The sequence below is a fragment of the Zingiber officinale genome, chromosome 10B (genome assembly GCF_018446385.1).
Source record: "Zingiber officinale cultivar Zhangliang chromosome 10B, Zo_v1.1, whole genome shotgun sequence".
In the NCBI taxonomy this organism is placed as follows: Eukaryota; Viridiplantae; Streptophyta; class Magnoliopsida; order Zingiberales; family Zingiberaceae; genus Zingiber; species Zingiber officinale.
In genome coordinates this window covers 14,111,757-14,231,234 of record NC_056005.1, presented here as the reverse complement: position 1 = coordinate 14,231,234, position 119,478 = coordinate 14,111,757, and the positions used below count along the sequence as shown (strand labels likewise).

Sequence of the window (119,478 nt, the reverse complement as noted above, 5' to 3'; positions counted from 1 at the left end):
TTCTTAGAAGGTAGGATTCCTAGCTTCAAAATTTTCAAATAGAATATGTAGAAAATGCTAAAATTGTAGATTTGATTTCTAACGATGTATATGTTAATTCATATATATATATATATTTTTTGATTATGTTGGCTGAAGTGATTCTAATCTCTTTTGTTGTGCTGCCGTGTTGGTTGCTCAAATAAATTTCTTGTTCTTTTAGGTATAATTTTTTTTTTCTACTAACTGCTTAGTAGTCAAATTGGCGTGGGAGCGATGTAGATGGCTATCAGAAATATGTGAATTTGCCAAATTATTACCTAATTGTTATGTAGATGTGAGAGAGCAATTTTTCACTGAGATGATAAATCTTGAAAATATCAACTAGTAGGAATAAATGATTAATAAGTACCTCAGCGGATTTAGGGACTAATGATCCTTCACCCTAAATATGTAGAACACAAAAATGTTGCTCTTGAAATTGGCTGCAATCAGTTGCCATCTGATTCATTATTTGGATTACTGCAGATTTTTTTCTCCTGGTCAAATGGTTCTAAATGTGTTTGTTTCAACAATTATCCTTATATATGTTATTATTTCTCTTTTAGTTGTATTCAAGGTTGAATGGATGTCAATTGGGATTCCATTCTTTTTATATTTTCATTGAGATCCAGAGGAGACTGACAGTGGTAACAGTGGCAATGCCCACGTGATTTGGGAGTTGATTGCTCTCAGTTAAACTTCACATTGGTTTCCACTCTTAATATCTGAATTAGAGTTGCGGATTTAGGTATTAGAGTTAAGGTGGACTTGAACTTAATACAAATTAGGGAACAAAATAAATCCAGATTATGGAACAGAATTGAAAAGTTTATCCATTAACGAGAGGTAGATGGAAGTATAAAACTTCCATGTAGCGGATTCAGAAATTAGAGTTGAGGTGGACTTGAACTTAATACAAATTAGGGGACAAAATAAATCCAGATTAGGGAATAGAATTGAAAAAGTTAACCATTAACAAGAGGCAGATGGAAGTATAAAACTTCAATGTGGCAAAATCATAAAGCAGATGTTAAATAATTAGAGAAGATACTGGGAAGAAAAAGGTTGATTTTAAAATAAGATGGGAGAAATAACAAACTGCAACCATATGCATTTGAACCCATTGAAAAGAAATGATACATTCCATTTGTTAATGGGATAAATACAAAGGAAATGTATATTCATCTGAATCCACGAAGATAATGAAAGATCATGTACATTAACAGTTGTGCACAGAGAAAATTGTAATTATTTTCGTTGACATCATACTACATGCCAATTGAAGCTTTAAAGATAAATATCATTTTCTTGACATGACAAAAGAAAAAATAATCACAATCGCAAACAACAAGAATGATGATGCAACAAAGTGTGATGGTAAACTGTCATACTTATAGCAAGTTGTAAGGAATTTCACTAGGAAGTGTATGCATCTTGTAGCTTTCAAAAAATTCCTCAATGCCTCAAAATATTCCTTTGCTCACTCAAGATAAATTTTCCCCCAAGAATAAAGGAATAAAAATGTCATTGTCTAGTTAGAGGTAAGTACTGCATTATGAATCAGAATGAAGAGATTCATCATTTTGACAACACTCGTATTTACAAGATAAATAAGGGAGCTAATAAGTTTTTATCCTATTTTAGCATTTACCTGGCCGCCAAAAATGGGTAAATAATTATAATGATAATATTAATAGTATACACCACTAATTTTTCGCTAGCAATTTTTTTAGATTCAGCGAAGTTAAAACAAGGATTAACAAAATTTCTCCAGATAACATTGTTGTTTTTCTCAAGTACGTAGAAAAAAACCCCTAAACAAATTCCAAAAGTAAACGCCTTTACTGCAAAGAGAGGTCAAAGGATCAAATCGAGATGGATTCCTAAGTCTAAAAATGATGGCGAATATTAGAAACCCTAACAATAGATTGCATCCCTGTCTTTTTTTTATCCTCTAGAAGACTCCCAAAATCAATAAGGAACAAAAATAGAAGAAGTCGAAATAGATCAATATGAGATTTGGTGCCTAAAAAAAATACATTTTTTTAATACAACTTAATTGGAAACAAACAAAGTCGAAGGAGACAGAGGCTCGTCAAAGACGGAGAGGAAGTGGGTGTTCGTGTGAGCCGATGCCTGCACCATGAAAAAAAATTTAAGTTGGACTACAGCCCTGGGATAATCCCTACCTACCTGCACCATGAAAACAAAATTAAGTTGGACTACAGCCCTGGGATAATCCCTACCTAGATCCATCTGGTACCAAATCTAGTGAGGTGGCTATTTGTCACCTTCACCATCCTATCTTTTCCGCTATGTATTCAAATCCAATTTCCTTCTTACGCATGGGCTCGTAGGGATGTAAATCTATGACTCAAATTGTACTGAATCAATGTGATTCGTATATGATCACGACCACATCACCAGATCCGTCGGGATAAAAATTGTCTAACATTTTACCGCCCAAATCATTTTTGCTACCTACTCAAACGTGAGTATAACAAATAATCAGATATGAAATGGTCAACGTTAATGGCAAATATATAACCGTCTAGGTGAAATGATCAACTTTTGATGATCGGTGCTAGCATTTCGAGCCAGGCAAGTAAAGGCAGCAAATGACCTTTATTCACCCTTTTAACGCTACCAAGGGTTGGTACTCCAATATAAGGAGAATGTGATCTTGAGTAGGAGAGCAGATGCAAGAGAAAGAAAATTTCATCTACTACTGTTTTCCCTCATTTATTCCTCTCCATTGTGTGTTTCGCTCGGCGATCTACTCGTGATAGTATTTGGGTACGAATTCAGTTCACCGCGACCAATCAATGCTTGGTGTTGATCATGATTTGTTGTTATGTCCTGAGAAACAGACGTCCTTCATAACCCCGAAGTACAACCTGAAGGGGACAAATATGTTTCAAAGAAACTGTGTCAAACGTAGGTCTTGACTTCTGATTTTCTCACTCAGTCCTCAGGTAGCGACCCACTCGGGCTCGGAGTACTTCCTGAGCACAACGTTTATGTTCTCGACTCAGTACAATTTCCCATCTCGGTCCTCAATGTCCCACTTGGGCTCGGACAACTCTGACTACTTGGCAGACTTGACATTGCGGGCTCATCACTCAACCGACTCAACACTCAACTGACTTGGCACTTAGTCGACTTGGCAGCTCGACACTTGGTAGCTTGGCCGACTCAACTCTTGCCACCTTCTTGCGACTCGGCAGCTCGGTCGACTCGGACTTGGCAACGACTATCCACTTAGGCTCGAGCAATATCATACGGTAGTTTGGCGAACGACGACAAGATCGCTCAAGCACTTAACAACGCTGTCAACAAAGTAGATCGATCATATCCAAGCTGACAACCTGACAATTTGATATTATCAACTCAAGTCATCTCGCGGATAAATTTGAAGTTGCATTAATAATTTCAATTGAGTAAATTCATTTTTATCTCTGCCAAAATTGCCAATAAAGTTTATTGCCAATCTTCCATATGATATCTCAATGTAAATCCTTGCTAGATTGCCTAGAATTTATTACTCGGCTAAGATGGTTTACTAGAGTTGGAAGATAGTAATTATGAGTGATGAACTATTTCAGAGGAGAAAATTGGGGTAATTGAAGAATGATTATATGTGATAACAAAGGTTGAAGCAAATAAGTTTTCTTGGCATGCATTTGGCTCTCGTTTGAATGGATGACAATGCGCATGTTATCATTAGGAGCCAAAGAATGCAAAGCTTGGTGGGGGTCTCCCATCAAACTTGTTTGTTTCATAAGGAGCTGAGTTGGACAGAGGAGTAGTTTTGATCAGATGTCCTTTTGTAAGATAACATAAGATAGCTCAGGTGTATATATGTATTTCTATAGTGGTCAACTCGGCTCCTTTAAAATTTCCCATTGACCAAAAGGAACGGTGTAATATTACGAGTGGTTTGAACATTATCGATGTTCATTTGTACGGTGTGAAAAATCGAATTCTCATTACTGAAAATTCATCCGTTCGTTTACTATCGGAGATTAAATACCTTTTTGTGCTTGTTCAATTGCTAGTGTCAATGGTTGCCTCTTCGTGCCGGGGGAATTTTTTTAAGCATTTGTAGTCAATTGTGTTTATAAATACGAGTCATGACTTAATTTATACGGGAGTAACTTATACCTTGGGAGCAGAGGAGGGTAGCTAGTGTTAATAGATCATTGGTGAAAACATCAAAAAGGTGAATTAGACGTAATACATGTATCAAAGAATTATACTCATCTTAAATTTTCAAAAACCGACTTTTAAATTTTAAAATTTTAGTAGTGTTATCTGTTTCGGTCTGAAACCAATGGGTTGAATTGAGTCACATGTGAGGAGGATTACATGATTTTAAAAATTCATTCTTTTCAGTTTTGAAGTTAAAGTGCGTGGCGGAAAATTAAGTTAGAAAGAGAAGTAGAAAAATGAGCAAAAGAAGAAGAACACAAGTGGTTTTACTTGGTTCAGAGTCTTCGCCGACTCCTACTCCAAGACCTAGGTCCCTCGGACCTATCAATGAGTAATCTACTAAAATACCTCTTCCGGAACTGCCGGAAGATGAGATCAAGTACAAAGAAAGTCGGAGAAGTTTAACACGCTACACTTCCCGTTTGCAGAAATTAAGTACAATAAAAGAACTTTGGTTACCAAACAATGTTTGAAGTCAATCGGCTTAAGCTTGGTGTTTGGTAGGCTTCTCGATGACAATCGAGCTAGCAGAGTCGTAGCAACGTAGCAGCAGGAGGCCAGAGCAGTCGGAAAGCTGTTTGGATGTGTAGAAGCTCGTATCGAAGGTATCTTTGAAGCTTGCTAACCTCTCCTTTTATAGCCTTTGGTGGGGGCTCGAGAGCTTATCAAATCTCAAAAATTCGGATTAGATGAGGAGAATTTGACCTTATCCTTTACTATTTGAATCTGGCTAATCCAAGGCACCTCTATCAAACTAGTTCAACACACTAATCTTCCGGAGGTTATATCTTTTGACTTCGAGCTCGGAATCAAGCTCTATTAGTTGTCATGCGTGTAGAATTTGAAGATCTACGTTTGTCTTTACAATATAGAGTTAGAATATATACATGAACAATTTAAATATATTTATGAGTTAGATCCTATCTTACCAAGACCAGGATCTAATTAAAGTTTCAATTTAGGTTTTCGAAATGGACCTAAATTAGACCGATACCTACTGCCCTTAGAACGGGGATGCGTCCTCACTTAGTCACTCTCCTCTAGTAACTTACCTCTACTTACCGGGTGTAGAGTTACCTTCTGAAATCGCACATCCAGACTTCGGGAATCAAACATCCCTAACTACCATAATCGCACATCCGATCTTCTCCAGTTGGGAATCGCATATCCTGACCTATCGGAATTGCACATCTAGACTTCGTCCACCATGAATTGGACATCCCGACTGCCAATCGAGAATCGAACATCCCGACTGGATTTTCTTCCAATTGGGAATTAAGCAGCCCGACTGCTAATCGGGAATCGAATATCCCGCAATCTGCACACTTAGTAAATGCATTAGATTATGACAACACCTAACTTAACTCTTTCATTATTTATCAGAATCTAAGTTAGACTGTTAGTGTAAATTGCACCAACAATCTCTCCTTTTTTTATGCAATGATAACCTGGGTTATGGTTAGGAAAACTAATACAGAAGAAAATAACAATAAAAACTAGCAAGTTTTGTTTTATTTCCTTAAACATTTTTGGGTTAGTGTTTTCAAGTTGTCACTTATATTTTAGTTTTTCTTACTTAACCCTTACCCTTTCCCTTAGGCATTCATAAAAAAAAATATACATGTAAGTACACATGGGAGTATAATTTCTTTAAAAATAAGCATAAAAAATATTTTTCAAACTTTTTTCAAAGGACTTAAACAAACACTTTTTAAAGCATGTTTCAAAACGAATATTTCAGAAGTATACGTGTGTTTTTAAGGCAAGTTTTGAGAGTAAAATTTTTAAAGAAGATTTTTAAAATAGGTTAAGAAAACTCCCTCTGAACCTAATATATGGTTAGAAAAATATTCATCTTAAATGTCTAACCATTAGTTACTAACTAACTACCAGAGGACAGTAGTGTTCACTTGGTTAGTCAAGTTAAGTAAATGGATCCATGTAGTGTTTGACTAAAATGAATTACTTAACCTGATCATTATAATTTTGATATTTTTCACCCAGACTTGTGTTAATGCACTGATATAAGCATCTGAAGTCTAGGCAATCTGCCTATGCATCTCACATCGTTCTAAGTTTGTGAATACACAATCAAGGTATACCTATTGTGTTTGTGAGATGCTCAAGTTCTAGAACTATAGGAACATGCTTTCTATAGATTTGATCTAGATTAAGGCTAAAATTAATTTTGAAATACTAAGAAAATGAGAATTTTTAGAAAAATATAAGTAAAGATTTTTCTTAGAATTTGTAAATCATTTTAACAAAATATTTTTAAAAAAATAGTCCTAGCCTATTGTACACATTCCCAGTTTTCTTCATAGATTACTGAAATTAGATTCTGGTAGTGATTTAGTGAAGATGTCAGCCAGATTTAACTTGGACTCAACATAGTTGAGTTCAATGTATCCTTTGGTGACATGATCTCTAATCAAGTGATGTTTAATTTCAATGTGTTTGATTCTTGACTGATACACTAAATTTTTAGTTAAGTTAATTGAGCTAATGTTATCAATATTGATTTTTACATTTTTATATTCTAGGTTAAAGTCTTTTAATGCGTGCATCATTCATAACAGTTGTGCTACACACTCACCTATTGCTATGTACTCGGCTTCAGTAGTAGATAAAGCAACACAGTGTTGTTTTCTACTAAACCAGCTGATAAGTGATGGTCCCAGTAATTGACATCTACCACTTATACTTTTACGATCTAGTTTACAGCCACTATAATCTGAGTCAGAGTAACCTATTAGTTCAAAATTAGGTGTCCTAGGGTACCAAATTCCTACATTTGGTGTGCCTTTTAGATATCTAAAAATTATTTTTACATTAGTTAAGTGAGATTCCTTAACATACGTTTGGTATCTAGCACACATACTAACTGCAAATAAAATATCAGGTCTGTTGGTGCAACATCTCTCAGGTCAAGGTTGACCTGGTTGACCAAGCTTGAGTCTTGGTTTGGGTTTCGATGTTTGACAATACAAGGTTGATTGAAGAAGAGTCAAGTAGGTCAAGGATTGACTGGATACTTGACTGGGAAGTCCTAATTGGGATGTTAGGCGAAATGAAAGTCCTGGTGAGTGAAGCCAGGCAACAGAGAAATCCTAGTGAGTGAAGCTAGGTGAAAGTCCTGGTGAGTGAAGTCAGGCAGAAGAGAAGTCCTGGTGAGTGAAGCCAGGCAGAAGAGAAGTCCTGGTGAGTGAAGCTAGGCAGATTGGAAGTCCTGGTGAGTGAAGCCAGGCATGATGAAGAAAAGTCCAAGTAGGTCAAAGGGATTGACCGAATACTTGACACAAAGAAAAGTCCAAGTAGGTCAAAGGGATTGACCGGATACTTGGCACAAAGAAAAGTCCAAGTGGGTCAAAGGGATTGACCGGATACTCGGTGAGGGAGTCCTAGCAGGTCAAGGAAGTGACTAGATGCTAGGCATGACGTACCAACAAGTTAAGGTTGACCGAATGTTGGTTTGGGAGGCTTGGGACTTGGTTTTGGGTAAAAACCAAGAGCTGGATCAATCAGTGGATCGATCAGTGGATTGATCAGTGGATCGATCCAGGCAGTTTCCCAGCGCACAGAAAGCCTCTGGATCGATCAGTGGATCGATCTAGAGGTCTCAATCGATCAGGGGATCGATTGGGACGCTGCTGCTTCGCGCGATAAGCGCTGGATCGATCCAGGCGTTTTTCCAGAGCACAGAGGCGCTCTGGATCAATCCGTGGATCAATCCAAAGCCTCCCCGATCGATTGAGAGCTTTCCAATCGATCGGGATTCGACCGTTAGCGTCGATTTAAGCCGCAGGCGTTCATTTCCTTCGGTATTGCTTCCACGACAGACCTTAGATCTTCACCAGCGACTCCACAGAGCTCTCAACGCCAGTTCTTAGAGGTTCTTCCAAGTCAAGAGGCGGATCTATTGCAAGAGGAAGAAAACTAGGGTTAGGATTTTCTTGTACTCATTGTAAGCTTTGTGCTTGTATTTTGTATTCTTTCCCCTTCTTCTTGTAGTGTGAACTTGTAGGGCTTCTCCGCCTTCGGTAGTTACCGAAAAGGAGGGTTTTATTAGTGAAGGGTGCGTGAGTAGGTGTGGATCCTTGGACTAGTCACCTCTTGTGAGGTAGATACCAAGTAAACCAACCTTGTCAGCGTTGTGTGGTTTGTTTCTTGTATTTCCGCTACGCATCTTTGAAGAAACAAGCAACGACGAGCACCTAGCACGCGACGAGCTATTCACCCCTCCTCTAGCTACTTTTCGGTCCCAACAAGTGGTATCAGGGCGAGGTCGCTCTTCACCGGAATCATCGCCGGAAGGGGCAAACAAAACAAGCCAAGCTAGAGGGTGAAGAAGTTGGAGCAAATTCTTCAAGTTCAAGATTTTATCAAGCTCAACTTCAAGATGCAATTCCAAGATGGACTTGGATTTGACACAAGGGTGGCTCCACCATATTCATCTACAAGCTTCGATTCTTGGAAATCAAGAATCGAAAATTTCCTTATGATGGAGATAGAGCAATGGTTTGCTCTAATAGAAGGATTTGAAGCTCTAAGAAATTCAAAGGGAAAAGTCCTCAAGAAAAGCAAATGGAGCAAGGAGCAACTCCAAAGATGTGAGGCCAATGACAAAGTGACCAAGCTTTTGGTCAATTTATTGCCAAGCAACATCTTGGAGCAAATTGGAGAGTTCAAGGATGCCAAGGAGCTTTGGAGCAAATTGGCATCAATCCATGAGATCCCCTCCACTGTACCAACCCAAGAAAAATCCAAAGAGGGTGACTCATTGGAGCACGATCAAGAGGAGGACTCTGAGGTTGAGAGATGCTCAACTTCCGAAGAAGAGAAAATCCAAGAAGTTTCATCCTCAAGGGAATGCAATGAAGGGAACAAGGAGGGAGCATACTCCTTGTTCCATGTAGAAGATGATGAAGCCTCCACCTCGAGGGTTGAGGGGGAGCAATCATTGGTGACGCCGGATCAAGAACAAGAAGAATCCTCCACATCCGGGTCAAGAGAAGAGGATGAAGAAGCTTCCACCTCCACAAGTCAAGCAAAATCAAATGGAGGAGTATCAAGTTCGGATCAAGAGGAAGCTTCTACCTCCGGATCCAAAGGAAAAGATGCCACTCCTACAAGCAAAGGTATAAATATTTTAATTAATAATAAAAATCATATTATATGCTTTGAATGTGGGGAACATGGGCACTACAAGAGCAAGTGCCCCAAATTGGTCAAGAAAAAGGGCCAAATGACACAAAAGGGCAAGGAGAAGTCCAAGGAGACCATCCCCGGAACAAAGAAGAGCAAGGAGCACATTGTGTGCTTCTCTTGCAATCAAAAGGGGCATTACCGAAGTCAATGTCCTAATGGGAAGAAGGTGGTCAAAGCTCATGGAGGAAGCTCAACTCAAGGGGAAGCCTCCAAGGTAAAAAAGAAGGTATTTTTTATTGAGCCTATTCCCTTGCAAAATGGTAAAAAGCATGCTAGGTCAAATTTATATCATTTTAATGCTATTTACCATGAAAATAGGAAGCATGATAGCGTTAAGGAAAATCATGTAGCTTATCATGCCAAAACCTCTCAATCTAGGGTTAGAAAGGTAGATAGAAACTTAGGTAAGAACCCTAAGGATTCTAGGTATGTACCTAAGAAGAAGAAAAATCATGATTTTAGTGAAAAATCTATGGTTGAGGGATTATGGAAGGAAAATCAAGTCTTGAGGTCAAGACTTGATAAATTAGAGAAGACCCTTAGAAAAATCACAAATATGACATAAGGGTCTAAGGGTAAAAATCTAGGTCTAGGAGTATCAAAGTCATCCAATGGCCATAAAGGTTTGGGATACAAACCTAAGGCTAAGAAGGATGAAATTTCGTACCATAGGGTTCCATATAGCTATGGAACTAACCCTAGGTCTAGTGGTCAAGTCAAGAATACTAGGGAAGTCATCCCTAAGAGTATTTTTGCAATAAATGTGACTAAGGCTTCTAAGAAGTCTAAGAAAGTCACAAACAAGGTCACAAGGGAGACTATCCCTAGAGTTGACATAGAAAATGTGACCAAGGTTTCCAAGAAGCCAAACAAGGTCACTAGGAAGGTATCTAGGGAAGTTATCCCTAGTAAATACCTAGAGCATCCAAGGAGCACCAATAGGTGTTGGGTTCCTAGGAGCATCTTCTCTACCCCATAGATGGGTTAGAGAGTGTCAACTCTAAGAAGAAGGGTAGTTAACCCAACTTTGAAGAAATTGACACTCAAGGAGCATTTTCAAGGTTATTATTAACCTTTGAAAATGAAAAGGATTATTGATTTACTCTTTGAAAGAGTAAAATGTGCCAAATTTGAGAAGTCTTGATCTTATTTTAAAATGGCATAATTTAGGTAAGGCATAAGAAATACCAAGTTGGGATTTTGGTATTTGCTTAGTAATTTAAGGCAAATCTAAGCCTTAATTTAAAATGCTACTCTTGTGGAAAAATGAAATATGCCAACATTTGATGAATAAGCTTGATTTCAATTGGCATAAGTTAATCAAGAGAATTAGAAATGCCAATTTATGTTTTGGCATTTTCTTGAAGCATTTAGGGCGATCTAGGTTTAATTGTTAAGGGTAGCTAAGGTTTAAGGATACTTAGATAAAAAATCTAGGAATATTTTATTTATGCTAAACCTTACCATGTCTTGTTTGCCCATCATATGCCATGACATCATGATTATTTTTGCATTCATGACTTATTATAAAAAATACAAAAATACCATGTTATGACATACATACATCATGTAGTTATAGGAATTTTTTTTTTTTTAAAAAAAAATTATTTCTCTTTGATGTATACCATAACATTATCATGCATTATGTTTAATTTATTTCCTTTAAGTTAAGGACAAATGGCATTAGCTCAACAAGTGGCATTTGTTTAACAAGTGGAATGAACAAGTGACATTTGTTTAACAAATGAATCAACAAGTAACATCCTTGGTGGATGTTTATCACTCAAAATGCCTAGATAGATATGCATGATCCCTAGATTAGGGCAAAACCAAACTTTACATCTCACAAAGACACATAAAATGACTTGTATGTGTTTCAATGCACATTAGATACAAGTGAGATGTTAGGATGATGAACAAAAACTCAAGATGTTGATTTAGTGCATTCTTTTGAGTTTTAAGTTCATCAAAACACATAGTTATGTGTTTTCCCATCATTGGGAAAGCTAATGTACAAGTCAAGTACATTAAGCCCAAGGAACATGATGGGATATTGGTTTTGAAAATGGTTTTAAAATGATTTTGGAAAACCTTGGTGAAAGCTATCTTTTGATAGTAATCACCATTGAATAGTTAGACACAAACTTGAAGAAAACACTAAAGTTTTTGCAAGTTTTCAAGTTTGTGTCAATCTTTTAAAACATGAAGTATTTTCATAGAAAACTATTTTTCCATGATAATATATGCCCTAAACAATGTCTACACAAGTTTTCACGATTTTTGAAATTTTGTAGAATTTTCTAGGGGTTTCTGAAGTTGACTGAAATTAAATTTCAGCAACTTTCAGACCTCAATCGATCACCCGATCGATTGAAGGGTCTCAATCGATCGGGCGATCGATTGAGAGCAGGCTTTCTGCGAACAGAAGCCGTCTGGATTGATCCACCGATCGATCCAGCCCTCTTGAATCGATCAGTGGATCGATTCAGCAAGGTTCAATCGATTGGAACCCAACTCCAATCGATCCAAGTTGCTGATTTTGGCTGGGAAGGCATGATTTCAGCATTTTGAACCTATGTTAGTCTAGGTAACCATTTCAAACCCCTCAAAATACATTTGTATACATAAAAAGGGAGTTTTCATGTTGAAAACAAGGATGAATTGGTTAAGGAAGACTATATTAAAGTTTAGGTTGAGGTGTGTTTCAAATTTTGAATATTTGAACCTCACAACTTCAAAATTTGGGTTTCCTAAAGGTTTAGGAATTCCAAGTCATTGTTGGTGCAATGACAGAAGTTATCACCATGTCTTTAGGGGGAGGGACTCTTTAAAGACATGAAAATTATTTTTCATGAACCTTGGAAGGTGGTTAACCTTCTGTGTGAGAAAATACTCAAGGTTGAGCATTTGAAATTTACTGGGGAGTGGATATCCTCATTGTTCAACTGGTTTCAAGTGGATAATGCTCAAGGATGGGCATTTGCCTACATTGAGGAAGAATGTAGGGTTCAGGACAAATGAAGGGTATGAGACCTTCATTTGGGTCATTGGACCTTGTTATTGCTCCAAGGCGAGCATTGTTGATAATGAAGGGAATGGGCCCTTCATTATCGTGTTGATCACAACGAGTGAAGTTGTGAATCATGATGAGCAACTCTTCAGGGGGAGAGTTTTCAATAAGTGGATTTGTTGATGTGTGCCCAAAATTGGGGCATGGGTTGATGTGTGCTCAAAGATGGGTTGATGTGTGCCAATAGGGGGAGAATGAAAGGACTTGTGAATGGGAGTAAGTTAGGCGGCTTTCATTACCTAGAGGGAGTTTGCCCTCTTAAGGGGAGAATGGAGAGCTTAACTTATGTGTTCATTACCTAGTGACATGAAGAAGAATGAGGCTATGGGATTAGCCTAACTTACATTTGGTATTGTAAGTGTTATTGTGGTATTGTCAAATATCAAAAAGGGGGAGATTGTTGGTGCAACATCTCTCAGGTCAAGGTTGACCTGGTTGACCAAGCTTGAGTTTTGGTTTGAGTTTTGATGTTTGACAATACAAGGTTGATTGAAGAAGAGTCAAGTAGGTCAAGGATTGACTCGATACTTGACTGGGAAGTCCTAACTGGGATGTTAGGGAAATGAAAGTCCTGGTGAGTGAAGCCAGACAGCAGAGAAATCCTAGTGAGTGAAGCTAGGTGAAAGTTCTGGTGAGTGAAGCCAGACAGAAGAGAAGTCCTGGTGAGTGAAGCCAGGCAGAAGAGAAGTCCTGGTGAGTGAAGCTAGGCAGATTGGAAGTCATGGTGAGTGAAGCCAGGCATGATGAAGAAAAGTCCAAGTAGGTCAAAGGGATTGACCGGATACTTGGCACAAAGAAAAGTCCAAGTAGGTCAAAGGAATTGACCGGATACTTGGTACAAAGAAAAGTCCAAGTGGGTTAAAGGGATTGACCGGACACTTGGTGAGGGAGTCATAGTAGGTCAAGGAAGTGACTAGATGCTAGGCATGACGTACCAACAGGTTAAGGTTGACCGAATGTTGGTTTGGGAGGCTTGGGACTTAGTTTTGGGTAAAAACCAAGAGCTGGATCAATCAGTGGATCGATCAGTGGATTGATCAGTGAATCAATCAGTGGATCGATCCAGGCAGTTTCCTAGCGCACAGAAAGCCTCTGGATCGATCAGTGGATCGATCCAGAGGTCCCAATCGATCAGTGGATCGATTGGGACGCTGCTACTTCGCGCGATAAGCGCTGGATTGATCCAGGCATTTTTCCAGAGCACAGAGGCGCTCTGGATCGATCCGTGGATCGATCCAAAGCCTCCCCGATCGATTGGGAGCATTCCAATCGATCGGGATTCGACCGTTAGCGTCGATTTAAGCCGCAGGCGTTCATTTCCTTCGGTATTGCTTCCACGACAGACCTCAGATCTTCACCAGCGACTCCACAGAGCTCTCAACGCCAGTTCTTGAAGTTCTTAGAGGTTCTTCCAAGTCAAGAGGCGGATCTATTGCAAGAGGAAGAAAACTAGGGTTAGAGTTTTCTTGTACTCATTGTAAGCTTTTTGCTTGTATTTTGTATCCTTTCCCCTTCTTCTTGTAGTGTGAACTTGTAGGGCTTCTCCGCCTTCGGTAGTTACCGAAAAGGAGGGTTTTATTAGTGAAGGGTGCGTGAGTAGGTGTGGATCCTTGGACTAGTCACCTCTTGTGAGGTGGATACCAAGTAAACCAACCTTGTCAGCGTTGTGTGGTTTGTTTCTTGTATTTCCGCTGCGCATCTTTGAAGAAACAAGCAATGACGAGCACCTAGCACGCGACGAGCTATTCACCCCCCCCTCCTCTAGCTCCTTTTCGGTCCCAACAAGGTCAACTTGCAATTATGTATAAAAGACTATCTATGGCACTCCTATAATATTTTATATCTACTGGATTTCCATTTGGATCATTGTCTATGTTTATGTTAGTTGCCATTGGAGTTTTTATTTTTTTGGTATTTTCCATTCCAAATTGTTTAAGTAATTCTTTGATATATTTTGGTTAGTAAATATAATTTTCTTCATTAGTTTGTTTAATTTGTAATCCTAAGAAATATGTAGTTTACCTACTAGGCTCATTTCAAATTCTTGTTGAATTAAAGTTATGGATTCTTGCAAAAATTCTGAGTTTGTTGAACAAAAAATTATGTCATCTACATATACTTGTGCTATGAAGATGTCTTGTTTGAGTGATTTTATAAATAGAGTTGGATCAATTTGACTTTGGGTGAACCCTTTGAAGATTAGATAGGAGGTCAACCTTTCATACAAGACCCTAGGTGCTTGTTTAAGACCATACAAGGTTTTCTTTAGTTTAAAGACATGGTTACGATGATCTAAACTTTCAAACCTAGGTGGTTAACCTACACATACCTCTTCCTTTATTAGCCCATTTAAAAAGGTGGATTTAACATCCATTTGATAAAGGTTAAATTCTTTATATGGTGCATAGCTCAATAACATTCTAATAGACTCAAGTCTGGCTACTGAAGTATATGTTTTATCATAACAAAGTCCCTCTACTTGACTAAACCCTTTAGCTACTAGTCTAGCCTTGTTTCTAATAATTTTCCCATTTTCACTTAATTTGTTTCTGAATACCCATTTTGTTTCTATTACCTTTTTATTATCAGGTAGTGGTACTAAATCCAAACTTCATTTCTTTTAAGCAGTGCTAGCTCTTCTTGCATGATTATGATCCAATCTGGGTTAAGTAGGGATTCTTCTACTATTTTGAGTTGGATTTTAGAAATTAGAGATATTTGACTTAGGTTTCTAAATGAGGATCTAGTTTGAACCCTTAGTTTAGGATCACCTATTATTTAGTCAATTAGGTGATCTGAGCTTACTCTTATTGTTCTAGACTCTATTTGTGTTTGTTCATTTTTTTTGTGGTTGATTTTGTTCATCTTCGTATCCATTTATTGAGTTTTCATTTGCTCCCCCTAGATTAGTGTTAGGTTTAATAAAATCAATTGGTTGATACTGAGTTGAGTCAGATTCTTTGGTAGTTTCATTGAATTTTACATTGGTTGTTTCCTCAATTCTTAGAGTTGTTTTATTGTAAACTCTATATCCTCTACTGTTTAGAGAATAACCTATGAAGATTCTATTTTCTACTTTTGAGGTAAATTTTTTAAATATTCTCTTGTGTTTAATATGTAAACAGGACATCCAAACACCTTAAAATATTTTATGCTAGGTAATTTATCATAATAAATTTCAAATAGAGTTTTATTTTATTTTATTATTAATTATTGTTCTATTTTATATATAGCAAGCTGTACTAACAGCTTCTGCCCAGAAATATTTTGGTAGTTGATATTCATTAAGCATTGTCTTAGTGGCTTCTTAGAGAGTTCTATTTTTCCTTTTGACTGCTTCATTTTATTGAGGTGTGTTAGGACAAGAGAACTCTTTATTTTTAGTCTTTTTCATTTTCAATTTGTTTATACAAATTACTAAATATTTTGTAAGTTTCATTCTTATTTTTTAAAAATTTTACCCAAGTAAATCTTGAGTGATCATTAATTATTACTAGACAATATAAGTTTTTATTTATATATTTTATTCCATGTGAGTCAAATAAATCTAAGTGTAATAATTCAAGCGTTGAATTGGTTTGGATTTGATTAATTGGTTTGTGGGTTGATTTAATTTGTTTCCCTTGTTGACATGCTTACAAATTGTTGAGTCTAAGTGAGGTAGTTTTGGTAGTCATCTAACTAGTGATACTTAAGTGAGGAGCTTGTTAGGTTAATTGTGTAAATGTTTTTATCCCTAAATCCTTTTAATTTTATTGTGGGGCTTGTCATATGTTTAAGTAAACATTCAGTGGATGTAAATCTAACCTTATACTCTGAATCACACAATTGACTGATACTAAGTAAATTGAATTTGAAGTTTTCATTCAGTAGTAGTACTTTATGAATAATGAAATTAGATTCTAGTTCAATGTTATCTATTCCAATTAACTTTAGCTTCTCGTTGTTTACAAAGGCAACTGTTCGTAGTCTTTTGAAGGTCAATTTTGTGAACATGGTTTGATCCCTGGTCATGTGTCGAGAGTAGCCACTGTCTAATATCCATTTAGATTCCTACAAAGGGTAGGAGAAAAGACTTAGCACTTGGTTCATCTATTTTTCTTTTAAGTTTAAGTTTAGTTTAAAGAAAAAAACTTAAGTTCAATTAAAGTTTGATTTTTAAGTTAAGTTTAATTATGTTCTTAAGTTTAATTTTTTTTTAATTTGAGTTTTAATTTAATTTAGTTTAATTTAATTTAATTTAGTTTAGTTTAATTTACTTTAATTGTAATTTAGTTTAGTTTAATTTAATTTAATTTAATTTATTTGAATTTAATTTAATTTAGTTTAATTTAATTTAGTTTAATTTAATTTAATTTTAATTTAATCTTAATTTAATTTAATTTAGTTTAATTTAATTTTAATTTAAATAATTTTATGTTAATTTAATTTAATTTTAATTTAGTTTAGCTTAGTTTAATTTAATTTGAGTTAATTTGAATTTAAATTCTTAGTTATCTTACCTGATCTATATTTTCAATCAGGAAATCTTATAATTTTGTGAGATGAGTTAAGCTCAATTCAGGATTTGATTTAACTTTGCGTTAGATTTAAGTTTGGCTTTGGGTTCAACAAATAGACATTTTTTAAGATAAATTTCTAAGTTATGGCGAGTCACTTGGATATTATTAGAGTAACCATGCATTCGAAATTTTCCAAATAGTCCTATCCACTGAACTTAGTATAAAACTTTGGTCTAACCAGTTAAGATCAGTAAGGGATAATTTCAGTTAATTCCACTCAGCCAAATGCACCAGGTCGAAACTATATATTTCTAGACATGCATAAATAAAGCTTCCTTAACCTACTATCATCCAAAACTTCTTCAGTACCATTTTATCAAGTTAAACTTTTATCCCTTTTTAACTTAGTCCTAATTATCCAGCAGAGTAAATTGTTATTTTTGGAGGTGCCAAATAGTTTGGAGCCTCCTCCTTAATTATTGGATTTTTTGGTTTTGGTTTTAGGTTTGTGTCAATTTATTTTATAGTTATAATAGACTTAGTTATAGTTTGAGTTTCAATTAATTTCGTATTTATTTAGTTTATATTTATTTGATTTTATTCTTTTGGTTTAAATTTATTTTAAGAGGTTTAAGTTTAGAATCTAGAGTTGAGTTGTTTGAATTTAGTTTAGAAGATTTAAGGTAGTATATTTTATCTTTCGGTACATAATATTGACTGAGTCCTACTTGCGTGGTTAGATACACTTTTGGAACCCAAGCCTTGGTCATTTTCTTAGTTTAAGTTAGGGTTAGAAATGATTTGCATTTTATGTTACATTGGTATCCGAATCCGCTCTTTGGGAGCATCATATTTAGGCACTTGGTTCCCAAGGTAAACTTTTCCAACTGTCCTTTGAGCTTGGTACATGACTTTTCAGGATAGAGTTTTCTTTCTCAAGTTTTACAACTTGAGTTGAATCTTTGTCTTGAACTTGGCTAGTCACCGAGTTCATGTTCAATTGTTCCTTAAGGATGTTATTTTTCTTTAGGAGTAGTTTAGTGTGTTCCTCGATTTTAATTAATCTTTTATTTAGGTAGACTATTATTTTAAAAGAATTTATGTTAAAGAAGGAGTTTACCTTGGGCCAGTCTGATCCGGATGACGATTCATGGCTCGACTCATTTTCGGACTCATCGTCTTAATCTGTTTCACCTTCGATTGCCATCAGTGCGAGGTAGCTTGCTTGCTTTGGTTCGTTTGCTCCCGAACTGTCTTAGGAAGACTCGTCCCAAGTCGCCGTTAGTGTTTTTTTCTGCTTTTTCTTGATTTGGTCTTCATTCGGGCATTCATGTTTGAAGTGCCCCTTTTTGTTGCAGCACGTGATGTTTGCCTTTAGGTTGTTAGATGCCGACTTGAATATATTCTTTCTGTCGTGTTTGGTGAAGCTTTTTTTGCGTCTGGTAAACATCTTCCTTATCATGTTCACCAGTTGCTCTTCTTCGTCTGATTCTGATTCAAATTTAGTTTCTGCTTTGGGTCTAGTTCCCTTTGAAGTACCTGCAAGAAAAGCAATTCCTTTCTCAACCTTTGGATCATTAGTTTGTTTATGTAATTCAAGCTCGCAAAATAATTCATCTAATTTTAACTTAGATAGGTTTCTTGAAACTTTATAGACATCTACGATTGATGCCCATAAGGAGTTTTTAGGGAACGAGTTTAGAGCATACTTGATAACGCCGCGATTCTCGATTTGGTGTCCGATCATGTGCAGGCTATTGAGAATATCCTTGATCTTCGCGTGTAGTTGGCTCGTGGTTTCTCTGTCATGCATTTTTATATTAAATAAAGAATTAAGGAGTAGGCCATGTTTCATTACCTTCGAATCAGGAGTTCCTTCGTGTAGTTCAATGAGCTTGTCCCATAGCTTCTTTGTGTTCTCGTGCGGGCCGACTTGGTTGACTTTTTCCTTTGTGAGTCCGCACTGGATCGTGTTTAAGGCTTTTGAGTTGGTCTGGGCCTTCTTCTTGTCTTCTAGACTCCATCTTTCTAGATTGAGTGATACTTTTGTTGCTTCGTCTACAGGTGCTCGGTACCTTCGTCGGATAGAGAACCATTATTCGATGTCCGTCTTTAAGTAAACCTCCATTCTCTTCTTCCAGTATGGAAAGCCATTTCCGTTGAAGAGAGGGGGGTGAGCGGTGCTATATCCGTCAAGTTAGGCCATTGAGCACTGAGAATAGAAAACTAAAAAGGAGGTACCAAGACTTGGTCTTGGATTAACAGAGTTTGAGAAGAGAGAAAAAAATATCGAAGAACTCGAGTGGTGTTTCACCAACTTCGAGTTAAATTTGAACGAAAAAGTAATTATCTGAAGAGGTAAAGGTTTACCAATTCAAACAAAATGCGAAAAACTGAAATCTAAAAATAACACTAGTTCCCCTAACTTGATTGATGGTTGCATCAATTCAGAGCAGAACCTGTTCTGATATCACTTATTGGATTGAGTCATATGTGAGGAGGGGGGGGGTGAATTACGCGGTTTTGAAAATTCTTTCTTTTCGGTTTTGAAGTCAAAGTGTGCGGCAGAAAACTAAGTTAGAAAGCGAAGTAGAAAAATGAGCAAAAGAACAAGAACACAAACAATTTTATTTGATTCGGAGCCTTCGACGATGGGCAATCTACTAAAATACCTCTTCTGGAACCGTCTAAAGAGGGGATCGAGTACAAAGAAAATCGAAAAAGAGTAATACGCTAAACTTCCCGTTTGCATAAATTAAGTACAATAAAAGAACTTTTGGTTACCAAATAATGTTTGAAGTCGGTCGACTTGAGCTCGGTGTTTGGTAGGCTTCTCGGTGACAATCAAGCGTAGCAGAGTCGTAGCAGGAGACCGGAGCAGTTGGAAAGCCATTTGGACGTGTAGAAGCTCATATCGAAGGTATCTTTGAAGCTTGCTCAACCCCTCCTTTTATAGCCCTTTGGTGGGATCTCCAGAGCTTATCATCAGATCCCAAAAATTCGGATCAGAAGAAGAGAATTTGGCCTTATCCTTTACTGTTCGAATCTAGTTGATTCGAGGCGACTCTATCAAGCTAGTTCAACACATTAATCTTCTGGAGGTCATATCTTTTGACTTCGAGCTCGGAAGCAAGCTCTGTCAGTTGTTATGCGTGAAGAATTTGAAGATCTACGTTTGTCTCTACAATATAGAGTTAGAATATATGCATGGACAATTTATATATATTTATGAGTTAGATCCTGTCTTATTAAAACCAGGATCTAGTCAGGATCTCAATTTAGGTTTCTGAAATTGACCTAAATTAGACCAATGTTTACTGTCCCTTAGAACAAGGATGTGTCCTCACTTAGTCACTCTCCTCCAGTGACTTACCTCTACTTACTGGGTGTAGAGTTACTTTCTGAAATTGCACATCTGGACTTCGGGAATCAAACATCCCTAACTACCAGAATCGCACGTCCGGTCTTCTCCAGTCGGGAATCACACATCCTGACCTGTCGAAATCGCACATCCATACTTCGCCCATCGAGAATCGGACATCCCGATTGCCAATCGAGAATCGAACATCCCGATTGGACTTTCTTCCAATCGGGAATCAAACATTCCGACAACCAATCGGGAATTGAACATTCCAGAATTTGTACACTTAGTAAATGCATTAGATCATGACAACACCTAACTTAACTCATTTGCCATTCATCAAAACCTAAGTTAGACCGTTAGTACAAATGACACCAACACGATGAAGATGTACAATTGATGAGGTGGTTTGTACGCTAACCGTAGGCTTGAAGTGGGGGATTTTAAAGTTTCAAGCTAGCCTGCCACGTCACAGAAGATAAAGGGAGAAGGAAGCGTTAGTAGACAGGTCAGGGATGGATCACTGACGCAATCACTCCGACACTCAAGTTAGTTTGAGATTAATCTAAGTAACTATGAAAATAGTGATGATGAATAGTGAAAACGTTAGAGAGTTTTCCTTGCATGGAAAAGAGACCCCTTATATAACACCTTGTCCTTGACCCATGTAATGAGGCATCTCATTGTGACAATGTAACCCATAATGTAATATGTCTTACCCCTTGCCTAAACGGTACTTGGTAATCTCATAGTAGGGATGTATCTAGTATGTGTTTTAAAGATACATTTCAGGGATTTTCTGACAAACTTCTGCATTGCATTACATGAAACAATGGGCTGATGGACCAAACAGATTAACAGACCTTTAGTTGATATTTTTTAGTAGTGAAGACGTGTTGCTTAAGAGAATACCTTGTGAGCCTATAAATGAGAAATTTAAACCTGGATGAGCCTCCAAGGGGTTTGAGGCCTTAATGACCCTCAGTGATGTTCCTTTGGTGGAGTCAGCCTTGTTGGAGTCTGATCGGACTTGGTGTACTACCATATTCGATTGGCTTCGGGAGGCTAAGCGTTCGAGGTTTTCATAAGGAGATATGACTTTTAGCATACTTAGAGCGATGTTTGACAACTCAACTACTTGATAGGTCTTAGTTACTTGAAGGCTTAGGGAATTTATTTCGCGCCACATCATATCAACTTTAGAAAGCTATGCCCCTTAATTGTCCGATCGGAACCATCCGATTGGTACTGTAGAAGGAACCATTTCATGTGCTTATTAAAAAACTTAAGACACTTAGCTATTCAAGTTGGGCTTCATAACTTCCGCCAATATCAGGTAGCCGCTCGATTTTGGGGGGCCACGCTCTATACTCCTGGGGATTTATCTCGTTTCTCTGTTTAGTTTTCAAGAGCCATATTAGAATCAGGGTGTTTAAATTAACCTTTCTTAGACTCGTGACACTCTTACTTTAACCTTCATTTGATTCGATGGTTTAACTTATTGGCCGTATTTGTATCTGAAAATTTGATATGGTGTTCCTATCGTTTAGCAATTAGAGGCCAGATCCTCTGGTCTAAAATTTTCTGGACTAGAGGAGGCCCTGCTCATGCATTGACTAGATGAACTGGATCCCACCTGTATCCAATTCATCTAGTCAATGCATGAGCAAAGGATCATGACTGATCCAGTAATCTTGGAGCAGAGGATCCCTGCCCCGACAATTATATACCATTGAAATCTATTAAAACTTTTAATTATGATGTAATTCTGGAGGCGGGAAAGAATATTTCCGAGAAAAAAATGATTATTTTGATGTTTTCAATTTTTTATCTATTCTTATTTTACCGTGAATATTGAAATTAACAAAAAAAAAATTGCTAATAATAAGTTTCTTGACGATGGTTTGAGTTAGGGTTTTTATATGTTCTGTCGTACCCTAACAAACTAACTTCTACTGCCGTTGACGACAATGCTCCACTCGACCATCCGCCGCCATGCACTTCTTCCCTTGCCCCAACTCCACCGCATTTTCTTCGCCACCTCCACTTCCTCCCCCCTGTCAGGCGGCGGCACCTCTTCTCGCGATCCTCACTTCATGGTCCAGTACCTCGTGAACTCGTGCGGATTCTCCATGGAGGAAGCGTCGAAAGCCTCCAAGCCCCTCGCGCATCTCCGATCGACCGAGAATCCCGACGCTGTTCTTGCTTTTTTCAGATCTCAGGGCATTGATGGCGCTAATCTCAGGAAGATGATATCATGTAAACCAGCACTCCTCTGCGGGAATGTGGAATCAAACTTCACCCCGAAGTTTCAATTTTTTCGCGACCTGGGGTTGTCAGAATCCGACCTCGTTCATGTCATCATGAAGAACCCCTCCATCATGTCCTTCAACATCCAGCATACTCTTCTCCCCAGATTGAATGCATGGGAAAACCTCTTTGGATCAAGGGAGCTGCTCCTCAAGCATATTAGGAAGCGGTGTTGGTTTTTGAACAACAGGTGTGAAAATGTGGTACGTCCTAACCTGAACTTCTTACGGGATGAGTGTGATATTCCTCTCGAAAGGGCATCACTTGTCCTCAAAAAACATCCAACTTTCATTGTACAAAACCCAAACTCATTACGGGCTTTGGTAGATAGAGCGGAAGGAATGGGATTTACTAGGAGATCTCGAATTTTCCTCTGGATCCTTGACATTTTGTTTAGGACCAGCAGAGAAAAAGTGGTCTCTCACTCCAAGCTCATGAGCAGCTTTGGGTGGTCGAACTCGGAGTTCTGTAATGCAATCGAACAGCAACCAGGCTTCTTAAATATTTCCACAGATATCTTACGTATAAAGATGGAATTTTTGATCAAGGACATTGGGTTCACCCCATCTGACATTGCTAAACGGCCAAGGTTTTTAGTATACAGTTTGAAGAAGAGGATGATTCCTCGGTTTCAGGTTATGAAGTTATTAAAATCAGAAGGATTGTGGACTTCAAAGGACAAGCAACTTAATTTTTTCACAATGCCAGGCCCAAAATTTCTGAAGAAGTATATTCTTCCTTACAAAGATAAATCCCCTAAACTTCTTGAGATCTCGTGCGCTGTAGCTGAATGATGGTTGGATAATTGAAATTGCAAAAGATAACAATGATGTTGAACCAATCTTGAAGTTTTCGTATGTGTATGTTATTTTTTAAAATTGTTCAACTAGAATTAAAATGCCAAGTTTTTTTTTAAAATTGCATTTTATATCCTGATTGAGTTGTAGAACAGTTTATCTTAGAAAATTGTGGATTGCACTCTGAAAATTATTCTAGCAACTGAAGGAGTATTAAATAGTCATATTTTTTATTGATAAAAGGTTGAATTTTGTTTTTCCTTGAGCTGGGTGTATGCTATGGTATGTGTTTGCCAAGATGACTGAGGCACCATCTTCTATAAATGTAGGGCATGAAATTTTTCACAAGCTTTTCTCATTGAAAACAAGCTTTATGGACGGTGTTTCTTGTTCTTAGAAGGTAGGATTCCTAGATTCAAAATTTTCAAATAGAACGTGTAGAAATGCTAAAATTGTAAAATTTGATTTCTAGCATTGTATATGTTATTCTTTTTGCCTTTTGATTATGTGGCCTGAAGTGATTCTAATCTATTTTGTTGTACTGCTGTGTTGTTGCTCAAATAAATTTCTTGTTCTTTTAGGGATAGAAACTTTTCTACAAACTGCTTAGTAGTCAAATTGGTGTGGGGGCAATGGAGATCAGTCTCAGCACGATGTGAATTTGCCAAATTATTTCCTAATTGTTTTGTAGATGTTAAAGATATGCGAGTGAGAACTTTTTTACTAGATATATCTTGAAAATATCAACTAGTAGGAATAAATTATTAATAAGTACCTCAGTGGATTTAGGGACTACTGATCCCTCAGCCTAAATATGTAGAACACAAAAATGTTGCTTTTAAATTTGGCTGCAATCAGTTGCCAGATCTAATTCATTATTTGGATCACTCTGTAGATTTTTTTTCTCCTGGTCAAATGGTTCTAAATGCGTTTGTTTCAACAATTATCCTTCTATTATATGTTATTCTTTATCTTTTAGTTGTATTGAAGGCTGAATGGATGTCAATTGTGATTGCATTCTTTTTTATATTTTCATTGAGATCAGAGTAGTTACTTACAGTGCTAACAGTAGCAATACTCACATCTCATCATGGAGTCTATTAAACTAAAATGAGAAAGGGCATAGCCGAGTTGGTTATCGATAGATTTATAGAATTAAAGGTTGGATTCTAGCAAAAATTGAAGAATTATCCTCCTATATGATAGCTAACTTTGGTTTCCTAATTTACTCCCAATAATGTGAGATAGTCATGAGGACGGTCAAGATAACGGATTTTACCTTTTGCAGGATCTATTAAACTAAAATGATCTCAGAGTTGATTGTGTTAGCATTTTCGAGCTGTAAAAATTACTTTTTGTGTTGTGGAAATCTCGAAGTTAGCCACGGATCCGTACGAAGATAAATAAAAATTCATGTACATGTTTGTCTACACTAGATCTACCTTAGATCTACGTGAAAAGACTGTTACCCTTGTAGCGATGCGCTTCGCTTATCCCGCTCGTCCAAAAGGTTACTGGATCTCGTAGAGTGTCAAGTGTACACTCCTCTACACGTATCCACACGGACAAAAGATGGAGAGAACCACTTAGAATGTGCTAGCACCCTTGAGTGGCTCGGTAATGGAGGAGAGGGAGAATAGAGAAGAGAGGAAGAAGAAGAAGGGAGAATCAATGCAAACATCTAATGTGGCCGGCCACTTAATGGTGCCTCTTATACCTCCATGTACTACCAAGAGTCATGACTCTTGGTCTTCCTCATGTGGTGACGCACAATGATGTAACCATGATGATGTGGAACACCATCATTGGCCGGTCCATGCCAAGTCACAAATGAGGTGGTATTTGGTCAAGTCAAACTTGACCATTCATCTTCCCTCTCAAGTCAAGTCAAATTTGACCTCTTATCTCCCATGGTTGATCAAATCTAACCTTTGATTCAAATCAATTTAATTTAATGAATCTAAATTCATTGGTTTAAATTGACTCAATGAATCATAATCTAAATTAGACTCATTCGACACATGAATCAACTTGAGTCCAACTCAATTAGTCTAATTTGGATTACTCTTAATCCAATTTGGTTCATCACATGAACCTAATTCTCTTGGTCCATCATATGAACCTAATCTCCATCTAATTGCCCTTTGTGTGTGACCCTATAAGTTCTTGTAACGTTGGCAATGCTCCTAAATCCATTTAGAAACATAAGTAATGAGCGGTATCTAGCAACACATCATTACTACCCAAGTTACAAGAATGTTGAGATCCAACATCACCTTTGTGACTACTAATTGTGACTCTCACAATATGTGTCAATGCCCTTCTATCCTTGACATCTAGATTGATCAATTGAGGCATAGACCGTGTCATCTTCTAATCAATCTATGTCTTGAACTCCAAGTAGACTCACTCTAATCAAATGAGCTCAATATCTCAAATTGACTTATTTGGCATGACCATGAACTCAGTGGTCTCACTCTATCAAGAATCATGATGTCACTCCTGTCATATAGGAGGGATAGATCCCTTCTACATCACTCACATCCCTCCGCATAATTTGTTACATATCTAGTAATCGCCTTTATAGTCCACCCATTTACGGGTGACGTTTGACGAAGTCAAAGTATGCAACTCCTTATGTAGGGAACCATGATGATTTCAGGTCCAATGACTGATAGTCATATTAATAGTCATATGAGAAAATATATGACACTCATATAACGATCCATGATACTTTCTCATAACGGGTCATTCAGTATACATTCTCCAATGCATACCCATGTGTCAACTTGATATCTAATATCTATGACTTGTGAGATCAAGTCATCGAGTTGACCTACATGCTAGTCTCATCATATTAACATTGTCCCTGAATGTTAATACTTGACTAGGAATGATTAAGAGTAGTGTTCTCTATATCATCTGACTATCAATTCAATCAATCGATTGATATAGATAAGAACCTTCTACTCAAGGACATTATTATACTCAGTTATTTGACACCAATACAAATAAGTATAATAACCATAAAGAAATACATTTATATATATATATATAGGAATATGATACATCGAGTCCATACAACAATCATCATATGATTGCCTCTAGGGTTCTCACTAACAATCTTCCACTAGCACTAGTGTCAATCAGTGTAGGCTCTAACACCCAATGACCTAGTGTGACTATCATGCTTTCTTTGTGCTAAAGCCTTGGTCAAGGGATCAGCGATGTTAGCCTCTGTGGGTACTCTGCAAATTTTCACATCTCCTCTATCGATGATCTCTCGAATGAGATGGACGCGCTGTAGTATGTGTTTGGTTCGCTGGTGTGAGCGAGGTTCCATAGCCTGCGCAATTGCTCCATTGTTGTCACAATAGAGCTCTATAGGATTGGCTATGCTAGGAACCATCCCAAGCTTAGTAATGAACTTGCGGATCCAAACTGTCTCCTTTGCTGCTTCTGATGCAACAATATACTTGGCCTCTGTTGTAGAATCAGCAACTGTGTCCTGCTTCGAACTCTTCCAGCTCAAAGCACCACCATTCAAGCAAAACATGAACCCAGATTGTGATCTATAATCATCCTGGTCAGTTTGGAAGCTGACATCACTGTAAGCCTTTACAGCTAGCCCTCCATCGCTTCCAAATATCAAGAAATATTCTTTAGTCCTTCTCAAGTACTTAAGAATATTCTTGACTGCTATCCAGTGACGCTCACCTGGATCTGACTGGTATCTGCTCGTCATGCTCAAAGCATACGAAACATCAGGACGAGTACATAGCATGGCGTACATGATAGATCCTATGGTCGAAGCATAAGGGATCTTATCCATGCGGTCTCTTTCCTCTCTAGAAGAGGGACTTTGAGTCTTCGAAAGACTCACACCATATGATATCGGCAGAAATCCTTTCTTGGAATTCTGCATGGCAAACCGTAGTAATACCGTGTCAATATATGTACTTTGACTTATGTCAAACAATCTCTTAGATCTATCTCTATAGATCTTTATGCCTAGAATACAGGCTGCTTCACCTAAGTCATTCATTGAGAAACAATTCCCCAGCCAAGTCTTTACAGACTGCAGCAAATGAATGTCATTTCCAATGAGTAGTATGTCATCCACATACATTACAAGGAAGACAACTGTGTTGCCAACAACCTTCTTGTATACACAGGGTTCATCTTCATTCTTGATGAAACTAAACTGTTTGATCGCATCATCGATTCGAAGATTCCAGCTCCGAGAAACTTGCTTTAGTCCATAAATGGACTTATGTAGCTTGCATACTCTATCAGTATGCAATAGATCTACAAAACCCTCAAGTTGTGTCATGTACATATCCTCAAGCAAGTTTTCATTCAGAAACGCGGTTTTGACATCCATCTGCCAGATCTCATAATCGTGGTATGCTGCAATAGCAAGCATGATCCGAATGGACTTAAACATCGCTACTGGAGAAAAGATTTCATCATAGTCAATACCATGAATTTGCTTAAAACCTTTAGCTACCAAACGACCCTTATAGGTATGCAAATGTTCATCCATGTCAGCCTTTCTCTTAAAGACCCACTTACACCCAATGGGTTTGACGCCTTCAGGTGGATCAACCAAAGTCCATACTTGGTTGGTGTACATGGATTTCATCTCGGATCTCATGGCCTCTAGCCATTTCTCAGAATCTGGTCTCATCACAGCTTCCTGATAGGAGGTAGACTCATTGTCAACGAGCATAATCTCATCATGGTCAGACAAGAGAAATGAGTATCTCTCAGGCTGATGACGTACCCTGTCAGACCTGCGAAGAGGTAGGTCTACTTGAACTGGTTGTTGTTCCTCAACTCCTTGAGCAACAATCTCATCATCCACAATATTTTGTGGTTCCAGTTCAACTTCCATCAAGGCTTCAGTGCTATGGTCCATATCTTGAACTTCTTCAAGATCGAATGTACTCCCACTAGTTTTTCTAGAAAAAAAGTCCTTTTCTAGAAATACCTCAGCCTTAGCCACAAATACTTTGTGTTGACTGGGAATGTAGAAGGAATATCTTTTCGTTTCTTTGGGATATCCTATAAAATAACACTTATCGGATTTGGGTCCCAGTTTGTCCGAGACTTGACGTCGAACGTAAGCCTTACAACCCCAAATCCTCATAAAAGATATCTGGGAATCTCTCCCAGTCCATATCCTATATGGTGTCTTTATCACAGCTTTGGATGGAACACGGTTAAGTGTGAAAGCTGTTGTGTCTAGAGCATATCCCCAAAAAGATATAGGAAGATCTGTGTAACTCATCATAGATCGTACCATATCTAATAGTGCACGATTTCTTCTTTCGGATATACCATTCCACTGTGGTGTTCCAAGAGGAGTGAGTTGGGATAGAATCTCACACTCAGCTAGATAGTCACGAAACTCATGGCTAAGGTATTCACCACCTCAATCTGATCGAAATCTTAATACTCTTGCCTAGCTAGTTTTGTTCTTCATTCTTGAATTCTTTGAACTTTTCAAAGGATTGTGACTTATGTGTCATCAGATACACATAACCATATCTACTGAAGTTATCAGTAAATGTAATGAAGTACCTATAACCATCTTTGGCAGGGACATTGAAAGGGCCACATACATCACTATATATAAGTCCTAACAAGTCAGTTGCTCTTTCGTTGTGTCCACTAAAGGGAGTCTTGGTCATCTTACCCAGTAGACATGACTCGCATGTCTCATATGATTCAAAATCAAATGAGTCCAGCAAACCATCTTTATGGAGCTGGGATAAACGATTCTCATTTATATGACCTAAGCGACAATGTCAGAGATAGATTCAGTTCATTTTATTTGACTTGAACCTTTTGGTACTTATGTTATAGATGGGGTTCTCTAAGTCTAGAATGTAGAGTCCGTTCATCAAAGGTGCACTACAATAGAACATATCTTTCAAATAAACGAAACAACATTTGTTCTTTATTATAAAAGAAAAGCCTTTTTTGTCTAAACAAGAAACTGAAATGATGTTCTTTGTAAGAGAAGACACATAACAACATTCATTTAATTCTAGTACAAGCCTAGAGGGCAGAGATAGAATGTAAGTTCCTACAACAACTGTAGCAATTCGTGCTCCATTGCCTACTCATAGGTTCACCTCGTCCTTCGTCAATGTCTTGCTATTTCTCAGTGTCTGTACATTAGTACAAATATGAGAAGCACGTTCGGTATCTAATACCCATGATGAAGAAATAGAGATATTGACTTCTATAACATATATACCTGAAGTAGAAACCTTATTTCTCTTCTTCTTAAGATCTTCTAGGAATACTTTGCAGTTTCTCTTCCAGTGTCCGGTCTGGCCGCAGTGGAAGCAGGTAGCATCCTTGGCAACCCCTCCTTTAGGTTTCATTACCTTACCTTTGCCCTTAGTTGGGACTTTCCTTTACTTTTAGGCTTGCCCTTGCCTTTATGCTTTTGCACCATCAAAATAGAGTTGGGCTTTACCTTCTTAAGGTTGAGCTCAGCAGTTCGTAACATGCTTAGCAGCTCAGACAGTGGTTTATCAATTTCATTCATGTTGTAATTCATGACAAATTGACTGTAACTTTCTGGCAAGGTTTGCAAGATCAAGTCAGTGACCAGTTCTTGGCCAAGTGGGAATCCCAACCTCTGTAGGTTCTCTATGTACCCAATCATCTTGAGTACATATAGACCTACAGGAGTCCCATCTTGCATCTTGCACTGAAACAGTGCCTTAGAGATCTCGAATCTCTCGTGCCTTGCTTGTTCTTGATATAGTTGACGAAGATGTTCAACCATATCATAAGCAGTCATTAACTCGTGTTGCTTCTGAAGCTCAGAGTTCATGGTTGCGAGCATGAGACATGACACATCTAATGCATCATCTTGATGCTTCTTATAAGCATCTCGGTTGGCTCGCGTGGCAGTGACAGGAGGTGCCTCCGGAATGGGCTGCTCCAGGACGTACAGTTTTCTTGTGTGAGAATTATTCTTAGATTCCTGTACCAGTCTAGGAAATTAGCTCCATTGAGCTTGTCCTTGTCAAGGACAGAACGCAGGGAGAAATTGTTCGTGTTTGTCGACATGACAATCTACAATATAAATAAAGCAGAAAGTAAAATATCATATTCCATTTATCATTTAATTAGGCCTTTAACTAAATGATGCCCCCATTGAATTATAAGGCTTTTGTAGAATCAAGTCATGTATGTGGTCAAATCACACTACTAGATTCATACCAATTAGCTATAATTCTTGCGGGACAAGATCCACATCATACTACGCCTTGAGTTAGCTTTGGGTAAATCGCCCAAGACTTAGTATGATTGGTAGATAACTAGTTATCAATTACATCTCTATGCAACTCTTGTTTATAGGATCAAAATCCTCATTTATAAAAAAACCTTGAGTTAGCTTTGGCTAAATCGCCCAAAATTTAGTATAAATGTGATCTTTATCCTATCTTCCCAACCGTTGGAATATGCCTATAGTTTTACTCGATCCAATTGAGTTAACTAGTTTTACCCTATCCAATTGAGTTTGTTTTCACCCAAGCTTTGATAGGCGGGACCAAGATTATTCCTCCGCACCCTACCAAGATAATATGTGTTGCTTTGCTTTGGCAAATTCAACAACAACAAATGATCGAGGTAGTAATGGGTATCAAAACTTGGTAGACATTTCGAGTTGACTTGATTAAGATCTAATCTAATCATGTATGTGTATCATATACGCATTATGACACTAATTACCCTACATTAGCATGCATCACATACGCACAAGCAATCATAGATACACACATATATATTGTCATGAGGTCATGACCCTACTACGATCTTCTCAAGCCAATGAAAAGATCGGACGGTCAACCTAGGGTCAACGGCTTCTTCAAGCGTCTCCTTTTGATCGCCATGTGTTGACAACACTATCCTCGTAACTCCTTCTTGAGTGGACCTTCCACCGTTTCATTTTGTACATTATAAATATGAAACTAAAGTTACATTCGAGTCTAAAATCTATTTACAATAGGAACATAAATAAAGGAGGCACGACGCGCAGGTCCCATATCATATACAACACGCACAACACAAAAAAATGGCACGCAGGCCATATTATGAATTACAACACAATTTATCCAATCACATTGGGGTTTTTGGGTCATGACCATCACAATATCATACATAATTCTAAATTATGTATTTTACATAAATTTCTATAATTTTACTACTTTTTTTTATGAATTTTATGAGTCACAACTCCTCGGTGGTCCCGTTTAGCGATTTTTGGGCGCGATCGCGAGGCAATGCCCCTTGCGGGGTTAGGGGCAGCGCCCCTTCTCGCGATATGAATATCACGAGTGTCCCATCTTGATCTAACAACGCCTTAAGTCGCTGTCCCAAACAAAAATAATTTTGTTTGGGCGAGACCTTGCCGTTTCGGAAGGTTTTTCTTGGTAGATGAAGCTTACAAGTGTCCAAGCATTTGTTGCTTCGCCTCTATAAGAAGAATACTCACAAAATCTATAAAAGTAGAAAAATTACAGATCTAAAATCTTTTCATAATAAACAAATACAAACATGTACAAGCTTCGCACGTGACTCTGATACCACTGTTAGCATTTTCGAGCCGGAAAAATCGCTTTTTGCGTTGCGGAAATCTCGAAGCTAGCCACGGATCCGTGCGAAGATAAATAAAAATTCATGTACGTGTTTGTATATACTAGATCTACATGAAAAGAGCGTTACCCTTGCAGCGATGCCCTTTGCTTATCCCGCTCGTCCAAAAGGTTGCCGGATCTCGTAGAGTGTCAAGTGTACACTCCTCTACACGTATCCATACAGACAAAAGGTGGAGAGAACCACTTAGAATGTGCTAGCACCCTTGAGTGGCTCGGCAATGGAGAAGAGGGAGAATAGAGAAGAGAGGATGAAGAAGAAGGGAGAATCAATGCAAATATCTAATGTGGCCGGCCACTTAATGGTGCCTCTTATACCTCCATGTAATAGCAAGAGTCATGGCTCTTGGTCTTCCTCATGTGGTGGCACACAATGATGTAGCCATGATGATGTGGAACACCATCATTGGCCAACCCATGCTAAGTCACAAATGAGGTGACATTTGGTCAAGTCAAACTTGACCATTCATCTTCCCTCTCAAGTCAAGTCAAATTTGACCTCTTATCTCCCATGGTTGATCGAATCTAACCTTTGATTCAAATCAATTTAATTTAATGAATCTAAATTCATTGGTTTAAATTGACTCAATGAATCATAATCTAAATTAGACTCATTCGACACATGAATCAACTTGAGTCCAACTCAATTAGTCTAATTTGGATTACTCTTAATCCAATTTGGTTCATTACATGAACATAATCCTCTTGGTCCATCATATGAACCTAATCTCCATCTAATTGCCCTTTGTGTGTGACCCTATAGGTTCTTGTAACGTTGGCAATGCTCCTAAACCCATTTAGAAACATAAGTAATGAGCGGTATCTAGCAACACATCTGATCCGGTGATAAGGCCGGGGGGCCCTCATGAGGGAAGGGTCAACGACACGTGGAGGTCAACAGTCAAGGGGGGCCAACCTCATGGGCTTGACGAGCGGGCAGGTCATGCCGATCACCGGGTAATGACCCCCATCAGAGGGAACAACCACCTGGCCGTAAGCCCGGGTTTCCAATGAAGAGGATCATATGACCGAGCGGAGGGTCCGCTCGGCCGCGGTGCAAGGCAAGAGTACAAAGGCCGAGCGGTTTGCCCGCTCGGCCAGGGTGTCAGGCAACGAGATCCGAGCAGGTGACGACCCTGAATCTTCCCGGACGGACTCACATCTACGTTGGGTCGGGGTAGAACGTCTGCCGAGCGGCTGGACGCCCGACCTGGGAAGAAGAAATCAAGAGACGAGGGACAGCGAGAACGTCATCTCAGAAACCCCTATCGTCATGGTCAACGGCCAGGCCATACGCAGTATTGTACGGCAGAAGGTTCTGCTATCCCATCAAGGAGATGCTCGGACTGTAGCAGTATGGCATTAGGTATGTTCTTCTGACAAGCCCTTACCGAGGTATGGTGCGAGACACGTGTATGCCTTGATACGTGTGCACCAGGCTCCCCATAGATCTATATAAGAATCCTCAGACTTCGCCGAAGGTATGCAATCTCTGATCTTGGGAGTCACCTTCTTGTTTTCCGTTTGCCTGACTTGAGCGTCGGAGGGTCGTCGCCGGGAACCCCTTCCCGGTTCGACTTCTCTGCAGGTTCGCCGGAGCTCCATACGGCCAGTCAGAGAGCTACGGCATCAGCTGGTAGAGTGTCACGTGCCCAGTGTCCATCGATTCAGCGTTCGGACAGGATCAACATCATTACTACCCAAGTTACAAGAATGTTGAGATCCAACATCACCTTTATGACTACTAATTGTGACTCTCACAATATGTGACAATGTCCTTCTATCATTGACATCTAGATTGATCAATTGAGGCATAGACCGTGTCATCCTCTAATCAATCTATGTCTTGAACTCAAAGTAGACTCACTCTAATCAAATGAGCTCAATATCTCATATTGACTTCTTTGGGCATGGCCATGCACTTAGTGGTCGCACTCTATCAAGAATCATGATGTCACTCCCGTCATATAGGAGGGATAGATCCCTTCTACATCACTCACATCCCTCCGCATAATTTGTTACATATCCAGTAATCGCCTTTATAATCCACCCATTTACGGGTGACGTTTGACGAAGCCAAAGTATGCAACTCCTTATGTAGGGAACTATGGTGACTTCAGGTTCAAGGACTGATAGTCATACTAATAGTCACATGAGAAAGTATATGACACTCATATAACGATCAATAATACTTTCTCATAGCAGGTCATTCAGTATACATTCTCCAATGCATTCTCATGTGTCAACTTGATATCTAATATCCATGACTTGTGAGATCAAGTCATCGAGTTGACCTACATGCTAGTCTCATCGCATTAACATTGTCCCTGAATATTAATACTTGACTAGGAATGATTAAGAGTGGTGTTCTCTATATCATCTCACTATCAATTCAATCAATCAATTGATATAGATAAGAACCTTCTACTCAAGGACACTATTATACTCAGTTATTTGGCACCAATACAAGTAAGTATAATAACCATAAAGAAATACATTTATATATATATAGGAATATGATACATCGAGTCCATACAATAATCATCATATGATTAACTCTAGGGCTCTCACTAACAAATTGATCTTAGTTAAACTTCACATCTGTAATGGTCTCTACTCTTTAGTACCAAAATTAGTGAGGTGGTTATTGTCGCCTTCACTATCCTTTCTTTTTCTCTGTGTATTCAATACCAATATCCTTCCAGTAATAAGAGGAGCCTTTTGTAGAGCAAGAATGGTCTCTCTCTCTCTCTCAAATACAATACAAATAATTTTCACGGACAGACACAGATAGTTCATGCCATAGTATTGTCATAGATAATATTAGGGTCAAATTTTGGTAGTTATGGAAGTCTTGTGAGTTAGCTTACCCCCTACATGTGCTATTATTATTAGATGAAGTCTTTCATGATTTATCTGTTCTTATCTAGTTAGGAGGCCGACGATACTAGACTATCTAGGATAAACATGATCACATTTTATCACAGTTAAATAAAATAAAAAAAAGAAATAAAATGGTGAGTAATCTCATGAGAAGGGATAGTCAATTTGTTGTCCTTCCTTATGTCCTTATCCATCAAATGCTAATGCCATTGAAATAATGGCTAACTTTTCTCCCTAAAATAGGTTGGTTTTAGTTTTCAAGAATCATTTGATTTTTTATGGCATCTTGCTTGTCTATCTAATTGACTCTAATTTTGTGGTCAAATAATATTAATGACATTTTTATTTAACAATGAATCAAGTAATTGTCACAATTCTATTGCATCAGACTTCTTATTCTATTGATGGGAATCTCTTGAGTACATCTTTAATTAAGTTAATGTCATAGTATGCTCGGTTTCTTGATATACCTCTTTACAAATGATTGTGGGGTCAGTTGTGTAGGATGTCCAGCGTATGATCTTTTACAGAAATGTTAGTAGGTGAGGGATGTAGTGCATCCCATGGCCAATTCAAACAAAAGGATGAAAATTTGGTGTTATTTAAATGACATGTTGGAAATGTGTGGAAAAAGGAAGTAGATGAAAGAAGAGTCTCCTATGTATAAGGGACTTTAATTCCATATTGGAGGATGAAAGCTTAAATGATTGGTTTATATTGAATCACAACCAATACAAGTTGTGAATATGTCTAGGAGAAGTTCTCTCACGTGCGGGTCTATAGGAGATGCAAATCTAAGGTGACATTGAATTAAAGTGATTCATGTGCGAGCACGACCACATTGAATATCGAACTGATTGGGACAAATCTTACCAATCGATTTTTTTTTTGCTACTTGCTTAGGTGCATAACAGACACATTAATAGTCAGATCTGAAACAGTCTTACATTAATGACAAATTTGTAACCAAGGGTAGAGTCACATTAACTCTTACTCGGGCTGTAGCCCAAAGGCCTGATGATGTTTAGTAGGAGACAAGCTCAGATTTACAGCGGGAGAAAAAAAACATGAGAGAAAGAGGAAGTCGGTCCAAGGTGACGACGTCAACGTCAACGCTCGTGGTCCATAGCCTGGGATCAGCCCGAATAGATCACTTGAGCTGACTCCTCCATTGTCTGTAACTATTCAGGTGAAACGGTCAATTTTTGATAGCCAACGTTGGTGTTTCGAGCGAGATAGGTAAAGACAGTAAATGATATTTATTTGATTGTTTGATGCTGTCAAGGGGTGGTACTCTTATATAAGGAGATTGCAACCTTGAGCAGGAGAGCAAACGTAAGAGAAAGAAAACTCTATTCATTATTGTTCCCTCTTGTTTCTTCCTCTCTGTCATGTATTAAGAAAACTCCATCCATTATTGTTCCCTCTCGTTTCTTCCTCTCTATCATGTATTAAGAAAACTCCATCCATTACTGTTCCCTCTCATTTCTTCCTCTTTGTCATGTATTTCACTCGACAATCTATCCATGATAGCATTCGGGGTACAAACTTAATTCGTCGCCACAGACCAATGTTTGGTGGTGATTGTTGTTTGTCACTGTATTTTAAAAAACAGACATCTTTCATAATCTCAAATCACAGTCAAAGGGGATGAATTTATTTTAAGGAAATTACGTTAGACACAGGTCTCAACTTCTAGTTTTCCGACTCAGCGCTCAGGCAGCAACCCATTGGGACTCAAGAGTACTTCTCGAGCACTCAATGTGTCCGTTCCCGACTCAGCATCATTTTCTCGACTCGATACTTAGCTCCCCACTTGGGCTTCGGTGAATCGGACCACTTGGCAAAGTCGATACTCTGTGGACTTAGCACTCAGCCGACTTGGTGACTCATCAGCTTGACACTTGGCGGCTCAACACTTGGCAGGTTGAATGGCTTGGCTCTCGCCACCTTCGTGCGACTCGACAACTCGACAGACTCAAACTTGCCAGAGACAATCCACTCGGGCTCGGACAATATCGTTCAGTAGATCAACGGACGACTACAAGATCGACTCAAGCACAAAATCTGCTGGAGTACTTGACAACGCTTTTAATGAAGCAAGTTGATCGAACCTAGATTGACAACTTGAGATTATCAGCTCAAACTATGTTGCAAATAAGTCTGAAATTGTATTAGTAATTTCAATTGAGCAAATTCCTCTCTATCTCCGACAAAGATTGTCTAACAAAGTCAAGGTTTATTGCTAATCTTCCAGATGATATCTCAATGTAAATTCTTGCAAGATTGCTAGAATTTATTACTTAGCTAAGATGGTTTACTAGAGTTGGAAGATAACAATTATGAGTGATGCACTACCTCAGAGGAGAGAATTGGTGTAATTGAAGAATGATTACATGTGATACCAAAGGTTGAAGCAAATAAGTTTCCTTGGTATGCATTCGACTCTCGTTTGATTAAGTGGCAATGGTTGCCATTCTGCCACATGTTATCAATTAGGCGTCAAACAATGCAAAGCTCAGTGGGTTCTACCCTCAAACTTGTTTGTTCCAAAGGAGCTGAGTTGGACAAAGGAGTAGCTTCGATCAAATGCCTTGTTGTGCTTGTTCACTTGCTAGAGTCAATGGTTGCCTCTATGTGCTAGGGGTCTTATTTTTATGCCTTTGCAGAGTTTGCAAATATGACTCATGGCTTAACTTATATCAGGAAGTTACTTGCTATTGTTGGAGCTTTTTGTATGTTGAACGACAAATTTTATAGTGAATAATGATGGGTCATTACTTGCTGGCTTTAGCAGGGCACTCCATGTTTTTTAAAAAGTACCAATTGTAATATTCTGATATTGGAGTCTGACTAAAATATATACATGCTCAAATTTGGTGATTCTATGAATGAAACTCTCTATTCCCGAACAAAGGATGAACTTGAACTTTGGAAGGTGATTGCTTCTAAGGATTTTTATGACAACAGAGCTTGTAAGCTGTCAAGTTCTTGATCTTTGTCAATCCATAGAGTTGTTTTAGACTAAATGCAATCTTTTGTCCGGTATTCATAACAGGACATCCGAAGTTTTGCCAAAAGAACAATGTAACAATGGCGTTGGATTCAAAGTTAGTTAGCTGCATAACAATGTAAGTCTAAACCTCTGATTGATACTGACGTAGTGTTTAGTTCATTGAGCTTTATCTATTAAATTCTATTTGTTTGGTTAATTTCAACTGCTTGGTATTTTCTATTTTCTTTCTTATGGTTTCTGTACATCAGTATTTTGGCAGATTGGAAAGAATGTTTAGCATTTCTAAAAGGAATTATTATGTCTTCTTAACTTCAATCTGATTAGCTACTTCTATTAAACTGTAAGAACGAAGATTTGTTAATCTACCAAATCCTTAGATCTATATCTAGTACCAAACAAATACGTAGAATCAGAATCAGATACACAAGTAAATAAATAACTATATATACGGGCGCGAGACTTCTGATGATTCTGTCCTTTGTTTAGGAGAGGTCAGATCCTCTTGTTCAGAAAATTTTCAATCAAAGGAGGTCATGTCCATTCATTGACTGGATGTATTGGACCCTACCTATTAAATAGGTGGGATCTAATTCATTCAGCCAATGAATGAGCAGGGACCAGGACTGATCCAGGAATCTTGGACCAGAGGATCTCTACCCTGTTTAGGAAGCATGTGATGAGGCCAGACCCTTTGGTCCAGAAAATTTTAGACCAGAAAAGACCTTGTCCATTAACAGGTGGGGTCCACTTCATCCAACCAATAAATAGACAGAGAATCAGGAATGATCCAGGGATCTTGAACCAGAGGATCTTGCCCAGCATGTGATAGCACATAAAGATTTCAAGGATTTTATTTTTATTTTGAGAAAATAATTTTGTTTACATATGCTTTTTTTTTTTTTTTTGAAACTATGGACTCTTTATTTTCTGTGTGAAAAAAAAAATACTTATATCTCAGAGAAAAAAAATGATTATATTTGTGGAGTCCAAGACTAGATAGCAACGTTAAGATTAAGAGGGAGGAGAAGGGACTAGGGAGTGGATGTTAGAGTAATGATATATATAGAGAAATAATTTTAGGGAAATGTTCAGAAAGATAGATATATGAATTTATGATCTATCATTATTATTATTATTATTATATTTTTTTGTAGTGAGTATTAATAGATCTGGATGAAAATTTTAAAAACCTTAATCCTCTGTTTGGATGGAGTGAGGGAAGATTCATTAACGGAAAGGGAAGGAAGGGGAAAGGAAGGGAAGTGAGGGGAAGTAAAGTATTTAACTTCTTCTTGTTTGGGAGGGATGAAAAGTTTTAACGTAACATGTGTTACTTTGTTTGGGAGGAAAGGAAGGGGAATGAAGGTTAAATAGATAAAGTTACAAAAATATCCTTATTTTTTAAATTAGAAAATTTTCATAATATTAATATTTATTTTATAAATATAAATTAGATATTTTTAATAATAAAATTAATTTTTTATATTATCATTTAAATTAACTATTATTTAATAAAAAATTAATTTTTTTATACTATTCATAACAAAATAATAAATTACCGATAATCAAATAATTAAATGAGAAATAATAAAAATAATGATTTTAGAAATCTTAAATAAAAAAATTTGAAAGATAATGTTGATAACGAGAATTCTTATTCTTTAAAAACTTATTAAATTTTGATGAAAAAATTAAAAAAATAATAGATATCCTCTTAAATTTTGAAGACAAAAATAGTTTCTCCCTTCAATTCAGTTAGAAGATGTGTCGAATCCCCTCCTCTAATAATCTGATAGCAAGCGAGCTGTGAAGAAGGCGAGGAAATTGAACTCCGACGACATAGTAAAATTAGAAATTGAAATATTTCTTAAACTATTAAGAACAAGGGTAGAATTGGAATAAAAAATATTTTATTTTCCCTTTCCCTTCCTTACACCCCAATTCGGAGTGTAAGAAAATTTCTCTTTCCATAGATAACGAAGGTTAAAGTTTACCCTTTCTTACCTTTCCTTCCCCTTCCTCACTCCTTCCCAAACGAGGTTCAAAATTTCCCTTCTCTTTACTTTTCCTTCCCTCATCTTATCCCAAACAGATCATAAAAGGTGAATTAGACACCAGAGCATTATACTCAAGATTTTTTTTTTTAAATTTCATAACAGACCTTTTAATTTTTAAAATTTTAATAGTGCAATCTAAAAAGTTGTTTGGCAAACGGTGAGAATGATGGTCGCAATTATACCATTGAAATGTATTTAAAAAATTAAATTATGATGTAATTTTGGAGGTGGGAAAGAAAATATTTTCTGAAAAGCATAATGATTTTTTTGATTTTTTGATTTTTTGTTTTTTTCTAGCCTTTTCTTATTTTACCGTGAAAATTGAATTTAACAAAATAAAAATAAAAAATACTAATAACAAGTTGTTGAAGATGGTTTGAGCTAGGGTTTTGAAATGTTCAGTCGTACCCTAACCAGCTAACTTCTACTGCCTTTGACGACGATGCTCCACTCGACCATCCGCCGCCATGCGCTTCTTCCCTTGCCCCAATTCCACCGCATCTTCTTCGCCACCTCCACTTCCTCCCCCCTGTCAGGCGGCAGCACCTCTTCTCGTGATTCTCACTTCATGGTCGAGTACCTCGTGAACTCGTGCGGATTCTCCGTGGAGGAGGCGTCGAAGGCCTCCAAGCCCCTCGCGCATCTCCGATCGACCGAGAATCCCGACGCTGTTCTTTCTTTCTTCAGATCTCAAGGCATTGATGGTGCAAATCTCAGGAAGATAATATCCATCCGACCCTCATTCCTCTGCTGGAATGTGGAATCAAACCTCACCCCGAAGTTTCAATTTTTTCGCGACCTGGGGTTGTCAGAATCCGACCTCGTTGCTGTCATCATGAAGAACCCCTCCATCATATCCTTCAGCATCCAGCATACTCTTCTCCCCAGATTGAATGTATGGGAAAACCTCTTTGGATCAAGGGAGCTGCTCCTCAAGAATATTAGGAAGCGGTGTTGGTTTTTGAACAACAGGTGTGAAAATGTGGTACGTCCTAACCTGAACTTCTTGCGGGATGAGTGTGATATTCCTCTCGAAAGGGCATCACTTGTCCTCAAAAAACATCCAACTTTCATTGCACAAAACCCAAACTCATTACGGGCGTTGGTAGATAGAGCGGAGGGAATGGGATTTACTAGGAGATCTCGAATTTTCCTCTGGATCCTTGACATTCTGTTTAGGACCAGCAGGGAAAAAGTTGACGCTCACTCCAAGCTCATGAGCAGCTTTGGGTGGTCGAACTTGGAGTTCTGTACTGCGATCGAAAAACAACCAGGCTTCTTAAATATTTCCACAGATATCTTACGGTTAAAGATGGAATTTTTGATCAAGGACATTGGGTTCACCCCATCAGGCATTGCTAAACAGCCGAGGCTTTTAGTATTCAGTTTGAAAAAGAGGACGATTCCTAGGTTTCAGGTCATGAAGATATTAAAATCAGAAGGGTTGTGGACTTCAAACGACAAGCAACTTATGTTTTTCACAATGCCAGACCCAAAATTTCTGGAGAAGTATATTCTTCCTTACAAAGATAAATTCCCTAAACTACTTGAGATCTCGTGTGCTGTAGCTGAATGATGGTTGGATAATTGAAACTGCAAAAGCGAACAAGGATGTTGAACTAATCTTGTAGTTTTTGTATGTGTTTGTTATTCTTAAAATTGTTCATGTAGACATTACAATGCCAAGTTTTCTAAAATTGCATTTTATTATACCCTGATTTAGTTGTAGAAGGGATTATCTTAGAAAATGGAGGATTGGGCTCTGTGCAAATTATTCCAGCAATTGAAGGTGCAGTAAATAGTCATGTTCTTGAAAGTTGAATTTTGTATTCCCCAGAGCTTGGTGTGTGATCATTTCCCAAGATGTCTGAGGCACCGTTTTATGTACATGTAGGGCATGAAATTTTTCACAAGCTTTTCTCATTGATAACAAGCTTTATGGAAGGCGTTTCTTGTTCTTAGAAGGTAGGATTCCTAGCTTCAAATCTTTCAAATAGAACATGTAGAAAATACTAAAATTTTAGATTTGATTTCTAACTCTGTATATGTTATTCACATTTTTTTTTATTGTGTAGTCTGAAGTGATTCTGATATTTTTTGTTGAACTGCTGTGTCTGTTGCTCAGATAAATTTCTAGTTCTTTTAGTATAGAAAATTTTCCCTTATTGTTTCCATTTGGACAGAATTTTCTATAAACTGCTTAGTAGTCAAATTTGCCTGGTGCAATGGAGATCAGTCTCAGAAACCTGTGAATTTTCCAAATTATTTCCTAATTGTTATGTACATGTGAAAGCCTAATTGTTATGTAGATGTGAAAGAGATGCCAGAGAGAATTTTTACTGAGATGATATATCTTAAAATATGAACAGTAGTAATAAATGATTAATAAATACCTCACCCAAATATGTAGAACACCAAACTGTTAATTTTAAAATTGGCTTCAATCAGCCGCCATCTGATTCATTATTTGGATAACTGCAGATTTTTATCTCCTGGTCAAATGGTTCTAATTGTGTTTGTTTCGACAATTATCTTTCTTAAATATGTTATCCTTTCTCATTTACTAGTTCTATTCAAGATCGAATTGGATGTCCATTGTGATTCCATTCTTTTTATATTTTCATTGAGAGCAAGTGTTAGATCCCGTGATTGTTTTGATGTGATCAATCAAGTTGATTAGGTCATATTTTGTGTTTGATCCCTGTGTCTGAGTGTGCAGGAGCTTAGGAACGCAGGAAGTTGAGCGGAAGACGTAGCTAGCGAGAAGGAAGGCACGGGAAGGGAGCCGACGGGCTTGGTGCGTCCGAAGGACGAGAGAGCTGCGGAAGAGTACACCGGTGGGCGAGAAGAACGTGCGCGGTGTTCGAGGGACGTTAAGCCGGGGAGGAAGGCTGCTCGAGGAGAAGGCCGAAAATTGAGTTTGGGTGAGTCCTATTTCGGTTGGTCGAAATCACTCAAGCAAACGGAGCTTCGGAACTCAAAGCGAAGAAGAAAAGGAGTCAAAAGAGGTTGGAAACTATTTCATGCAAGCTAGAAGGTACTTATAGCAGGAACCTTGAGCTGTTAGAGTATTTCATGCTTGTTGAAGACGCCTTGAGCTAGGTCAAAATGATCGTTGAGGTTCGGATAGAGTTCTATCCGAACAACTCATTGGAGGTGTCTTAGACCTCTGTTGGAGGCGCCTTAGACTTACGAGATAGAGTTTCTAAGACCTATAAAAGGACCCCTGGACCTAGGAATTAAATATCAATTGTTCAATCAACTCTATAGTCATTCCTAGCAATAGTTTTGAGCTGTTAGAGTGTAAAAAACTTCTCTGTCTTAAGTAAAGGAGACTTTCTAGTGCGCTTTTTATCGCTCTGGATTAACAATCTTCTTAGTTGTAATCAGGTTAACTGTTGAGTCTCTACTTTATTTCTGTTTCTTTATTTCAGTTATTTCATTATTGGTATTGCATTTTTGAGTTGAAAGTATGAGGAGAGTATAACTTTTATTTTTCAGGCAATTCACTCCTTCTTGCCGGCCTCCTCTGCACCTACAATTGGTATCAGAGCTCGACCGCCTCAGAATGACTAATCGGCAACTGAAGCACAAAGATCAAGACGATGGTCGGAGCTAACATTCATTCCCCGAAGTTCGACGGAGATTTCGCTACATGGAAAGCGAAAAATGGAGGTATTTTTAAAAATTGAATTTGATATACTTTTAATAATGAAGTATGGATATGCATCGCCAAAAGATAAAGAAGAGTGCAACTGGACGAAAAAGGAGCAGGTTGATTGCGTGGCCAACGGAAAGGCTGAATTTCACCTGCTCAGTGTTCTGCCGCCCCAAGAGGTAAGTCGGATCAGAAGCTACGACCCCGCCAAAGACCTCTGGGATAAATTCCTGGAGCTCCACAAGGGCACCTCAGAAGTGAAGCTAGCAAGGCGTGACATCCTCCGGACACAACTAACAAATCTCCGGATGAACAACGGCGAGAAAATTGCGCAACTCCAAGCGAGGATCAAGGAGCTGATAACGCAACTGACAAATCTCGATAAAACGGTAACAAACCGAGATTCGATCCGGTACGCGCTCAACACCTTCCCGAGAACTCCCGAGTGGGCCTCCTTAGTAGATGCGTACTATATCTCTAAGGACTTCGAGGTAAGTACTTTAGAAAATTTATTTTCAACTTTTGAACTTCACGAATCTCGGATTGCAGAGCCCAATGAAGTGGAGAAAACAAGTCGGAATATTGCCTTAAATGCAAGAACAAACGATTTTGACTCTAAAGCCTCGATCGACGAATCCGAAGTGGCACTATTGGTAAGATGCTTTAATAAATTTTTTAATTCTAATAAATTTAGATCGCAGACAAAGAGTCATCAGCAAAGAAAAAGAACGGTTCGTTGCTACAACTGCAATGAAGAAGGGCAAATCAAAGATGACTGTCCAAAATTAAAGAAAAAGGAGAAAAAGAAGGAAAAGATAGTATAAGAAATCAGAATTCTTCAAGCACAAGAACATGAAGGCCACTTGGTCAGATTCGTCTTCTTCCGAATCAGACGTTGAAGTCTTCTCGGGGTTAGCGCTAATGGCTAACCATCAGCTGGAAGAAGAGTCAAGCTCAGAGATGAACATAGATGAAGGGGGAGGAACATCAGAAAAGGAAAGTTGCAGTGAAGGGGGAGCATCACCAAGTCAGGTAAGTCAGGTGCGTAATCTTACCCCTACTCAGTCCTTTCACTTTATTAAAGTCCTTTATAAAGATTTAGATAAATTAGAAAAGGAAAATGAACATTTGAAATTAGAGAATGCAAAATTGAAAGATGAAATTGAAAAATCGAAGACTGATGCTTGTTTTAAAACAAATATTTTTTCAAAAGTCAAAACTTAAGGTTTATGGAAAATTAAACTGGTATGTTAAACATCATCAAGATCAACTTAGGAAAATTCTCAAGAATTATATGCCCCCTAAGTTTCTAATTAATCCAGTAGGAAGGAATCTCTATTGGGTTCCAAAATACTTATTAGAATAAATTTCTTTTATTATTAAAGCTTCCAGCAAGAAAATTAAACGTTAAAATTTCTTTATGAGATTTTGTATAAGGAAGTGGTTGTTGCTCCAATAACCAAGAAGGCCTAATGCCTCGCCACGACTTGGAAGCTGAAATATTGAAATAAAATGTTTAATTAACTTTCTGAAAAAGTATTAAAACTAGAATTAAATAATGTTTTGAAAGTTTTTTAAATATTTTTTTGAAAATTCTAAAAATTCAGTTTACTTAGAAATTTCTTTTCTGGAAAATTCTAAAAATTCATTTTACTTAGATTTTTTTTTTTAAAAAAAATCAGTTTACTTTAAAAAAAAATTTCTTGAAAATTCTAAAAACTAATTTTACTTGGAATTTTTTTAACAAAAAAAATTCATATTATCTTATTATTATCCCGTTTTTGTTGTGATCAAAGGGGGAGAGATAGGTACAAGTGTAGGGGAGAGAGTTTTTTTTAATAACTCTGAGTTTTAAAAATATTTTTGAAAAATTCTGTTTAACTCTTAATTAAATAGTTAAAATTTTATTTATTGTAAATTTATGCTTAACATGTTAGTTTAGTAATTTTTTTTAAAATTACTGTTTGTCTATTTTTACCCTAACTTGGACTTGGGTTGATGCACATAAAAAAGGAGGAGATTGTTAGACCCCGTGGTTGTTTTGATGTGATCAACCAAGTTGGTTAGGTCTTGCTTTGTGTTTGATCCATGTGTCTGAGTGTGTAGGAGCTTAGGAACGCAGGAAGTCGAGCGGAAGACGCAGCTAGCGAGAAGAACGATACGGGAAGGGAGCCGACGGGTTCGGTGCGCCTGAAGGACGAGAGAGCTGTGGAAGAGTATACCGGTGGGCGAGAAGAACGTGTGCGACATTCGAGGGACGTTAAGTTGAGGAGGAAGGCTGCTCGAGGAGAAGGCCGGAAATTGGGTTCGGGTGAGCCCTATTTCGGTTGGCCGAAATCATCCAAGCAAACGGAGCTTCGGAAGTCAAAGAGAAGAAGAAAAGGAGTCAAAAGATGCTGGAAACTATTTATACCATGCAACCAGGAAGGTACTTATAGCATGAACCTTGAAGGCACCTTAAACATGCATTGAAGGTGCCTTCAACATTGAAGGCGCTTTCATTGCTTGTTGAAGGCGCCTTAAGCCAGGTCAAAATGACCGTTGAGGTTCAGATAGAGTTCTATCCGAACAACTCATTGGAGGCGCCTTGAATTTCTGTTGGAGGTGCCTTAGACCTACAAGATAGAGTTTCCAGGGCCTATAAAAGGACCCATGTACCTAGGAATTAGATATCAATTGTTCAATCAACTCTGTAGTCATTCCTAACAATAGTTCTGAGCTATTAGAGTGTAAAAAGCTTATCCGCCTTTGGTAAAGGAGACTTTTTCTAGTGCGCTTTTCATCGTCCTGGATTAACAACCTTCTTGGTTGTAATCAGGTTAACTGTTGAGTCTCTGCTTTATTTCTATTTCTTTATTTCTGTTATTTTATTATTGCTATTGTATTTTTGAGTTGAAAGCACGAGGAGGGTATAACTTTTATTTTTCAGACAATTCATCCCCCTCTTGCCGGCCTCCGCTGCACCTACAACAAGTTCACAAACTTTAATATAATTTAATGTAGAAGTTGCTGACAGTAGCCAAAATTCTATTGCATTGACTTGTTATTCAATTGATGAGATTTTAAATCAGATCAAAGAGGTGATAATACTCATACTAGATAGTACTTCTGAGACTTAGCCCCACACTCTTTAAGGGCAAGACCCCTATGATAGGACTGGTAAGCCCTAAAGTGTCGGTTGGACCTATGGGGCTAATCTCCCCACTTCTCATATATCAATCTTCCATCATGCAATTGATCAGTTACAAGGTCGGTCGTATTTCTTTCAGTAGACAACATTTTCATCGAATCACAACAACTCGTCAGAGAATAACAACTATTTGACATGGAATATTTCGCTATCATAACACATATGTGCAATGGAACTTTCCTCTGAGGGTGGACGAAGATCTTCCATTACCTAATGTTACCTGACATATTCTGATATCAGACATTTTCTGCCGTCTCATTATTGCAAAGATTATGAAAGACGGTTTGTATACATGAAACAAAACCTTCCTCAATGGGTGCTTGTACGTCTTCCATTACTCGACATTTTCTTACACTAAACATTCTCTGACGCTTCATTATTGCAGAGGTTATAAGAGTCAATATAAAAATGGGATTCTCTCTATTGGCCAAGTACATTTTGAATAGACATTTTTACTATACGCTTTAATAGGCGCATGCTCATACATCTACTGCTCATCTTCTTCTCCATTTTTGGTCACTATTTTGATTTGAGTGTCGGAGTGTCTGTACCAAGGACCCCTCCGTAGTTCTGGCTCTAATGTTTCTATTTGCTCTCTCCATTGTGCGTAGAAAGGAGCATTCAAAGTCATTTTCTTCCGCCTCAGAGTCTTCCAACGGTCAACATTGCAGCCATCTACCTAGCGCGTGATAACCATGATTTTGCTACATTATTTTGATTTATAATGCATGCTTTTATTGATCTTCTCATAGATTGAATTTATATTTTCATCATGTTTCATTAATTACATTTAATTTTGGACTTAATTGCAAATTAGTTTATTATCATGGTATTTGATGCTAATATTTGATTATTATTTTGTAGGCGTCAAAAGGGTCGTGGACCCGATCAGATTAAACCACATTTGGGCTCAAATCTAGGGCTAAACAAGTCGATCATGTCTTGGAGCGATTGAGATCGTTCATTGAAGATAAGAGAGATCTGAGTCATCCGTCAAGGATCTGGTCCATCCAACCTAATGAGAAGCAGATTTCATCCGTTGATGAAGATCCAAATCCAAGACGCTCTAGCCATTGATCAAAACCTGAATTAATCTGGACCGTTGGATCAGATTGGAAGAGGTTTAAAACTGGAGAAGCTACAGTGGCTTCGACGAGCTCAGCGTTTTCACGATTTCAGCACTGTTCCTTCTCCTTCTTCAACGACGTCGAAGCCTCCCATTCTACTTCCAGATCTAAAAACCTAATCTCTTCATCTCTGGTGAGATTACAATGATCCGGCGACCAACAATCCAAGAGCAGAGCGCGAATTGAGGGCATTCCCTGTTTGTGGTCTTGATTCCAGCGAGCGCATCCAAGCCAAGATTTGAGGGTGTTCCTCGATCTTGTGCTACCATCATCCAACGGAGGTGCCAGAGAGCGTTCCCCAGCATTTCCGATTTCACTCCATCATCGATTTCACCTCGCGATTCTAGAATATCCTCTGTTTCTCGGCGGTTGGTGAATTCAGAGGGTTCTGAGCTAGTTAGGGCGTTCCCAGTAGCTTTTGACTTTTCCTGAATGAGCTGCAAGTTCATATTTTCGTTGCTGAGTGCTCGAAGAGCGTTTCCAGAAGCAATTCAGTGACACGGCAGAGAGGAGAGGTTCGGTTGTAGATTTTGGATTGTGGAGTGTTATTAGTTAGTTTTTTTTATCTGTCATTCCTTTGCTCAGATCTAAAGATCTGATAGATAGATTGCACTTTATTCTTTATTTTGCATTGCCTACTTCAGTTTTTCATTGAATTTTCTTATGCAATTCCATTTTTGATGTTCTTACTTGCCGTTCTGATTTTATTGAATTTCTATAATCCAATCCTTTTTACAGCTACCTAATTAGTTTGCAATTTAGATTCTGATTTGAATTAGAAGTTCTGATTAACACAAGTTTGTTTAGTTTTGGTTATTTAGTTAGTTAATTTTTGTTCTCTGCATTGGATTTATGGTAACTGACATGGAGTTTCAACGTTGAATGCTTACTTGAGCTTTCGATTGTTACCTAAATTGTATATTAATGATCAAGTGTGAGATTGGATAATTTGTTAGTTAACGAACTTGAGTCAAATGATAATAGAGTGATGCTAATTTGATGAGGTGGAGTTGAATCATGTTTAGATGATGATGACCTTTCTTTGATTCAATTCTTGAATTAATTAAATGAAAACAAGTTGCAAAGTGAATCAAATGGAAAAACTTAATTGACCTTGTTGATGTAATAATTTGATTTGAATCAATTCTAGAATTAACACACATACTTTTTACTAGTTATCCTTAGAAAAATACGACTTGGGACTTATTGCTACAACACTTTTCTTTAGTTTAGTTGAATTTCCAATCTTTATTAATTTGGAGCGCCTAGTGACATGCAAAACGGCGATTATCAAATTTTGGTGTCGTTACTGGGGACTACATAACTAGTAGTATGTGTGTATTTTATATTGTGAATTGATTGATTTATTTTGTTAGCATCTTTATTGATTTGATTGCTTATCTTTTGTGTTTTCATGTTGACTTATTTCTGAATTGTCAAGTTCTTTAATGTTCATATATTCATTGTGTTTGAAACTTTATGCTCTTGAGTCTTCTAATTTTGAGTTTAGTGTTGTAGTGTAAGAACAGAAGATTTCAGTAGCGTGGATCCATATTTTCAGAATTTTGGAGGAGGAATGGAGAATCAGTATTTTCAGCTTGAGTATCAATTTTACCCAACCATGGATCAACAAAATAGGTATGAGTCATTTTCTAATGCTTATAATGCTAATTGGGTGGATCATTCATGTTTCAGGTATGAAAGTACACAAGGATAATTTATTGAGTCATATCCAACCTACCATAATTCATATGGGGTTCAAGAGGTTTCAACATCTTCTATGTCACATTCTTTTCAATAGAACGATTCTCAATTTGGAATGCCAACATGGAAATTCAAGGAGATTATGCAACAAATGAGAGAACATCAAAAGCAACAATTTTCAAGGATACAGAATATACAGAATCAGTTAGATCAAATTGCAGCATCCATCAATCAGTTATAAGCACAAAACTCCAGTGGAGAGATGGAAAGTAGAGATTTTGTCAGGCTGACCCTACTCCTATTTCTTCGTAAAATTTTTCTAGTATTATTTGTGAAGATGTAGTTATTCATATTTCTGATTCTAGTAATGTTGTTGTTTTAGATGATGTGAATGATGCAGATATAGATGCAGAAGATGATTTAAGTGTAGGGGAATGCTTACTGGAAGCATTACCTCAAGAATCATCAAGAATAGAAGATGTAAGTGTAGGAACTTGTGCTATGGAGGCAAGAACCCAAGAATCACTACATGAAGTTGTACAACCACCTGAACCAGAGCTTGTGCCATTATTTGATGAAAAGGAGGTAACAATCACCACTCTAGGTACCTTTCAACTTGACAAGGTTAGTATTTCTTGTGATTTATCAGAAAATTTCATAAAGGTACCACTCATTGATTTTATTAGATGTGATTCATTGTTTGATATATCTTCTACCCACACTAATATTCTCCTATTTTCATCTTATCTCACATGCGTGTGGGAGGTGTTGTCCTTAATTGATTGTGTAGGAGAAGTTAAGCTTCCGGAGTGGGTACTAAATCTGAATCGTCTCCGACCTCCAGAAAGAGTTTTCAACGGAAAAATGATGAATAAAAAGGATTTGTTTGTAACAAAGAGTACTCCACTACCGACGTGGATTCTTTTACTAAATCTTCTTCAACCACCCAGAATTGAGGGGAGTTCGTTCTTTGCTTTTCTTCTTGCTTTATACATTTCGTTAGTTTCATTTTCTTACATTTGCATTTTGCTTTCATACTTTGCATTTTGTTTAGTTTACATAGTGTGACATTTTGAATAAATTCTTCATGGGAATTTTCTAGTAATATTTTTAAGATGATAAAAGTTTCTTAAATTTGATCATCAATTTCAGGTCATTTGACATGATTGGATGCTCTCTTTGTATTATATTGGTTAGTATGTCGGTGGATTCTAATTTGATTAGTTGAGCTTGATTGCAAAAATTACCTAGAAAGGACCACTTTAAGGCTATATTCTGTTATATTTTTGTGTGGCATGTACTCATAATAATTGGAACTCTAGAACTTGCTTTGCCTCTTTTCAAAATCACAATATCATTGATATCCATGAATATGATGAAAGATATTTTCTTTCTCATTCTTTGGTTCCTATTCCCATTGGATAAATCTTTTGTACTCTAGTTGGATAAATCTTTTGTCACCTTGCTTTGCTTTCATTCCATTGAGAGTTTTGATTGAATTTTCTTGATGAGTTGGATTGTTCGAGAGGGATAAGAATTTAAGTGTGGGGGAAGGAATGAATGTTCTTGAAATTAGATTTTGCTTTTGAAGTGGCTGACTTTCTGGAGCTACTGGTAGCTGAAATAATCTTGTCAATCTTTCCATTCGTATGCAAGATCAAAACCAGAATTGTTGGAGTATAGAAGTAAGATGGAATGTTAGAATGTTGTTGCTGCATATGTGTAAATTCTGAAATTAGAATTTGAAAAAATATTCAGAATTTAAGTTTCATTACTGGATTGGAGAAAGTGCATGACAATTGCATGAAGAGATACCAGATTTGGAGGGAGATGATAATGGTGCAAGGTTCTGATTAGTAGAAGGTTTAAGTGAAACACTTAATTTCTCAATGTCATTCAATGTTCATTCTCTTTAAGCCTACCATGGCTTAAAGAATAGTGAGTTAAGATGGAATGTTAGAATGTTGTTGCTGCATATGTGTAAATTCTGAAATTAGAATTTGAAAAAATATTCAGAATTCAAGTTTCATTACTGGATTGGAGAAAGTGCATGACAATTGCATGAAGAGATACCAGATTTGGAGGGAGATGATAATGGTGCAAGGTTCTGATCAGTAGAAGGTTTAAGTGAAGCACTTAATTTCTCAATGTCATTCAATGTTCATTCTCTTTAAGCCTACCATGGCTCAAGACAAGGAATTTTAGTGAATTGACTTCTGGAAGTATTCAACTTTAGGACAAAGTGTAGAGTATTTTTAGAGACAAGTGCTGGAGAATTCTTTTGAAATAGTAGATTCTTGTTGCAACCTTGCTACTAGAAGGAATTTCATGAATTCTGATTTCAAGGATTGATGAAAACAATATCATGTGGTTACATGAAACTCATTTTCCATTGGCTCAAAAGACTTAAAATGGATTCCTTTGCAACCAATATGTTGATGAAAACAATGTATTAGAGAATTTGTATTCTGAAATTGAATATCTGAATAATTATTGTGCATAAAATTTTATTGTAGGTTATGGAGCAGTGATGATCCAAAGAGAAGTCTCTATCCTTCCCTTGTCAATTGGTACTACAACATCTCTAATATTGTTGAGATGCAAATTCTAAAAAGTGTTGGATGTTAAATTTAGAAACTAAACTCAGGAAGTTTGTCTATATTTTCTTGAAAAATCCAAACTGTGGATCAAATTAGAATTGTTTTGTGCCAAATGTGAAGATGGATTGAGTGAAAAAAAAAGTACTGAAAGGAAGAATTCAGAAGTTAATTTGATGTTGTGAATTTCTGAAATGCAGAATTTGAATTATGAAACTTAATTCAGAAATGTTTCACAAGCCTCTAATTAGCAAGAAGTGCAAGTCAAGTTGATGATCTTCCATTACCATTTCGTGTTCTAATCTTTTCAAACTTTACATGATTTTAAACAACCAACTATAATGGATGTGGATTCGGAATTTAAGTCAATACTGGAATTAACTCCAATAAGAAGTCTGAAGGCAAATAGAATTGTGGTCGTGAGTTTGGAGTTTCTTTTGGATCTGAACAATTGATACATCCAATGTTAGCTGTTGAGCATTTCTTTAGCTAGAAAGCATTGAGCATTAGCTACAGAGAAAATCAGATTCGTTAATATCTGATTTCTGAATCAGATACCTTGTGCAAAGACAGTAATCTGATGCTTGATATTGCTGCAGGGAAGAAATTTTAAAGTGACAACATCTACACCAACACAAATGTGGAACAAATTAAGATGCAGATTGAATTTGATTCAGAAACTCTGTAATTCAGGAGTTGCATGAATTAGAGTTCTAAGTTTGGTGATTGAGTTGCTGAACTTAATGTGCAGTGGAGTCTATATGGAATTGGTGATTTCCAGAACTTAACATAATTTTAAGTTTCTGAAAATTCAGTTGAATGATTTTGGATGTAGAGTTAATTGAAGCATGAGTATCAGTTCAGGAAAAAAATTTCATCAAATCAGTAAAGAAAGTAAGGAGGAAACCTATTCTTTTGCACCAAATTGTTGAGGCTGTTTTTGATCAACATTATTTGGAATTCAACCTCTAACCAATGTATTGCTATATGAAATTCTTCTGAAAGTTTAATTCTTTTCTGAATTCTCAAACAGGGAAAACTACCTCTACTTAATGCCAATTCTGAATATGTTTTTGAACAACTTCCAACTAAGACAGTTTGGAATCAAACTCTGAAACACTTGGAGAGCTAAGTGATGAACAAAATTGAGCCTACAAAATTAGGGAATCTAACTAGTAGCTGAATTTTGTGTTAAATAAGGTCTGTTTTGTGCAAATTCTTCATGCTGATTCTGACCAGCAATAACATGAAACTGTTCTCATGTCATTACAGTGTTGAATGAACTGAAGTGATGCATTGGTCTGAGCTGAATTCTTCATGCCTTCAACAGAATTACATGGAATTTAATTTTTGAAACTAGACTATGAAAAAGAAAAGGAAAAAAAAATCAGAAATGAGTTAAAATTTCATAGACAGTTTCGGAACTTGATCTTTGTTCGAGACGGACAATGTTTTAAGTGTGGGGGAGGGAATTCTTCTTCATAAGTTGATTTGAAATTATTTGAGTTTTCAAGAGATGGAATTTAAGTGGAAAAGCAGTGAAAGAAAAAAAAATGACAAATCAAAAGAGTATCAAATGTGAAGATAGAGTATCAAGAATTTTGGATTGCCATCAAATTGAAGGAGAGGTTAGCTTGATATTTTGAATTGGTAACGGCAAATGATATTCATCTCTTTTCACATCAAATTGGTCAACTCATCAAGTATATTCCTCTAATACTCTCATATTTTAATTTTCTTCATTGAATCATTTTCTTTTACCTATTTCATTCACTTTAATTGTTCTTCTTGATTCCATTTCAATTCTTGATGATAAAATCCTTTTGATTCATGTATGCTATGTTTTATAGTGGCGGAGAATTAGAAAATAAGCAAGTTTATGCTAGTGAAATGTTGTGAGTTGCATTGAGTGAGCTCCACTTATACATGTTTGAGTGTGAGAGATAGAATATGTGAATATCTAGTGAGATTGCAACTTGCTTAATTTTTCAATTGGATTGAAACTACCATACCTACTGATTATTGTTTGGATTGTATTCATAATTGTTTGTGATCTTTAGATGATCTTAGTTAATTATCTTTTACCATCTTCTAGGTATTGTTAAGGAATTTGTGTGGAGATGATTTTAGATTTTCTTGACTTGAACAGGGCGTCCAAGATTAAGTGTGGGGGATTTAATAACCATGATTTTGCTACATTATTTTGATTCATAATGCATGCTTTTAATGATCTTCTCATAGATTGAACTTATATTTTCATCATGTTTCATTAATAGCATTTAATTTTGGACTTAATTACAAATTAGTTTATTATCATGGTATTTGATGTTAATATTTGATTATTATTTTGTAGGCATCAAAAGGGTCGTGGACCCGATCAGATCAAACCACATTTGGGCTCAAATATAGGTCTAAACAAGTCGATCAAGTCTTGGAGCGATTGTGACCGTTCATTGAAGATAGGAGAGATTTGAGCCGTCCGTCAAGGATCTGGTCCATCCAACCTAATGAGGAGCAGATGTCGTCTGTTGATGAAGATCTAGAGATTTTGATCCTGTAAAATACCGAAAATATAGAATAATAATAAGGGAATTTTTCAGAATTTTTGAAAATTTTTCGGGAATTTTTCGGAGCTCGTATGGATGAGTTAACGGGGATAGAAACGGGGTCCGGAAAAGCCTGTTTAGGCTACCCCATTTTAACGAGGAAAAGTTTTCTTTTCCTTTTTATTTGTTTTTCTTCTTTTCTTTATTTCTTTTCTTTCTCTTCCTCGCCAAAACCCCCCCCCCCCCCCCCGCCGCACGCGCCCTCTTCTTTTCCCGACGGTTGTGCCCTAACCGCCCTAACCGGCGTTTCCTTCCACTTCTTCTTCTTCTTCTCCTCTGCCCGACGCTAAACCCAATTCTTCTTCCCGAGCCCTCACATTCCTCTACCGACAATCGCCTCTCCCCGATTCTTTCTGCCCTAGCGCCGAGCCGCACTGCCGACGCCACTGTCGCCAGCGACGCCGAGCGCCTCTGCACAGCGCCGTCGCTGTCCGGAAGTGTTGCCGGCCTCTCCTCTACCCCGCCGCCGCTGTGCCCTAGCCACATCACGCCGACCCTCTTCCTTCTTCACCACCAGACGTCGGTAGAAAGAAAACTACCGGCACATGTTTTGGGTAAACATTGATTTGGTCTTACTTAGTTGAGGAGTTCACTGTGAATTTAGGCATTTAAACTATGCTAGGTGCTGATTTTGGAATGTTGATCTGTTGGGCAGCAATCTGACCTAGTGTCACCACCCAGCGTTTGATCGGATCTGCTGTCATCATCGAAGGAGAGGAAAATTAGCAATTTATCTTGTTGCTAGGAGCAACAAAACGATCTCCAGTTCTGCTGTTGACAGAAGCTTTAGAGCAGTAAGGTAAGGAGTAGAGAGTTGTATTCGTGTTGTAGATTGAGTTGGAATTAAGAAATAGATTGTTATTTGTTGATTAGGGTTCATTAATTGTGTTGGATAGATTAGTTGGATCCAATTTAGAACTTCTTAAATTGGATTAGAATTTAGTTTGGCTAATTGTGGTATGATAGAATTAGCTAAACTAGACCTTATGTTTGATATACAGGACCTTGACACGAGACGAGTATCTCGATGTCGGATTTGGACATTCCTATTGGAGGTGGGTACTTCTAACTTTATGTCGTTTGATATGCATAGTAGTGAATTTAACAAATTACAATAGTTATGTTTCTTATCTGTTTCGGTTAGTCACTACCCGATACTTGTTACATGCTTGGTTGATACTTGTTTTGCATCTCATGTTATTTCTTACCTGCTTATACATGCTTATAGGGGGTAGTGATATACCATGCTTCACCATGTTCAGGACCTAGGTTTTATACCTTATCTTATCTGTGTACCTTTAATATGATTCATTGACCTAATGTGCACCTTCTATATATATATATGGATTAGCTCAGGATATTTCCATGGTTAGTGTCATGCACCATTCGCATGATTGCATGCTGTGCGATGTTCCACTCCATTATTGTTGAGTACATCGCCAGTTACATGGATCTGCACACACCACCACTCATGGGTTAGTGGTCGATTCAGGCAGAGTGTATTGCAGCAGGGACTTTGTTTGGTTTTGTTGGTCCACTCATGGGTAGTGTGACGCAACGTGGTAGCCGACAGAGATTCCTCCTCGTCATCGTGTACCGGGAGATGAGAGCATTGTGCTCCCCCATTTATGATTTGGGGTAGGAGGATAGGTGTACTCCGACAGCATCCCGTCCACTCGGTCACTCATCAGGAGCAGTGACGACAGAGTGCACGGTTGTCATAGCCCTACCCACTCTGTCTCACTATTGTGTATGAGATGGTTGACTGGTGTAAGGGTTGACCAGGATGCATCATTGGCATCATATGCATTGATGCATTTATTTCTTGTGATTGTGTTTGCTGCATTTATTTGCTGCATTTTGGTTGGATGGCCATGCTTGACATGCATACAGGATTTCTATACCTCTCAGACTGTTTATCCTTGTACCAGGTTCTGGTTAGTACAGTTTTCTCCTGTGTGCTACAGTTGCATTTTTATCCTTCTTATATCAGGAGACTGTACGCATGATTAGTTCTAGATGTTATTTCTCTACTATGTATATCAGTTGTTACCCGCTGAGGAGTTGACTCACCCCGTGGATATTTACTATTTTCAGGTTGATGCTGTCAGGAGAGAGTTCCAGTTGCTAGTCCCCTGCAGTCCACGAGGATGTTTATTTATCTTTTGGCTTTATCTACTAGACTATGTTTGGACTTGTTTTGTTTTGATACTTGGAGCTTGCATAGATTGTGCTTGTTGACAAAGATAGTTGTCAAATCATATTCTTTATTTTTCCTACACATGAGGTAGTCCACCTCCATCCATATATTTTTAGAAGAGCATGTGGGTTGTATGGCTATACAATAAGAATGGTTATAAATTTTGAATGACAAATAGACATTAATGAAGTTACATCAAAATATAACAACTTACAGTAAGGAGTTGTGTAAATCCTTTCAGTATGAGAGTTTAATTTTTCTCAAGACCCTCTAGCTTGGGCTTCAGTGAGAGCATTATATTATACCAATGGATTCCATCTGTGGGGTTATATAGTTATAAACAACCTTACATCAATTATATCTATCTAAATTTTTAAAGTCATCTACACAATCAATTAATGATTGTCTATATATATTGTTAGTAGTAGAAAATAACAAGTAAATAAAAAAATACAAAATAAAAAGTTGACAAAACAAAAGATCAGTTTGAGGAGATGATTATTTGTTTATGTTGATCATTTTTGTTCTCTAGTTCATTCATTGAACAATCCCGTTCTATGAAATGTTGAAGATAGAATGATGCGAAGCCGATATCTAAATGCAAAACAATTTCATTGAATGGAAATCTTTGAATCAGTGCAATATTTTTTCTTATGAATCTAATCTTCTGATTTTGAAAGATGAAATACTTAATACTTATCTTGATAGTCCCAATTGTCAAACATAGTTTGTACAATGCCTCTAATATTTGAATTATCCGGTATGTCAAGGACCAAGGCAAATGAATTCTACTTATCAACTTCATCTGTCAGATATTTGGTTGTATTGATAATACGAAGGATTTAAACGAGTGGATGTTACTTTTTTATTATACTTTCTTATGATATACACGAAAAATAGAGCTTCTACGATGTTGAAGCATTAGACGTCATTTAATTTTGGAAAACAAATACTTGATATTATAGTGATACATTACAATGTTAATTTTCAACAATATAATGATACATCAGCTAGTGCTAATGAGGATACAATATTGTAGTAGCTATCAAATCATAGCAACTAATTCTAATGAGAATACAATGTTATAGCAGTTATCAAATCATAATAGCTATGATTTGATAGATGTCACAACGTGCTTAGACTAGAACATTCTAAGTCTAAGCATGTTATAGCAGCTACAATTTGGTAGCTGATACATGTGTTTAGACCAAAACGTTATAGGTCTAAGTATATTGTAGCAGCTACGAAATTATAGATGTTATAACATTGTAGCTATTACAACAATGACAATTGGATGTGTACTACAAAAGAGGAAGATGTTCAAACCCTCAAATGAAAACTAAACTAACACTAAAATTTAAACCTTAAATACATACATACAAGGAGAACATTTCAATTGGATCAAATCGAAATACCAAAATACATACAACATATAGGAAGCTTAGGAGACGACAGGCATCCTAAGGGTGGTCCCAGGGTATAGCGTAGACGATGGAGTCATGACATTTTTAGTGTAATGACCAACCGATTCTCAGGAATTGATGATTTGAGATTTACCCTACCATGCACTTATGACCTGTGTACCTATATTTATCTTTTTTCATATTCGTACGATCGACACTAGGGGATCACTAAGATAACAAATCTATCTTTTTTTTTCTTAGGAGACGACGGACAAATAATGCGGTGGAGTTAATCAGTGAATACAATCAAGGATGAACGACTCAACTCGAAGGACTGATCGAAAAGTGCCCTTTTATTTTTCGAGAAGCACAAAATACCATATATTGAGTTTTTTCCAATCGGCCCAACCATCCCTGAAACCTACATCCTTGTCCCGCCCACCTAATTGATCTAGGGTTTTCAACGTCAACCAATCTACAAACGAACTAAACTGGCCGAACAGTGGAGGGAGGACAGAAGGACATATGTAAAAGTGGATGAGATATCCTTTTGGAAAAATAAATCAAAATTGAACGTCCTTGGGTAAAATAATAATAATAATAATACCTTTTAAATTTTTGCCCTTCTGATTTTACCGTGGAAAGTTGAAATTAACAACAAAATAATAATAATAATAATAATAATAATAATAAATACTTGACGATGGTTTGAGCTAGGGTGTTGATACGTTGTGTCGTACCCTCACGACCTAACTTCTACGCCCTTCGACGACCATGCTCCACTCGACCATCCGCCGCCATGCTCTTCTTCCCTTGCCCCAACTCCATCGCATTTTCTTCGCCACCTCCACTTCCTCCCCCTTGTCAGGCGGAGGCACCTCTTCTCGCGATCCTCACTTCATGGTCGAGTACCTCGTGAACTCGTGCGGATTCTCCATAGAGGAGGCGTCGAAGGCCTCCAAGCGCCTCGCGCATCTCCGATCGACCGAGAATCCCGACGCGGTTCTTGCTTTCTTCAGATCTCATGGCATTGATGGCACTAACCTCAGGAGGATGATATCCTGGAAACCAGGATATCTCTGCTGGAATGTGGAATCAAACCTCACCCCGAAGTTTCAATTTTTACGCGACCTGGGATTGTCAGAATCCGACCTCGTTGATGTCATCACGAAGAACCCCTTCATCGTGTCCCTCAATGTCCAGCGTACTCTTCTCCCCAGATTGAATGTATGGGAAAGTCTCTTTGGATCAAGGGAGCTGCTTCTCAAGTATCTTAGGAAGCAGTGTTGGTTTTTGAGCAGCAGCATTGAGAATGTGGTACGTCCTAACCTGAACTTCTTACGGGATGAGTGTGATATTCCTCTCGAAAGGGCATCACTTGTCCTTAAACATCATCCAACCTTCATTGCACAAAACCCAAACTCATTACGAGCTTTGGTAGATCGAGCGAAGGGAATGGGATTGACTACGAGATCTCGAATGTTCCTCTGGATCCTTCACATTCTTTTTAGGGTCAGCAGAGAAAAAGTTGAGGCTCACTCCAAGCTCATGAGGAGCTTTGGGTTGTCGAACTCGGAGTTATGTACTGTGATCGAAAAACAACCATTCTTCTTAACTTTTTCCACAGATTTCTTACGGATAAAGATGGAATTTTTGGTCAAGAACATTGGGTTCACCCCATCCTGCATTGTTAAGCGGCCGACGCTTTTAGTATTGAGTTTGAAGAAGAGGATAATTCCTCGGTTTCAGGTCATGGAGATATTAAAATCAGAAGGACTATGGACTTCAGACGACAAGCTGCATATGTTTCTCAGAACATCGGACCAAAAATTTCTGAACAACTTCATTCTTCCTTACAAAGATAAATTCCCCAAACTTCTTGAGATCTCGTCAGCTGTAGCTGAATGATGGATGGATAATTTAAACCGCAAAAGAGAACAAGGATGTTGAACCAATCTTATAGTTTTCGTATGTGTTTGTTATTCCTAAAATTGCTCATCTAGACAGAAAAATGCCAAGTTTTCTAAAATTGCATTTTATATCCTGATTGAGTTGTAGAAGGGATTATCTTAGAAAATTGAGGATTGCACTCTGTGCAAATTATTCCGGCAGCTGAAGGAGCAGTAAATAGTCATATTTTTTTATTGATATAAGTTGAATTTTGTTTTTCCCTAAGCTGGGTGTATGCTGTGGTATGTGGCCATTAGCCAAGATGACCGAGGCACCATCTTCTGTACATGTAGGGCATGAAAATTTTCACAAGCTTTTCTCATTGATAACAAGCTTTATGGAAGGTGTTTCTTGTTCTTAGAAGCTAGGATTTCTAGCTTCAATTCTTTCAAATATAAAATGTAGGAAATGCTAAAATTGTAGATTTGATTTCTAACTCTATATGTTATTCATTTTTTTTTTTTTTTGATATGTGGTCTGAAGTGATTCTAATGTTTATTATTGTCCTGCCGTGTTGGATGCTCAAATAAATTTCTTGTTTTTTTAGGTGTAGAAAATTTTTCTACAAATTGCTTATAGTCAAATTGGCGATATTTAAGTTCAATCACAAGCACAACAGATTAGTTGCATAGAACATGAGTTTTCTAAACTCAATGACTAAAGCTAAGCAAATTACAATAAGTGGAATAGCAAATTCAAAACAAAAAGAAACAATACAAACTAAACTAATCAGATCTGATCAAAGGTAATGTGAATAAAAATAAAACAAAAACAAACACGTTCCTCATCCCAAATCCAAAATCCAGCCACTCACTCTGTCGTGATACAGAAATACTCCTGGGAACCTCCCTTCAAGCATCCGACAAAGATTGTCCAAGCTCCCAGCTGATATCAGATGATGCTCACAACTCTTGGGTACCTCCTTTCAAGCTCGCAACAGCTGATGATCACATCGCCCGAAGAACAGAGGATGGATTCTGTGAATTTCCAAACCAGATTGATTGATCAAATCAACCTAGTTTAGCTACGGAATGAGGATTGGAATAGGATCAGAAACTCCTGGGAACCTCCCTTTAAGCTCCGATGAATGCAAAGATCGCTGATCAGGAACCTCCCTCGATCAGGAATGCGGTGGTGAAACAGAATCCAAATCGCGAACTGGGGCACCTCCCTTTGTCGCTCTCTGACCTCAGATGATGAACCTCGGTAGCTCAGAGATCGCCGTTGGTGAAGGTGACGAGCTCTCGGATCTGAAATGGGGACGGGAGCGTTAGGGATGAAGATGAACAGTGCCTAAAATCACGAGGAAAGAAATTGCCCGAGCCCGAAGATCACTGTAGCTTCTCACTGGTTTTTAAATCAACTTAAATCTCAATCAACAGCTGAGAACGCTTCAGATCTTGATCAATGGTTGTGATCTACTTCCCCTTGACTTGGATGGATTAGATCTTTAATGGATGATTCAGATAACGGTCCAAATTACTCTAAGGCTTGATCGTCTTGTTTAAACTACGATTCAAGCACAAATCTGGTCTGATCTGATCGGGTCTATGATCCTTTTGATGCATACAAAGAATATATCGAAATACTAGCATCAAATACCATGATTATAAGCCAATTTGTAATTAAGTATAAGATTAAATGCAATTTATGAAATATGATGTAACTATGATTTTAACATATGAGAAGATCATTAAAAACATGCATTATGAATCAAAATATTTTAGCAAAATCATGATTATCAAATCCCCACACTTAGTCTTGAACGTTCTGTGCAAGTCAAGAAAACCTAAGGGTCAACTAAAAATCATCTCCGCAATAATTCCCTAGTAATATCTAGAAGATAGTAAAAGGAATTTAACTATGACCATCTAAATATCACAAATAGTCATGAATTCAATCCAAATAATAATCAATAGGTATGACGGTTTCAATCCAATTGAAAAACTAAGCAAGATGCAATCTTACAAGGTATTCATCTATTCTAACTCTTACACTCAAACATGTATATAAGTGGAGCTCAACTCAATGTCACTCACAATATTTCACTACCACAAGTTTGCTTATTTTCTAATTCTCCACCACTATAAAACATAGCATACATGAATCCAAAGGATTTTATCAAGAACTAAAATAGAATCAAAAGAACTAGTGAAGTGAATGTAATATGCAAAAGAAAAGGAATCAACGAAGAATTGAGAGTATTGAAAGAATATACTTGATGAGTTGACCAATTTGATGTAAAAAGAGATGAATATCATTTGTAATTACCAACACAAAAGATCAAGCCAAACTCTTTTTCAATTTGATCGCTACCATAGAATGTTGGCACACTATCCTCTCTATTTGATACTCTTCATTACTACTGTTGGCACACTTTAATTCTAGAATTTGGAAACTCAAATGATCTCAAATCACCTTATGAAGAAGTGTTCCTTCCCCGATACTTAAAATATTGACCGTCTCGGACAATGCAATATATCATACTATCTAATTACTTGATGCTCTTCTAGCCACTGTTTCTGAATTCAGTTTTAGAATTTAGATTTAGAAATCAAAGCTAAGGAAGTTGCTGGCCTTGAGCTATGAGAAAGTTGAGCTTCAATTGGAAGAAGGAAAGAAACCAACTAGCAATGAACCAAGTGCTGAAATAACTTGAAGTTCTGAAATAACCATTCCATTTCTGCATTTCCTAGATTCTGCAGTACCATCTTCTCCAGATTTCAGAATTTCTGAGTTCCATAATTTTGGTTCAAGGAATCAACCCTTCAGATGTTTAAGGCTTAGATTATGAAGAGTTTTGTTGAGGAGAAGATTGTAATTCCTATTTACAATGAATTGACAAGAGCCTTAGTTGAAGTAGGTGCTGTTCAGAAACAGGAATTACAATTGGCAGATGGAATTTGGGACAATTCTCTTGTTCTCTTCTTTTCTTCTTTCAATATTTTTCTGTGCTGCATCTGTTACTCATTCCCTAATCAGCTTAAAAAGTGCTTCCACTTAGTGTGTATATATAAACAAGAGTGCTGCATCAATAGCAACTGACCCAACAATTACTAGACCCCAACAAAAGCCAAAGGGAGAACAGCTTCCATTAACTCATCTTAACAATTCAGCAATCTGGAGCAATGCAATTTCTCCTTTAAAGGATAATCCATGTGAACCTCTTCCTAAGCATTCTAACTCACTGAATCTAGCACTGAAATCAAGCTCATAATTTCATAATTACATCCATTGGAGCTACATGCTTAAAATCAGACAAGAGTTTAACTCTAATCCTTCAATTTTAGAAAACTACACCAAGCATTCAATAGATAAAGGACCAAACTACATTTTGCAATAATCCAACTGATCCCTGCACATGTTACTTAGACCAAAGATATTCAGAAATGAATCGATTCCTAAACTTTTGTTACTTCAGATTCAGAATTCAGATTCAGCAAACATGTTTCCAACAATTTGGTTTACAAGCTTGGTACAAAACAACTTAACTCATTGTCACAGTTCACACTTTTCAGCCTAACAATTGTAACTCCTTGAATTAGGTTTCAGAAACTAAGAGTTGAGGTAATTACAACTTGTGTAATCAAGAATTCAGTTCATCAAAGGTTAATATTTGATACTAGGCTAACAGGATTCAAACTTAAAGTTGTTGCTGGTAAATATATTCAACATAATTGGCATATGAACTCAGATAGTTATTTCTGAATTTTGGGAATTGAAAATTCAGTTTTAAGCAGTAGCATAAATTAACTCAGATGCACTTCTTCAAGTTGATTCCAAATGTCAATGACAAATATGACACTTAACTTTGACATAAAACTGAATCTTCATAGAAACATATAACCGAAATTTCCAAGTTCAACATTGTATTCAGAAATCAACTTCAATTTCTGTGCAATTTTATTACTGTCCAGATTATGTATCAGTGCAGATTTTTGGTACGCACGTTACCAAATACTGATGTCTTGGTTACTCCATTCTAGATACTGAATTCCCACATAAGCTAAAACATTAAAGATGAAACCTTCCTGAGTTGCTTAACAGCAATGCATTTCCAGAGTTCAAAATTTATGTAGTTACAACAATCTAATTCTGATCAGCTTCTCTATTATTTCAGAGTTCATTGCTAATGTGCTAATGCTACAACTCTAGTTATCAATTCTGAAATTGGCAGGAGAACAATTTCATGTTGTTGTTGATCAAAATTAGCATTTAAAGTTGGCACAGTACATGTGTATTGAGGTAAATACAGGCTTTACTGATTCAAAAAAACTAGTTGCTGGAATTTGGTTGAAAATTCAACAGGAATTTGGTTGAAAATTCAGCAGGAATTTGAAGAGTTGTAGCTCCCAAAATTCCAAGGTTTCATATTTCATATTCAGGCTCCAGCTCAAAGAATTAAGGCTATCAATCTAGATCTTATGCAATAAGTTGAGGATCTTATTCCTTTTAATTCAGCATCACAAACCCTTGTAACACATTCCCAGTATCACTCTTCTTTCCTCTCTTATTGGCTTCTCACTAACGAGAATTCCACAACCAAGTTTGGCACGCCATTTTTTTCCTTTTTTTTTCTATGATGGAACTGATTCCTTAATAGAATAGGCAGTGCTCTTCTATCAATTTCAGATGTGACTTCTCAAATACTGCATTGCCATCAAGCAGAATATAATTCCAAGGAAATCAGAATGTGATTTGTAAAAACATTCCAATACCAACTGCTTCCTTCTCCTTTTTACTTCATTTCCTTTTCTGCTATCATGTTTACTGAACAGAAATGGACAGTTTACAAACACTGTTGTTCACTTCCCTTCTTGAAATAGCTTGTAGGTTGTATCCTTGTTATCCAATGCATGAATTCTAAATTGCAATCAGCTGCTTAAAACTCAATCTTACAGTAACATCTGATTACTAGCAATGCAGTGAAGCTATGCAATTTCAAAATTTGTAAATTAAGGTAGTTTCAGCTTATATCATGGAGAATACTTGAGCTATGAAGCAACTACAATGTTGATCAAAACTAGCATCAACAATTGGCACAAAATAGTTCTGGAATTCATTGGCTGAATTGTAGCTACTATTTTTTTTTAAAACGAGAATAACTTCTTCAAATGGCTACTGTATGTATCCTGGACAGTTATCAACTCAATCTCAAAATTATGAGCTAACCTCTTTACTTTCAGTGCCCTTGAAATACAACAAACTATTGTAATCATTTTCATCAGTAACATCTAAAGCAGGCAACCATACCAGGACTTGAAAATGTTCTCAAATTATCCTACTAAACTAATGGGGAATCCAGCTTGGTTGGTTTTCCACAACCTCAGTAAAATTGAAATAAGGGATCTCAATGAAAATTCATTAAACATCATGAAACTTTCAACAATATAACCCTTGCCTTAATTCCATCATTTCAAAATTTCAAACATATGCAATTAACCCCCACACTTAAAACTTTGCATCCATCTATGGCAATCTAACTCATCAAGTATTCAACCAAAACTCTCGCAAAGGATGAAAACAAAGCAAACAAAGATAATCAAAGGTTAAAATGCTAGATGAAAATGTTTTAAGAAAATTGTGGAGAAAGAAATTTAAAATTATGCAGTGAAGCTATGCAGTTTCAAAATTTGTAAATTAAGGTAGTTTCAGCTTATATCATGGAGAATACTTAAGCTATGAAGCAACTACAATGCTGATCAAAACTAGCATCAACAATTGGCACAAAATAGTTCTGGAATTCATTGGCTGAATTGTAGCTACTATTTTTTTTTAAAACGAGAATAACTTCTTCAAATGGCTACTGTATGTATCCTGGACAGTTATCAACTCAATCTCAAAATTATGAGCTAACCTCTTTACTTTCAGTGCCCTTGAAATACAACAAACTATTGTAATCATTTTCATCAGTAACATCTAAAGCAGGCAACCATACCAGGACTTGAAAATGTTCTCAAATTATCCTACTAAACTAATGGGGAATCCAGCTTGGTTGGTTTTCCACAACCTCAGTAAAATTGAAATAAGGGATCTCAATGAAAATTCATTAAACATCATGAAACTTTCAACAATATAACCCTTGCCTTAATTCCATCATTTCAAAATTTCAAACATATGCAATTAACCCCCACACTTAAAACTTTGCATCCATCTATGGCAATCTAACTCATCAAGTATTCAACCAAAACTCTCGCAAAGGATGAAAACAAAGCAAACAAAGATGATCAAAGGTTAAAATGCTAGATGAAAATGTTTTAAGAAAATTGTGGAGAAAGAAATTTAAAATTATGAGGAAACAAGAATGAGAACTATCCTTCATTTCCATGCATACATATGCTATTGTGACTTTGAAAAGAAGCAAAACAAGTTCTAGAGTTTCAATTACTAGGAGTACATATCACACAAAAATATAATAGAGATTAAGCTTGTGGTAGTCCTCACTAGGTAATTTTCATGCAATCAAACTCAATCAATCAAAGTGGAATCCACCACCACACTAACCACTATCATGCTAGAAAAGAATCCAATCATGTAAAATGACCTAAAATTGATGGTCAAATTTAAGAAATTTCTACCATCTTAAAAGTATTACTAAAACAATTTCATGGAGAATTTTATTCAAAATGACATGCTATGTATACTAAACAAAATGCAAAGTATGGAAGTAAAATGTAAATGTAAAGTATAAAACTAAAGAAACATATAAAGCAACAAGAAAAACAAAGAATGAACTCACCTTTATTCCAGGCGGTTGCAAATGATTTAGAAGTAGCAACCACACCGGTAATTGAGTAATTGTGGTTACACTCAAATCCTTTTTATTCATCCTTTTTCCCTTGAATTTTCTTTCTGGAGGTCGGAGATTGTTCAGTTTAAGCATCCACTTCGGAGGCTTAAAATCTCCTACAAAATCAATAAAGGACAACACCTCCCACACACATTGGGATAAGAAGAAAATAGGAGAATATTAGTTTTTACAGAAAATATATCAAGAAATGAATCACATCTAATAAAGTCAATTAATGGTACTTCTACGAAATTTTATGATAAATCACAAGAAATATTAACCTTGTCATGTTGAAAAGTACCTAGAGGTTCTAGAATGGTGATTGTGACCTCCTCGTCATCAAGTAATCTCTCAGGCTCTGGTTCAGGTGAATATACAACCACAATATCTAAAGCAACATTCACTTATATCATCTTCAAGTAAATTTTCAATTCCTGCATCATTCACAACATCTAAAGCAACAATATCAGTAGAATCAGAAATCTGTACAACTACATCATCATCACAAAAAATTCTAGAAAATTCTTGTGAAGTAATGGAAGTGGGGTCAGGCCTGACAAAATCTCTGCTTTCCATCTCCCCACTAGAATTTTGTGTTTGTAGCTGGTTGATGACTGATGTAATTTGATCTAATTGACTCTGTATATTCTGTATCCTTGAAAATTGTTGCTCTTGATGCTCTCTCATTTGCTGCATAACCTTATTAACTTTCCATGTTGACACTTCAAATTGACGGTCATTCTCTTGAAACCCATATGAATTTTGGTAGGCTATATCTGGCTCAAAAAATTGTCCTTGTGCATTTTCATACCTGAAATGTGAATGATCCACCCAATTAGAATTATAAGTATTAGAAAATGACTCATACCTATTTTGTTGATCCATGGTTGGATAAATTTGATGTTCAGACTGAAAATACTGACTCTCCATTCCACCTCTAAAATACTGAAAATATAAATCCATGCTAAAAGAAATCTCCTGTTTTTACAATACAACACTAACAATCAATATTAGAAGACTCAAGAGCATATAGTTTCAAACACATGGATATATGTGTTAGGGCCGAAATATGCTAGAGGAGAGGGGGGGGGGAATAGCTCGTCGTGCGCTCATCATCTTGCTTCTTGGTGATGATAGGCAGTGGAAAATATAAGAAACAAAAATACAATGCTAACACAAAAAATTTACTTGGTATCCACATCAAGAAGAGGTGACTAATCCAAGGATCTACACATGACATGTACTCTCCACTATGAAAACACTCCTTTACGGTAACTACCGAAGGCGGAGAAGCCCTACAACACTCTTAATACAAGAAGAAAGAAATGGAAGCAAATACAATTGAAATCTTACAAGATTTACACTTGAAACCCTAACCCTAGCTTCTTCTTATTGTCGTAGATCGCCTCTTGACTTGGACGTGCACAAGCACTTGCCTCCAAGAACCTTCAAGAATTGGCGGTGAGAGCTCGAAGAAGTTGTTGTGAAGATCTGAAATGAATCGGGAGAATGTCTGCTGAAGAAAATGCTCGCAACGGCTTTATACAGCGCCAACGGTTGGATCCTAATCGATTGCATTGCTCCCAATCGATTAGGGAGGCTTTGGATCGATCGGTCGATCGATCCAGAGCACCTCTGTGCTCTCTGGAAATCGCCTGAATCGATTGCCCGATCGATTCAGGGTTCTCGCCCGATTTCCAACGCTCCAATCGATCAACCGATCGATTGGAGGCTCCCAATCGATCGGGTGATCGATTAGGAGGCGTTCTGTGCGACGCCGATTCTTCCCCAATCGATCAACCGATCGATTGGGAGAAGCCTTTGTCACGGGACTCACCCAATCGATCAACCGATCAATTGGGCATGAGTCAATCGATCGGTTGATCGATTGGACTCACTTGTGACAATAGCTCGTCGTGCGCTCATCGTCTTGCTTCTTGGTGATGATAGGTAGTGGAAAATATAAGAAACAAAAATACAACGCTAACACAAAAAATTTACTTGGTATCCACATCAAGAAGAGGTGACTAATCCAAGGATCTACACATGACATGCACTCTCCACTATGAAAACACTCCTTTACGGTAACTACCGAAGGCGGAGAAGCCCTACAACACTCTTAATACAAGAAGAAAGAAATGGAAGCAAATACAATTGAAATCTTACAAGATTTACACTTGAAACCCTAACCCTAGCTTCTTCTTATTGTCGTAGATCGCCTCTTGACTTGGACGTGCACAAGCACTTACCTCCAAGAACCTTCAAGAATTGGCGGTGAGAGCTCGGAGAAGTTGTTGTGAAGATCTGAGATGAATCGGGAGAATGTCTGCTGAAGAAAACGCTCGCAACGGCTTTATCCAGCGCTAACGGTCGGATCCCAATCGATTGCATTGCTCCCAATCGATTAGGGAGGCTTTGGATCGATTGGTCGATCGATCCAGAGCGCCTCTGTGCTCTCTGGAAATCGCCTGAATTGATTGCCCGATCGATTCAGGGTTCTCGCCCGATTTCCAATGCTCCAATCGATCAACCGATCGATTGGAGGCTCCCAATCGAGGTGATCGATTGGGAGGCATTCTGTGGGACGCCGATTCTTCCCCAATCGATCAATCTATCGATTGGGAGAAGCTTTTGTCACGGGACTCACCCAATCGATCAACCGATCAATTGGGCATGAGTCAATCGATCGGTTGATCGATTGGACTCACTTGTGACTTGCCAAATCACGTCCAAAGTCCCTAAAACCAACATCCGGTCAACCATGACCTATTGGAACATCATGCATAGCATCCGGTCACCCTCGATCTACTAAGACTTCCTCACCAAGTGTCCGGTCAATCCCTTTGACCCACTTAGACTTTTTCTCCTCGTGCCAAGTATCCGATCAACCCTTTGACCTACTTGGACTTCTCAATACCAGATGTCCGGTCAACCTTGACCCACCTGGATTTCCACGTGTCTGACTTCACTCACTAGGTCTTCCCTTCTGCCTAGCTTCACTCACTAGGACTTTCCATCTGCCTGGCTTCACTCATCAGGACTTTCACCTAGCTTCACTCACTAGGGTTTCCCATCTGCCTAGCTTCACTCACCAGGACTTTCACCTAGCTTCACTCACTAGGGTTTTCATACTGCCTAGCTTCACTCACTAGGTCTTTCACCTGGCTTCACTAACCGGGATTTTCCAATTGCTTGGCTTCACTCACCAGGAATTTTCAACTGCCTGGCTTCACTCACCAGGACTTTCCATCTGTCTGGCTTCACTCACCAGGACTTTCCATCTATTTGGCTTCACTCACCAGGACTTTCAACTGCCTGGCTTCACTCACCAAGTCTTTCACCTGGCTTCACTCACTAGGATTTTTCAACTGCCTGGCTTCACTCACCAGGACTTCTCAGTCAAGTATCCAGTCAGTCTTGACCTACTTGACTCTTCTTCACATCTACCTGGTCAACCTTGACCAGAGGAGAATTGTACCAACAATCTCCCCAAATGAATGATTGTACCTGCAATCTCCATGTATTATCAGTCTCCATGTATTGTCAAACATCGAAACCCAAACATCAAGACTCAAGCTTGAGTCATCTCAAGCTTAGTCAACCAGGTCAACCTTGACCTAGGGAATATTACACCAACAATATGAACATTAAAGCACTTGACAATTCAAAAATAAGCCAACATGAAGATACAAAAAGATAAGCAATCAAATCAATAAAGATGCTAACAAAGAAAACCAACCAATGCATAGTCTAAAATAAACACACACCACTAGTTATGGTTCCCCGACAACGGTGCCAAAATTTTGATGTTTCCATTTTTACATGTCACGTAGCACTTCAAAATTAATAAAGATTGGAACCTATTAAAACTAAAGATAAGAGTTGTAATAAGAAGTCCCAAGTCATATTTTTTTACAAGGATAACTAATAAAAGTGTGAATTCTAGACTAAAATCTATAATAAGGTTCAAGCTTTTCTTCATCTAGCACTAATATCAAATCCAGGAGATCTCATGATTTTCTATCACTTCATCGAATTAACACAATAAAATTCAGAATTTAATGCATCATTGAATCAAGTTCATTAACTAACAGATTATCCAATCACAACCACAATCAACATCATATAACAGAGGTAAACAATTAAAAACTCAAGTAAACATTCAATATTTAAGTTCAATCATAAGCACAATAGATTAGTTGCATAGAACATGGGTTTTCTAAACTCAATGACTAAAGCTAAGCAAATTGCAATAAGTGGAATAACAAATTCAAAATAGAAAGAAACACTTGAAACTAAACTAATCAGATCATCAGATCTAATCAAAGGTAATGTGAATAAAAAATAAACAAAAACAAACACGTTCCTCATCCCAAACCCAAAATCCAGCCACTCACTCTGTCGTGACACAGAAATACTCCTGGGAACCTCCCTTCAAGCATCCGACAAAGATTGTCCAAGCTCCCAGCTGATATCAAATGATGCTCACAGCTCTTGGGTACCTCCTTTCAAGCTCGCAACAGCTGATGACCACATCGCCCGAAGAACAGAGGATGGATTCTGTGAATTTCCAAACCAAATCGATTGATCAAATCAACCTAGTTTAGATACAGAATGAGGATCGGAATAGGATTAGAAACTCCTGGGAACCTCCCTTCAAGCTTCGATGAATGCAAAGATCGCTGATTAGGAACCTCCCTCGATCAGGAATGCGGTGGTGAAACAGAATCCAAATCGCGAACTGGGGAACCTCCCTTGCCGCTCTCTAACCTCGGATGATGGACACCGGCAGCTCAGAAATCACCGTCGGTGAAGGTGACGAGCTCTCAGATCTGAAATGGGGATGGGAGTGTCAGGGATGAAGATGAACAGTGTCAAAAATCGCGAGGAAAAAAATTGCCCGAGCCCGAAGATCATTGTAGCTTCTCACTGGTTTTTAAATCAACTCAAATCTCATTCAACGATTGAGAACACTTCAAATCTCATCTAACGGCTGGATAAATTCAGATCTGAATCAAAAGCTTCAAATCTTGATCAATGGCTGTGATCTACTTCCCCTTGACTTAGATGGATCGAATCTTCAATGGATGATTCAGATCTCTCTTGTTCTTGATTAACGGTCCAAATTACTCCAAGGCTTGATTGTCTTGTTTAAACTATGATTTAAGCACAAATCTAGTATGATCTGATCGGGTCTATGACCCTTTTTATGCCTAGAAAGAATATATCATATTAGCATCAAATACCATGATTATAAGTCAATTTATAATTAAATCCAAGATTAAATGTAATTTATGAAATGTGATATAAATATGAGTTTAACCTATGAGAATATTGTTTATGAAACGTGATGTAAATATGAGTTTATGAAATGTGATGTAAATATGAGTTTAATGTATATCATTAAAAACATGCATTATGAATCAAAATATTGTAGCAAAATCATGGTTATCAAACCTCTTGTATTTTTTCACCACCTAGGGATTTTGGCTTGGACTCCGCAATCAAAGAATTTGTAACAGAATGTGTTGTCACTTGATCGCAAATGGACTCAAAATTATTAGTAAAGTTGTCCAATCTCAAGTCAATGGTTTGTTGGAGTGTTGCTACTTTCTTTTTCTTGTAAAAACTTTCCCTTCTCGGTGAAAGTTTTTTTCTCTTTCTTGATCCATTGTTACATGAGTAACTTGAAGGTGAGCCTTGTGATAGGATGTCCAAAATAGGTTCATCTTCATTGTTCGAGAAGAACTTATACTCAAATTCTTTTGCCAATTAGCATCCATGCTTATGTTAGCCCGCCACATCTTTAGCACCAAGTCTCGTGGCTCTGTCCTTTCCCCACACAATGTCCAGTTTATGCAAATATGAAAATTTAAAATCCCATAACCCAACAACATTGGCGTGAATCAACATAAAAAAATAGAGGTACAAAACAAAAAATAATATTTTAGAAAATGTTATGCTATTAAGAGAAATAATCACTATAGTACTATCTTAAAAAAATGATTGATGTGTACAAAGCTCTTACCATACACCATTCATCAAACCATTTTTTTTTCACAATTGATCTTGTGCTCCACGTCATCCCACTGACACCCACTTTGCATACACATCTCAGAGAGGGGATTGTACTTGGTTTTAAAATATTTGATCTTGGATTCAATATGAGAAATAACTACTTTATTGAAACTTGTAATCTTACCCAATATCATTTTATGTATTTGAACCATATAAGCATTTTTAAAACTAGTATCTACCTTCTATAAAGGATCGGAAGTTAGTTCTATAAGAGCGTCAACCAATGTTTCCACCTCCTCATCCATTCAATATTATTTGTTTTTCCCTCTTCCACATGCAACCAATGGAGTAACTATAGTTATCCTAACAAAAAAGATGGCAGTGTAAGAGGTATGAAAGGAATATTATATTGGCATAAAGGAACTGTTTTAATCATTACTTTAGTAATGACTAGTGAATGAATATATTACGTATAGTCCCATAATCTAAAATCTAATAAAATGAGAACATGTATGTAATGACTGATGGATGAGGTTTAAACTAACAAAAAAATATAAAATCAAAACATGTATATAATGACTGATTGATGAAATTTTAAACCAACAAAATATATAAAATAGAAGACCACATAAATAAACCAATGTATGAATCTTATAATGTCGAGTATAATAAAATTGGTACCATTCGAATACATGAATAAAATCAAAACACGTAATTGTTATAACAAACTTCCCCCATAAGATTCCTCTTCCTCATCTACTATAAGTGACTCTTGTTAGGACCAAAAGTAGCTAGAGGGGGGGTGAATAGCTCGTCGCGTGCTCGTTGCTCGGTGTTGCTTGTTGTTGCTTGTTTCTTCAAGAATGCGCAGCGGAAAATACATAAACAAACACAAACACGCTAACACTAGGAGTTTACTTGGTATCCATCTCCAACGGAGATGACTAATCCAAGGATCCACACCACGCACGCACCCTCCACTATGAAAACACTCCTTTTCGGTAACTACCGAGGGCGGAGAAGCCCTACAAGACTCTCAGTACAAGAAGAAAGGAAAGGGAAACAAAATACAAGCTTACAAGCTTACAATGAGTACAAAACCCTAACCCTAGCTTCTCTTCTTGCCTTTGATCCGCCTCTTGACTTGGAAAGCTTCCAAGATCCTTCAAGAACTGGCGATCTGATCTTTGAGAGCGCTGTGGAGGAGTTGGCGAGAGTTCTGGAGTGAATCGGTGAAGTTCTTGCTGCAGCCATCGAACGCCTGGGCTATAAACAGCGCCAGCGGTCGGATCCGATCGATTGAATGTTCCCAATCGATCGGGAGGCTTTGGATCGATCCACGGATCGATCCAGCGCCTATATAAGCGCTGGATCGATCCACGGATCGATCCGGCGCTTATCGCGCGACAGCGTCCCAATCGATCCAGCGATCGATTGGGACATCGGATCGATCCACGGATCGATCCGAGCATTTTCATGGGCAGTCGGATCGATCCACTGATCGATCCAGAGCCTGGATCGATCCACGGATCGATCCAGCACTTGGTTTTTGTCCAAAACCAAGTCCCAAACATCCCTAACCAACATTCGGTCAACCTTGACCTGTTGGTATGTCATGCCTAGCATCTAGTCACTCCCTTGTCCTGCTAGGACTCCCTTACCAAGTGTCCGGTCAATCCCTTTGACCCACTTGGACTTTTCTCTGTGCTAAGTATCCGGTCAATCCCTTTGACCTACTTGGACTTTTCTCTGTGCCAAGTATCCGGTCAATCCCTTGACCTACTTGGACTTCCCAGCACCAGATGTCCGATCATCCTTGATCCATCTGGATTTTCCCTTGCCTGGCTTCACTCACCAGGACTTTCACCTAGCTTCACTCACTAGGGTTTTCATCTGCCTAGCTTCACTCACTAGGACTTTCATCTGCCTAGCTTCACTCACTAGGACTTTCACTTCTGCCTGGCTTCACTCACCAGGACTTTCATTTTGCCTAACATCCCAATTAGGACTTCCCAGTCAAGTATCCAGTCAACCTTGACCTACTTGACTCTTCTTCAATCAATATCTTATTGTCAAACATCTAAACCTAAACCAAGACTCAGCTTGGTTACCCAGGTCAACCTTGACCTGAGGGATATTGCACCAACAACTCTTGTGGATCAAATCTTAAAAACTTGTGAATCAAATTATGCATAAGACAACATGCCATGATAATGCGAACTTCGAGTTTGAATGGAGAAAAATGATGGGGATGCAAGAATTTTCAATCTTCCCTTTAACAAGCCAAAACATCTTTCTATAACATGTTAGGACCCGTGCGACTAGCAAGAGGGGGGTGAATTACCTGTTAAAAATGATGTGAATCTTTCTCGATCTTCCAACTTAGATTAGTAGCACACTTTATAAAAAGAAAATTAAACAACTAATAAATTAAAGACACTAAGGAGTTACTTGGTTACAACCTAGGTGATTGTTAATCCAAGACAGAAAAGAGCACTAAAAAGATCTCCTTTGTGTAGGCGGAGAAGCCTATTATACTCGTTGAATGCTTAGAAATGTGCTAGGAAATGAATACTAGAGTTTTTATTGATTTCCAAGCTCCAGGGGTCTTTTTATAGCCTCTGAAAAATTCTATCCGAGGTTGGAAGGCGCCTCTAGCGAGGCAAACGAGGATAATGTTGGGGCAATTTCCCTAGGTCAAGGTTGACTAGTTTGACTAAGCTTGAGTTGAGTCAAGCTTGAGTCAGGATTTGAGTTTTAATGTTTGAAAATATAAGGAGATTGCTGGAGCAATCGTCCGGTTATGGAGATGGTCAAAGGGTTGACCAGGTTGATTATGGAGATGGTCAAAGGGTTGACCAGGTTGATGAGAATACAAGTCAAGTAGGTCAAAATTGACAAGAGACTTGACTGGGAAAGTCCTAGTGAGGAGCTAGGCAAGGGAAAGTCCTGGTGAGGAGCCAGGCAACTGGAAAGTCCTGGTGAGGAGCCAGGCAAGTGGAAAGTCCTGGTGAGGAGTCAGGCAATTGGAAAGTCCAAGTGTGTTCTTGGCAAAGGAGAAAGTCCTAGCGAGGAGCCAGGCAATTGGAAAGTCCAAGTGTGATCTTGGCAAAGGAGAAAATCCTGGTGAGGAGCCAGGCAATTGGAAAGTCCAAGTGTGATCTTAACAAAGGAAAAAATCCTGGTGAGGAGCCAGGCAATTGGAAAGTCCAAGTGTGATCTTGGAAAAGGTTGTAAGTCCAAGCATGTGGTCTTTGCAAGGTAAGTCCTAGTGTGACTTGGCAAGGAGAACTCGACAACTAGGATGAGGCCGAAGGAAGCTCTTGAAGGCAAGGCGTGAAGGATGGGGAGATATCCGAGGGACGCAAGGCTGATGAAGGAGGCTAGAAGGCTAGTTCGAGGTTGGTCGGGTGTGGCCAAATGCTAGGCATGAAAACCCAACAGGTACGGTTGACCAGGAGTTGGGTTGGAGATTTTGGACTTGAGTTTGAGTCAAGTTCAGGCTGTTCAATCGATCGGGCGATCGATTGAACCAGGGTCCAATCGATCAGTGGATTGATTGGAGTGTGCTGCGAAGGAAGGAATGACCCAATCGATTGGTCGATCGATTGAGACCATAATTCGCGAGCACAGAGGCCTTCCCAATTGATCGGGCAATTGATTGAGAGCTGTCGATCGATCAGCCGATCGATTGGGCATGGGAGTTCTCGTGCGATCGCGAGAATACAGAAAGCTTCTGAATCGATCCACCGATCGATTCAGATGTTCCCAATTGATCAGTCGATCGATTGGGATTCGACCGTTGGGCAGGATGCAGGTGATGGACGGTTGCGATGGAGTGGTGCTGACGTGGCAATCAATTGGGGATGGATTGGATGGATTGGGAGCACTGTTTAAAGCCTTGGTGGAGCGTTTTCTCCGCAAATCTTGGCGATCTTTTCCTGCGAGCTCACAGCGATTTTTCGGCGATCTTCTCCGAGCTTCTCCACCAGTTCTTGAAGGCTCTTGGGGTGCATCCCAAAGGTTCAAGAGGCAACAACAATCAACAAGTAAGCAAGAAGAAGAGTGTATTTCAGTTGTATTTTTGTATCTTCTTCTTGTGTGTGTGTTGTAGTGTTGTGTGTATTTGTACGAGGCTTCTCTGCCTCCGGCTGCGACCGAGAAGGAGTTGTTTACTAGTGGAGAGTGCTCAAGTGTGTGGATCCTTGGATTATTCACCTCTTCTTGAGGTGGATACCAAGTAACAATTGGTATCAGAGCGAGGCCGCTCTTCTACGGACTAACCGCCAAGAGAGCAAGAAGCTAGAGGAAGAAGAAGATGGAGAGTGAAGGACCTCTCAGATGGGACATCCGGATTCCACCTCCATACGACAAAGAGGACTTCAATTTTTGGAGGAACCGATTGGAGATTTGGTTCCAAATGGATTGGAACTAATGGATGGTCTTGGAGGACCCATTTGAAACTCCAACGGACAAGAAGGAGAAGCGCCTCTGACCTCGACATTGGACCGAGGAACAATGGGAACAAGCGGAGGCCGATAAGGAGGTAACTAAAATTTTGCTAAATCTATTACCTTCTAATATCATTGTGAGTGTAGGTGAATACACAAGTGCAAGTGATCTTTGGAAAAAGATCATTGTTTATCATGAGACCCCTACACAACTCCAAAGAGTGGAGGAGCCCAAGGAGAAGGGCTCATCGGTCCAAGAAGAGAAGGACCAATCGGATGTTGACACGAGTGCAACATTCGAGGAAGAAAAAGAAGAGGAGGAGAAGGAAGATGAGGAGAGATCATCTCCATCTTCAAGAGAGGAAGAGGTGGAAGCATCCACATCCTCACGAATTGAAGAGATGGAAGCACTCACACCCTCAAGAGGAGAAGAAGAAGATGATGATGTTGTTGGTGCAGCGAAGACCGACAAGAGGGGGGTGAATTGCCTGCAATAAAAACTAAACCCTCCTCAAGGCTTTCAACTTAAATAATAAAGCAACAGTTATGAAATTCAACAGAACTAACATAAACAGAAATATAAGACGCAGCTATTTACTTGGTTACAACCAAGAAGGTTGTTAATCCAAGATAGTAAAAGAGTGCACTAAAAGAAGTCTCCTTCTCTGAAGGCGGAGTAGCCTTTTACACTCGAAGAGCACAGAACTGTTGCTTAGGAAATAAGAGTACAGGAGTTGTATTTCAAGATTGTTCGTATTCGTTCACTGTTTTCGATATGTCAAGAGCTACCCGAGACCCTCTTTATATAGGGGTACTCGAACTTATCAGTTCACCTGATCCTTCGGGATCAAGTTTGACTTGAGAGGGATCGGTCGACCGAACCTGCTGTACCTGCACAGCTTCGCGTCCAGGTGCAGTCTCTGTGGATCGAGCTTGGGTTCGGTCGACCGATCCTTTTGTTCGGTCGACCAATCTGCCAACGGTCTTCTGCTGAGTTGACCCGATCAGTTTGCTCGACTTGGTCTCTGGATAGACTTCGGTTCGGTCGACCGATCAAAGGTTCGGTCGACCGATCAGCTCCCCAACGATTGGTTGCTTGACGTGGCTTCTGACGTGTCACCAACAGCTGGCTTCGGATAAAGAAGGGTTCGGTCGACCGAACCATTGACAAGTCAACTTCCAGTTGACTTGTTTCTAGTTCGGCTTCTTAGGTGATTCCGGCCTACCGGAATAGGGCTCACCCGAACCCAATTCCCGGCCTTCTCCTCGAGCAGGCTTCCGTCCGGCTTCTCGTCCCTCGAACGCCGCGCACGTTCTTCTCGCTCCACCGGAGTACTCTTCCGCAGCTCTCTCGTCCTTCGGACGCACCGAGTCCCGTGCCGTCCTTCTCGCTATCTGCGTCTTCCTCTCGACTTCCTGCGCTCCTAAGTTCCTGCACACTCAGACACAGGGTTCAGACAAAACGCAGGACCTAACTAACTTGGTTGATCACATCAAAACTACCACGGGGTCCAACAATCTCCCCCTTTTTGATGTGCATCAACCCAAGTTCAAGTTAGGGTAAAACAGATACAAAAGGTAATTTTAAAGAAAAAATTACTAAACTAGCATATTAAGCATAACTTTTGCAATAAGTAAAATTGCAACATTATAAAAGAATTAAAAATTTAAACTTTTAAATTTTTCCTAACTCCCCCTAAACTTGTACTGAATTAAAAATTTAAACTTTTTAAAGTTTTTCTAACTCCCCCTAAACTTGTACTTTTCTCTCCCCCTTTGATCACAGCAAAAAACGTGGAAGAAAGTTCTTAAAAAAAATTTTAATATGATTTCTTAGAATTTTCAAAAATAATTTCTAATAAATTTTTTTTTTAAGTAAAAAATATCCAAAATTTAGAAAAGTAAAAAAAATGTTTATGCACTTTCAAAGCATTTTAATTTTACTTTTAATGCTTTTTCAGAAAGTTAATTAAACATTTTTATTTCGATATTTCTGCTTCCAAGTCGTGGCGAGGCACTAGGCCTTCTTGGTTATTGGAGCAACAACCACTTCCTTAGACAAAGCTTCCATAAAGAAACTCAAAGTTTAATTATCTCACTGTAAGCTTTTAATTTTTGAAAAAAAAATTAATCAAGTACAGATTTTGGAACCCAGTAAAGGTTCCTCCCTACTGGGTTAGTCAGATACTTAGGGGGTATATAACTTTTAGGAATTTTCCTAAGTTGACCATGATGTTGTTTAATGTACCAATTCAATTTTCCATAAATTCTAACTTTGGATTTTGGAAATTTCTTTAAACATGCATCACTTTTCAATTTCATTTTTTAATTTTGTATTTTCTAATTGCAAAAACTCATTTTCCAAATTTAAATTTTCCAAACTTATTTTAAAATTGGCAATTTCTTTTTCTGATTTGAATAGATCTTTAGATAAAGCTTTAATAAACTCAAAAGACTGTTTAGGGTTTAGGGCACGTACCTTACTTACCTGTTTGTCGGTAGCTCCCCCTTCAGCGCAGCTTTCCTCTTCTGTCTCTCCCCCTTGATCAATGCTCATCTCTGAGTCTGAGTTATCTTCAAAGAGGTGGTTGGCCACCAATGCTAGTCCCGAAAATTCTTCGACTTCTGACTCGGAGGATGAAGAGTCATCCCATGTCGCTTTCAGATTTTTGTGCTTGGAGGAATTTGGTTTCTTGTAATTGGTCTTTGTCTTCTCTTTTTGCTTGCACTTCAATTTTGGGCAGTCCTCCTTGATATGCCCATCTTCGTTGCAATTGTAGCAACGGACTGTCCTTCTCTTTTGACTATGTTTACTTGACTGCGATCTAAATTGGTTAGATTTAAAAAACTTGTTAAATCGTTTTACCATTAACGCAGTTTTGTTTTCGTCAATCGTCGCTTCGGACTCGGGATCGTCCTTTTCAGCTCGTAGGGCAATGCTGAGGTTCGACTTTTCTACTTGATTTTCTGTAATTCGAGATTCGTGAAGTTCGAAAGTTGAAAACAAATTTTCTAAACTACTTACCTCAAGATCCTTAGAGATGTAGTACGCATCTACTAAGGATGTCCATTCTGGAGTCCTCGGGAAGGCGTTGAGCGCATATCGGATGGAATCCCGGTTCGTTACTTCTTCTCCAAGGTTGGTTAGTTGCGTGATCAGTTCTTTGATCCTTGCTTGGAGCTGCGCTACCTTCTCGCCTTGGTTCATGCGGAGGTTCGTCAACTGGTTCCGGAGGATGTCGCGCCTAGCTAGCTTCGCTTCGGATGTACCCTCGTGAAGCTCCAGGAATTTCTCCCAGAGATCTTTCGCGGAGTCGTAACTTCCGATTCGGCTTACCTCCTGAGGTGGCAGAACACTGAGGAGGTGGAATTCCGCTTTCCCGTTGGCAACGAAGTCGGCTTGCTCCTTCTTGCTCCACGTGTTTTCTTCTTTGTCTTTAGGAGCTGCAAAACCATATTTCATAGTAATTAATATATCAAAATCTGTTTTAAAAAATACCTCCATCTTTCGCTTCAATGTTGCGAAATCTCCGTCGAACTTCGGGGGATGGATGTTCGCGTCGGCCATTGTTCAGATCTTTGTGCTTCAGATGACGGTTAGTCCCTCTGAGGCTGTTGGGCTCTGATACCACTTGTTGGTGCAGCGAAGACCGGCAAGAGGGGGGTGAATTACCTGCAATAAAAACTAAACCCTCCTCAAGGCTTTCAACTTAAATAATAAAGCAACAGTTATGAAATTCAACAGAACTAACATAAACAGAAATATAAGACGCAGCTATTTACTTGGTTACAACCAAGAAGGTTGTTAATCCAAGACAGTAAAAGAGTGCACTAAAAGAAGTCTCCTTCTCTGAAGGCGGAGTAGCCTTTTACACTTGAAGAGCACAGAACTGTTGCTTAGGAAATGAGAGTACAGGAGTTGTATTTCAAGATTGTTCGTATTCGTTCACTGTTTTCGATATGTCAAGAGCTACCCGAGACCCTCTTTATATAGGGGTACTCGAGCTTATCAGTTCACCTGATCCTTCGGGATCAAGTTTGACTCGAGAGGGATCGGTCGACCGATCCCCAGGTTCAGTCGACCGAACCTGCTGTACCTGCACAGCTTCGCATCCAGGTGCAGTCTCTGTGGATCGAGCTTGGGTTCAGTCGACCGATCCTTTTGTTCGGTCGACCGATCTGCCAACGGTCTTCTGCTGAGTTGGCCCGATCAGTTTGCTCGACTTGGTCTCTGGATAGACTTCGGTTCGGTCGACCGATCAAAGGTTCGGTCGACCGATCAGCTCCCCAACGGTTGGCTGCTTGACGTGGCTTCTGACGTGTCACCAACAGCTGGCTTCGGATAAAGAAGGGTTCGGTCGACCGATCAAGGAGTTCGGTCGACCGAACCATTGACAAGTCAACTTCCAGTTGACTTGTTTTTGGTTCGGCTTCTTGGGTGATTCCGGCCTACCGGAATAGGGCTCACCCGAACCCAATTTCCGGCCTTCTCCTCGAGCAGGCTTCCGTCCGGCTTCTCGTCCCTCGAACGCCGCGCACGTTCTTCTCACTCCACCAGAGTACTCTTCCGCAGCTCTCTCGTCCTTCGGACGCACCGAGCCCGTCGGCTCCCTTCCCGTGACGTCCTTCTCGCTAGCTGCGTCTTCTGCTCGACTTTCTGTGCTCCTAAGTTCCTGCATACTCAGATACAGGGTTCAGACAAAACGCAGGACCTAACTAACTTGGTTGATCACATCAAAACTACCACGGGGTCCAACAGATGCTATCTCCACGATTCAAGATACATCAAATGTAGAATCAAGCATCATCTCTACAAGCAAAGGTATAGAAGCTTCAATTGTATATAACAAAAATCATATCATTTGCTTTGAGTGTAGGGAGCATGGGCACTACAAGAGCAAGTGCCCCAAGTTGGCCAAGAAGAAGAGCCAAGTAGTACTCAAGGGCAAGGAGAAGCCCAAGGAGACAATCCCCGCAACAAAGAAGAGCAAGGAACACATTGTGTGTTTCTTGTGTAATCAAAATGGACATTATCTTGTGTAATCAAAATGGACATTATCGAAGTCAATGTCCAAAGGGAAAGAAGTTGATCAAGGTCAAAGGAGGAAGCACAAGTCGAGGGGGAGCTTTCAAGGTAAAAACCAAGGTATCATTTAATGAACCTATGCCTTTGACACATGATAAAAAGCATGCTAGAAATAAATTTTATCATTTTTACGCTAATTATCATGAGAATAGGAGACATGATGGCTTTAAGGATAAATATATTCTTCCTCATGCTAGATTTACCATACCTAAGCTTAGGAAGGTAGATAGCAACTTAGGCAATAATTCTAAGGACTTTAGATATATGCCTAAAATTAGAAATGCTCAAGGATTCAATGAAAAACCAAAATCTAGGAATATATGGAGTGAAAACCAAGTCTTGAGGACAAGACTTGATAGTTTAGAAAGGACCTTAGCAAGAATGGAAAACATGCTTAGGGGTAAAAATGAGCATAACCTAGGAAAAGCTAAACAAGAGTCATCCAATGGCTATAAAGGTTTGGGATACAAACCTAAAGTCAAGAAGAATGTGACTTCTTTTCATAGGGTTCCATATAGCTATGGGACCAACCCTAGGTGTAAAGGTCAAGTCAAGGATACTAGGGAAGGAATCCCTAAAGGTTCTTTTGGCAAGACCAATGTGACTAAGACTTCTAAGAAGTCTAACAAAGTCACAAAGAAAGTCACAAGGGAGGTCATCCCTAAAGTTGATCTAGTAAAGGTGACTAAGACTCCAAAAAGGTCTAATAAAGTCACAAAGAAGGTTACAAGGGAAGCAATCCCTAGAGTTGACCTAGTAGAAATGACCAAGGCTTCTAAGAAGCCTAGAAAGGTCCTTAGGAAGGTGACTAGGGAAGTCATCCCTAGTGAGTGCCTAGAGCATCCAAGGAACACCAATAGGTTTTGGGTTCCTAGGAGCATATTCTCTACACCCTAGATGGGTTTAGAAAGTGTCAACTTCAATTGAAAGGTAGTTAACCTAACCTTGGTAAAATTGACACTTGAGAGCATTTTCAGGTTTCACTAACCTTTAAAAATGAAAAGGGATTATTAGTGTTACTCTTTGAAAGAGTAAAATATGTCAAAATTTGAGGAGTTGAATCTAATTTAAATTGACACACTTGAGAGAAGCAAAAATAATGCCAAATTTGAAATTCGGTATTTTCTTATGGAATTAAGGGAAATGTAAACCTTAACCTAAATTGTCACTCTTGGAAAAGGTAACATGTGCCAAATCTTAAGGAATTATGTTTGAATTAAATTGGCACAATTGGAAAAATATAAGAAATACCAAATTGGGGTTTTGGTATTTTCTTAGGGTAATTAAAGGAAAATCTAGGTCCTAAGGTAAGATGTTTACTCTGTGGAAGAGTAAAATGTGTCAAACTTTGAGGATTTGAGCTTAATTTAAATTGACACATTTAGAAAAGGATAAGAAATGCCAAGTTGGGGTTTTGGCATTTTCTTAGAAGGTTAAAGGTGAATCTAAGCCTTAATTTGATTTCATTTACTCTTTAAAAGAGTAAAATGTGTCATACTTTGAGGAATCTATTTAATTTAAAATGGCACAAATTTAGAAAGGGAAAAGAAATGTCAAAATTGGGTTTTGACATTTTCATGGGAAATCATAAGCAATCTAGGGTTAAATTTTGAGTTAGCTAGGGTTAAGAATACTTAGATAGGTAATCTAGGTAAATTTTATTTATGCTAACTTGTCATGATTGTTTGCCCATCATATGCCATGACATTATATTTAGCATTCATTTTTATTATGAAAAAACATAAAAATATCATGTCATGTCATACATATATCATGTAGCTATAACATATTTTTCTTTTGAAAATTGCTTATTTTGATGTATGTCATGTAACATCATGCATTATTTTAATTCCCTTACTATTAAGGACAAATGACATCTATTATAAATGGTAAATATTCAAACAAGTGGGATTATACCAAATGACATTCTAGGTGAATGATCATAAGTCTTATAATTCCTAGATAGGTATGCATGATCCCTTAGTTTAGGGTAAAAACAAATATACATTTCATAAGAACTATAAGGTGACTTGAATGTGTTTTAATACACGTTAGATACAAGTGAGATGTTAGGATGGTGAACAAAACTCAAGATATTGATTTAATACATCTTGTTGAGTTCTAGGTTCATCAAAGCATATAGTCATGTGATTTCCAATCATTGGGAAAGCTAATGTACAAGTCATGTGCATTGAGCCCAAAGAACATGGTTGGATATTGGGATTAAAAATGATTTTAAAATACTTTTGGAAAACCTTGGTGAAGACTATCTTTTGATAGTAATCATCATTGAAAAGTTAGACACAAACTAGGAGAAAATATTGAAGTATTCAAGACTTTTCAAGTTTGTATCAATCTTTGAAAATAAGTAGTATTTTCATAGAAAACTATTTTTTCTTGATAAAGTATATTTTAAATAATGTCTACATGAAGTTTCATGATTTTTAGAGTTGTGTAAAATTTTTGGAGAGTTTCTGAATTTCGCTGAAATTGAATTTCAGGAAATCAGATACCCAATCGATCAGCCGATTGATTGGGATGGTTTCGATCGATCATTCGATCGATTGGGAAGCCAATTCCCACAAACAGAAGGTCAGTGAATCGATCAGCCGATCGATTGACCCAGGATGGATCGATCAGTCGATCGATTCAGAGGGAATCTCTGCAAGCAGTAGCTTGCAGAATCGATCAATGGATCAATTGAAGTGATTTCAATCGATTGAGTCCCAACTTCAATCGATTGGGAAGTCTGATTTTGGCTGGAAAAGCCTGATTTCTGCACCTCAAATCACTTCAAGCCCCAATAATCATTCCTACCCCTTTGGAATATATTTGTATACATTTAGGGGGAGTTTTCTTGATGAAAACAGGTATGGATTGGTTAAGATAAATCAAAGTGAAGTTTAGGATAGGGGTTCAGTTTCAATTTCAAATTTTGGAACCTCAAAACTTCAAGTTTTGGTTTTCAGGGGTCATTAACCATTCCTAACCCTTTGGAATACATTTGTATACATTTAGAGGGAGTTTTCTTGATGAAAACAGGTATGGATTAGTTAAGATAAATCAAAGTGAAGTTTAGGATGAGGGTTCAGTTTCAATTTCAAAATTTGGAAACTCAAAACTTCAAGTTTTGATTTTCAAGGGTCATTAACCATTCCTAACCCTTTAGAATACACTTGTATACATTTAGGGGGAACTTTCATGATGAAAGCAAGTATGGATTGGTTAAGGTAGACTTAGGTGAAGTTTAGGTTGGGGTTTAGTTTCATTATTGAATTTTGAACCTCCAAACTTCGAGTTTTGATTTTCCTAACTGTTTAGGAACTCCAAGTCATTGTTGGTGCAATGATAGAAGTTTGACCATGTTTTTAGGGGGAGTTACTCCTTGAATGCATAAAAATTTATCTTCAAGGACCTTGGAAGGGGGTTAAACCTTCGTGACGGATAATACTCAGGGTCGAGTATTTGGGAACAATGGAAGATTGGTTATCTTCATTGTTAGGATGATAAATGCTCTTAGATGAGCATTGAGAAGAATATTACTGCTCAAGGGGGAGCATTGAATACAATGAATGGGAGTTTCATTGGGAAGTTGATGCATGCTCTAGGATGAGCGTTTTGAAGTTAAGTAGAGCTTAAGGAGGAGCTTTGGCAGCAATGAAGAATATGATATCTTCATTGTGGGGTTGTTAACAACATGTGAGGTTGTAAACAACATTGAGTTAACTCTTATGGAGAAGAGTTTATTTTATAGTTTTGATATGTGACAAAGGGGGAGAATGGAAGGTTAAGTTAGGCTTTCATCCCAAGCAGGGGGAGTTTACTCTCTAGGAAAGGGAGAGAATGAAGGAAACCTTCATTCATGTCTTGTCATGAAAGGAGTTAAGGCTATGGGATTTAGCCTTGTGAAAGAAGGAGTTAAGGCTATGAGATTTAGCCTTGGTATAAGGAAAAAGTTAAGGCTATGGGATTTAGCCATGGTATAAAGAATGAGTTAAGGCTATGGGATTTAGCCTTGGTATAAAGAATGAGTTAAGGCTATGGGACTTAGCCTTGGTATAAAGAAGGAGTTAAGGCTATGGGATTTAGCCTTGGTATAAGGAAGAGGTTAAGGCTATAGGATTTAGCCTTGGTATAAAGAAAGAGTTAAGGCTATGAGATTTAGCCTAACTTAGATGTATTAACTTAGAGGTATTGTCAAACATCAAAAAGGGGGAGATTGTTGGGGCAATTTTCCTAGGTCAAGGTTGACCAGTTTTACTAAGCTTGAGTTGAGTCAAGCTTGAGTCAGGATTTGAGTTTTGATGTTTGACAATATAAGGAGATTGTTGGAGTAATCATCCGGTTATGGAGATGGTCAAAGGGTTGACCAGGTTGATTATGGAGATGGTCAAAGGGTTGACCAGGTTGATGAGAATACAAGTCAAGTAGGTCAAGGTTGACAGGAGACTTGACTGGGAAAGTCCTAGTGAGGAGCTAGGCAAAGGAAAGTCCTGGTGAGGAGCCAGGCAACTGGAAAGTCCTGGTGAAGAGCCAGACAAGTGGAAAGTCCTGGTGAGGAGTCAGGCAATTGGAAAGTCCAAGTGTGATCTTGGCAAAGGAGAAAGTCCTGGTGAGGAGCCAGACAATTGGAAAGTCCAAGTGTGATCTTGGCAAAGGTTGTAAGTCCAAGCATATGGACTTGGCAAGGTAAGTCCTAGTGTGACTTGGCAAGGAGAACTCGACAACTAGGATGAGGCCGAAGGAAGCTCTTGAAGGCAAGGCGTGAAGGATGGGGAGATATCCGAGGGACACAAGGTTGATGGAGGAGGCCAGAAGGCTAGTTTGAGGTTGGTCGGGTGTGGGCAAATGCTAGGCATGGAGACCCAACAGGTCACGGTTAACCAGGAGTTGGGTTGGAGATTTTGGACTTGAGTTTGAGTCAAGTTTAGGCTGGTCAATCGATTGGGCGATCGATTGAACCAGGGTCCAATCGATCAGTGGATCGATTGAAGTGTGCTGCGAAGGAAGGAATGGCCCAATCGATTGGTTGATCGATTGGGACCATAATTCGCGAGCACAGAGACCTTCCTAATCAATCGGGCGATCGATTAGGAGTTGTCGATCGATCAGCCGATCGATTGGCCAGGGGAGTTCTCGCGCGATTGCGAGAACACAGAAAGCTTCTGAATCGATCCACCGATCAATTCAGATGTTCCCAATCGATCGGTCAATCGATTGGGATTCGACCGTTGGGCAAGATGCAGGTGATGGATGGCTGCGATGGAGCGGTGCTGACGTGACAATTGATTGGGGATGGATTGGATCGATTGGGAGCACTGTTTAAAGCCTTGGCGGAGCGTTTTCTCCGCAGATCTTGGCGATCTTTTCCTGCGAGCTCACAGCAATTTTTCGGCGATTTTCTTTGAGCTTCTCCGCCAATTCTTGAAGGCTCTTGGGGTGCATCCCCAAGATTCAAAAGGCAACAACAATCAACAAGTAAGCAAGAAGAAGAGTGTATTTCAGTTGTATTTTTATATCTTCTTCTTGTGTGAGTGTTGTAGTGTTGTGTGCTTGTACGAGGTTTCTCTGCCTCCGGCTGCGACCGAGAAGGAGTTGTTTACTAGTGGAGAGTGCTCGAGTGTGTGGATCCTTGGATTAGTCACCTCTTCTTGAGGTGGATACTAAGTAAACCCTAAGTGTTAACGTGTTGGTTTGTTGTGTGTTTTTATTTTCCGCTGCATATCAAGACAAAGCAAATCAACGCAAGAGCGAAGAAATGCTATTCACCCCTCTCTAGCGGGCACAAAGGTCCCAACAGATAAGACTTTATCCTTGCTAACGACCACTTTTTGCCTAGTCTAAGGCGCCTTCAAGTAATTGAAGGTGCCTTCTATAAAGGCTTGAAGGTACCTTCAATAGTTTAAAGGAGCCTTCCACTAGAAAGCCACAAGGGCACCTCCAGCAGCGTTGGAGACACCTCCAGTAGCTCTAGCAGCTCCGTTTTGCTCTTCCGCTGCTCCGTTCGCCTGGGTGATTTCGTCTATCCGGAATTGGGCTCACCTGGACTCATCTTTCAATTTTCTCCTCAAGCAGGCTTCCTCCTCGGCTTCTGATCCTCAAACGTCACGCACATCCTTCTCATCCACTGGTGTACTCTTCCGCAGCACCTCCTCCCTCGGATGCACCGTGCCCGTCGACTCCCTTCCCATGTCATCCTTCTCGCTAGCTGCGTCTTCTACTCAACTTCTTGTGTTTCTAAGCTCCGACACACTTAGATACAAGGATCAAATATACAAGACCTAACTTAACTTGGTTGACCACGTCAAAATTACCATGGGGTATTAATAATCTCCCTCTTTTTGATGTGCATCAACACAAGTTAAAGTTAGGGTCTAACAGAATAATAACAAGTTACAAAAAAAAAATCTTGCAATATAGAGAATTAACCAAGTTAACAAAAATTACAAAAATTTGAAAAATGGTAAAAATGTTCTTACTCCCCCTTAACTTATACTTATCTCCCCCTTTGATCACATCAAAAATATAAAACACTTTTGTAGAGGTATCTTAAAAAATTTTATAACCATTAACTGTATTAACAGTTAGATAATTAAATATTAATTTCAATAATTGACTTCTAGGCTGTGGCGAAGCACTAGGCCTTCTTGGGTATTAGAACAACAACCACTTCTAGACAAAGTCTTTTAAAGAAAATAAATATTTAATTTTCTTCTGAGACTTATGGGGAAAAAATATCAATTTAATCTAAGCATGATCTTGGAACCCAGTATAGGTTCCTACCTACTGGATTTACTAAAAATTTAGCTGGTACATAACTTCTGGGGAATTTTCTAATTTAACCTCAGTGATTTCTGATAGGAGTTAGAGCATACATGGTTATCTTTCAATTTCTCTATTTGTTTTTTTAATTTTTTATTTTCTAATTTCAAATTATCAAACAAGTCTAGTGGGTATGCATTAGCTAATTATCTTTTCAAATAAAAATTTTCTTTTTCCAATTTGCACATATTTTTAGAAAGCATTTTGATAAACTCAAAAGATTGCTTGGGAGATAGTGCACGTATCTCACTTACCTTGTGTTCTGATACTCCCCCTTCGTCACTGCTTTCTTTAGAGGATCCTCCCTCTTCGTCAATGCTCATTTCTAAGGAACTTTTAATGTCCCGGCCGCCTAGTGATCTACCATCAAGGCTAGTCTTGTGTAGGCTACAATTTCGGACTCGGAGGACGATGATTCATCTCATGAGGCCTTCAGACTCTTGTGCTTCGATCTTGTTGGTATTTTGGCCTTGTCCTTCTCCTTTTTCTTTAGTTATGGATAGTCATCTTTGATATGCCCTTCTCCTTGGCAGTTGTAGCATTGGACCTTTCTTTTTCTCTTAAAGTACTTTTTTCCTATGACTTATTAAATTTATTAGATTTAATGAATTTACTAAATTTTTCTGACCATTAGGGCTACTTCGTCTTCATCAATTGACGCTTCAGAGTCTGGATCGTCTGTTCTTGCCTTCAGGGTAATGTTCTAACTAGGCTCCTTTTTCAACTCTGCACATCTATATTTGTGAAGTTCAAAGGTGGAAAAAAGATTTTCTAATAAACTAACTTCTAGGTCTTTAGATATATAAAACGAGTTGACTATGGAGATCTAATAGGGAGTCCTAGGAAATGCATTTAAAGTGTACCTTAATGAATCTTGGTTCGTTACCTTTTCTCTGAGATTTGTAAATCCGGTGATGAGTTCTTTGATCCTCGAGTGTAGATGTGCAACTGCACTTTCTTCCTTCCAGAGGTTCGTCAATTGGTTCCGGAGCAGGTCCCGTCTCATGAGCTTTGCTTCCGAAGTTCCTTCGTGTAGTTCCTGGAACTTCTCCCCTTTGCTGATTTGTAATCTCCGATCTGATTAACTTCCTAGGGTGGAAGTACGCTGAGTAGGTGGAACTCGGCTCATCAGTTCGCTATGCAGTCTGCTTCCTCCTTCTTGGTCCATTGGAATTCTTCCTTTTCATTCCCTAGTTGGTCTTTGGGAGTTACAAAACCATATTTAATTATCAAAAGAATTTTAAAATCAGTTTCAAAAAATATCCCCATGTGTTTCTTCTACAATGCGAATCCTCCCTCGAACTTTAGTGGGCAGATGCTCGGTTCGGCCATCATCTTGGTGCTTCAGTCGGTCGTTAGTCCTTCTGAGGTGAACTTGGCTCTAATACCACTTGTTAGGACCCATGTGGCCGACAAGAGGAGAGTGAATTGACTGTTAAAAGTAACGTGAACCTTTCTCAATCTTCCAACTTAGATTAGTAGCACATTTTATAAAAAGTAAATTAAACAACTAATAAATTAAAGACACTAAGGAGTTAGTTGGTTACAACCTAGGTAGTTGTTAATCCAAGACAGAAAAGAGTACTGAAAATATCTCCTTCATGTAGGCCAAGAAACCTATTATACTCGTTGAACGCTAAAAAATGTGCTAGGAAATGAATAATGGAGTTTTTATTGATTTCCTAAATCCATGGGTCTTTTTATAGCCCCTAAAAAATTCTATCCGAGGTTGAAAGGCACCTCCAACAAGCTAGAAGGCGCCTCCAGCGAGGCAAGCGAGGATAAGACTTTATCCTCGCTAATGGCCACTGTTTGCCGAGTCTAAAGGTACCTTCAATAGTTTGAAGGTGCCTTCCACCAAAAAGGCACGAGGGCACCTCCAGCAGCATTAGAGGCGCCTCCAGCTTTTTTCCCTTCCACTGCTCTATTCACCTGGGGTGATTTCGTCCATCCAGAATTGGGTTCACCTAGACTCATCTTCTAATTCTCGTCCCTCGAACGTCGCGCACTTCCTTTTCGTCCATCGGTGTACTCTTCCGCAGCACCTCGTCCCTCAGAAACACTGAGTCCGTCGGCTCCCTTCCCGTGCCATCCTTCTCGCTAACTGTGTCTTCTGCTCAACTTCTTGTGTTCCTAAGCTCCTGTACACTTAGACACAAGGATTAAATATACAGGACCTAACTTTACTTAATTGACCACATCAAAACTACCACGGGGTACTAACATAACATTCCTAGCTTTGGAATGCTTTATGTTGAAGTATTCCTCCGGTGTCTTCAGTCGATGGCCATGAAATTGTTTTAAATGATATCGTTGTCCTCGGTATGGGACAAGAAATGCATTTACATTGCAATATCCAAAGTCAACCAAGTAATAACAACCTTCATTGTTGAATAATAAATGAAATTGTTGAGTACCATTAAAACATAAAAATAAAATTCATAGCAAGCTATGCATTGCACCACAAATGTACATTGAGGGACCCTTAGACCATGTGGTCTTGAGATCGTATCTCAAAGCACATGACCATCATGTGTTGAGCCCTCCCAACCAGGCAATACATATATGAATTGCATGTTTGGGAAACACCTAATACATTTGTTGAAATACACCTTTTTCTAGTGTGATAACGAGGTTTATCTTTGGTATGAGATGTAACTTTAATTAACGTTCCATCTAAGGCTCCTAAGTAACCCTACAAAGTTAACAAACATACGATTAGCACTTATTATTACATTACAATTTGGATTCACCATAGTAAACACTTTTTTTATACAAAAAAATGTGTATTGAAGATGATGTTAGATGTAAAAAGTACCTAAAAACATTTCCACTTCTCATCTTGACAATCCCGAGTAATAGGTTCTGGCTTCTTGAGCAAAATATGATATAATTTTAAAATTACATGAAGAACACTATATCTATACTATGATAAAAAAAAGTAGGCTAATTGTTCTATTTGTTTTGTGATGAGCCAAGGTATATATGAACATTGCTACAACCTCCTCTATAGATGTGCTTTTAGTGGGTTTTAGTCCTCCAATATCTACTACCATATCACACAAAATCCTGAAGGTTGCCCTATCCATGCGAAGTTGACTAATATAATTAGAATCACAATCCATTGTAAATCTACACATCCATCTCATTTGATTGATTCTTTTTTCTTCTTTTGTTTTGATATGTCAAACATTATCTCGAAGGTACAAACAAATGAGTATATTATATAGAGAAATAACAAGACCAACATTTTGTTTGTTGTTTGTTGTTTGTTGAAGCAATAATAGTTTCTTTAGTTTTCCTTGTTGTTCGATAATAGGAAGGCGAGCCATTTGATCTACATGAAAAAAATCTAGCAAGTAACTGTAACTTCAGGATTGGAAGGTAGTGCAAGCATTACTAGTAACAAGCAAATTGGTTAGCATTTTTAAAACAAGAAAGAAACCATGGGCATCATATATTGCAAGCACATCCCTCAAGGTACATCTTATATATGGTAGGAAGCCATGTTTGTCCTATTTTTTCTCTAGAAAATTTTTCCTTTTTCACATAAAACCAGAATAAACATGATCACTTTATAGATATATATATCACAGTTTTAGGCCCCAAAAAAACCATCATCATAATCAAATTCTTACAAAAATAATGCACAACTCCATGGAGTAATCAACAAAAACAACACAAAGTTATACGAGTTAATAACACATCATATTGTACTCCCAACAATCTAGAGCAATTTCTTACTTATGAATTCATAAGCATAAACGGGACATATGCTAAGTGTGGAGGATTTGAAGGCTTGAGATATCAAGAATGAGGGTACGGTTGATTTCGATTGCAGAAGAAGAAGATATTTAGGGCAGAAAATAAAAGAGAAGGAAATCAATGTGTGCTAGTGGGAGGATTTTTGAGGCAGGAAGCTTGATGGTGCGAAGGATTTGGAGGCTTGAGATATCAGGAATGAGGATATGGTTGATTTGGATGGGAGAAGAAGAAGATATTATAGGGTAGAAAAAAGAAAGGGAGGGAAAGCAAGAAGACACCCTAAATTGGGGGGAATGAACAATAATTTTTTTCATTCCCCCCAATTTACCATGGATTGAAGGAAACCCACTAGCATATAGAATTTACTATTCAGTAAACAATCCCACTTACCAAACACATCAATTGATTCTCATACCGTTTCCTTTGGTCAATTCCCTCTAACCAAGTAGGCCCTTAGATTTCTATGTTTGCAGTGTTGTTTGACTCGTGACTTTAAGTTACTCTGAAAGAGTTTCTATGACATCTTTTTGTCTATTTTAACTTCAATTTTCTTATTTTGTAAGAGAATTTTCCATTTTTCTTTTAGTCTGTTTAACTTTTTTCTAAAAGTATTTTACTTTAAATAGGCTCTTTTAAATCAATTTAAAAAGTGTACTATGTCATATTCTACCTGTGTATTAAGGCTATTGTGTCTGTGTTCCCTTGGAATGAGCTTAAATGGTGGTTGGGTTCCTTAAACAAGTGCTTTATTATGGCTATGTCCATGTTTCTAAACTTCAAGATTATTTTTATAATAATTCAGATATCAAAATTTCACCCGACTAATTTTGAAGATAGATTACTTTTCTTTTTTTGTTTGTCTATTAGAAAAATTTGAAATACAATTTATATACATTCAAAGTGCCTTCAGAATAAACCACAACACTATTTTATTATATAACGAATTGTTCAATTTCAACCTGCATTAGGTTGTTTAAAGATTTTTTATGTTTGTAATATTCCAAAGACACAAGATGCTTTAAATTTGCTTGAAAGAGTTAGGACTGTTGAGACACTACCCTTTACTGTCTTACAAATAATAAAATAGATAATTTGAAATTTTCTTGATTTCATTTTCTACTTATTTAATAAGTGCATATAGATTTTTTTTTTTTTTTAAATAACTAATTCGACTCTTTGAGATATTTCGGGTTGTCAATCTATTACTAAGGCATCCAGTCTACCTAATGTCTTTATCCATCAAATGCTAATGTCATTGAAATCATGGGCTAACTTTCTCACCAAAATAGGTTGGTCTTAGTTTTCATCTCCTATTTGAAAAGAATCAGTTGATTTTTCATGGCACCTTGCTTAATTATCTTTCTAATTGAATTGAATTTTTCAGTGAAATAATGTTGATGACATTTTTATTTAACTAGGGATCAAGCAATTATCATGATGGGGAATCTCTTGAGCATGTGGTGAGAGATGCAGTGCATCCCATGGCCATTCAAACAAAAAGATGAGAATGTGGTGTTATTTGGATGGCAAGTCGAGGTTTCTTGCTAAGATGGTTTACTAGAGTTGGAAGATAGTTATTATGAGTGATGAACTATTTTATAGGAGAGAATTGGTGTAATTGAAGAATGATTATGTGTGATAGCAAAGGTTGAAGCAAGTAAGTTTCCTTGGCATGCATTTGACTCTCGTTTGAATAAGTGGCAATGATTGTCATTCTGCCGCATGTTGTCAATCAGGCGTCCAAGAATGCAAAGATCAGTGGGTTCTACCATCAAACTTGTTTGTTTCATAAGGAGATGAGTTGGATAGAGTAGTGACGCTGGAGCGGGTTGACGAGAAGAGGAAAATTGAGGAGAAGATAAAAAAAAAGGAATCTCTGAGAAGAAAATTTTTTATTAAAACTTCAGGGTTGATCCCTCAATATCTAAACATGACTCAATTAAGAAAAAAAATTATAATTAACAAATCTTAATTTCAATTTTATAAAGAAAAGAAATAGATTTTTATTCAAAAAAGAAAGTAATTAACTTAATGATATTAACTCAAATCAAGACGCAGATTAAGACAAATCTTTCCTAAAAAATATTAGAAATATAAAAATTACCCTAAATATCTAAAAAATAAAAAATATCAAAAATATTAAAAAGACCGTGAAAAGGGTTTAAACAGTAGAATTTGGAGCTAAAAATTTGACTTTTATGGTTTCACCGATGAAAAACGTAGTTTTCGAATTCTGCATGTCCAATGACAGACAGAGCTTGATTCCGAGTCCCGAGTCAAAAGTTATGTTCGTTTGAAGTTTGAGGGCGGGCTTTAACACGGGTTGAACCTGTATCAAGTAGCTTTGATCAAATGCCTTTTTGTGGTTGTTCGATCAATTGCTAGTGTTAATGGTTGCCTCTATGTGCTAGGGTTTCTTTTTTAAGCCTTTGCTGTTGATTATGTTTGTCAATATGACCCATGGCTTAACTTATACCAGGAAGTTACTTCCTACTGTTGGAGCTTTCGGTAAGACAAGACAAATTTTATAGTGAAAACAGGGCTATTACTAGCTTGCTTTCGTAGGACACTCCATGTTATTAAAAAAGTATCAATGGTAATATTCTGATATTGGAGGCTGACTAAAAGAAATACTTGCTCAAATATTTCAGCTTCATCTAGTGCTTTGGTTTCTATGAATGGAACCTCTCCATTTCCGAACATAGGATGAACTTGAACATTGGAAGGTGATTGCTGCTAAGGATTTTATGACAACAGAGCTTGTAAGCTGTCAGGTTCTTTATCTTTGCCAATCCATAGTGTTATTTTAGACTAGATGCAATCTTTTGTCTGATCTTCATAATAGGACATCTGGAGTTTTGTCAAAAGAAGGCATGATTTTCTACAATCCAAATGGGATCACGTTTGAAACCTGATGGATCTTATACTGATCAAGTAATTACAACTCTTTTTTTCCTTATTCAAGTAGCATTGGCGTTTGATTCAAAGGTAGCTGCATAACAATGTAAATGTAAATCTCTATTTGATTCTGACGTAGTGTTTGGTTCATTGGGCTTTATCTATTAAATTCTTTTTGTTTGATTAATTTCAACTGCTTGGTATTTTCTTTCTTATTGTTTCTGTAAGGAATTATTATGTCTTTTTAACTTCTGGTTTTCATATATCTTAATATATTAAATCGGTTTCTTTTATCCATAAAATCTGACCAGCTACTTCTATTAAACTATAAGAACGAACATTTTTTATTCTACCAAATCCTAAGATCTATATCTAGTACCAAACAAATACGTACAATCAGAGTCAGATACACAAGTAAATAAATGAGTAACGATATATATACAAAACATGTTGCTTGGGGAACATCACGTCCCTTGAACTAACAAAGCGCGAGACTTCATGATTCTGTGTCCTTTGTTTAGGAAGCATGTGATAGCACATCAAGATCCAAGGTTATTTTTTTTTAATTATTATTTTGAGAAAATAATTTTGTTTACATATATTTTTTAACTCTGGATTTATTTTTTTTTAGAAAAAAAACTTGTATATGAGAGGAAAAGATGATTATAATTGTGGAATTCAAAACTAAATAGCAACATTGACACTACAGGGGAGGAGAAGAGAGTAGAGAGTGGTACTACTTGTTGGACGTGTGCATTGATTGCACACGTCGATGGAAGAATGTGTATTTGATTGATTGTCCATTCCTCTTCCTCTTCCATCCATTATGTGCAACTAGAGCTTACATTATGGAGGAAAATGAAAAGTTTACCTTCTTCTCCTATATAAGTCCGCCCAAGAAATTCATAGAGAGAAGCTCATCATAAGAGTGAAGGAAGAATACAAGAGAAAGTTTGGGATTTGGTTCGTGGAATCTTTAAGAGTTTTCTTATTCGTTCGTCATTCTTCTTCTGACAATAAGCGAAGGTCAAGATCTATTACGGGAGATATTATGAGTTTTATATATTTCATATTTCTGTATTTCATGCATTTAAATTGATAATGGTATTAGAGCAAACTTGAATGCATGATAGATTTTTCTGCATGCTATATGATTATGCTGTCGTGAAAGCATAAGATCTCTTATGCTTGTAGGCCATGTTACTATAAAAGGATCTGTGCAAGATATGCCAGTAGATCTGTTCAAATGGTATGCATATGTGTATCGCCGGAGGAATTATCAACGGAGTTTGCTCTATTGGATTCCGTCATCGTCGGGCCCGTCATTGGGCACAATCACGATCTGTGGCCATCGTCGAACCCCCAACGCAGCAGATGATAATCATAGAGTTTGTCTCCATTTTTTGCGGTAGACGATTAGGAAGTCAGCCCTCCGATTATGACTGATGAGCGAATGCATATGTTTCAGCGTGGGTGTTGGTGTTGGCGACGGAGAAAAGAAAAGCGACGTGTGTGATAGTCAACAAAAACAGAAGCATTAGGTTTCATACCAAGTATTAAGTTTAGTGCATATGTTTTTGGTAATCATTAAGTTTATTATTAATGTATTAAACTAAAGTTTATTAATGCATGATTTTTTTTTTTTTGAAACTCATGCATGCATGTTGAAATTAATGTGAACGCTTTAGTGTAATTTTTTAATTAATGCATGTTGTAATTAATTAGAAATAGTTTAATTAACTCACGATTCAATTAAATTGGAAATTGAATTTTATTTTTTTAATAATTTAATTAATTGGGCATGGACTTAAATAATTGGGTCATTGAGAGTTTGAGACCTCGGTCTAGTTTTTTTTTTGGCAACCATTAAGTTTATTATTAATGTATTAAACTAAGGTTTATTAATGCATGATTTTTTTTTAACTCATGCACGTTGAAATTAATGTGAAGTCGGTAGTGTTAGTGTAATTTTTTAATTCATGCATGTTGCAATTAATTAGAAATGATTTAATTAACTCACGATTCAATTAAATTGGAAATTGAATTTTATTTTTTTAATACTTCAATTAATTGGACATGGACTTAAATAATTGGGTCATTGAGACCTTGATCTAATTCAAATCATTAGTTGATTTAACCAGACTAGTTTGATCCAGTTAAACCGAGCTCTGGTTTAAATCATTGGTTCGTTTAACTAAATTAGGTTAGTCCTTTTAGATCTCGATCTGCTTTAAATAATTAGTTAGTTTAAGCATATCATTTTGATTCAATCAAACCACATAGAATCTAATTGAATTGGACCTTTTCAGATTTGATCAAGTGGAATCGATTTGTTCTAATTTTCTAGATTTGATTAAAATTGGGTCAAATTGTCCAATGGACTATGATTGATCAAATAAATATTGATTTGATCAATAAGTCGGGTTTTAGATTTAAATTGTCTTAAGTTAAACAATAATAACTAAATATCTAAATTAGATTAGTTCTAAGATCCGATTTCCCAATCGATCGATCCAATATGTTAGTCAACTCGAGCTCTTCAAATAAAGAAAATTTATTTATCTTATTTGCTTAATTATTCTATGTATTGGTTCTACGCATATGTGTAAATTGAAATAAACTGGTTTTGTACTGACGTTATTATTTTCAATTTCAGATGTCATGGATGATATACACGATGACCCATTGCGACGTGCAACGCAATGAGCTAAGGGCATCATCAATGGTTAAACCTTTCAATAAGTTTTTTTGTAGTTCCCCATATGCCACATCAATGCCACATCACAAGTATAAAAAGCTCTTAAGGCATCTCCAATCGTTAAATCTCTCAATGAACTTTTTGTAATTTTCAATATGTCACATCATACCACATCACATGTATAAATACCTATTATTATCTCCACAATAAAAAAAACCTCTATATAATTATTTTTATCCTACATTATAAATCGTATATATTTTTTATTTAATATATCTATATAATTTTCATTTAATATTTTAATTAATTTATGATTCCAATGTAATTTATTTATAATTTTTAATTAATAAATTAATAAACTTATGATTTTAATTTAATTAAATTTATAATTAATTAATTTATTTGATTTATTTATTTAGTTATTTAATTAATTAATTTATTTAAATTAATTAATTTAATTTATTTGTAATTTTTAATTAATAAATTAATGAACTTATGATTTTAATTTAATTTAATTTATAATTTTTATTTAATATTTAATTAACTTATGACTTTTAATTTAATTATAGTCATTTGTATTTTTTAACTTATCAAATATATTTATTTTTAAAAGAAATATATATATAATTTAATTATTAAATAAAATATTTAATTATTTTAAAAAATCAAACATGCAATATTAATTATTCAATGATTAATGACTCAATCTTCAAGAGAAAAAAGCAGGTTTAATATTTCAAACCTGCTCTTAAAATAAAAACCTCAAAACTTATGTCTCCATTCATTAGAACTTTTTTGTTGAGCTTTTTTAATTTTACAAACCTTTTAAAAAGCTTGTATTGGAGATGCTCTAAGAGAGGAGATTGAGGAGATAGAGTATGATCCGGTTTACGGACTCCAAGGACATATTGGGCAGTTCGATCAATTGTTCTGGAAGCTCTAGCATGAAGAGTTTCCAATCCTGGATAATTATAGGATCTAAGTTTTGGTATTAATATCATGTTTTATGAGTAGAAATTTATTTTGGACTTAATTATAAATTTTCTACAAATTGTGGAATTAATCTCATATTTTTAATGTGATTTTGTAAGAAATCCAAAGAGTCATGGATTAGAGTCAAATCGGATTAAATTTGACTTAATTTAAAGATCAAATGTAGGGAAATCAAACAGAATTAGTATGAACCATTGATTTAAATCAAGAGAGATCTTATTCCTTCATTCAGATCTAAGCATTCTGTCCTTAATCTAAATCTAAAATGATATGAATCATTGGATCCAAGTAAGAAGGCAACTTGATCTGGACCACTTATCTTTTCATTAGCTAGATCAAATGGTCAGATCTTCATCTATCTTCCTCATCAAAATGGACGGCTAAGATTGAAGGAGAGAAAACCCTTTATTTTCTCTGCTCCACGCACAGTGAACGCGGCTTGGGGTTTTTTCTCCTCTCCTCATGATATTTCTTCAATCTGGCGATGACAACATCACCGACAGCTTTTGTGAAGGCGAGGACTAATCTTATGGTTCTTCAATGGCAGAAGGATTCTTCTCCAGCGGTGGAGAGCCCTCGCATCTCCCAGGAAGAAGCGACGGCTTCAAGCTAGGGTTCCGACCGAAGTGGTTTTCTCCGGCGGGGCTCTTCATCAGGAGGAAGGCGTTCCTATTCCATCCCTTCTTCAGAGGAGATCCCTTGCAGACATGGCTGCGAATGCAGAGGACTCTACAAAGGACGTCGGCTGTCCTTTCTTCTTCTCCAGTGAGCCCTTTCTGAAATTCCACACTGGTTCTGCTAAGAAGCTACCTGCGGACGTGGTTGCGGAAGCAGGAACTCCAGAAAATCCAGGGTGTATCAAATTCCTACATAAACGAAGTTGACCTTGCTACTCTTCTTTTTCTCCGACTAGCTTCCCATCTAAATCTCGAGACTTAGGCTGCTATGGACTTCCGCCGACGTGGTTGTGAAGGCTGACATGATCCCAGTAACCTTAGTTCTTCAATTCTGGCGGAGCAGTAAGGCTAACCTCACTTCTTCACTAATTTCCAAGTGATCAGAGGTCAGTTGTTGAATTGCTGTCCACCGAGGCTGGTGGTTCCAAATACGGGTCCTTTGTGTGACGATGGAGGGTAGTTGGATTGGTGTTTGATCGTGGAAGAGTGATTTGGATAGTTTAGTTTACTTTCTTATTGATGGTTTCTGTTTAGTTGTTAGGTTATTTTTGTGTTTGTTATTACACTTTGTTAGTTTTATTTATGTATGATTATTGATCTTGTATTATAGGGTGACAACGTGGTACAAGTTTAGCTTTTATGCATAATTATGTTTTGTTTAACTACTGTTAAGCTTGTTTAGTCAATTACTTTTGTTTGATTGTTGCTTCCTTATGCATTTTTGTATTAATTGTATTTGTTTCATGTTATGCTTATTGATGACAAATCTTGTGTTGTAGTTTGACAATATGATACAGGGGTAGTCTTCGATAGTTAGCTAGGTTTGATAGTCAATTTCGTTTATATATGTTTATGGTGTTATCCGTAGTATAGAGTGACACTGTACTATGGTTCATCGTTGTTTGTTAGTTAAGATTTTCTTTATTACATTAGGTGTAGAAATCCCCAAAAATAAACCCCTAGTTCGATTTGGTCTGAAAACAAACTTCCTGCCATTAGTTCTGTGAGAGATGATATGGTCTTCTACTATACTACTTTAGTGTAGGTTAATGGGTTCAGTAGATTAAAAATTATTAATGTGATGTGAGTGAGTGACAGTCACACACTTATCAATACACCTCAATGAATAAGTGTGCGACTGTCACTCCGAAGAGTTGTGTGTGGAGTTACTTCACCATGTGAATCAAGAGGATCCCGAAGAGTTTGAGGAGGATCCACAAGAGGATCCGAATGTAGATCCAATCGAGAATCCTAAAACTGGTCTACTTGAGATCACCCTAATTGAGTCCAAGATGAAAGGGATAATATTGACCGCTACACTAGTGTTTGTCCTAGTAGCAGTGGAGTAAACTTATCTAGCTTATTAGAGTATTATTGTTGTTATTGTCGCTATGTACGAACAGCATTAGCCCATTAATTTTAATAAAATCATATAGTAGAAACTGTTATTATATACGAACAATACTACTTTCTAAAATATTATGTTATATGCTAACAAATTAGAAAAGAGAATGTTATGTATTAACAGTCTTAAAAGAATGATTAATTAGGGGTGTCAAAAATGAACCCGATCCGACGATCCAACCCGAGTCGACCCGAAAAAAATCAGGTTCGGGTTGGGCATTTTCGAGTTCGGGTCGGGTTCGGGTTGGAGGGTTAAAAATTTTCGGGTTGGGTCGGGTCAGGTTCGGGTTGACCTGGGTTGACTTAAATATAGGGTTTTGTGGATTTTTTGGGGTTAAATCAAATTTTATTTTAAAAATTTAGATATTTTTATGTATATTAATATCATGTTTGTATGATAATGATGGAGTATTGAGATAAAAGTGAAGAATTATAGGGAAAACAGCTCAAAAAAGTCATTTTGAATTGGATTTTCGAGTTATATGGGTTGGGTTCGGGTTGATCGGGTTGGTCGGGTTCGGGTTCGGGTTTAGGTGTTTTGGATTGAACTCGGGTTCGGGTTGGGTTTAAAAAAAAAAATTCAACCCGATCCGACCCACCCGAATTGACACCCCTATTATTAGTTCATTTAAATGATGAGTTATTTTATGATTTGTTCATTTAATGATTAGTTTATTTGATAAGATGTGTATAATAGTATTGATCAATATTTGCTAGATTGGATTATATAAATGATGAGTGGAAACATAGTTGTCACTTGATTTTGTAAACCAACTCTGCCACGCCCCAGAGGAGTCTCTGCCCAACAAACAGATAGCATTTCCTCTGTAACAGTGACAATTGAAACATGTATACAATGCCACAAGGCTACTCACAAGCTATAATCAACAACTCACACGGTTGGAACATACACAACCATGTAGTTATATATACAGTCCACTCGACTGGAATAAAATGATCACAACCACGCAGTTGTATAATAAACAGTCCGCACGGCTGTACTAAAAATACAACGAAAAACATAAAGAAAGTCCATAAACCAAAAAGATACAATGCGTGTCGGCACGACTTAAACATAACAAAAAAAAAATACCAATAACGATAAAATAGCCACATGGCTAAACACCAAAATAATGTCAATACTTTAAGGAACAGGTGTAGGAAAACAAGAGCAAAGTATAGACCATCTTCTGATGTGACGTGGGATCGACAGACATGATACTTCAAGCAACTCCATAATCATCTATCTGCTATTTGAGGAAAAAAACAATATACAAATGGGGTGGTGAGTACGGATCACTCAGCGGGTAGTAGACAAGATAGTGCATGGTCTATATAAAAACATGGAGATCAAAGTATACAGTCTCAGTAGAAAAACAAGAACATGATCATACTGACATAATCAATACATCTAAACATAACTGGTATAATGAATATACATACCCAATCCAGATCTAACACATAAGATTATGATCACACATGACATAATAAACATACATACCTAATCTGGGTCTAACACATTAGGTCAAAAATATAAATGATAAAATAAATGCACATAACCATAACTGACATCATGAAATGCACATACCCAATCTGAAAATCGACACATATGGTATAATGATTAGTAAACTCACCGGGGATCAGTAACAAATCTGCTCGAAACACCTGAACAATGTAACCGACAACATATACATGTATAATAAATGGTATGTATGAAGCATGACAACCATATGCAATAATCATAGCTCAAACAAGTGTAACATATCATAATCATATGTAGCTAGTATCTACTATACAAATATATCTCCACAAGATGCACCGTGCATCATATGCAAATGCGCATGCATGCCACATAGTGTCACTCCCGCCCATCCCTCCACTTGCCACGACCCCTGTGTGACTGAGGGGTCGAGATAATGACAACTGTACAACCCTCCAGCAAACACTACTCTCGAGTGGTCGATGTGACAGTGCGCTAAGTAGTTATCTAACTACATAGCGATGAGGTCCCTGACTGCTCACAACACGCGGATATCACAATGCCTAGTGACCGGGTAGCACGACAGGACAAGCGACAACTGCTCCATCTACCATTACCCATGAGTGACCGAGTGTGCGGCGCTAAAATGATTGACGACTCTCTCACACCACAAGGGAGACAATGGTCATCAGCATGCAATTCCATGATGAACATGATGTAAATAATTATGATGCTAACATGATCATCATCAATGCAACACCTCCAATCATCATAAATACCTCCAATACAATGATTCATCTAATACGTATGTCTACAGGTATGGATAAATCCAACTGGTGTCTACTAAGCAACAAATACAATAAGTAGCAACACCAGACACGTACACACCATACATATACGCACCCTACAACGTAGGTATAATTAACACGATACCTCCTGTTGGTGCAATATCCCTTAGGTCAAGGTTGACTGAGTTGACCAAGCTTGAGTCTTGGTCATAGTTTCGATGTTTGACAATACATGTAGACACATGGACAATGCAGGTGCAGTTGTTCATGTGGGCAGAGTCTGATCAGGCACTGATCAGTGTGATTGAAGAAGAGTCAAGTAGGTCAAGGATGACCGGATACTTGACTGAGAAGTCCTAACTAGGATGTTAGGCAGAAGGAAAATCCTGGTGAGTGAAGCTAGGCAGTGAGGAAATCCTAGTGAGTGAAGCTAGGTGAAAGTCTTGGTGAGTGAAGCCAGGCAAAGGAAAATCCTGGTGAGTGAAGCCAGGTGAAAATCCTAGTGAGTGAAGCTAGGTGAAAGCCCTGGTGAGTGAAGCCAGGCAAGGGCAAATCCAGTTGGGTTAAGGTTGACCAGACATCTGGTGGAAGTCCAAGTAGGTCAAGGGAGTGACCGGATACTTGGCACGAAGAGAAAAGTCCAAGTGGGTCAAAGGGATTGACCGGACACTTGGTGTGGGAAGTCCTAGCAGGTCAAAGGAGTGACCAGATGCTAGGCATGATGTACCAACAGGTCAAGGTTGACCGGATGTTGGTTTGAGAGGTTTGGGACTTGGTTTTGGGCAAAAACCAAGAGCTGGATCGATCAGTGGATCGATCCAGACCTTTCCCAGTGAACAGAGAGCCTCTGGATCGATCAGTGGATCGATCCAGAAGTCCCAATCGATCAGTGGATCGATTGGGACGCTGCTGCTTCGCGCGATAAGCGCTGGATCGATCCGTGGATCGATCCAGACGTTTTTCCTTGAGCACAGAGGCGCTTTGGATCGATCCGTGGATCGATTCAAAGCCTCCCCGATCGATTGGGAGCAATCCAATCGATCGGGATCCGACCGTTGGCGTCGATAAATGCCGCAGGCGCTCGACTCCTTCGGCAATCTCTTCACCGATTCATTTCAGATCTTTCGCCAGCTCCTCCACAGCACTCACAAAGCTCAGATCGCCAGTTCTTGAAGGATCTTGGAAGTTCTCCAAGTCAAGAGGCGGATCAAAGCCAAGAAGAGAAGCTAGGGTTAGGGTTTTGTACTCATTGTAAGCTTGTAAGCTTGTATTTCTTGTATCCTTTCCCTCTCTTCTTGTACTGAGTCTTGTAGGGCTTCTCCGCCTTTGGTAGTTACCATAAAGGAGAGTTTTATTAGTGGAGGGTGTGTGTGTTGGTGTGGATCCTTGGATTAGTCACCTCTTGTGAGGTGGATACCAAGTAAACCAACCGTGTTAGCGTTGTGTGATTGTTTCTTTGTATTTCCGCTGCACATCTTCGAAGAAACAAGCAACGCCGAACAACGGGCACGCGACGAGCTATTCACCCCCCCTCTAGCTACTTTTGGTCCTAACAAGTGGTATCAGAGCAAGGCCGCTCTTCACCGGAATCATCGCCGGAAGGGTCAAGCATAACAAGCAAAGCTAGAGGGTGAAGAAGTTGGAGCAAATTCTTCAAGTTCAAGATTTTATCAAGCTCAACTTCAAGATGCAATTCCAAGATGGACTTGGATTTGACACAAGGGTGGCTCCACCATACACTTCCACGAGTTTCGATTCTTGGAAATCAAGAATCGAAAATTTCCTTATGATGGAGATAGAGCAATGGTTTGCTCTAATGGAAGGCTTCGAGGCTCCAAGAAATTCCAAGGGCAAGCTTCTCAAGAAGAGCAAATGGAGCTCGGAGCAAATCCAAAGGTGCGAGGCCAATGACAAAGTGACCAAGCTTTTGGTCAATTTATTGCCAAGCACCATCCTTTGCAAAATTGGAGAATTTGAAGATGCAAAGGAATTATGGAGCAACTTGGCCAAGCTTCATGAAGAGATCCCCTCCACTGTACAAGAGCAAGAAGAATCTAGAGAGGGTGACTCTTTGGAGCAAGACCAAGAGGAGGACTCCGAGGTTGAGAGATGCTCAACCTCCGAAGAAGAGGAAATCCAAGAAGCTTCATCCTCAAGGGAATGCATCGAAGGGAACAAGGAGGGAGCATATTCCTTGTTTCATATTCAAGATGATGAAGCCTCCACCTCTAGGATTGAGGGGGAGCAATCCTTGGTGACGCCGGATCAAGAAGAAGGAGAAGCTTCTACATCCGGGTCAAGTGAAGAAGAAGAAGAGGGTGCCACCTCCGAAACTCAAGAAATATCAAATGGAGGATCAAGTGCCATCCCTACACATAAAGGTAAAAACATTTCAATTAATGATAAAAATCATATTATATGCTTTGAATGTAGGGAACATGGGCACTACAAGAGCAAGTGCCCTAAATTGGCCAAGAAGAACGGTCGAGTGGCACTTAAGGGCAAGGAGAAGCCAAAGGAGACCATTCCCGGAACAAAGAAGAGCAAGGAGCACATTGTGTGCTTCTCTTGCAATCAAAAGGGGCATTACCGGAGTCAATGCCCCAAGGGGAAGAAGATGGTCAAGGCTCAAGGAGGCACTAGTCAAGGGGGAGCCTCCAAGGTAAAAAAGAAGGTATCTTTTATTGAGCCTACTCCCTTACAAAATGGTAAAAAGCACGCTAGGTCAAATTTATATCATTTTAATGCTATTTACCATGAAAATAGGAAGCATGATAGCATTAAGGAAAATCATGTAGCTTATCATGCCAAAACCTCTCAATCCAGGGTTAGAAAGGTAGATAGAAACTTAGGTAAGAACCCTAAGGATTCTAGGTATGTACCTAAGAAGAAGAAAAATCATGATTTTAGTGAAAAATCTATGGTTGAGGGATTATGGAAGGAAAATCAAGTCTTGAGGTCAAGACTTGATAAATTAGAAAAGACCCTTAGAAAAATCACAAATATGACACAAGGGTCTAAGGGTAAAAATCTAGGTCTAGGAGTATCAAAGTCATCCAATGGTCATAGAGGTTTGGGATACAAACCTAAGGCTAAGAAGGATGAAATTTCGTACCATAGGGTTCCATATAGTTATGGAACTAACCCTAGGTCTAGTGGTCAAGTCAAGAATACTAGGGAAGTCATCCCTAAGAGTATTTTTGCAATAAATGTGACTAAGGCTTCTAAGAAGTCTAAGAAAGTCACAAACAAGGTCACAAGGGAGACTATCCCTAGAGTTGACCTAGAAAATGTGACCAAGGCTTCTAAGAAGCCCAACAAGGTCACTAGGAAGATATCTAGGGAAGTTATCCCTAGTGAGTACCTAGAGCATCCAAGGAGCACCAATAGGTGTTGGGTTCCTAGGAGCATCTTCTCTACCCCATAGATGGGTTAGAGAGTGTCAACTCCGATTAGAAGGGTAGTTAACCCAACTTTGAGGAAATTGACACTCAAGGAGCATTTTCAAGATTTTTGTTAACCTTTGAAAATGAAATGGAATTTTTATTTACTCCTTGAAAGAGTAAAATGTGCCTAATGGCGGAAAAATTAATTTTATCTTAAAATGGCATAAATTGGGAAAACCTAGAGAAATACCAAGTTGGGATTTTGGTATTCTCTTAAAAATTTTAAGGCAATCCGGGCCTTGATTTATATGATTACTCTTGTAGAAGAACGAAATATGCCAACATTTGAGGAATAAGCTTAATTTCAATTGACATAAGTTAATCAAGAGAACTAGAAATGCAAACTTAGGCTTTGACATTTTCTTGGAGCATTTAGAGGGCAATCTAGGGTTAAGTTTTAACTTAGCTAAGCTTTAAGGATTCTTAGATAGGTAATCTAGGTATATTTTATTTATGCTAAACCTTGCCATGATTGTTTGCCCATAATATGCCATGACATCATATTTTATTTTAATTTGTATTTTGCATTCATGACTTATCATGAAAAATATAAAAATACCATGTTATGCCATACATACATCATGTAGTTATAGGAATCTTTCTTTTGAAAGCTATTTTATTTTGATGTATGCCATAACATTATCATGCATTAGTTTTATTTCCTAAATTTAAGGACAAATGGCATTAGTTCAACAAGTGGCATTTGTTTACAACAAGTGAAATAAACAAGTGGCATTTGTTTAACAAGTGAATCAACAAGTAACATCCTTGGTGGATGTTTACCACTCCAAATGCCTAGATAGATATGCATGATCCCTAGATTAGGGCAAAACCAAACTTTACATCTCACAAAGACCTATAAGATGACTTGTATGTGTTTCAGTGCACATTAGATACAAGTGAGATGTTAGGATGATGAATAAAACTCAAGATGTTGATTTAGTGCATTATTTTGAGTTTTAAATTCATCAAAACACATAGTTATGTGTATTCCCATCATTGGGAAAGCTAATGTATAAGTCATGTGCATTCAGCCCAAGGAACATGATGGGATACTGGTTTTGAAAATGTTTTAAAAATAATTTTGGAAAACCTTGGTGAAGGCTATCTTTTGATAGTAATCACCATTGAATAGTTAGACACAAACTTGAAGAACACACTAAAGTTTTTGCAAGTTCTCAAGTTTGTGTCAATCTTTGAAAATATGATGTATTTTCATAGAAAACTATTTTTCCATGATAAATTATACCCTAAATAATGTCTACACAAATTTTTACGATTTTTGGAATTTTATAGAATTTACTAGGGGTTTCTGAAATTGGCTGAAATCGAATTTCAGAAATTTCAGACCTCCAATCGATCAGTGGATTGATTGGAGTGCCTCAATCGATCAGCCGATCGATTGAGAAGGAATTTCTCGCGAGCAGAAGCTCGCTGGATCGATCAGCCGATCGATCCAAGAAGACTGAATCGATCAGTGGATCGATTCAGAAGGCAATTCCTGCGAGCAGAAGCTCGCTGGATCAATCAGCCGATCGATCCAGGAAGTCTGAATCGATCAGTGGATCGATTCAGAGAGGTTCAATCGATTGGAACCTAACTCCAATCGATTCAAGTTGCTGATTTTAGCTGGGAAGGCCTGATTTCAGCATCTTTGAACCATGTTTAGTCTAGGTAACCATTCCTAACCCCTCAAAATACATTTGTATACATAAAAAGGGTGTTTTCATGTTGAAAACAGGGATGAAATGGTTAAGGAAGACTAAATTGAAGTTTAGGTTGAGGTTGATTTCAATATTGAATTTTTGAACCTCAAAACTTCTCAATTTGGGTTTCCTAAAGGTTTAGGGATTCCAAGTCATTGTTGGTGCAATGACAGAAGTTACCACCATGTCTTTAGGGGGAGGGACTCTTTAAAGACATGAAAATTATTTTTCATAAACCTTGGACGGTGGTTAACCTTCCGTTAAGGAAATGCTCATGGATGAGTGTTTGAACTTGAAATGGGGAGTGGATATCCTCAGTATTTCAAGTGGTCTCAAGTAGTTGAAAAATGCTCAAGGTTGGACATTTGTCTACATTGAGGAAGAATTTAGCGGGACGAATGAAGGGTATGGGACCGTCATTATCGTATTGCTCACAACAAGTGAAGTTGTGAACATTGAGGCGCAACTCTTCAGGGGGAGAGTTTTCAACAATGCATTTGTTGAAGAGTGCCCAAAATTGAGGCACGGGTTGATGTGTGCTCAAAGATGGGTTGATGTGTGCCAATAGGGGGAGAATGTGTGGTTTAAGTTAGGTCTTCATTACCTATGGGGGAGGACATAGGGGGAGAATGAAGGGAACCAACATTCATACTTTGACATGAATGGAGTTAAGGCTATGGGATTAGCTTAACTCAGAATGGTCCAAAATTAAAGGTATTGTCAAACATCAAAAAGGGGGAGATTGTTGGTGCAATATCCCTTAGGTCAAGGTTGACTGAGTTGACCAAGCTTGAGTCTTGGTCATAGTTTCGATGTTTGACAATACATGTAGACACATGGACAATGCAGGTGCAGTTGTTCATGTGGGGAGAGTCTGATCAGGGACTGATCAGTGTGATTGAAGAAGAGTCAAGTAGGTCAAGGATGACCGGATACTTGACTGAGAAGTCCTAACTAGGATGTTAGGCAGAAGGAAAATCCTGGTGAGTGAAGCTAGGCAGTGAGGAAATCCTAGTGAGTGAAGCTAGGTGAAAGTCTTGGTGAGTGAAGCCAGGCAAAGGAAAATCCTGGTGAGTGAAGCCAGGTGAAAATCCTAGTGAGTGAAGCTAGGTGAAAGTCCTGGTGAGTGAAGCCAGGCAAGGGCGAATCCAGTTGGGTTAAGGTTGACCAGACATCTGGTGGAAGTCCAAGTAGGTCAAGGGAGTGACCGGATACTTGGCACGAAGAGAAAAGTCCAAGTGGGTCAAAGGGATTGACCGGACACTTGGTGTGGGAAGTCCTAGCAGGTCAAAGGAGTGACCAGATGCTAGGCATGATGTACCAACAGGTCAAGGTTGACCGGATGTTGGTTTGAGAGGTTTGGGACTTGGTTTTGGGCAAAAACCAAGAGCTGGATCGATCAGTGGATCGATCCAGACCTTTCCCAGCGAACAGAGAGCCTCTGGATCGATCAGTGGATCGATCCAGAAGTCCCAATCGATCAGTGGATCGATTGGGATGCTGCTGCTTCGCGCGATAAGCGCTGGATCGATCCGTGGATCGATCCAGGCGTTTTTCCCAGAGCACAGAGGCGCTCTGGATCGATCCGTGGATCGATCCAAAGCCTCCCCGATCGATTGGGAGCAATCCAATCGATCGGGATCCGACCGTTGGCGTCGATAAAGGCCGCAGGCGCTCGACTCCTTCGGCAATCTCTTCACCGATTCATTTCAGATCTTTCGCCAGCTCCTCCACAGCACTCACAAAGCTCAGATCGCCAGTTCTTGAAGGATCTTGGAAGTTCTCCAAGTCAAGAGGCGGATCAAAGCCAAGAAGAGAAGCTAGGGTTAGGGTTTTGCACTCATTGTAAGCTTGTAATCTTGTATTTCTTGTATCCTTTCCCTCTCTTCTTGTACTGAGTCTTGTAGGGCTTCTCCGCCTTTGGTAGTTACCATAAAGGAGAGTTTTATTAGTGGAGGGTGTGTGTGTTGGTGTGGATCCTTGGATTAGTCACCTCTTGTGAAGTGGATACCAAGTAAACCAACCGTGTTAGCGTTGTGTGATTGTTTCTTTGTATTTCCGCTGCATATCTTTGAAGAAACAAGCAACGAAGCACACCGAGCAAGCGACGAGCTATTCACCACCCCCCCCTCTAGCTACTTTTGGTCCTAACACTTCCAACATCATACCAAATACATATAATCAACAACATAGGAATTATCGACATAATTCATCCAATATTACTCCCAGACATGTATGCACACATCCACATAGGTATAATCAACAAAAAACCTCCAATAACCACACCGGACATGTGTACACACACAATAAACAAATGGCAATCAACCAGGTGACTCCTACAACACATACCAATCATGTGTACACTCAATATCAAATGCATAATCAATATGTTAACTCAGTTAACAAGATATCCCTTACTATACGTACTCTATATGTATATACATAATAGAGTATAGATATTCAAAAGCTAAGACTGTATCTGAAATAAATAGATCATCTTCAAGGTCAAGCACAAGTATCAAACAGGATAACAATACAAATAGATTTAAGGTGAAGCAACTTAATCCATCAATCAAAAACAACCATGCACTAAGTTCAAAGAACTAAATAGGCCAAGGAATAAATACCCGTATTTATTTGTCAATCGTGCTAAATAATCTCACGTCAAGATGCTCGTCTCGAATCAACGTCCTGCAAATCATATAATGTATAGTTTAGTTAATCACAAATTCAACAATCAGTTAAACCCAAAACTCAAACTAATTAGGGGAAACTCTAATCGAATAATCATCAATTAACTCTGATCAATGATTAACTCCAACGATTATTAATTCCTTGATTGAATTAGATTTAACCCAAAATTATCAACTCTTTATTTGATCCATGTAGCAATCCATTTACTAACAAGTCAACTCAACATAAATCCAACATACCTAATTCATCCAATTGATTAGTTTAGGTTTAATCATATCATCCAACAAAATCCAATAATCCTCAATCAACATATCATTCCTCTTCCAATTCACATTCATGTTTAGCAATTCATATACAACCAACCTAACGACATCATCAATTAATAAATCAAATCCAATGTAGAATTGAAATTCAACTCTAAAACTCACCCAAATCTAAATGCTCCACTATAAATTTCATCATCGGAGAAGCTCACTACCCAAAGTGATGGCTGGGACTAGGCAAAACTACTACCTCCAAACTAAATAACCCCAAATCATCACTGAGTACAGATTAATCACTTGAAACATTTGCTAGGGTTAGTTGGTTATCTCAAATATAGCATCAACACACTCCGGTGATCAGTAGGGTGGTCTCGAGAGTGTGAGGATGTGCAACAGGTGGATCTGGTCGTCTGCTAGCTATGGCTGAGGGTTATCGCTGGTGGCTGTGATGCAACTCTGATGAAGGAGTCCATGCGGCGGTGGAGATCGAAAGGGAAAATTGGAAAGCCAATGGCCTTCCCCCATCACCGGCTCAAGTGCTTAACTTCCAGCATGCTCCGGGTGTCCACGACTAGGAGGGGAAAGTTGACAGCCGAATCATGGCTCAGGTGGTCTACGTCGATCAGAGCGTAAGGGAGAGATCTGGGACATAGGGTAGCGATAGTGACAGGAAGAGGGTGATGTCGCGACCACGGTGAGGGAGAAGGGAGAGGAGGTGGTAGCGCGCTGGGAAAGCCAGCTACATCGACCCTCCCTATGGCAGTGACGACTGCAATGTCGCCGATCGAATCTTCATGAAAGCAGGGGAGGCAACAATTGAGGAGTCTCGGGAGTAGAGGGGAGATTGGGAAACAGACTTAGGTAAGTAATATTTATACTTAGGTCTTGATTAATTAACTTAGGTTAAATGATTTCAACCTTAGGTTAATTAATCTAATCAACACTCAACTTAAATGGGTAATTCAAACAGACTTTTTCTAAACCTAATTAATTCATCCCCTTAAACGTGTCATACGGACTCTGTTTAAATCTTGAAAAATTTCTAAAAATTCCCAAAAATCTAATATAATTTTTTAAAACAAATTAGAAAAGGGAATGCTATGTATTAACAGTCTTAAAAGAATGATTAGTTCATTTAAATGATGAGTTTATTTCATGATTTGTTCATTTAATGATTAACTTATTTGATGAGATGTGTATAATAGTACTGATCAATGTTGGTTAGATTGGATTATATAAATGATGAGTGGAAATATAGTTGCCACTTAATTTTGTAAACCAACTTAAATTAATATTGAATCAATTATCAATTATATACATGTGAAATATATTGAATTACTATATAATGTGTTTATTTATGTTAGATCATGGTAAATAAGAACATTATAGCTAAACTCAATGATAGAGAGAAATTATATGGGGATAACTATAAAATCTGACACCTTAAGATATAATATGTTCTTGAGGAAAAAAAAGTTCTAAAGGTTATAAATCAGTTCATGAAAAAACCTGCTGTTGATTCTATAACACAACACAAATGTGACCTTGATGCCCACTGTTAAGGAATATTGATTAGTTCAATGGTAGACGACTTAGTATTTGAGTATGAGTCATTATCATCTGCTCATGCAGTCTAGGTTGCCCTTAGAGAGAAGTATAGTGGAGTAAGTTTAAGAAAGCTTCATCAGCTGATAATAAAGTTTGACAACTACAAAAGGTGTCCGAATGTTACCATGACCCAATATTTGAGGGAAATGATGAATATGATTCGAAAGCTAAAAATTGTTGGTCATAAGTTGATTGATGAACAACAAGTTCAGACAACTATCTGTTCCCTTCCTGATTCTTGGGAAACAATGAAACAGAATCTGACTCACAATGAAAATATCAAGACTTTAACTAATGTCTCACACCATGTAGAACTAGAGGCAGAGAGAATAGAATTGGCAAGGATTTTTGGTCTAGCTTTTATAGCTGAAGCAATAAGAAAAGATAGTTTGAGAGATGAAAGGGAAAGGGAAAAGAAGCTGGTGCTGTTGTTGGGCAAAGCCCAATCAAGAAGAAAGAAAAGAAGTATGGATAGAAACCTAAAAGCAAGTTGACTTGCTATAACTATGGCAAGAAGGGACATTATGCTCAGGAATATATTAAGCCGAAAAAGATAGATCCATGTTTATCTTTTTTTTGTGAACATTATATTGCTAGTTCATTGTTGTTTACTGATTCTTATCCTTTGTAAATTATAGATTCATGAGCAATGAACCATGTAACTCTTGATCGAGCTACATATGTGGAGTACCGTTGGGTACCAGTTGATAACAAATATATATATGTGGAAAACAATGCAAGGATTGAAGTCAAAGGAGTTGACACTTATGAACTCAACCTACGTGATGGACATACCTTGTTTATACATGATGTCCTGTATGTTCTTGAGATTTAACGAAATCTGGTTTCTATTAATAATCTTATTGATTTGGATTATTGTATAAACTTTTATAGTCGTTGTGTGGAACTGAGAATTAACTTTGTGTTATTAGGATATACTCATATATCATATGGTTTCATGGTTCTTGATGTAGAACTATATATTAATTATGCAATAATGGTTAATTTTCAAACATTGCTTTTACTAGTGATGTTGATATTAATGATGAATTTTGACATGTTATACTATGATATATAAGATAAGAACGAGTGAATAAATTAGCTAAAGAAGACCTATTACATGCTCATGCTAAGATTAACTTGTATATATGTGAGCATTGTCTTGCTGGAAAAGCAACTAGGAAATCATTTGGTAAGGCTATTAGAGATGAATCATCATTGTAATTAATTTATTCGAATATTTATGGTCTAATGAATATGAAGGTTAGAAATGGAAATTCTTATTTTATTACATTTATTGATAACTTTATGCGATTTGGTCATGTGTATTTGATTTTTTCACAAATCTGAAGTATTAGATTGCTTCAATCATTACTTGAACGAAATTGAGAATCAATTAGGACATAAGGTTAAAACCTTGCGCACTGACTGTGGAGGTGAATATTTGTCTAATCAGTTCAAGACAATGTGTAATAAGAAAGAGATTATTAGATATCTAATTATCTATAGAACTCCACAGCAAAATAGGGTTGCTGAAAGAAGAAATCGAACTCTTTTAGATATGGTTAGGTCTATAATGGCTCAAACTAATTTGTCAATTTCCTATTGGGGACCTACTAGGGAGATTTGTTATTAGTTTCAACCTATATACTTAACTGAGTGCCTTTTAAATATGTTCCATCTACTCCATATAAATGTTGGATAGGCAGAAAACTAGATTTTAGTAATTTTAGACCTTGGGGGTCAACTACTTACGTTTATGATAAGACTCATAAATATAAAAAATTAGAACCTAAAGATAATTAAGAAGTGTATCTTTATAAGGTATTCTAAGACTTCTAAGGGTTATGTCTTCATTAGTGAGCAACAAGATGGAACTATCTCTGAAATAGAGTCAAGATATGCTACTCTTCTTGGAACTAAGTTTCCAACAAAATGTGAAGCTGATAAGATAATTCCTTTATTTGAAATAGAGGAAGAGGATAATGTTCCTTTATAAACAGATTAGGAATCACTAGAGATGGTTTATAAAGGAACAACCTAATGGGAGTAATTTGCCAAGTCATAAGTTGACTTCTTAACAACCCAACTTACGAAAAAGTGTTCATAAGATTAAACCTCAGAAATGGTTTGATATTGAGAATGAGGTATTAATAACACTCTCAGTTGACGACGATGAACCTCGAATGGTTGAGGAAGCATTAAGATGCTTAGTTAGAGAAAAAAAATAGAAAGTTGCAATGGATGAGGAAATGGAGTTAATGAGAAAGCATCAAGTTTGAAATTTAATCGATCTTTCTCTAGGCCGAAGGACTATTGAGAATAAGTGGATTCTCAAAATTAAGAGAAAAGCGGATGAATCGATTAATTGATATAAATCTCGACTAGTTGTAAAATGATATACCCTAATAGAGGGTATTATTTTTAAAAAGAAGTTGAGTATATATTAGGAGTGAAGATCATGAATGATTGATCAAAAAGGCTTTTAGGTTTATCTTAAGAGGTTTATATCACCAAAATACTATAGCACTTCAATATATCAGATTGCAACATTGAACAAACATATACAGTGAAAGGTACTATTCTGAGCAAAAGTATGTATCCCAAGACTCCTGAAGAAATAGCCGAAATAAAAAGAAAATTCATTTGTCAGTGTTATTGGTAGTTTAATGTACACTATGTTATGTATTCGTCATGATATAAGCTGTGTTATTGGCTTAGTTAGTCGTTTCCAATTAAACCCAGGATCGAGACACTAGAAAGCACTGAAAAGGATATTAAGATATTTTAAAAAGACAATAGATTGTTGTATCTATTTTCGAGAATCTAAGATGAGCCTGAAGGGCTATACAGATACAAATTGGGCGGGAGACATTGATGATAAAAAATCCACATCTGACTTCTTGCTAAATGGTGGCGCCATCTCATGGAATAGCAAGAAGCAGACTTATATATGTAGCCTTGTCGATAATGAAAGTTGTGTGGCTTGATTTGTGTAGCCTTGTCGACAATTGAAGTTATATGGCTAGGCTTGTGTAGCCTTGTCGACAATGGAAATTATGTGGCTTACGCAGCGAATGTGCAAGAAGCTGTCTGGTTAAGAAGGTTTCTGAAGCATTTAAAGATTGCTGAAGACAGTGAGAGTTCTATTATAATGTTTTGTGACAGTCAAGCTACTGCTAAAGATCTTAAATATCACAGCAAAGACAAACATATAGAAATTAAGTATAATTTTATAAGGGATATTATTGATAAGAAAAAGATAGTTCTTGAGTATATCCCTATATGTGTTATGCCTGCAGATCTTTTTACTAAGTCATTGACTAAAGAGTCATTTCAAGGATATGTAAAGTTTTTGTGACTTCATAGAATGTAACACGTTGTAAAATGTCATGATTTATTCAGTGTATATGTTATTACATTTGGATTAAAGTTTTAATGAGCATGTTGGCAGGTTGAGATTGGTTCATTCACATGAACAATCATCTCTATTTATTAAGTATAAATAGAGCTATGACCATTACTTATTGGACAACTTATGTAGCTGTGAAAAGAGACATACTCATAAGTTAAGATCATCTTGATAATTGTGTCAAGATGAGATCATTTATGTAATGATCAGAGTAAATGAACCCACTATTTATTGAATATGCTTAAGGCCTAATTGGAATTTATATATTGAATTCAAGATTAGACATTAGGTATGTCTAGATTAAAATCTGTACGATGTTAAATTTTGAGAACAACATGAACTCTTTTTAGTAAAGAGAAAGACATCGTAGCATGTGATTTATACTAGGGGTGTAAACGAACCAAATCGAGCCGAATATATAGAAAAATCTACGGCTCAAATTCGGCTCAAAATAGGTATATTCAAGTTTGAACTCGATTCGAAGCTCAACAAATTCAAAATTTTTAGTTCGATTCGAATTAGGGCTCGGGTTCGAGTTCGGCTCGAAAGATTCGAACATGTTCACAAACTATTCGAATTATTATTCGAAAATAGGTACTCGAAAGGCTCAAAATTTATTTATTTAATATATATTTAACTTATATTAATAAAATATTCACGAGTGGCTCGCGAACTATCGAACAATATAATTTGGGCTCGAGTTCGTCTCGAAAAAAGTTCAAACATGTTTGAGTTCGGCTCGAATTCGATAAATTCGAATACGAATCAAATATTTTTCGACCAACTCGAAAAGCTCGTGAACCAGTTTGATTCGTTTGCACCCCTATTCATACCACATGAGCTATAACGACAATAAAGGTAGTAGAAGAATTGATCTTTGTTTCTCTACTATATGAGACCCTTGAGATTATAAGTTAATCTCAATCTTACTCTAAGTGACCATTTAACTATCTACTTGAAGTTTTAATCAATATTTGCTATTTAACATATTTCTTAGCTATGAATGATTCGGTCTATGGAGCATAACTATGAAAGTGACTGATTAGAATGAATAGATTCTAGATAAAAAGAAAGATTAAAATAGATTTACATTTTTGACATTTATTCACTAGTCGACTAGTTATATTTTTTTGAGTACTTAAAATGTAATTGTGAATAAATTATATTGGAAATGTGGAATATGCTCTCAACAAAATAGTCATTATGAAAGATTTGAGATGTTCATATTAATTTAAATAATTAATTTAGGGTAAAGGTAAGGTTTTAATGTCTCAAATTCATTCTATAGAGCAGCTAAGTTAAGTATAACAACTTTTTAAACAGTAATTGCTCAATGTACTTGCTGTCGCACAAATCATTTTTCCTGAAATATGAAATGAATATTCTTTCATGGTCTTTGTGATAAGATGACCTTTATGGATTGCCTTGAACTAGTGGGAGATGTTGGACGTGTGTATTGACTATACACGTTGATGGAAGAATGGGTATTGATTGGTTGCCCATTCCTCTTCCTCCTCCTCTTCCTCTTCCTCTTCCTCTTCCTCTTTTATCCATTATTTGCAATTAGAGCTTACATTATGGAGGAAGGTAAAAGTTAGGAAGGTGAAAAGTTTACCTTCTTCTCCTATATAAGTCGGTCAAAGGAATTCATAGAGAGAGAATTCCATCATAAGCGTGAAGGAAGAACAAAGAGAAGGTTTGAGATTTGATTAATCTTGAAGAGTTTTCTTATTTGTTTGTGATCATTTTTCCAACGACAAGGAAAGATCAAGATCTACTATAAGAAATCATTGTGAGTTTTATAAATTTTATATTTCTATATTTCATGTGTTTAAATCAGCATTACTACTAGTGTTAATAGATTTTTGGTGAAATTTTCAAAAGATGAATTAGACTGTGTACCAAGAATTATACTAAGTTTTA

The 119,478-nt window shown here is 37.7% G+C and overlaps 3 protein-coding genes across 13 annotated transcripts; all 3 read left to right on the top strand.

The window, feature by feature from the left end:
- Nucleotides 1-22,344: 22,344 nt before the first annotated feature.
- LOC122028961 (transcription termination factor MTERF2, chloroplastic-like) lies at nucleotides 22,345-23,478 on the top strand. The gene has a single exon (XM_042587931.1). The coding sequence runs from the start codon at nucleotides 22,345-22,347 to the stop codon at nucleotides 23,476-23,478; it is 1,134 nt and encodes a 377-aa protein (XP_042443865.1).
- A 17,013-nt stretch (nucleotides 23,479-40,491) lies between these two features.
- LOC122029710 (transcription termination factor MTERF6, chloroplastic/mitochondrial-like) lies at nucleotides 40,492-50,498 on the top strand. Of its 11 annotated transcripts, none has more exons than XM_042588809.1 (5): nucleotides 40,492-41,757; nucleotides 41,845-41,910; nucleotides 42,016-42,086; nucleotides 43,623-43,796; nucleotides 49,615-50,498. In XM_042588809.1, the coding sequence occupies exon 1, from the start codon at nucleotides 40,564-40,566 to the stop codon at nucleotides 41,695-41,697; it is 1,134 nt and encodes a 377-aa protein (XP_042444743.1). In that variant the 5' UTR covers nucleotides 40,492-40,563; the 3' UTR covers nucleotides 41,698-41,757; nucleotides 41,845-41,910; nucleotides 42,016-42,086; nucleotides 43,623-43,796; nucleotides 49,615-50,498. The 11 variants fall into 11 exon arrangements, 9 of the variants coding, with proteins under 9 accessions (XP_042444743.1, XP_042444740.1, XP_042444741.1 ...); XM_042588806.1 differs by lacking the exon at nucleotides 49,615-50,498 and adding an exon at nucleotides 47,834-49,271; XM_042588807.1 differs by lacking the exon at nucleotides 43,623-43,796.
- An 8,882-nt stretch (nucleotides 50,499-59,380) lies between these two features.
- LOC122028960 lies at nucleotides 59,381-60,514 on the top strand. The gene has a single exon (XM_042587930.1). It carries the CDS (start codon nucleotides 59,381-59,383, stop codon nucleotides 60,512-60,514), a length of 1,134 nt encoding a protein of 377 aa, XP_042443864.1.
- Nucleotides 60,515-119,478: the final 58,964 nt, after the last annotated feature.

Coding starts and splice junctions, on each gene's coding strand:
- LOC122028961 (XM_042587931.1), top strand. CDS start 22,345: ATGCTCCACTCGACCATCCGCCGCCATGCACTTCTTCCCTTGCCCCAA.
- LOC122029710 (XM_042588807.1), top strand. CDS start 40,564: ATGCTCCACTCGACCATCCGCCGCCATGCGCTTCTTCCCTTGCCCCAA.
- LOC122028960 (XM_042587930.1), top strand. CDS start 59,381: ATGCTCCACTCGACCATCCGCCGCCATGCTCTTCTTCCCTTGCCCCAA.